The 142,133-nt window shown below is 44.7% G+C and overlaps 5 protein-coding genes and 1 long non-coding RNA gene across 11 annotated transcripts in view; 5 read left to right on the top strand and 1 right to left on the bottom strand.

Annotated features, from left to right (window-relative positions):
• Positions 1–9,574, top strand: part of LOC113454652 (zinc finger protein 202-like) — a 25,869-nt gene extending 16,295 nt beyond the window's left edge. For both annotated transcript variants that reach the window (XM_087928316.1, XM_087928315.1), the window contains exons 4-6: positions 4,883–4,965; positions 5,274–5,400; positions 8,545–9,574. In XM_087928316.1, coding sequence (XP_087784442.1) covers positions 4,883–4,965; positions 5,274–5,400; positions 8,545–9,128 — 794 coding nt within the window. In that variant the 3' untranslated portion in view covers positions 9,129–9,574. The remainder of the gene's footprint in view (positions 1–4,882; positions 4,966–5,273; positions 5,401–8,544) is intronic.
• LOC148126672 (uncharacterized) lies at positions 8,849–12,374 on the bottom strand. Its single transcript, XR_015742502.1, has 2 exons — positions 10,114–12,374; positions 8,849–10,069 (listed from the first exon to the last, which is right to left on the bottom strand). It is a non-coding gene; the product is annotated as an uncharacterized LOC148126672 (long non-coding RNA).
• Positions 12,375–17,580: 5,206 nt separating this feature from the next.
• LOC113450696 (class I histocompatibility antigen, F10 alpha chain-like) lies at positions 17,581–42,771 on the top strand. Its single transcript, XM_026721977.2, has 7 exons — positions 17,581–17,769; positions 25,142–25,417; positions 28,801–29,076; positions 31,117–31,395; positions 32,038–32,139; positions 35,993–36,034; positions 38,173–42,771. Exons 1-7 carry the CDS (start codon positions 17,700–17,702, stop codon positions 38,199–38,201), a joined length of 1,074 nt encoding a protein of 357 aa, XP_026577762.1. The 5' UTR covers positions 17,581–17,699; the 3' UTR covers positions 38,202–42,771.
• A 21,797-nt stretch (positions 42,772–64,568) lies between these two features.
• Positions 64,569–101,519, top strand: LOC113450697 (major histocompatibility complex class I-related protein 1-like). Of its 4 annotated transcripts, none has more exons than XM_026721979.2 (9): positions 64,569–64,716; positions 74,110–74,385; positions 75,123–75,401; positions 79,023–79,304; positions 81,330–81,419; positions 83,277–83,309; positions 94,667–94,699; positions 96,344–96,377; positions 101,369–101,519. In XM_026721979.2, the coding sequence occupies exons 1-8, from the start codon at positions 64,665–64,667 to the stop codon at positions 96,361–96,363; spliced, it is 1,065 nt and encodes a 354-aa protein (XP_026577764.1). In that variant the 5' UTR covers positions 64,569–64,664; the 3' UTR covers positions 96,364–96,377; positions 101,369–101,519. The 4 variants fall into 4 exon arrangements, with proteins under 4 accessions (XP_026577764.1, XP_087784523.1, XP_087784521.1 ...); XM_087928397.1 differs by having other exon boundaries at positions 96,576–101,519; XM_087928395.1 differs by lacking the exon at positions 64,569–64,716 and adding an exon at positions 68,326–68,452.
• A 7,139-nt stretch (positions 101,520–108,658) lies between these two features.
• LOC113450716 (major histocompatibility complex class I-related protein 1-like) lies at positions 108,659–126,686 on the top strand. Its single transcript, XM_026722001.2, has 6 exons — positions 108,659–108,853; positions 116,072–116,347; positions 120,290–120,484; positions 121,038–121,319; positions 122,332–122,421; positions 123,859–126,686. Exons 1-6 carry the CDS (start codon positions 108,685–108,687, stop codon positions 123,906–123,908), a joined length of 1,062 nt encoding a protein of 353 aa, XP_026577786.2. The 5' UTR covers positions 108,659–108,684; the 3' UTR covers positions 123,909–126,686.
• Positions 126,687–132,710: 6,024 nt separating this feature from the next.
• The window catches only part of LOC113452972 (major histocompatibility complex class I-related protein 1-like), a 14,768-nt gene continuing 5,345 nt past the window's right edge, over positions 132,711–142,133 (top strand). For both annotated transcript variants that reach the window (XM_087928428.1, XM_087928427.1), the window contains exons 1-4: positions 132,711–132,839; positions 134,250–134,525; positions 137,062–137,253; positions 138,113–138,409. In XM_087928428.1, coding sequence (XP_087784554.1) covers positions 132,758–132,839; positions 134,250–134,525; positions 137,062–137,253; positions 138,113–138,409 — 847 coding nt within the window. In that variant the 5' untranslated portion in view covers positions 132,711–132,757. The remainder of the gene's footprint in view (positions 132,840–134,249; positions 134,526–137,061; positions 137,254–138,112; positions 138,410–142,133) is intronic.

Raw genomic sequence — 142,133 nt, 5'->3', positions numbered from 1 at the left:
ATGGCGAACCTATGACACGCGTGCCACAGGCGGCACGCAGAGCCATTTGTGCCAGCACGCGAGCTGCAGGCAAACTTACCTCACTGCGCATGTGCGCGCCTCACAGCGGATTTTTGGCCAGTGTGAGGCCTTTGTCGGCTTCCCCAAGGCTTGAGGAGGGGCTCCTGCAAGGCTTCTACGAGCTTTGTAGGCCGAAATCTAGCCCCGTTTTGTCACTTCTGGAATTTTCCGGAAAACAGGAAGTGATGAAACAGGGCTAGATTTTGGCGGGCAAAGCTTGTCGAAGCTTTCCTCAAGCCTTTGGGAGGCCAAAAAAGGCCTCAAACCGGCTGAAAATCAGCTGTGAGGCGCAGTGCGGGTAAGGGGGCAGGGTGGTGGGATTGCACGCGCATGTGTAGGGGACGTGGGGGGGGGGGTGTCCCACGTTACCTTCTGGGTGCTGGCACACGAGCGCAAGCGTGCAAGCGCACGCAATTTTTTGGCACAGGAGCCCAAAAATGTTAGCCACCACTGTCCTAGCCCTGTGGATGTTTCCTAGTTACAGTAATGAAACGTTTTGCAAGAAAACAAACAAGCTCAGAAAGCGCCAAGGACCCCTCAGGTCAACCCTGAGCTACAAATATTTTCCTTTATTAGATGCAGATGCCTTTTAAACTCATACGTCGGTTTTTCTCCACCTTGGCGACTTTAAGATTACGTGGCCTTAATACCATTTTGACTTGCGCTGAAATGGACAGGCTGACACTATGAGATGAAAAATAAGAATGAATCGGAATATTATCTCATTTGGAATAGATTTTACTATTGGTGGGGACAGAAAGGAAGGGTTTAAGCTTGAAAAGAGTTGTTAAGAGGGCATCTGTGATCAAGAGTCTTAAATCATACCAGGAATGTTGGAAGATGTAAGTAAGGATGAATAAGTGTGTGTGTGTAAGATTTATAGTTATATTTTACTAGAACGATGAACAAAAAATATGTCGAAACAATTCCATCACATTCAATGTTTTTTAAATGTTATGTTTAATTTAAAAAAAAAAAAAATAAAAGATGGACTTAAAAGTGCAATATAGCAGGCTGAGGAATTCTGGGCGTTAAAGTCCACACTACTTAAAAGTTGCCAAGGTTGAGAGGGTGGCCAAGACCACACAATCAAACCCTTGACACACACACCCTTTTTTTTTCTGTGCCCATTATGAGGGAAAACCAGCCTTTGGAAGGGTGGGAGCGAGTTAGCAAGATAGAAACGTAGAAGGAATGGGCGCTCGTTGAGGCAACCTTGAAGTCCTCAGTTCTCCTCACAAATTGCTATGGCAATACAACTGATGCATTTCTTTCTCTGTGAAGACAACAATGCTTCCCTGAGGATAGAACAGAATAATAACAAGAGTTGGAAGGGACCTTGGAGGTCTTCCAGTCTAACCCCCTGCTTGAGCAGGAGATCCTACACCTTTTCAGACAAATAGTTGTCCAGTCTCTTTGTGAAAGCCTCCAGTGATGGAGCGCATACAACTTTTGGAGGCAAGTTATTCCACTGGTTAATTGTCCCCACCGTCAGGTTATTTCTCTTTAGTTCTAGGTTGCTACTCTCCTTGAAAGACGGGGAAGTAACTTGAGGATTACTCATTATTCATGCTTTACATCATCTATTACCTATACATACGCATGGCTGTATCGTTTTCTTCTCCTTTCCGGAAACTGTATAATTGTATAAATACAATTGCAGCCTTTTGCCTGGAGGCATATCCCTCCTGCCATTTTCTGAGGGGATTTCCTCCAGGTCACACTGAATATATACTAACCAAAGTGAGCTTTTGATTGTGGAAACCATCTTAAGATGTTCGATTATCTCCCTGTGCAGAAGCCCCCGGCTGGTCACAGCTGTATGATAAAGGACATTTTCTCCTTAGCAAGTTTTACAGTGAAGTGTCAAAAGTAATAATATGCACCCCTATTTTTGTTCAACAGAAATAAGGTGTAAGGGAAATAGAATGTCAGCACTTGAAGTCCCAAAATGGCTTCAGTCAGGTCAGCTTCAGGGTTGACAACTTATGAACCGAGTCTGGCAGTAAAATTTGAAAATCTCTTTGCAGTTCAAATACATCATATTTCCCAATTGAATGTGTGGAGGGGCTGAGGGGCTTTATTTCGGGCACTGACTGGCTTTAAATACCTTAACGCTCAGGGAAATGAAATGAAAATATATATACAGGAAACCCGCAACTTACAGCCATTCACTTAGTGTTGGAAGTTACAACTGAAAAGTAACAACTCTCTTTCTCACAGCAGCTCCATGGTCACATGATCAAAATTTGGGCAACTGGCTCATATTTATTTATGCAGTGTTATATGATGTACTTTTGTGACCTGACAGGCAAAGTCCATGGGGAAGCCAGATTCACTTTAACAGCCGTGTTCCTAATTTAACAGCAAATCCACTTAGCAGCTGTGGCAAGAAAACTTCTAAAATGGGGCGAAACTCACTTAACAACTTAAGTGAGAGAAATTCTGGGCTGAATCGAGGACCTAAGATGAGGATTATCTGTAACACAAAATGGAATAAAAAGATAGTAAATAAATAATAGTAAATAAATAATAAATAGAACAGAGGTGAACGCTTTTCAACACCGAGATTACTAGCACTACGGATTCGGTGAGAAAAAAAATGGTAAATTTAATAAACTAGAGGGTTAAGTTTTTAGTTATCCCGGGGTGGGGATGAGTCTGCCTACTGAGATGAGGTGGACCGGCTGCTTTCGTGGTGTGGAGACGCCAACACCAATAAGACCAAGGAGCTTATAGTGGACTAGAGAAGGAACAGATCAGACATCCAGCCCTAGCTTATCAATGGAGACCGAGTGGAGCAAGTGGCCAGTTTTAATTTTCTGGGTGTTACCCTAAAAGAGGACCTGACCTGGGTGCTCATTGCAGCCCTGGTCAAAAGGGCCCAGCAGAGATTGTTCTACCTGGGACTTCTCAGAAAACAACAACTGAATGAGAAACTTCTGGTGACCTTCTACCGCTGCACCATAGAGAGTATCTTAACTTACTGCACCTCTGTATGGTTTGCCAATTGCCCAGGGGCAGATAGGAAAGCACTCCAGAGGGTTCATGTCATTGCCCAGAGGATCATGGGTTGCCCTCTCCCCTCTTTGGAAGAGCTTTATAGCTCCCTCTGCCTTAAGAAAGTTCAAAACATTCTCAAAGATCCATCTCATCCCGGGGACCCTTTTTTTTGAACTATTACCATCTGGCAGACGGTACAGAATAATAAAAACAAGGACAAATTGGCTAAAAAAACAGCTTCTATCCCAGGGCAGTAGCTCTTTTGAATTCTACTGTATTGTGCAGTGTTGGTGTGGTGTTGGGGGGTTCCGGTTCAATATGTAGAGGGTGAAGGATGTGTGGTTTGTGTTTATTTTCATGGTCATGGTGTGCACTGAAGATGGTGTTTGATTTCGTTGTACAAGGTGCAGTGACAATACAGTAAACTAATAAAACTAACACTTGTCTTCACTACTATTACTGTTAATCTTCTCACCACTCCTTATCACCCATCCCCTCCCACTTGTGACTATATGACTGTAACTTTGTCGTTTGTATCCTAACGATTTATATTGACTGTTTCCTAGTATAATTTGATTGCTTATTGTACCCTATGACTCTCATTAAGTGTCTCATACCTTATGATTCTCCACTCTTAACGAACCTATCTTTTCTTTTATGTATACTGAGAGTATTTACACAAAGCCAAATTCCTTGTGTGTCCAATCACACTTGGCCAATAAAGTATTCTTTCTTTCTTTCTTTCTTTCTTTCTTTCTTTCTTTCTTTCTTTCTTTCTTTCTTTCTTTCTTTCTTTCTTTTCTTTCTTTCTTCCTTTTCTTTCTTCCTTCCTTCTTCCTTCCTTCCTTTTCCTTTCCTTTCCTTTCCTTTCCTTTCCTTTCTTTTCTTTCTTTCTTTCTTTCTTTCTTTCTTTCTATCTATCTATCTATCTATCTATCTATCTATCTATCTATCTATCTATCTAATAGTTTTAGTTTATTGTCATTGCACCTCGTACAATGAAATTAAATACCATCTTCAGTGTACAATATGACTTTGAAAATAAACACAAACAGACATCCTTTACATTCTACACAATTGAATTGATTGGGAGAGTCTTGATTTAAAGAGACTCGTAAGACCTGCGTAGCATCTCCAGAGGTTGCAGTATGTAAATGTCACAGCACGGGTAGTCCTTGACTTACAACCCCAATTGAGCCTAAAATGTATGTTGCTAAGTGAGGAATTCGTTAAGTGAGCTTTGCCCCCCATTTTACACCATTTCCTGCCACATTCGTTAAGCGAATCACTGCACTTTTTAAATTGGCCACACGGTTGTTAAGTGAGCCGGGCTTCCCCGTTGACTTTGCTCGTCAGACAGTCGCAAAAGGGGACCCTGCACCTGTCATAAGTAGGAGTCAATTGCCAAGCATCTGAAGTTAAATCCTGTGACCTTGGGGGCTGGCACCATGGTCATACGTGTGAAAAATGGTCGTCGGTCACGTTTTGAGGTGCCGTTGTATCTTCAAACTAAGCGAACTGTCGTAAGTCAAGGATGGCCTGTCCAATAAAAGATTCCCAGAAAACTTTTAAAAAGCTTCATTTCCGGCACTGCACTTTTGAGGGTCAGCTGTCTAGTGAGGATAGTGGGAGGGCGGTGGTGGAAAACCCACCTTGAAGTAAACCAACCAGGGTTTGTTGGAACATCTGAGCTGTGTGAATCCAAGAAAAACAAGGGCTTTGTAGTGTCTCCAGGCTGGGGTCTTGTCCGAATTGGCCTTATTCATGTACAAATGAAACCACCACCACCTCCTCCCACTACATCTTTGTCCATTTACAGGCAATGAGAAAACTTTGATGAGGCCTCCAAATATGTCTGCTCTTGTTTCTAGAGAGGGCTCCGCTTCGGCCCAGCCAGATCTGGTAAGAAATGGGGGTGGGGAGAATAAAATGGGTCAGCCACTGCAGATTTTCTTGGGTGGCCCTGACCCCTTTGTTCCAGTGGTAGGATTCATATAATTTAGCAACCGGTTCTCTGCCCTAATGGGTTCTCCCAACGACCGGTTCACCAAACTTCTCCGAAAGTTAACAACCGGTTCTCCCGAAGTGGTGTCAACCGGCTGAATCCCACCACTGCCTTTTTCCTTCCTTCCCTCCCTCCCTTCCTCCATTTCCTTTTCCTCTCCTCCCTCTTTTCCTTTTTTTTGTTTTTTTTCCCCCTTCTCCTCCAGGTTCCGCTATCTTTTGAGGACGTGGCTGTGTACTTCACAGAAGAGGAGTCTCCTTTGTTGAATGCAAGCCAGTTGTCCCTGCAAATGGAGGTCATGGTGGAGAACTACCAAAACCTGAACTCCTTGGGTGAGTTCCCCCCCCCCCATGTGGTGTCCCAACAGGCTTTGACCCCAAATTTTTCAGGAAGCAACTTGGACTTTCTTGTTTTTTTTTTCCTTTGGAAGACGTTTCGCTTCTCATCCAAGAAGCTTCTTCAGCTCTTGAGTGGATGGTGGGGAATTGAAGGATTTATATTAGGGGTGGGATTCAAATTTTTTTTACTACTGGTTCTGTGGGCGTGGCTTGGTGAGCATGGTAGGGGAAGGATACTGCCAAATCCCCATCCCCCACCCCATTAACCTGCTTTCCAGCTCCGTTCTCCTGTGTAGGGCAACCAAAGAAGACCTAGCCAATCAGCTGGGACTCGGGAGGCAGAGAAGAGATGGGGGCGGGGCCAGTCAGAGGCGGTCTTTGCCAGTTCTCCAAACTACTCAAAATTTCCGCTACCAAACCTACTGAATACCACTTCTGATTGACATTCCTTGCAGATCAATGGACATTTGCATCCTTTTAGAGCAGGGGTGTCCAACTTGCGTCCTCGCGGCAGTGTCATGTGACGTATCGGGACTTTATTCCCCTTCGCTAAGCTGGGTGGGGGTATGGCCAGCGTGTGTCACCTCCAGCCCACCGTCGGGGACTTTACCAGCCTTGTTTTAGAGGCTCGTTGAAGCACTTGGAGGTTTATCTGTCTCCTCAGCATCACCTGAGTAGTGGAAATGGTTCCTGTAGTCTGCAGTGTTTTCCCTCTGGAAATCCATTCCTACTTACTCCCACATGCTTCCAAAGGGGTTCATCCCAAATTGGATAGCTAAAACGTCGGTAGAGATTCTCAGTCATCCAGGTCATGGTTGTCCCAAAGGTGCTTTTTGAGGAGGCAAGTGGACTTTCAAAAGAAAAAACAGGAAAGTTCAGTTGCCTCCTCAAAAAAGCGCCTTTGGGACAACCATGACCTGGGTGACTGAGAATCTCTATAGACAACAGGCTTGAAGTCATAATCTGCTGACTTGTTAGCTGACTGCAATTTGGCACTTCAAATCTAATCAAACACAATTCAAAAAGAACGGAAACCTTGTAATGCTTTTGCAAAATAATTAGCTGTGATAAGCACAAGCCTTGTCAAACTGAGTGAGACTTGCCAAAAGATAACAGACAAATAATTTGCAAAATAAGAATCTTCAAATACAAACTCAGGATACTAGAATGTCCACGAAGCTGTAGTTTCAAAATGTTTCTGCCTTCTGCAAAATACGTTTGTTCACAGCTGGGGCCATTACCTTACAGCCTTACTCCCGAGTCGCCCGTGCTGTTGCAGCTGCTCTTTCCTGCAAGCAATCCTGCGTGCACGCACACTTGGCACAGGCTCCTCAGGAACCACCTCATCACTGCTGCCAGCCCCCACAATCTCTGAAGGCAGCAGTTCACTCCCTAATGGTTCTGGCCCCTCATCTGAGTCCTTGCTCTCCTCAGCTGTCCACACCTCCTGCCGGCTAACCACAACACATCCTTCTGAAATGGGTAAAATGAGGACCCAGATTGTTGGGGGCAATAGGCTGACTCTGTAAACTACTTAGAGAGGGCTGCAAAAGCACTGGGAAGCGGTATATGAATCTAAGTGCAATTGCTATTTAGCAGCACAATCCCCTCTGAGTTTTTACCGTATCCAGATGCCATTGTGAAGCCAGCAGTAAATTTTTGTTCGGGAACCATGATCAAATGTGTTGGGTTTTATATGCAGTTTGAGAGTAGCAATAGCACGTAGACTTGTATACCGCTTCACAGTGCCAAGCATCTGAATTTTACTCACATGAGCATGGGGATGCTACAAAGGTCGTAAGTGTGAAAAACAGTCAGAAATCACTTTTTGTCAGCTCCGTTGCAACTTTGAATGGTCACTAAATGAATTGTAGAATACTTTGACTCCCTCTTTGTGACATCCCCTTAGAAATTGAAATTCTACTATCATGTCTCCTTTAGTCCTTCTTTTCATCAAACTAGACCTACCCAATTCCAGCAACCGTTCTTCATATGTTTTAGCCTCCAGTCCCTTAATCATCTTTATTGCTCTTCTCTGCACTCTTTCTAGAGTCTCAAGATCTTTTTTACAAAACTGGATGCAGCATACAAAGTGTGGCCTTACTAAGGCATAAAGTGGTATTAATACTTCACGTGATCTTGATTCTATCCCTCTGTTAATGCAGCATGTTGGCTTTATTGGCAGCTGCAGCACATGGCTGGCTCATATTTAAATGATTGTCCACTGGGACTCCGAGATCTCATAGTTACTATTACCCTGTTTCCCTGAAAATAAGACCCCAACCAGAAAATAAGCCCTAGCATGATTTTTCAGGATGCTCGTAATATAAACCCTAACCCAAAAATAAACCCCAGTTAAGATAGCGAGGCAGATGCATTTAGTACCATATTTTTCCCCCAAATAAGACCTAACTGGAAAATAACCCTAATGTGTCTTCTGGAGCAAAAATTAATATAAGACCCAATCTTATTTTGGGGGAAACATAGTACTGAGTGAGGTTCCACCTAAGCTATACCTGTACATTTGGTTTTTCTTGCCTGAATGTACTACCTTACCGGTTGTGATTAACCAGCAGCAGGTGCAGACGGTGGAGGAGAGCGAGGACTCAGCTGAGGGGCCAGGACCATCAGGGAGTGGACTGCAGCCTTCAGGGATTGTGGGAGCTGGCAGCAGTGATGAGGAGGTTCCCGAGGAGCCTGTGCTAAGTGCGCGTGAGCGCCGGATGATTCGTGGAAGAGAACAGCTGGAGCAGCACAGGCAACTCGGGAGTAAGGATGGAACATAATGGCCCCTCCCTCCAGGGAATATAAGCCTGGTTTCAACAGGTTTTTGCTTTTGCAAAAGGTTAAACGCTCTACGGATCCAGCATTGTGTGTAGAGACTTCGGCTTATCTGAATTCTGTCAAGGCTTTTCTGGTTGGATTAATTGGCTGCAAGCCATCTTTTATCTACAAAGAGGTTTATTTGTAGATTAAAGCTGTGAAGGTTTGAGTTGCCGCGTTTGTTTGAGATTTTCTTGCTGGTAACAGGGTTGGGTCAGAACATTACCTATCTCTCACCGAAAGCTGCTTTTTTTTTTCCCCTCCCCCATTTGATCCTTCCCCCTCCCCATGTTTTCTCTTGGTTTTCTCTTCTAGGGAGGGAGGTATGGCGGAACAAGGAGGAGGATGAACCGCAAAGGGTGTCCTTAAAAAGAGCCAGATCCACCCAGGAGGAACTGCAGTTTGAAGGGATAGAGGAGCGGCCCAAGGTCATGAGATGGGATGAATTCTCTCTTTCGGAAATCCATCCTTTCCAAGGTGCAATGGGGGCGCCCCAAATCTATCCGGGGAACGCCCCTTTGGCGTCCGCAAGCGGGAACTTTTGCAAAACGCCAATCCCAGGAAGACCGACCATGAAAAACACCTTTGTTTCCAAGAGCGTGGATTCCCCGGCAACGCCCGCCCAAGGGAAAGTAGCTCAGAAACCCAGGATAAATATGTGCACCATCTGTGGGAAAAGCTTTACTCATCGGTCTCTCTTGCACGAACACGAAAGGATCCACGCCAGGGAGAAGCCCTTCAAATGCAACGAGTGCGGCATCAGCTTCAGTCAGATGGCAACCCTGACCTCCCACAAACGCATCCACACGGGGGAGAAGCCCTATCAATGCATGGCGTGCGGGAAGAGCTTTAGTCACAGCATCACTCTCCATTCCCATCGAAGGAGCCACAAAATTTAAATACACCGAAGCGGCAAAAGGCCGCGGATCAAAATCCAACACTTCCCAAACGGCAAGATTTTGTGCAGGGCAGAAACTGAGGGTTATCTTCGTCGTGGAAAGTACCTCAGGTTTTAGGTACAAACTCTTAACAAATCTCTATAAATAGCCTTTTTTTTTTTTTTTTTTTGGCAGCTGCCTAAAATGTTGATTTGGATTCTTCTTTTTCCCGGCCCCCAACAAGAATTCCCCAGACTTCTTTTTAGCTAGTTTTCTTGAGTTGAGAGAGAGAGAAAAGAGAGAGATTGGATTTATTTAATGATTGATCTTAAATGCTTTTATATTTGTTTTGGTTTTTTTTCTACTGCTGTAAGCCGCCCAGAGACAACTCGAGGCGGTGAGACGGAGGGCATCTACATTTAAACGCTAACTGAAAGAATAAATAAATAAAACTAGAATCCCAGCCAGTGAATTCATTTCAGTGTATGTCTATGGAGATTCTCGGGGCATCCAAGACCCAAAAGTTGTCTCAAAGGTGCTTTGTTTCAAGAGGCAACTGGGCTTTCTGGTTTTTCTTTGAAGGCGTTTCGCTTCTCATCCAAGAAGCTTCTCGGCTCTGACGCGATGTTGGGGAATGGAAGGATTTATACTCCTTACAGACCGCTGGTCATTTGAATTCTCAATGTCAGGGCTCTGGCAGTTACCCCCATTTAAATCATGAGTCTCAAGCCAAACTTCCAAAGCTTCCAAAGGATTTATTGGGAGTTAACATGCCGGCACTGCCTGGGTGTAGCCGACTCTGAGACACATAATTCGTTGTCACTCTTGACCCTGGTTTTCCCCCCCACCCCCCGGGTGTATTGTAATTAATATTCTCCAATGGGACAGGTCACACATCCATAGCCCGGAGTCATCAATCATGCTTTCCAGTTAGCATTTTGCACAGCAGACACTTCAGTCACCTACTATCTTTGAAAACATTTATGCATAGCAGACATTCAGTCACCTAGTTACTATCTTTGAAAACATTTACGGAATGCAGTTTCGGTTTTGCAAGCTGCACTGCTCCCTCCTCCCTTTCTGTTGGCAACTCTAAAAAGACCATAGAATCATTTTATGACTTGACAATCTGAATCTAGTCCAGACACACACCGAGCAATGCAGTATATGCAGTACAATGCAGTGAGCCATGTGCAGATCTGTACCTTGGGGAAACTAAACAACCACTTCATAGACGCGTGGCACAACACAGGAGAGCAAACCCATTGGGAGACTGCTGGTTTGAAAGGGGGTCGAAGAGGCCATCTATGTCAAACTTGAACAGCCCTCTTTCAGCATGGGGAGGGATAGGACATCTATCTCCAGTCTTCAACACAGTCCTTTCAGCAGTTCCAAGAAGGCTTCACGCCTATTTGCACCACTCAGGTTTCCTGGAGGACACAGATAAACCTCCAGGTGACCTCAACGACTCTGAAAAGAATGCAAATGACCAGCTGTCTGCAAGGAGTATCAATCCTTCCATTCCTCACCCTCCAGTCAGAGCAGAAGAAGCTGCTTGGATGAGAAACGAAACGTCCTTCAAAGAAAAACCAGAAGGTCCAGTTTGCCTCTTGAAAAAGCACTTTGGGGACAGTGGCCTGAAGTACGGATGGAGTTTCAGTCCCATCACAAACTTTTATGTCACCGTCAGAAGCTTCACACCAGGGAGAAACCATACAGATGTTCGGATTGCACCCTGAGTTTTGGGGGTAAAATCAAGTTATGAGACACCACACAAATAGAAAGCCATGTATGCTTTGTCTATGGAATGAGTTCCATGGTCAAGGCAGATTTGACTTTACATTGGTGAACCCACACGGGTGAGAAGCCTTATTAAACGGCCTGAGTGTGGCAAGACAGGTAGTCCTTGACTTGTGACCTCAATTGAGCCAACATTTCTGTTGTGAAGCGAGATATCGATGGGTTAGTAACCTGGTTGTTCGGTGAATCTGGCTTCCCCATGGACTTCGCTGGTTAGAAATGTTAATTCCCATGACCTCGGCCCAGCAACGGTCGTAAGTATGAGCCAGTTGCCAAGCGTCCGAATTCTGATTCCCCCAACCGTGGGGATGCTGCAAAGGTAACTCTGAAAAACGGTCATAGGTCACTTGTTTTCAGTGGCGTGACTTTGAATGGTCGCTAAATGAACTCTGGTTAAGTCGAGGACAGCCTGTAATTTGGGCAGAGAATAAACCTGCCCTCACCCCATAAAAGGACCACTTTGGAGTCTGCCAAGCACTTTGGAAATCTCGCCAAGGAAACTGCAGGGACTAGGCCAAGCGAGAGTCAGAAAGCATGAGGGAAAAGTGCAAACATACACACAGAAACACCCCTCACTCCTTCCTCCAGCACTATGCAAACACAACAAGGTGTAAGAAATTGACGGAGGTCGTGTTTTTGCAACGAAAACAATTTTTGAGAGAGGTGGGTTTAAAAGTTCAGTAGGACATTGGGACACTAAGGGTAAAAAGGTTGAGGCCGGAAAACAGGAACGGTCTGCTGTTCCGATAAGCAGGTCAGCTCGGACAGGCAGTTTTAAGTATATAGTGGAGAAAATTAATTAACCACTTGCCTCAATTTACTATGCTTATGCTGCAAGGATTATAAGGAAACAAATATAGATTAAGAAATTTTTAAAAAGGGACAAAAAGTAGTCTGGGAAAAGGGGAAATGGGCAAAAACGTGGGGAAATCCATGGAAAGAGAGATTGCAACCCTGTGGTCTTTGTCAAAGGGGGCTGCAGGGAGGGATTTGTGGTTCGGATGAAGGGAATAAAATAAATAGGAGTCTCAGTGGCACAGTGGTTAGAGTGCAGTACTGCAGGCTACTTCTGCTGACTTCCAGCAATTTGGCAGTTCGAATCTCACCAGGCTCAAGGTTGACTCAGCCTTCCATCCTTCCAAGGTGGGTAAAATGAGGACCCGGATTGTTGGGGGCAATAGGCCGACTCTGTAAACCGCATAGAGAGGGCTGTCAAGCACTATAAAGCGGTATATAAGTCTTGAGTGCTGTTGCTATAAAAAGCTGGAGAAATGTATTCCTCTGTGTGCCTACATTGCTAGCCACCCGTTCTTGCAAGAACATATTTCACATGCAATAAACTTGCTTGCTGCTTCACTTCATGACTCTGTCAAATTTCTGACCGGTGAGTCTTTTCTTACAAAGGGAGCTCTCTGCTTACCAGCTGGATGCAATGAGACAGAATCCCATTTCTTTCTTAGTCACAGTGAGCTCTTCTTCACCCTCCCAGAATCCTCCTGTGATATGCAAAAACTCCATTGTGCTTCTGGGATTCAGTTCTGTTTCTTGGATCTCTTGCATTCTGCTTCTAGGATGCAACAACCTAGTACTGGATACATGCTGGAAGTGGCACGCAGAGCCATTTCTGCCAGCACACGAGCTGTCACCTGGAACAGAACCATTGTATATGTGCACGCATGCCTCCCACCTGTTCTGACCCAAACCCTTTTCCAATAAAACAAACACGAACCAAAGGGAACAGAAACCTTTTAATGATTCTTACGAATCCCCGGTTAAAAGGCTGCTGCAAACTAATTAACTTTGATAAGCACAAGCTTCGCCCAAACTGTACGAGACTGCCAAGAATCAAAGATAACAAATATTTCATAACATGAGTCTTCAAATACCAACTTAAGATACTGTAATGTCCATGAGGCTGAGTTTCAAAACATGTTTGCTTCCTGCAAAGAACGTTCGCTTCACAGCTGGCTTTTATCTTCTTGAAGGAGGGGCCATTACCTTGCAGCCTTACTCCAGAGTCGCCCGTGCTGCTGCAGCTGCTCTTTCCTGCGAGCAACCCTGCGTGCATGTGCACTTGGCACAGGCTCCTTGGGAACCTCCTCATCGCTGCAGCCAGCCCCCAAAATCTCTGAAGGCAGCAGTCTACTCCCTGATGGTCCTGGCCCCTCAACTGAGTCCTCGCTCTCCTCAGCCGTCCACACCTGCTGCAGGCTAACCACAACACCACCAGCCAGCTGATTGTTGGGTATCTGCTGCGCATGCACAGAGGGCAGGGTGCGCACAGGGGAGGCACATGCATGCACAGGGGGCAGGGAGTGTTGCACACGCATTGCATTATGTGTGCAGGCATGTGTGCACACACATTTTCGGCAACCATCCCAAAGGTGTTCCTTTTTTCCTCAAGAGTTTACTAGACTTTCTGGTTTTTCTTTGAAGACATTTCGCTTCTCATCCAAGAGGCTTCTTCAGTTTCATCATTGTAATTTGGTTTTTTTATTTCACCTCTATCTGCTCATTAAGTTCGGACTGTATTGCTCTCTTTTGAAGACTTTTTGAGTACGTTTTATCCCCAACTGAGCATTATTGAACAGTGGGGCCAAGTTGGAGGCATTAAAGGACATTTATTTATGTTTTGGATTTTGTTACATTTGTGTTACACTCTGGGTCATCACAACCTGTCGTATTCTGTTTTCTTACAATTTTGGGCCTTGAATCTCCATTGTTCACATACAGGCCTTGAAAGTAGCTTACTCAGGGTGGAGAACCGGCATAGCTGATTTCAGCCCGAGAAACCCTCATTCTGGTGAACAACTTTCATTTTGCTCCCTCCTGTTTCTTAAATGTTTCTGTTCTGGGGGGCCACTCAATCTGGGCCCTCACATCCTGGCCCTAAAATTTCTGGAAGGCTATGGTACTTGATAGTCTTACCACAAAAAAAAACCATCATTCCTTATCATTCTGAAAGGAGCACAACAGTGGAAACAAGACTGGTCTCTCTTCCTACTGTGAACAGGTTAGATTGCTCTAACTTCCTTTTTTTTTGTTGCAAATAAATTAGCTAGAAAGCTGTGCACACAGTTATAAACAGAAGGGCAAAGACTAATTTTTTTTAGTAATGAATCCACCAGGGAGTGCTATCCTATACTAGGGGTGTGAATACTTTGTGGGTTGTTGCCTGTTGCTTGCTAATGATCATTTGCCTTTCATTTTCCAAAACTATATGAAAACTTTTCCTGCCTTGTGTGTGTTGTGGCTTGCCTGCGGCTGACTGGTGGAGCTGGCAGCAGAGTCAGCCAGTGAGGAGGTTGGGGAAGAACCCAGGCCAGTCCTGGAGGTGAAGGAAGCTCAGACGAAGGCTCTATGTCAGAGGCAGAGATGAGGCCAGGGCAGTGTGGCAGTCATCAGCTGGCTTCGAAGTCGGACAGTAGTGAGGCGAAGGAGCAGCTGGAGCCGGTTCCCAGCCTGCGCATGCGCAGAGCTGCCAAAAGAAAAGAACAATTATGAACTAAGGGTCGATGTGGGAGTTAAAGCCACAGGAGGACGGTGAATGGCCCCTCCCATAGGGATTAAAAGAGGAGCAAACGGAGAGGGGGCTTTTGCAGGAAACAGATCGTTTCAGCATCTGTCTCTGCATCTCAGAGACTGTGCTGAGTCCTTGTCAGCACTGCGTTTGAAAATATTTACTTGGCAGCTCTCCAAGCTAGATAAGGTCTGTGCTCCTAATTACACCCTTGAAAGACTTTGGCTGAATGTGAATGCAAGAAATTCACCTTGGTTTAATAAAAGAGGTTTTGCCGGAACAAAGGGTCGACTTAGTGCTTTTTGGGGAAGCCTAGGTCAGAAGAGTGTGATAAATTGGCTACTTTGGCACTAGGGGAAAAAACAAATCCAGCCTCTGGCTGGGCCAAGTCACAGTTTGGCCATCAAGGGAGGCGAGAGAAGGTATACATTTCAAGGATAGCTTTTCACTAGATAAATGTATTCTTGGAAAAAACTTAAGAAGCCCAGGCATGGAGAAATGCATTAGAATTATCCTGGTTACTTTGGGAAGGAAAGGAAACGTAGTGAGAAAAAAAAAAATCAGATGTGGTTTATTTTACATTTTTTAAAAATAAAAGATTATTGAATGTTCACTTCATTCTATTTAGGACCGTGATGGCGAACCTATGGCACGCTTGCCACAGGTAGCACGCAGAGCCCAGGGGTGGGATTCTACCAATTCACATCTATTCTCTAGAACCAGTTGTTAACATTCTAAGCAGTTTGGAGAATCGGTTGTTAAAAGAAATCACTGGTCTAATCCTGTAAGGAAGGCAGGAAGGAAACATTCTGGTGTTGCTTACAGAAACTGCCTCTCCATTAACCCTTTTTACATTCTTGGCAGGACTAGACTTCTTGTCTCAGGAACATCTCTGGAGTTCCCCCCCCCCTCCTTTGCTGGTACTTTGCTTGTGTGGAGTGACCATTCAAAGTTACAATGATACTGAGAAAAAGTGACATGACCATTTTTCACACTTACGACTGTTGCAGCATCCCCACAGTCATGAGAGGCCAGGCAAGGAGATGAGTGCCTTGATGTGAATGATATTGAGTTGGCCATGCCCAGCCAATAACATGACCACCAAGCCATGCCCACCCAGTCACATGACCACCTAAGTGACACCCACCACCTAAGCCATGCCCACAGAGCCAGTTGTTAAAAATTTGAATCCCACCCCCCTGGCAGAGCCATTTGTGCAGGCACGCAGGCCTCAGCCAAACTTACCTGCACTTCGCATGCACGCACCTCCCAGCTGATTTTCGGCCCGTTTGAGGCCGTTTTTCCCCTCAAGGAGGCTCAAAAGAAACCTCTGCAGCCTTGGGAGGCTGAAAAACAGGCCTTCCGGAAATACCGGAAGTGCCGAAACGGGCTGGTTTTCAGCCTCCTGAGGCTGCAGAGGCATCCCTTGAGCCTCCGGGGAGCGAGAATGGCCTCAAATGGGCCAAAAGTCAGCTGGGAGGCACACACATGCGCAGTGCAGGTAAAGAGGGGGTGTTGCAGGTATGCACAGGGGTAGGGCGCATTGCATTGTGGATGCTGCATGCGCACTATCACACGCTTGCGCTTTCAGCACACCACAACAAAAAGGTTTGCCACCACTGATCTAGGACATGGCATATATATGCTGCTTGACCAGGATCTGCAGTATTGTCATGGACACTCCACATCCTCTCCACGATTGGTTTTCCTTGTTACCTTCTGGGAGGGGTCTTTGTGGTACCCGAAGCAGAACAACTAGATTCTGTAATAGCTTTTTACCAAATACCATCAACCTTGTTCGCTCTCATAGACTCTTTTTTCCACTGCGTATTCAAAATGGACTGTGATTAGTATCTGTTTACATACTGTAGGTGTGTGTGTATAGTCAAGTATTGCAGGCCCAATTGGCCAAAGAAAGCTCAGGACTGTATTGATTGGAAACATGTGGAAGAGGCCTTCATCTGGCGGTAGATAGGACAATGGCTAAGATGATGATGATGATGACATATGACATATATTTTATGACATATGACACATATGACATATCATGATATATATGACATATATGATGATATATGACATATATTTTATATGACATATAAAATCATCATTTTAGCCAAGTCTACAATGCAGGATGAAGGCCACCTCCGCACACCATATGTATATTTATATGTATATACACACATTATATATTTGTTGTTGTTAGATGCGAAATCGTGTCTGACTCATCACGACTCCATGGCCAACGTTCCTCCAGGCCTTCCTGCTCTACCATCTTCCGGAGTCCATTTAAGCTTACGCCGTCTGCTTCAGTGACTCCATCCAGCCACCTCATTCTCAGTTGTCCTCTTATATACACACACACAAATATATACACACATGGATATATGTGTCTATGAATGAGTGGATGGATGGATGAATTCTTTATTGGCCAAGTGTGATTGGACACACAAGGAATTTGTCTTTGGTGTGTATAAAAAGGAAAGATACATTCGTCCAGAATCATAAGGTACAACACTTATTAATAGTCATCGGGTACAATAAGCAATCAAATCATACTAGGAAACAATCCATATAAATTGTAAGGATGCAAGAGACAAACTTAGAGTCATACCGTCATGAGTGGGAGGAGATGGGTGATAGGAGTGATGAGAAGATTAATAGTAATCTTAATAGTAATATATGTATGTGTTTGGTATAGCATATGTATATGGGTATTTATTTTGAAAGCGGGCATCAGACTTTCATTTATTTTTAAATGTCTGCCAGTGTGCTCACCGGAAAAAAAAAAGTGACAATAAAGGTTATCTTATTTTCAAATTGTAGCCACTGACAGCCTTCCAAAAAAAAAACAAAGCTTTAACCTGAAAGGAAGGCTCCTCCCACCCCGAGCTGCAAATTATTCCCCCTTTATTGAACGGTCCCTAAATTTATCCTCTCTTTTCCGTCTGCAAAACAACCGCAACCACTTTCAAACTTAGCCCAACGCTAAACCACAAAAGGAAGTTTGACGCACACTGCCAGCAGGCTGCGCCACGACCTCCGCCCCCCCGCCCTCCGCCTTCGCTCCTTCCCTCTGATCTGCGCAAGGCAGGTTTTCCCTTCCGGACTCCAGCAGGCCACGCCTCCTCTGGCCCCGCCCCCTCATTATTTGCCTCCCAGCGTTCCAAGCGTTTGCCTGGTTAATAGTTCACAACTCACGAGGGATTTTTTCCAGCGTTTGCAAGCTGGTCGGGGCAGCGGTTTCCTGCGTTGGGTTGCAAGCCGAGGCGATGGTGCCGCGTTGGGGTCTCCTGTGGCTTCTCGGGGCCGCCGCTTCCTGCCTTCTGGAGGGCAGCCGCGGTGAGTCCCGTGGGCGTTGCCGGAGGGGCGCATGCAGTTTATTTTGGACAGGCTGCCAGTCGGGTCAGGGGTGGATGGATCGGTGGGGTCGTCAGGATGGGCGGCACAACCTGCGATCGGAACCCCCTTCTTGACTTTTTTTGCCCTCCACCCCACGGAAATCCCGGAAGGCGAGAGTCTAGAGGTAGAGTAGAGGTGGGGGTAAGGAGCTTAGTTTCACTTTTCAAGGTGACTCTTTTATTGCTTTTAAAATCATGATTTTTTTTAAAAAAAAAACACCAAATAAAAATGCATACATGGTTAAAGGAAAAGAAACATTCACAGAATGTACTTTTTTTAAAAAAAATGAAAAGACGTGTAATGTCAACTCTTAAAATATGAGTCTTTTTAAAGTTGCCAACAGAAAGGGAGGGGGGGGGCAGTGCGGCAGCTTGGAAACCCAACGTGCATTCTTATTAAATAGTTTTCAGAGATAGACTAGGTGTCAGGCTGCTGAACTTTTCCCATTCAATCAACAAGAATGAACTTATGAAAACCAAAGGTATCAAAAGGAATCTTTTATTGAGATGAGACAATTCGTGGAGGGATTTAAAGCAGAGTCTAAGGTCTCTCAAGCATGCAGAGATAGATAAGGGAGTATAAGACCCCTCCTCTTGATGTGTATTTAGCAAAACAAAGAGCCAACATGTTTATTCCCCCCCTTCTGAGAACGATCTTTTTTGAGGTTCCCAAAAATGAAGGTGACATCTCTCAGCAAGAATTTTTATGGTCTCTTCATCCTTTGGCTATCTCTTTCAGAGGTGACAGGTTTCCGGGCATCTGGTCTCGGTCCCTGCATAGTATATGATGGGTTATCCAAATTCAATATAAGATTTAATATATCCAGGTTATATCTAAAAGGATTTCTTATACCAACTCTCCCTCCCCCCTTCTTCCATGAAGAATGGCAGATACACGGATCTGACACTAGGTGACTGAAGTTTCTGCTATGCAAAATTCTTTAAAAAAAAAAAACTTTATTGATTACAAAACCAAAATATCAAACAAACACAACACACACAAGAAGAAAGAAAAGAAATAGAAAAAAAAAAGAAAATGATTAAAAAACGAACAATTCTACTATCGACAGTCTATGGTTCCTTATTTGTTAGCAATATTGGTGATACATTTACAAATACATCTTATTGAGAATATATAATTATGATTTACATTTTACGTTATTTACTAATATCTTTTCTATTTTTGTTCTATCCAATCATACCAGCATTCCCAGCTTCTATAATACTCTGATGTTTCTTTTTCCTTAAGTGCTAAGGTTAACTTGTCCATCTCTGCACAGGCTGTTATCTTCTGTATAACCATCTTCTCTGTTGGAATATCTGCTTGTTTGCAACACTGTGCAGAGGTTATTCTGGCTGCTGTAAGAATATGCAGTATTATATATTTAACATTTTTAGGAATTTGTCTATTAAATATCCCCAATAGGAAGAATTCTGGTTTTAATTCAATTTGCTCCGCCGTTATTTCCTCTAACCATTTTTTTATTCTATGCCAGTATCTTTGGGCTTCAGTGCAGGATCACCACATATGAAAAAATGTTCCCTGTTTCTTTTTACATTTCCAGCAGTTCGGATTCATGTTAGGAGACATTTTCACGATTCTCAAGGGTAAGAGATGCCATCTATAAAACATTTTATAGGCATTTTCTTTATATGCTGTCGATCTTGTAATTTTATTATTCCTTGTCCAAACCTTTTCCCATTCTAATAATGTAATGCTACGTCCTATGTTTCTGCTCCAAGCTATCATGTTGCCTTTGACTACTTCCTCTTCTAATTCCGTCTCTAGTAAATTATTATAAAATTTAGTTATATTTTTTTTATTTGGACGTAATAAAATTTTATCTATTTGTTGTGCCTTAGTATAAATTCCAAAATTTTTCTTGTCCTGGCTATATCTATTTTGAATTTGCAAGTAAGCCCACCGGTCTACTTGTAGCCCCTGTTTTTGGAGATCTTGCCATGATTTTAAAGTTTCTTGCGCATCAAGAAGGTCTTTGTATTTTATCATTTTATTAAGATCTAGATTGTTTGGATGTATCATCGCCTCCATTGTTGAGATCCAAATTGGGATTTTTTTAAAAAAAAATTTATTTTGTTCCAATTAGCCAATAAGGAATCTCTAATTATATGTCTGTGGAAATACTTCTGCTTAATTTTCCCAATGTCCCATAAAAATGCATGCCATCCCCTCTGTAAATCATGGCCTTCTAAAAATAAGATCCTTTTATTCGACAGATTTACCCACTCTTTCAACCAGAGTAAGGAGGCTGCACCATAGTATAATTTCCAATTTGGGAATGCCATGCCTCCCCTGCTCTTCATATCTTGCATTGCCTTTAGGCTTATCCTCAGTTTTTTCCCTTGCCAGATAAATTTGGTGATTATCTTAAGTTCCACGAAGTAATTTTTATGTATTTTTTTAAAAAAACAAGTTTTATTGATTTTACAAACAAACAAACAAAACAAAACATCATTAAACATTAAAAACAAAAAACCTCTTTCCATTGTAGATCTTTACAAGGCAGGTAACATATTGCTTTATATCACGTACTTATAATTTATCCCATTTCCATATAAACACGTAAATTCCCTTTACCAAATTCCACATTGTTTCTCTTTAATCATTATTCAATCATATTTCCTTTCTAATTTATCTGGTATTCAGTCATCACATTTATATTTTCCTCTGGCTTGTTTATAATTATTCTCATCTAGTCTTCCTCCGAGATTTTATTATTTAATTCTTAATTAAACACACACACATAAGACATAAACATAAAAACATAAAACTTGCTTCTAGAAAGTAACTTGGCCCCAGATTACCTCTTTTTGTATGGACTTCAATTGAATTCATGCTCTTCTTATATACCATTACCCATCTTATTTACCATTCTTTATGTATTTACCAATTTTTATGTATTTTTATTGGTATTGTTTGGAATAAGTAAATAAATTTGGGCAGAATATTCATTTTTATAGTGGCAATCCTCCCTAATAAGGAGATTTGCAATTTAAGCCATATCTCTAAATCTTTTTTAACTTGCTGTAATAATTTATTATAATTATTTTCCATTAGAGTTTTGCATTGAGCCGTCAACCAAATTCCTAGGTATTTAACTTTTTTTACTATTTGTAATCCCATTATCCTTTCCAATTTTAGTATTTATTTTTCTGTTAAATTTTTAGTTATTAATTTCATTTTTTCCCTATTAATTTTAAGTCCTGCAACTTCCCCAAATTGATCTAACTCTTTCAGTAATTCTTGACCGGTTTCAATTGGTTCCTCTATGAAAAATACCATATCATCCACAAATGACTGGAGTTTATATTCTTCTTTTTTAATTTTTAGTCCTTTTATTCCTGGGTTCTGTCTAATTCGTGTAAGCAATGTTTTCAAAGATAATATGAAGAGCAGGGGGGATAATGGACATCCCTGCCTGACTCCTTTATTTTTATTGAGCGCGTGTACTCTCCATTACTTATAATATTCGCCTTTTGTGAATCATAAATTGTAGTCACAATGTTTTCAAACTTAGTGCCTAGATTCATATTGTAAGTAGAAGGTAGTTTCAGATAGACTTCCGGTGACAAGATATGGGCAAACGGAGGTGCTGAAGCTCGCTCTGGGTTTCATGCTATCTCCTCTTGCTGTTGGAGTGACCCTTAGGGGTACACGCATCTTGTAGAGAAGTGTGCCAGTGTGAGGACACTCAAGTCGTGGTGTGGAAAAGGCGATTCTCATTGCGAATAAACTTGACGAGGAATTAGACTATTTTTAAAAGAAAATAATAATGAGGCAACTACGAAACAGAATATTTGGGATACAATGAAGGCAGTAATAAGAGGCACAACGATATCATACACTGCTAAAAGAAATAAAGAAAAATATGCCCAACAAAATAAATTAGAACAAAGAATCAAAGAATTAGAAATTCAGCTGCAAAACACCCCAAAAGATTGCAAATTGAAAAAACAGATGATAATAACTAAACATAAATTAAATTTAATCGAACAAGAAGGAATGGTCTCAAAGTTAAATACAGCCAGACAGATATTTTTTGAACAGGCCAATAAACCAGGAAGGTGGTTGGCCTATAAACTCAAAAAAGAAAAACAGAAAAGATTGATCTACCAATTAATAGATGAGAACGGGGATGCCCAACAAGGGATAGAAGAGAAAAAAGAAATTGCATGTAAATTTTTTGAAGATCTTTATAAAAAGAAGGAGGTAAATGAGGATATGATAAGAAACTATTTGGGTATTACTAAAGATAAAATAATTAAGGAGGAGATGAAATGTTAATTAGAGATATTACGTGGCCCGAGTTAAAAGCAGCAATAGAAAACCAAAAGAACAATAAAACCCCAGGACCCGATGGGATACCAGGGGAACTTTATAAAAAAAAAGAACAAATAAGACCTCTCATGGTGGAAGTATATAATGAGGTCCTATTAGCAGCAAGAATGCCAGATTGATGGAAGGAGACATTGATATCGTTGATTCTGAAAGAAGATTCAGATTCACGACATATACAAAACTATAGACCAATTTCCCTGTTAAATACTGATTATAAAATATTTACTACCATGATAGCAAATAGATTGAAAAAAATATTGAATGAATATATACATAAAGATCAAAACGGATTTCTTCCTAATAGACAAATCAGGAATAATTTAAGGATAGCATTAAATGTTTTGGAATACTACGAAGCCCATCCGGAAAAACAAATAGCCCTTGTATTCTTGGATGCACAGAAGGCCTTTGACAATTTAAATTGGCAATTCCTAATTTTGCTGTGCAAAATTCTAACTGAAGAACATGATTGATGTCTCTGGACTGTGGATGTATCCCATTGGAGAATATGAATTGTGATACACCCAGAGGGTGGTGGGGAAACCAGGGTCAAGGGTGACAATGAATGATGTGTCTCAGAGTCAGTTATACCCATGCAGTGCCTGACATGTTAACTCCCAATGAATCCTTTTGAAGTTTTGGAAGTTTGGCTCGAGACTCGTGATTTAATTGGGGGTAACAGCTGGAATCCTGTCAGTGTAATATATCATTGCAGGTAGTCCTTGACTTAACAGCTGCTTGTTCAGTGACCGCTCAAAGTTACACCGGCACTGAATAAAGTGACTTATGACCATTTTTCATACTTACGACAGTTGCAGCATCCTTGTAGTCACGTGATCAAAATTCAGATGCTTGGCAACTAACCTATATTTATGATTGCTTATTGTATCCTATGACTATTATGAAGTGTTGTACCTTATGATTCTTGACTCTTGATGAATGTATCTTTTCTTTCATGTACACTGAGAGCACTTGCACCAAGACAAATTTCCTTGTGTGTCCAATCACACGTGGCCAATCAAGAATTCCATTCCATTCCATTCCATTCCATTCCATTCTATTCTATTCTATTCTATTCTCTATCCCATCCCATCATTTCTAGTCTAGTCTAGTCTAGTCTAGTCTCATTCCATTCCATTCCATTCCATATCATCTATTCTATTCTGTTCTATTCTGTTCTGTTTTATGATGGTTACATTGTCCTTGGATCAACTTTTGTGATCTAACAAAATCAATGGAGAAGTCAGAGTCACTTAACAAACGTGTTACTAACTTAACAGCAGTTGTTTCATTTAACAACTGAGGCCAAAATGCTTGTAAAATGGGGCAAAATTCATTTAACAAATGTCTCACTTCACAACAGAAATTTGAAGTTCCATTGCGGTCGTAAGTTGAGGACTATCTTTATAGCAATTAACAGTGTACAATTCTGTGATGACCCTGGGCGTGACACAAAAATAACCAAGTCACCAAAATAGAATAAATTCCCTTTAATGCCTCCAACTTGGCCCCGGTGTCCAATTATCCTCGGCTGGATATCAAATTCTTCAAAAAACAGTCTACGAAGGGCAGAAATGCAGTCCAAACTCAAAGTAAAGATAATTAGAAATAAAAAACCCAACACAAACCGCACTGAAGTAATTAACATGGCAGGCCAGGATGATAAATTGCAGACTTTCAAACGATAACGCAGCACCCACAATTGGGAGGACACCAAAACCCCAATAAGCCTCGACTAAGATAATGCACACTTTGCTTCCAGCAAGGAGGTGTGTGCAAATTCTCCACTTATATCCTCCCAGCTGCAACTAATGAAGGGAATCAGGGCCCTTTTCTCCTCTGTAACCCATGTTGCTCCCTTCTCTGTTCCTCCCTGCACGCCCTCGGATGAAGAGAGGGTGGGCCTGGTTCTTCCTCTGAATGCCTAGCCAGACTGTGCCCTTCCCCCGTTTCCTCCACAGCCACCGGAGCCACACTCCCACTCCCTGTCAGCTGCTCAATCTCCACCTCAGAATCAGACTCCAACAAGGGCATGACACCGTCATCACATCACATGGCCCAATCACGATCCATCCTAAAGTAAGATTATTTCATTCTGCGCCATATTGATTTGGGGGTGACATTTCTCTGCGGACCACCAAAATTTTCTCATGGACCACCAGTAGGTCGTGACTGCTGGACTAGAAGACCTCCAAGGTCCCTTCCAGCTCTGTTATTCTATTCTGTTCTCCCAGGGTAACGACCTTGAAGCCTCTTTAGTGCCTCTGAGAGGCCTGCTTCTTCCCAGGTTCCTTTCCCCCAGAGTTCATGGCAGACTTGTTAGGAATGTAAGTCACCTAACCGCTATATGGGTTGGAAATATATAAAGCAGGATAAACATTTTAAAACTGTATCTTTAAGAAAATGCAAAACTGTATTTGGGTGTGGTTTCTCAAACGGCCATAAGATGGAGCCAGAAACCTGAGTTGTTTAGTCTTATTCTCAGAAGTGAGTTAGTCTCTGTTTCCTTCTCTTGGAGATTATTGCCGTTTTCCTAATTAACTGCTATTCTTGGATTTGATGTAAGTCTGATACTGAACTGTTTTTGACACTGGACTTTGTTATTGGATTATCCCTGGACTGAAAACTGACTGATTTAACCTGTGAATGACTTTGGATTGCTTGTTTTGAACTTTGCTTTAAACCTTTCTGGAAGTAAAAACCTACAGTTAATGTACAGTGTATCTGTGTGCTGTGTGTGTACTATTCAAACCCTACTCTCAATACGTCTCCCTGTATGCGCTCATTCTCCTGACGGGGAATTACCTCAACGAGATTGTCAGCCCCCAAAATGTGAAGTTCAAGCGTATGATGGCAGCTCTGACAGTCCCTTATCATTGCACCTCAGGCTGCAACTCCTCTGGAGTCTCAGTTCCCAAGCCCCTAACTCCGCCCTGCTCTCATTTCTCCCTAGGCTCCTCCCCCCGCACCATCCGCGTGAGCTACACTTCGGCGACCGAGGCTTCTCCGGGACTGCCGCTCTTCTCCGCCATGGGTTTCGTTGACAATCAGCTCATCAGTCGCTACGAAAGCGACACCAAGAAGATGCATCCTCGGGTAGACTGGATAAATACTCTGGAGAAGGAAGAACCCAAATTCTACAACAGGTATACTTGGATTTTGCAAAAAGACCAAGACGACTTTCAGGAGAATGTGGAGATGCTCCAGAAACGCTATAACCAAAGTGGAGGTGAGTGAGCAGGGAGAGGGGAAATAGTGGATGCTATCCTGCAAAAGGGTGGAGGGAAAAGCTCCATTTTTCTCACGGAGCTTCCTGCCTTCCTCATGAATTGGATCAATTGGTCCACAATAAGCTGTTTGCCAAAGTCTGCCCTTCCTTCCTCCCTTTCTTCCTTACCCTCTTTTCCCCCTCCCTCCCAGTTGTTGCCCCTTGCCTCCTCTCTTCCCATTGTAATGTAAGAAACAATTCGCTTTTCACCTGCCTTGTGTGGCTTTAAGGGACTGTGATGACCTGGGGCATGGCACAAAGGCAATACAGTCAGATAATCAATAGGAGTCCCTTTATTAGCTCCAACTTTGCCCCCAATGTCCTGGTTACTTTCTGGGCTGGAGAAAAACTTTCCCTGGAACAGCCTTTGGCTGCAGAGAATCAAGTCCAAAATGTGGTCAACAAAAACTGTAACATAAGTCCAAACAAGACAAGATGAGGTAATTAGTCTGGCAGGGCAGGAGCAAGAATTCCAGATGTGAAGGCAGGGCAATAACTCAACATGGTTGGGATGACGCCAAGAACACACACATAAGCAAAGTCAACACAAGATAATCTCACATTTGCTCCCAGCAGCTGCTGCACTCAGCATGCATTTCTTTTAAACTTTCTTCCCAGCTGTGGCTAATGAAGGGAATCGGGGCCCTTTCCTCCCCTTAAGCCAGGCAACCGACATTGCTCTCTTATCCATTCCTCCCTGCATGCCCTAGGATGAAGAGGGGGTGGGCCTAGGTCTTCCTCTGAACTCTCACTCGCGTGTTCTACCTCTTCCCTGCTCTGCCCAGCCAGACTTTGCCCTTCCCCAGTTTCCTCCACAGCCAATGGAGCCACACTCCCACTCCCTGTCAGCTGTTTGTCTTCCTCCTTGGATTCAGACTCTGACAGGGGCATGACAGGGACTGTGGAAAAATTGGGGGTGGGGGTTTGAGTTATTTGAAAGTGATCTCAGGAAAGGCAACCTTGCTCCAGTCCCAGGAGATTTGGGCCTCAGGTAATCCTGTTGTCAGCCCTGAAGCCATTTTTTTTAACTTGGGGCCATTTGGGGAGCATCTTTAGGGCTGCCACAGCAAGACCGGTTGGAGTTGTGGGAATGTGAGGGGGGAGATGGAAATAACTGGGGAATGTGTAGCCAAAACAACATTCTTTCCCATGGGAGCCAAGGACGCTCTTGACAGGTGTCAGAGAAGCGTGGACAAAGCCAGCCAGGATGGTGGCTGCGACCTGGTTGGACCATGTGACAGGTGTGAGACCTGAGGGGAAGAACTTTGGGGTTTGATTTTGTTACAGTATGCAGCAATCCAACCAGCACACAAGTAAATAATTCAGCAGGATTCATTTATAGAAAAAACTTGTTTATATACAATAACCCGCTGGATACCCGTACTTCGTTACGAAGCTATGTGATCGGGCATATTTTACTGAAGACAACGTTGTTGAGAGATTCAATAACCCTCTAAAAACAATACTTCTGGCCTTTTTTGAGCTAATATCTATCCCGCTGCCTTAAGTTTGGAAGGTACTGACATTTAGTACTGTAAGGAGCCCCAGGCCACTCCTGCGTGGAGTGGAATGGAATATCTGCCAGTTTGACCTGAGGTAACGGAATGTGAGGCAGCTGGCAGTTGGAATAGAGTTCTTTTCAGGTGGGGAGGAGGAGTAGAATCTAACTCCTTAGCATCAGAGCGTGTTAATATAAGGCTACTGGCAGTTGGAACAGAGTTCTTTTCAGGTGGGGAGGGGGAGTACTATCTGTAACTCCTTAGCATCAGAGCGTGTTAATTACTGTATAAGAAATACTAATGATCTAAAGATCATTTTGAAAAACCCTTTCTTAGCAAGCACCTAGAAGCCAAGGGGAACATATATGCCAAATTTCAAGTTTGTGGGCTTTATAGTTGTGGAGATTTTGCAAATATATATTTCCCAGCCTCGTTTGCAGCGAGTTCCTTCATAGTAGAGGCTGAGATCTTGTGGTCAGCTCATAAAATATTTCTCTGGTCGTTTTAGAGTTGCCAACCGAAAGGGAATGCGGAGCAGCGCAGCAGCTTCCAAACCAAAACTGCATTTGATAAATGTTTTCAAAGATAATAACTAGGTGACCAAAATTTCTGCCACGCAAAATTCTAACTGGAGAGCATGATTGATGACTCTTCGCTATGGATGTGTCCCATTGGAGAATGTCATGCCCCTGTTCGAATCTGACTCCATGGGAGAGGAGGAACAGGCTACAGGGAGTGGGAGTGTGGCTCGGAGGTCGGGGAGGAAACTGGGGAAGGGCACAGGCAGGCTGGCCATTCAGAGGAAGACCCAGGCCCATCCCCTCTTCATCCTAGGGCACGCAGGGAGGAGCGGATACGGGAGAAACATGAATGGCGTGGTCTATGCGGAAGGAAAGGATCTTGATCCCCTTCATGGGCTGCACATGAGGACTTTAAACATGAGGTGGTGTTTAAACCAGAGGTGGGCAACTATGGCCCCTTTATGACTTGTGGACTTCAACTCCCAGAATTCCTGAGCAAGCCATGCTAGCTCAGGAATTCTGGGAGTTGAAGTCCACAAGTCATAAAGGGACCATAGTTGCCCACCTCTGGTTTAAACGGACAAACTGCGCATGGGCCAGTGCTGGAAGCAAAGCGTGAAAATATTTCTAGTCTGTCAGTTCTTATCTGAGTTCTGGTGTCCTTCCCAGTGTGTGTATTTCGATATCGGTGGACGTCTTCAAGCCCTTATCCTGCCTTGTCTCATTAATTCTTCAGCGTGGTTTGTGTTGTTGTTTTTTCCTATTTATAATTTGTATGTATTTTGAGTTTGAATGGAGGTTCTTCCTTTTCACAACTGTGGGGGAGTTTTTTTCTCCAGTCAATAACAATTGGACCTTTAAAGCCAAGTTGAAGGAATTAAAGGGACTTCACCTGTTTTTGTGACTTTGTTGCTTTTGTATCCCATCCTGGGTCATCACAGAGAATATGAATTATGATACACCCAGGGGTAGGGAAAAACCAGGGTCAAGGGTGACAATGAATTATGTGTTTCAGAAACAGCTACGCCCAGGCAGTGCGGGACACGTTAACTCCCAATAAATCTTTTTTGACTTCTGGAAGTTTGGCAACTTCTGGATGATTTAAATGAGGGTAACTGCCGGAATCCTGACATTTGTCTTACAGATCCCAAATTCTCTCTTGACCTTGGCTGGTCTCCAAGATCTCTTCCTGTAATCTCTGTCTTCTTTGCTTTCTTGTCTCAGCAGTCACAGAATCTGGAGCCCCCACAGGGAGCGGCTTTCCCTGATCTCCCAAGAGAGCTTTTCCTCCTTAACTTTGCGGGGGTGTGTGTGCTTCTTTCAGGGTTTCACATCGTCCAGATGATGATCTTCTGTGAAGTAGGGGAAGACGGGAAAAGGAGCGGACACTGGCAGTACGGCTACGACGGGCGGGATTTCCTCAGCTATGACATGGGGCGCTCCATCTGGACCGCAATCGACAAGGAAGCCCAAGAAATCAAGCGGAAATGGGAGTCCGAAACCGCCATCAAGCAGCGTTTCACGGGCTACCTGGAGAGCACCTGCATGGAATGGCTGCAGAAGAACGACCACTACGGAGAGAAGTCATTCTTGAGGAAAGGTATGGAGAAATGGCCCGGGGGGAAAAGTATGTGGGAGCTGCATCTGCTACTCCACACACAGCTTTGGTGTGGCAAGTGTTTCCTGTGTAGGTTCAGACCTTGTAAGGATTTGTCCTGTTCCTTGCTCGCGTTGCCTTCAGACGTTGTGGGCAGTTCATCACTGGAGGGTTTTTAAGAAGAGGTTGGACTGTCCCTGGTTTGAAATGGTATAGGATCTCCTGCTTGAGCTGGACTAGAAGACCTCCAAGGTCCCTTCCAGTTTGATATGTTGTGGCCTGCCAGCTGCCAGCAGATCTGGTGGCAGAATCGGACAAGGAGGAGGAACCTGAGCCAGTTCTGGAGCCCGGGGAAGGCTCTGATGGATGGTCTGTGTCAGACACAGCTGCCTTTGGAGGCTAATATGAGTGAGGAGGAAGAACAGCTGGGGCCTGTTCCAGACATACCTATGCTCAGAGCTGTTAAAAGAGCGGAACAACAGAGGTCAAGGAGTCAACTCGGGAAGCAAAGCACCCATGAACACTGAATGGCCCCTCCCCGGCTGGGGAATAAATAGAAGGAAAGGGGAGTGGTTGTTGTAGGGACAACAGTTCATATTTCTGAAGATTTTGCTCATTGTATTTCATGCCACAGAGACTGCTTGCCAGAACTTAGTTTTTGGCTGGGAGCTCACGGCCTTGCAATTATCGCAAAGAACTAATAAGGTCTGTTACTGCAGTTAACTCTTTGAAGGACCGTTGCCTGGACTTTTCGGTGGGGGAATGCAATTTATTTACAAGAGGTAAATAAAGAGAGGTTTTTCGTTGCAAGGAGTCTGTTTTTTGTTTCAGCTAAGACTGGGTCAGAACACAATTCTGATTCTGATTGGCTTTGCTCATCAGAAGGTGTTGTGGTTCTCCGGCAGCCTGTGCAGACGGCAGCAGAACTGGACAGTGGGGAAGAACGGAGACTAGTCTGGGAGTCTGGGGAGGACTCGAACGAGGATCCTGTGTCCAATGCAGAGATGGGGCCAGAACCATCTGGGAGTGCGGTGCTGACTCCGGAGCCGCCGGAGTCTGGGAGCAGAGTGGCAGAGGAACAAGGAGAGCCTGTTCCCAGTGCGCGTGTGTGCAGAGCTGCTACAAGGCAAGAGCAGCTGAGCGGGAGTAAGGCTTGGAGGTGATTGCCCCCTCCCCTAAGGTATAAAGGACAGGCAAAGGTTGAGAAACCTTTGCAGGAAGCAGAGTCGTTCTGTTCAGATTAATCCTTTGTGTGGACTTTGTACTTCAGTTGTTTTTTTTTATAGTTCATTTGGAACTTTAGTTGTTGGCAGCAATTCAAAGGAGAGAAAGGTGGGTGCTTATCTCGAGGGACTGTTTGGGACTCATTACGGGCTGGGAATGAACACAGTTCCCAGCGTTGAAATAAAACAAGAGCTGTTGTAACTAATTACGGTCTCAGGAAGCCATGGTCTGAACAGAAGGCTTTGCAGAAGGACTCTGGGAAACTGCAACTGTCAGTTGTCAAGCATCCAAATGACTGTGGGGATGCAGCAATGGTCACAAGTGTGAAAAGCGGTCATAAGTTACTTTGTTCAGTGCTGTTGTCACTTCAAACAGTCACTAAATGAACGGCTGTAAGTTGAGGACTACCTGCTTTTAATAAAGTGCTTTTATGTTTGTTTTTTTGGGTGAAAGAAGCTGGAGGGGACCCAAATAAACTTGGGTCTATTTGGTAACTCCTAGTTCTGGTTGCATGTGTGATAGTAATCGCACTTAGACTTACCGCTTTACAGCCCTCTCTAAGCGGTTTACAAAGACAGCCTACTGCCCCCCAACAATCCGGGTCCTCATTTTACCCACCTTGGAAGGAGGAAAGGCTGAGTCAACCTTGAGCCTGGTGGGATTCAAACTGCCAAATTGCAGGCAGTTGGCAGTCAGCAATAGTAGCCTGCAGTATTGCACTCTAACCACTGCGCCACCGCGGCTCATGATGCACAAAGTCACCAAATGATGATTTCTGGGAAGGCTCGGTTTTGATCCTAACCACCCTTTTTTTTCCAGAGCCTCCAGTGGTGATGTTGAGCAGCAGGACGGAAACCGATGGGATGGAATCTCATGCCTGCCAAGTTTATGGCTTCTACCCCAGGGAGATCGATGCCTTCTGGACGAGGGACGGGGAGGTCTGGCTGCAAGACACCCTCCATGGGTCTGTGGCCCCCACCGCAGATGGGACCTACTACTACTGGCTCGGAATCCAGATCGACCCCAAAGAGAGGGATCGCTATCGGTGCTACGTGGCGCATGACGGCTTGCAGGAGCCCCTGGAACTGGCCCTGAAGGGTGAGAGGCTGCAGGGAGGGAAAGGCTGGGCTGTTTTTTTCCAACTGGTAGACTATGGGAGAGAAATTGTGCCCAGATATTACTTTATTTTACCATTGTCTCCTTTTATGGTTTGTGTCAGCGGGGAAACAGGAGGGGGGAAACAAGGTCACCGTAAATTACATATGCCAGAGTTGACTTACTGTCAGGATTCCAGCAATCGCCCTAATTAAATCATGATTCTCGAGCCAAACTTCAAAAAACTTCAAAGGATTTATTAGAGGTAACATACTGGCACTGCCCCGTATTCAGCCAACTCTGGCACGCATCATTTACAGTCCCCTGTGACCCTGTTTCCCCCCCTCCCCCCCGGGTGTCTCCTAAACCAGATTCTCCAATTGAGCACGTTCACAGTCTGGGTGTCATCAATCACGTTCTCCAATTAAATATATTCACGGGGAAAAGCTCTGGTAGTTTAGTTACAACCTTTTAAAGAGAAGAGTTGGAATGTACTTCCACTTGCAAACTGCTGCACTGCTCTTCTAGATTTCCCCCCCCCCCTTTATTAATGGCAACTACTAAAACAAGCATAGGAATGTTTTATGAGTTGACACAGATATTTTGTAGTTCCCATTGAGTGATTTACTCTTTTTCTCAATCCAGTTCCAGGATCCAGGTCCAACCTGTGGCCTATCATCCTCGGTGGTGTGGCTGGCTTCATCGTAGTGGGTGTAGTTGCTGGGATCTTGGTATTCGTATTTCTCAGTAAGTATTCTTTTCGGGGTGATTGAAAGGAGATGGGGAGATTCCTCCCACGGGTCTCCCTTTGTGGAGCTAGCTAGTTTGTTCGCTTACCTGTTTGTTTATTCATTTATTTATTACCTGCCTTTATGCTTTTCACAAATAACTCAAGGCAGTAAACATTTCCAACACACCTTCCTCCTATTTTTGCCCCTCCTCATCAACCCTGTGAGTTGGGTTGGGCTGAAAGAAATTGACTGGCCCGAGGTCACCTAGCTAACTTTCATGGCCAAGATCGGACTTGAACTCATGTTTATACTTCTGCTTTCTAACCTGGTGCCTTAACCACTGGACCAAACTGCCACTTCCTCCTCCTTCTTTTCCTTCTCCTCCTCCTCCTCCTTCCCCTTTCCTCTTCCTCCTCCTCTCCTCCTCCTCCTCCTCCTCCCTTCTCTCTTCCACTTCTTTTCCCTTCTCCTGCTCACTCCCCCTCCCCTTCTTCTTCTCCTCCTCCCTCCTCTTCTCCTCCCTCCTCTTTCTCTTCTCCACTTCTTCTCTTCCTCCCTCCTCCTCCTCCTTTTTCTTCTCCCTTCTTCTCCTCCTCCTCCGTCCTCTTCTCTACCACTTCTTCTCTTCCTCTCTCCTCCTCCTCCTTTTTCTTTTCCCTTCTCCTCCTCCCTCCTCTTCCTCTTCTTTTCCTCTTCCTCCTCTCCTCCTCCTCCTCCTCCCCTTCTCCTCCCTCCTCCTCCTCCCTCCTCTTTCTCTTCTCCTTCTCATTCCCCCTTCTCCTCTCCTCCCTCTCCCTCTCCCCTCCTCCTCTTCCTTCCTCCTTTTTCTTCTCCCTTGTTCACCTCCTTCTCTCTCTTCTCCTCCTCCTATGAGGATTATGGACCATAAGGTACGGTTGTATATATTGTCCTACCCAAAAGGGGAGAATGTTAGGAATGTAAGTCACCTAACAGCTATTTGGGTTGGAAATATATAAACTAGTATAGAAATTTTAATACTATGTCTTTAAGAGAATGCTAAAACTGTAATTGGGTGTAGTTCCTCAAATGGCCATAAGATGGAGTCAGAAACCTGGGTTGTTGAGTCTCAGTGAAGTGAGTGAGTCTCCTGTTTCCTGCTGTTGGAGAGAGTTGCCATTCCTCTTAATGACTGTCATTGATCGTTGATGTAAGTCTGTTACTGAACTGTTTTTGATACTGGTCTTTAATATTTGGATTATCCCTGAACTGAAAACTGACTGCCTTACCTGTGAATGAGTTGGACTGCTTATCTTGGACTCTGCTTAAACATTTATGGGAAGTAAAAACCTACATTTACTGTACAGTGCTGTGCTGTGTTTATGTTATTCTTCACTACGTCTCCCTGTATGCACTTATTCTCCTAACCGGTAATTACCTCAACACCCTCCCCTTCTTCTTCTCCTCCTCCCTCTTCTTCCTCTTCTCTTCCTCTTCTTGTCCACTTCTCTTCCTCCCTCCTCCTCCTCCTCCTGTCTTCTCTCTTTTTCTTCTTCTCCCTTCTTCTCCTCCTCCCTCCTCCTCCCCTCCTCCTCCTCCTCCCTCCTCTTCCTCTTCCTCTTCTCTTCCCCTCCTCCTCTCCTCCCCCATCCTCCTCCTCCTCCTTTTTCCTTCTTTTCCTCCCTCCTCTTCCTCTTCTCTTCCCCTCCTCTTCTCGTCCCCCATCCTCCTCCTCCTTTTTCCTTCTTTTTCTTCTCCCTTCTTCACCTCCTACTCTCCTCCTCCCTCCTCCCCTTCTCCTCCTCCCTCCTCTTCCTCTTCTTCTCCTCCTCCTTCCTCTTCTCTTCCCCTCGTCCTCCTCTCCTCCCCCCTCCCCGTCCTCCTTTTTCCTTCTTTTCCTTCTCCCTTCTTCACCTCCTATCTCCTCTCCTCCTCCCTCCCCCCCCCTCCTCCCTCCTCTTCCCCTCCTCCTCCTTCCTCCTCTTCCTCTTCTCTTCCCCTCCTCCTCCTCTCCTCCCCCCCATCCTCCTCCTTTTTTTCCTTCTTCTCCCTTTTCCACCTCCTCCTATCTCCTCTCCTCCTCCTTTCTTTTTTCTTCTTCCCCTCCCCTCCTCCCCTGTTTTCCCAGCCCTCTTGAGGAGCACCTGAGATCTCAGCCTCTTGCTGGAACTCCAGCCTCAATTCAGTTGAGTCTGAGGTTCGGATACTCCAGTCTTCTTCTGAGTTGGGAAGGGGCATCACAGATCTGCCTCTTTCGAAGGCTTTGGTCAAAGAGAAAGGTTTCAATGAAAGCGTTCCTTCTCCCCCAGCTGCTGCTTCTGCTGCTTTCCCCATTTCCCTCCCATCCAAGGGAATGACTCATTGATCATTGATAATCCAGGGTTCCATTTGTATCAAAACAAATATCCTGGGATTCTTCGTCCTAATCAAGGAGGGCTTGGGTGATATTTGGTTAGGCCTGTTTCTATGCATTGAGTGAGGTTGGCGTGCTTTAGTTCCTGGTGCGTCAACAGCGTCTTTCAGTTGGATCCAAGAAGTGTGGAACAGGACCAACATCCACTCACTGAGATCCAATTAGTCCCAAACTTCCAGCCCAGAGGCCGGATGCATCACATGCTGGCCATACCCGTGCCCAGTTTAGTGAAGGAAAAAGAAGTCCCGATATGTCATGGGATGCCACCATAACACCATGACTTTGATACCCCTGGTTTGGAGGGTATTAAACTCCTATATTTTCCCCCAGGCCTTGGGAATCTCTTTTCAGGCACCAGCTTTTGTGATACTCATCTTTTGAAGTGGGGTCCAGGACAATCCGCTATGGCCAACTTCCCACGGGACAAAAAGTTAGAGTAAAATCGAAGAAATGGAAGAAGTAGAGTAGAGTAGAGTAGAGTAGAGTAGAGTAGAGTAGAATTCTTTATTGGCCAAGTGTGATTGGACACCCAAGGAATTTATCTCCAGTGCATAAGCTCTCGGTGTACATAAAAGAAAAGATGTATTCAGAGTCAAGAATCATCAGGAACAACACTTAATAATAGTCATAGGGTACAATAAGCAATCATATCATACTAGGAAGCAGTCGATATAAATCATAAGGATACAAGCGACAAAGTTACAGTCATAGAGTCACAAGTGAGAGGGGATGGGTGATAAAGGAGTGATGAGAAGATTAATAGTAATAGTAGTGCAGACTTTTGTAAATAGTTGGACAGTGTTGAGGGAATTATTTGTTTAGCAGAGTGATAGCTTTCGGGAGAAAACTGTCCTTGTGTCTAGTTGTTCTGTTGTGCAGTGCTCTAGAGCATCATTTGGAGGGAAGGAGTTGAAACAGTTTATGTTCGGGATGTGAGGGGTCTGTAGATATTTTCACAGCCCTCTTTTTGACTCGTGCAGTATATAGATCCTCAATTGAAGGCAGGTGGGTAGTGATTGTTTTTTCTGCAATCCTAATTACTCTCTGGCGTCCTTGTCTGTCCTGTTGGGTTGCAGAACCAAGCCAGACAGTTCTAGAGGTGCAGATGACAGGCTCAATAATTCCTCTGTAGAACTGAATCAGCAGCTCCTTGGGCAGTTTGAGCTTCCTGAGTTGGTGCAGAATCATTAAAGAAAGGATGCCAAGGGAGGGACAAAACGAAAAGGCGAATGACAAGACCTACAATCATTTTTAAATGATTTTAAGTCGTGACATTGAATTGTTGAATTGTCCTGTGGCGAGTTGGCCATGGCCAGTTATCCTGCAGCGAGTTGGCCATGGTGAATTGACTGTGGCAAGATGGCTGTGGTGACTTGGCTATCGTGAGTTCCCCCATTCCGTTCAAAATGAGCTCATTAACACCTACACCTTCCTGTCATTGATTGGCTTGTGGTTTTCTCCTAACCCCCTCCCTCTTGTTTCTCTTTATACAATCTAGAATTCAAGAAAGGAAATGATGAATCAAAGAATGAACGTTTTCGTGAGTAGAATTATTACCACGTGTTTCATTTTTATTCTTTTGCATCTGAGAATCGAGTCAGGCTGTGACCTGAGAGCAAATACTAGCAAAGATGTCAGTGTGAAGGATGGGCAGGTAGGGTAGGGGGATTCAAAATTTTCCCAGAGGGATATAAAAATATTATGGGCTGCTTGGATCCCCTCAGGTAGGTTTGATTGTTTATTAGATTTTTATCCCATCTTTATAAGTTAACGTCTCCAATAAACCTTTCTCCTCCCACTTTCTCCACAACAATGACCCTGTGAGTCATTGAGACCCTATGACCCAGCAAGTTTTCATGCCTAAGGCAGGACTAGAGCTCACCATCTCCTGGTTTCCAGCCTGGTACCTTCCCTACTAAACCAAACTGGCTGTTCATTGGAGCCCCCTCCAGCCAGTGCTCTGCAGTGACTGTTTGGTTCCAGTTCTGTCAGTTTAGATTAGGGATGGGGAACTGTGGCCCTTTGATGACTTGTGGACTTCAATTCCCAGAATTCCCATGGTGGTTCAGGAATTCTGGGAATTGGAAGTCCTCAAATCACAAAGGGGCCATAGTTCCCCACCTCTGTCTTAGGACATCAGGACTACAAAGGGAGCAGAAGACCTCCCCATTGTACAACTGGATGTCAACTTCCCCATTTTGCTCCCTTTTACAGCAAAACACCTGTGGATTCTGGCCAGGTTGAATCGGATGCTAGAGCTGCAGAGGGAGGGGAGTCTCTTTCACACAAGCAGGGATTCCTGCAACCTTCCTTCTGGGTTTGGGAAGGCTGTCCCCAGATGTTAGGATAATGAATTTAGTAGCTGGAACAGGAAATTGTACAATTGGCCAGATCATACAGTTGTACTGTTTTTTCCTGAAAATAAGCCCTAACTCAAAAATAAGCCCTACCATTTTTTTTGCGTGTGTACCTAATATAAGCCCTAGCCCCTACTTAAGCACCTATGCAGCTGGCTGCCCACCCATTCCATCTGTGGTGCCGCGGATGCGAGGCCAGTTGGAGGGGTAGAGCTGTCCCAAGTGCCCCACACCGGCTTAGGGCCCCCACAGCCAGGCCATCTACACCCTGACACCTGCCTCACCATCCCTGTCCAGCAGGACTTCGCATGGCCGCTGGCCCTCTTTCTGCTTGCTCACATGGCTGCAACAGAGCAGGAGCGGGAGCAACATGATGGTGCCACAGCTGCGAGGTGAGGCAGGTGTTGGAGCATGGATGGTCTGGCTGCGAGGGCCCTGAGGTAAGCCAGCGCCAGGGCAAACAGTAGCTCCAACCCTCCTGCCTTGCTTCGTGGCCGCGAAACCAGTATATCACTCAGCTTCCTGATCTGTTGTGGCTATACAAGCAAACAGAGGAAATGGGCCGACGGCCGCACAAGCTATGAGGGCCCTAAGGTAAGCTGGTGTGGGGCATATAGGGCAGCTCCATCCCCCCCACCTTGCGGCAACGGCACTGGCCCACTGCGTGGCCTCCTTCCCTGCCACAAGCAAGGCCTCCCATGTACTCTTAAAGTAAATGGGGGGGGGGGGGAATAAGACATGCCCTGAAAATAAGCCCCAGTGCTTATTTTGGAGCCCCAAAGAAAATAAATCCGGGTCTTGTTTTCGAGGAAACATGGTAATTGAGTAGTTAGAAAGTGCTGATTCATGCATGAGGCAATCTGTGCTATGATTGGTTGCCGTAAGTATCAAGGGGAAGTTTTCTTTTTTTCCCACCTTTTCCTTCTGTGTGTTCTGTGTACTGATTAATTTACCTCATGAAGTTTCTGTGATCCTGACTATCATGTGTTGTTGTTGTTTTTTCTGGATGATGACAAAGGCAGCTGTAAATTTAAATGTTAAATGTATTTCTATATATAAAAGACTACAAAGTTTGTGTTAGTACCCCTGACTTCATCTGGACAGCTGCTGCCACAATTCCCTGATACCAGATTTTGAAGTGGTCTTTTTGGCAGCCTTATAAGAAGTAACTGATGAGTGTGATGTTGGCCATTGTTCCTTTTCGGGTCTCCTGTGAATTGCAATTCAATCGGCTCCTCGATCTCCTTAGCTTGATTGAAGTTCTCCAAGATGATTTCAGTCATCTCTGCCTTCTCCTTATCTTTTTTTTTTCTTCCTATAGGTGGACATATGATTGTGACCAATTGCTGAGTAACCGTTTGAAGTCACAATGGACCCACTTAGGGGTACTTACAACCTGCTTCCAAAATGCTGAGGGCTGCCCACCTCTCCGTAGCATTTATGGCTGTTTGCAACTTCCTGCAGTCACAAGACCGTGTTTTACGACGTTTTTGTTGAAAACCAGCATTTACTTGCAGCTTTTAGTTGTAAAATTGAGTCGGTCAGCATGGGTGACCTGTTTTTACCGTCGTCATGACAATGGGCAGTCTCGATTATGGTCATAAGTTGAAAACTTCCTCTCCCTCCCTCTCCCTTGTCAAGCCAAAACATTTTATTTTGAGGGGTTCTCGGTGCTCTCTGAGCTTCCTGTCAGCACATCGCACTTTTTACTGGCACGGATGACGTTACCTAGTCAGGTAATGAAATGTCTGCAAGAAAACAAGCAAGCTCAGAAAGCAGCAAGGAACCCTTATGTTCCAATCCTGAGCTGCAAATATTCTCCTTTATTGGTACATTTTATTTTATTTTATTCCACCACCTAAATGAGACCCACGTTAATTTTGAGCTGGAGGACATTTGGCTCAATAGCAGTAACTGTGAGGGGGTTAGTCCTCCAAGAGAAAAAGAAACATAAAAGATACTAATCAACAATCAAATACATTTCTAGGGTTTATCAGGATACTTTGTGCGAAAGTCTTTGATCAACTTAGGGGCTCTAACATCCTTTTCATTGACCCACTCAGCTTGGGAAGAAGGGAAATGTTTCCAAGCTACAAGGTATTGGAGGCGACCCCTCCATTTTCGAGAGTCCAGAATTTCTTTAACTTCAAAATGTTGTTCACCTTCAATCAGCAATGGTATAGGAGGATCAGTCTGGGTTGGTCTCAGACCAGAAGTGTGTTCAGGTTTTAACAAGCTAGCATGGAAAACCGGATGGATTCGTCGAAGAGTTTTCGGTAGTTTCAATTGGACTGTCACAGGATTTACAATCCGTTCAATCGTGAAAGGACCCACCTGTTTAGGACCAAGTTTCTTCAACTTTTGAGTGGTTTGTAGGTATCTAGTGGACAAGAACACTGTCACCTACTTGATAAGGTTTCTGTGGAGTTCTCTTTTTGTCTGCAAACTTCTTATGAGATTGATGTGCGTCATCTAATGCTTTACGAGCGACTGGCCAATTAAGTTGGAGTTGAGGTATCCATTCGTCTAATGACTGGATGTTAGGTCTTTCACGAGGAAGCTCAGGTATGGGTACGAAATCTTGCCCTGACACCATTTTAAATGGGGTGAACCCAGTACTACTATGTACAGAATTGTTGTATGCCACTTCGGCAAATGGCAATAAGTCAGCCCAATTATCCTGTTGATAGTTTATGTAACATCTAAGGTATTGTTCTAACACTGCATTATTTCTCTCACAAACCCCATTGGTTTGGGGATGGTGGGCAGAGCTTAAAACCTGGGCAGAGCCTATTAACTTCAGGAAATCCCTCCAAAAGTTTGAGGTAAATTGAACCCCTCGGTCAGAAATTATACGTTTGGGAATGCCATGTAGTCTATAGATATGTGGTATAAACAGTTTAGTCAACGATTTTGCAGAGGGAATCTTAGAGCAAGGTATGAAATGTGCTTGTTTGGAAAACAAACCAGTTACCACCCAAATAACTGTGTTTCCAGTGCTCTCGGGTAATTCTACTGTAAAATCCATAGAGATTTCCTTCCATGGAGCCGTTGGTCTAGCCACATTTTGTAACAGTCCTGCTGGCTTACCAGGAGGCCTCTTTGCTGATGCGCAAATTGATCAGCTAGCCACATAAGCTTCAATGTCTTTCTTCAATGTAGGCCACCAGAATTGTTGCTTAACTAGGTGTAAGGTTTTCATGAATCCAAAATGGCCAGCCGCTTTAGAGTCATGAGCTTGTAATATTTGGCTTTTCAGTGTCTCTGGTACATACAACTTTGGTCCCATCCAGGCCAAACCATCTCTAACCGTACAGTTATTTGAATGAGCCAGGAACCAATCATCAAGTTTTAAGGCTTCTTTTAATTGTGCCGTCAAATCATTCGATAAATCCACTTCTTTCTTCTTTTGAGCTCTAGTGACCACTGGGACAGCTAGCTGTCTGGTTGAGACAATCGGCCATATCACCTCCTGGCGAATGCTGTTATATTGAGGCAGTCTAGATAAGGCATCCGCCATAAAATTCCTCCCCCCTGGAATGTACTTCAATGAGAAGTTAAACCACTTAAAATACTGGGCTCAGCGAATTTGTTTAGGGGACAGTTTCCGAGGCGTTTTTAAGGCCTCCAAATTCTTATGGTCTGTCCATACCTCAAATGGGTGTTTCGCTCCTTCCAAGAAATGTCTCCAAGTCAATAGACCCCAGCGAACTGCAAAAGCTTCTTTTTTCCCAGACGGCTCACCTTCTTTCGGTTTCAGCTAGTTTACGGGAGGTGTAGGCACAGGGCTGTAAAGTTCCCTTCTCATTGATTTGAAGTAATACCGCTCCAAAGGCCATATCACTCGCATTGGCTTGGATCACGAAAGGAGCATCCATGTCCAGGTGTTTTAGCACTGGCTCTGCAGTGAACAGACGTTTCAGCCTTTCAAAGGCGGCTTGGCACTCCATGGACCACTCCAGCGGCTTGCTAGGCCTTGGCTTCGCCTCCCCCTTAGTTTTTAAGAGATTGGTGATAGGCATTGCTATCTTAGCAAAAGACAGGATAAATTGCCGGTAAAAGTTGGCGAATCCCCAGAAGCTTTGAAGTTGTTTTCGGGTGTGTGTGGGGGCCCATTCCAACACAGCCCGCACCTTCTCTGGATCCATTTCAATGCCCTCATGTGAAATGTGATACCCCAAATAGTCGATTTTCTCTTGATGGAACTCACATTTGGACAGTTTAGCATACAACTTAGCAGCTCGCAGTTTCTGTAGAACTGACCGCACTAATTTCACACGTTCATCCCAAGTTTCCGTGTAGATAAGGATCTCATCAAGGTAAACCAAAAGCCCCTTGTATAAATGTTCGTATAACACCTGATTGATCATCTGCATGAATACGGCTGGAGCCCCCTGAGGGCCAAATGGGAGAACGTTGAATTGGAAACAACCTGTCAGGCAGTTAAAAGCGGTTTTCCACTCATCCCCTTCCTTAATTCGAATTCGGTAGTACGCTTCTCTCAAGTCCAGCTTCGTGAAAATTTTCCCCCAAATTTCACTTCTAACGGAGGCAGCTTGAGAGCTCTGCGCCTTCTAGGAATCACACCTCCCGCTGGGGGCCCCCCACCTCCCGCTGGGGGGGGCAGCTTGGCTGCCTCTGGCTGAGGCTGCTCCCCCTTCCCCTTCATACCTTTGTGCAGCATGGGGTTGTCCATACACCTCATTGAGGAGTTGCCTGGCTTGGTCCAGTAAAAGATCTCTCCTTTCCCTCTCTTGCCGTGGCTCCTCTCTCCCACGCCGTCGGGTAATGGTGATTCCAGGGGTGGGGGGACTCTTCTGGATCCTTCCAGCCAACCCCCAACGACCATCTGGGCTTCATAGCTGGGACCTCTTCCAGGTTGAGCTCCGCTAGCAATTCAGCTGCTGGCACCTCCGGTATCAGCAAAGAAGGTTGCCCTCCCATAGCGCCCAGGTCCTCCTGGTCACTAGCTGGAGATGACATGATGTTCAAACCCCCTCAGAAGAAACTGGATATTTTCTCCGGGTGGGCTGGTGATGAGGTTCAGAATAATGTCAGGTGGTGCTCCATTCAAAATTCAAGAAAGAAATACTTAGCCTCTTTAGATTAGAGAAAAGATATCTTCTACTGAAAATGAAGTGGCAGCATCACAGTGGAATTCTGAATCTGAGAAATTAGGCGCGCAGATCACATATATAAAGTGATGGAAATGTTCCCACCCCCCCATAGTTCAAATGATTCTTCCAATTAAAAGTTGTGAATATGATCATGTGGGCATCTTCAGATGGTGATGAGGCCTCTGTCCGTAGACCTTGGCATATTTTGATAAAGATCTGCAGCTGCGCAGAGAAATAGAAACCTAAGCGAGAAATAGAAACCTAAGCAGGAATTTATACTCCCCGCTCTCCTCATTTACACAACGCAAGAATGTAACACCTCCAGCTCTCTTCCTAGGCGTTGCCCCCTCCTCCCCCCGTTACTTATGCCAGCCAAAAGATGCAAAGCAGAAGTAGATGATTTTGAAAGCTGACAGCCATCCCTTGAGACTTGGATTTGAACTGCCAAATTGCAGTCAGCCGGCAGTCAGCTGAAGTAGCCTGCAGTACTGCATTCCAACCACTGTGCCACCACGTCTCATAAAAGGGCCACTGTCTCCCATCCCTGTTTAAGGGTCATACTGTCTATCGACTACAGGATAAACCACAAGTGCCTCTGGTGCCCCATTCTTGCCGCTTCTCCATTGGGGCTTCTGATTTGTGTAGGGGCCAGGAGGGGCACCTCTGAAATATTGGAAAAATATTACGGGTCCAGTCCCCCAAATTCAAACACACTCCTTTCAAAGAAAGGCACTGATCACAGACAAGATTTCTATGAATCTTTTTTTTTAAATTTTCTTTATTAAGCAAATTAAAAACAAAAAGTACATTAAAAACATTGAACATGGTAACAATCCTCCTAACATCCATCTTTGTCATTACACTGCTAAGTCCAATAATAATAGTACATATTTTCATTCTCTATGCTTTTAGCCAATCCTTATTTTCTTGATCCTTCCTCTTCTCTTAACAACCGTAGAACTTGTTCCATAGTTTATAATAATCCGATTCGTCCTTATTTAATTCGTCAGTTTGTCCATTTCTGCGCACATCCAGATTTTCCTAATTATTTCAAATTCATTTGGAGTGTCTACTTTTCTCCTACAAAACTTAATATGTTGTTAATGGAAATGTGATCTCTTTTGCACTGCACCCTAGCAATACACTGGATTCTTTCCTGTCTTTTCTCTTTAAATTCACTTTCTAGTTCATCCTCACCTTCCCAAATACCAAACTGTTATTGATGGCTTCTTCATTCTTCCCCCACCCGTTGGCCCAGCCCCAGTTCCTCTCTGCTGCTCTCCAATCCACTTTGGCTGATAGTATTATTAGCTATTAAATGTGAATAATGCCAAGCTTATCTGCGAGTAAACAGGTGCTCCTTGACTTAACGACCACGATTGAGCCCAAAATTTCCTTGGCTAAGCGAGGCAGTTCAGTAAATGTTGTGCTATTTCAACCACCTCATTAAGTGACTCACTACAATTAAATTAGCAACATGGTTGTTAAGGTAATCTTGCTTCCCCGTGGTCAGAAGGTCATAAAAGGGGATCCATAACCCCAGGACACTGTAACCGTCATAAATATGAGCCATTTGCCAAGTGTCTGAATTTTGATGTATATGCAACGTATAGTTTGGGTAAGTGCAATGAAATATGGGGCTCACTGAGACAGAATGCCGCAGGTTAAAAAAAATAGTTTTATAAATGTGAGAGAAATATATTTGCTGTGAATAATTTTGTACTATAGAAATTGTATAATTTTGCCTTTGCGGGTATATGTAGAATTATAACGTGACATTTTTTATTTTTTTTTGTTCCAGCTCTTTTTATGTACATTTTGCCCTTCTCTTCAACAATGTATGCAGCACTGTTGCTATTATTTCTGTGTTTTTTATAAAATAAAAATAAAAAGTGCACCCTGCCAGCCTACTCCAATATATTGCTGTCATCTGGATGATGTTTCCATTTTAAGATGTAGCTTAACTTGGAGCTGCCCCCTTTCAGAATGTGTTTCCTGATTAAGAAACCTTCTGCCCAACATGGTGGTTGTGGAAATAAAATGAAGGGAAATTTGTGTGTGTGAGGAAGAGGCCCCACACACCCATCTTGGCTTCCTCCCACTGTCATGAGTGGTTTCTCAAAGGCTGCTCTGTGAGCCAGTGATAGTATTGTATAATAGAATGGAATTGGAATAGAATATATATGGAGGACATATATGGAAGTCTATTGGCCACGGAGGACATATATGGAGTTCCCCAACCACCCTGGTCAGACGGAAAAAGCTACTTGGATAAGCAAGAAACATGTCTAACCAATGGGAAAAGAAAGAAGACTAGTTGTTATGAGTGAACTTTCCTACCAGTCTAGCTGGGTGACTGAGAATCTTCACCAACGTATTCTGAAACTGTTGTAACAGAGTTGGAAAGGAGCTTGGAGGTCTTATAGTCCAACCCCTATACCATTTCAGACAAATGGTGGTCCAGTCTCTTCTTAAAAACTTCCAGCATTCACATTGGAGCATTCACAACTTCTGGAGACCAGTTGTTCCACTTGATTAATTGTTCTGTCAGGAAATTTCTCCTTAGTTCTAGGTTGCTTCTCTCCTTGATTAGTTTCCACCCATTGCTTCTTGTCCTGCCCTCAGGTGCTTTGGAGAATAGCTTGACTCCCTTTTCTTTGGGGCAGCCCCTGAGATAGTGGAACACTGCTATCATGTCATCCCTGGTCCTTCTCTTCATTAGACTAGACATAGTCAGTTCCAGCAACCGTTCATGTTTCATCCTGGTTGCTCTTCTCTGCTCTCTTTCTAGACAGTCTCTACATGTTTTTTTTTTTTTTACATCGTGGCGACCAAACCTAGATGCAGTATTACAAATGTGGCCTTACCAAGGCCTTATAAAATGGTACCAACACTTCAGATGATCTTGATGGAGGAGCCACAACTCCAGGAGGCAAACTATCCCATTGATTAATTCTTCTCACTGACGGAAAATTCCTCCTCACTTCTAGGTTGGGGCTCTCTTTAACAAGCTTCCACCCATGATTTCTTATCTTACTTTCTGGCGCCTTAGAAAATAACTGGGTTTTCATCTGGCTTGTCCTTTCTCCTCTCAGAAACCTCTGCTGAGAAATTGAGTCAGTATAGGCAGGTGCAGTAACTTGAGTCATTCTGGGAGGGTTGCCCTGAGGGTGAAACCCAAATTGCCATCACGCCCTCTGAAGTAACGCCCTGGTAGCTCTTCTGCCCAGAAATTTTATTGTTTTTTTTTTAAATGGTGTTTATTGTCGTAAAAAATATCAATAGGAAACAGACAGCAACACAAACAAACATTCTTACTTTAAGATCAGAGGTTTATTGTTTCTAATAATTTGGAGATGAATAAATATAAAAGATATAATAGCAGTAATACTCTTACATTAATAAGCCATTGCAATGGGGTCCAATGACAAGGACTGCCATAAATCAAAGGGCCCTTGAGGTGATCTTCAAGCTTATACCTTTTTTCTAACCACAACTTCACAACTTCACTAACTGTCACTTTGCTTAAACACTGTGTGTACTTCCAACAGTTTCATTCTTCCTGTTTTAAACATCCACCCACACGCATACTTTGCAGAAATATTTTTTTCCCCAGTTAGCAACGGCTCAGCAAGATTACAAATAGTTCTGGTATATTCTGAAACCATCCTAGCTGAAAACTTTGGTTCATGTCTTTCTTCTGGGGCCAGCTATCATCCATAGGGCTTATTGAATCTGATCAATAAGCTATATCTTTCATTCTCACATTGTTTTTCTTAATTAAAGGGTGTAAGCTACCCAGAGTCCCCTTTCTGTGAAACGGGCAGCTATACAAATATGAATAAATGAATAAATACATACATTTAGGAAATGTTTTCGAAATAAGTAAATACTTATTTAGAAGAAAAAAAAAGTAGAGATTGGATAGCCATTTTCCGAGAATGGTTCCAGGAGGGTTTCCTGCTAGTGAGGGTTGGACTAGAAGACCTTCAAGGTCCCTTCCAACTCTGTTTTTCCTGGAAAGAGTCTTTCCTTCCCCAAAGTGCTGTGAGTGTAAACATCATCCTTCAAATGGTTGCCTGGAGGCAGCTTTAGGTCTGCCTAGCAGTCGTTGATGTAACAAACAGACCTCAGTTCAGGTTCTTGTGGAAACTGTCCAAGGGTCTGAAGTTGCCCTTGGTAGGGTAGCATGATGGGAGGTGGGTCTGGGGTTGGGTGGGGCCAAACAGCACCTGAGCAGCGAAGGACTAAGCTTGCAAACAATTCTGACCAGGTGGGGGAAATGCAAAACCTCTAAAGCGGAGGTCTCCAAACTTGGCACCTTTAAAGACTTGTGGACTTCAACTCCCAGAATTCTCTGGCCAGCTCTGCTCCAGAGCTCCAGCTCTGCCGGCTGGAGAATTCTGGGAGTTGGAAGTCCACAAGCCTTCAAGGTGTCAAGTTTGGGAGACCTCTGCTCCAAAGAGATCAGTGCAGACTGATCTCCCCTGCTGTCCCAAGCTGTTTCTTAAGCTGGTTTCAGAAATTCTGGCCCAGATTGCAATGAGGTGTGTGAGAAGTGTTAATTGAAGTATCCATTTTTATGACTCAGATCTCATGTTGAAACGGGTGTCTTTGAAGTAAGGAAGTGCAGTACCAGGCACCAATTAAAAATGTTGACCCATCTTAGAATGCCTTTGAAGTGCCAGGAACTATCGAACTTTCTTGGAATACCTTTGAAATGCCAGATACCAATTAGGGAAGTGCCTGCTATGAGCTAGGTACTGTGGAAAGGGAACTTCATGAGGACAGTGGTGACACCCAAGCAGGAAAAGCCCAAAGGGAACATCAGGCCAGCCATAAAACAAACTTGCATAGGAAAAGAGATTTAATAAAAGGTATTGAAAGAAGCCCCCTAGACAAAAGCCAAGTAATTAAGAAAGCTAGGGAAACAAGAAAAAGAAATCCCTTACAAACAACCGGTCATGCCAAATCAGCAAAACAAATAGACAAAAGACACGAAATAAATTCCATAGCAGACAGGAGATTGCCACCAAACAAATATAAGAAAACATTAGGATGAAACTGATAATCCAATCAAACCACCCCGCGGAGTTTACCCTCTGGCGGAAACGAAGACAACCCCTGACAGGATTTAAAACATTAAGAAATACAAACACAAGCACACACACACACAAAAGGAGAAAAGGTATAAAAATCAGGGGTTTATTATACAAAGATGGCTAGCCCCAGGAACGCAGACTTCTTGCTATCTCTTGCCTTCCTGAAAAATAAAAGGAACCAGCTTCCAAGCAGTTGTCTGTGTCCTTGCACTGGAGCCCTCCCAGCAGGAAACTCGAGCCCTCAGAAGAAAGGCATTTTCCAGCCTTTCAACAGTACCATAAGGTAATAAATTTCTTAATGTTTTAAATCCTGTCAGGGGGTTGTCTTCATTTCCGCCAGAGGGTAAACTCTGCGGGGTGGTTTGATTGGATTATCAGTTTCATCCTAATGTTTTCTTATATTTGTTTGGTGGCAATCTCCTGTCTGCTATGGAATTTATTTCTGTGTCTTTTGTCTATTTGTTTTGCTGATTTGGCACGACCTTTTGTTTGTAAGGGATTTCTTTTTCTTGTTTCCCTAGTTTTCTTAATTACTTTGGCTTTTGTCTAGGGGGCTTCTTTCAATACCTTTTATCAAATCTCTTTTCCTATGCAAGTTTGCTTTTATGGCTGGCCTGATGTTCCCCTCGCATTTTTCCTGCTTGGGTGTCACCCCTGTCCTGGTGAAGTTCCCTTTCCACAATGGGGGGGGGGGGGTAGTTTTAGGGTGTAAGAGTAGAACAAAAGCGATGTTTTGTGTTCCTCCCAGCTGCCAAGGGCGGAACCCATCTGCAGAGGTGTATTCAATAAAGCTTTTTCCTTGGATCAACTTTGAATCCCGGTGGTCTTTTTGCGCTGCCACCTCACAGGTGGAAAACAGGGCCGTGATAGTGCTCAATGTGGACTAGGACCATGCCAAACCCAGTTTCTTGTTCCACATTCCTTGCTCTTTTCATCCTGGCTGGGAACCCTATCCTGGTTGACTGGCTGCTGTGCTCCAAGATTGCCTGCTTTTTCTATTTTAGGGGCTGCTCCCTCCTCCCCTTTGACACGAATACAGGCCTTGTATCTTTTATCTCTTTTTATCTCTGGTGGGAAATGCTACAATCAACAAATATAGGGAGGAGGCGAGGGTTTTGACGTCACTTTTGGGAAACAGAAAGCCTTCCAAGAAATGGAAAGTTAAAAAGAAGAAATGCCTCTCTCTAGACACCAGAGGGCGCTGCTTTTGAAACCCTGGAGGCTTTGCCTGCAAGCCTCGACTCCCCTCCCCAGCCCATCCAAGTGGACAACATGTGAAGCGGAATAGGAGAGTACGGATAGAGAGAGAGAGAGAGAGAAGGGGGGGAGAGAAATAGAGAGATAGGGAAGGAGGGAAGAAGGGAGGGAGAGATGGAGAGAGAGAGAAATGAGACAAAGAGATGGAGGGAGGGAGAGAGAGAGTGTGAGCAAGAGAGACAGGCAGAAAGAGAGATAAAGAGGAAGGGAGGGGCTGGGAAAGGGGGAAGGGAAAGAGAGAAACAGGCAGAGAGAGATAAAGTGGGAGGAAAAGAGAACAACAGGCAGAGAGATAAAGAGAGGGAGAGAGGGAGAGAAACAGGCAGAAAGAGATAAAGAAGGAAGGGAGGGAAAGAGAAAAAACAGGCAGGGAGAGGGGAGGGGAAGGGGGAAGGGAAAGAGAGAGAAACAGGTAGAGAGAGAAATAAAGAGAGGGAGGGAAAGAGGAAAACAGGCAGAGAGAGGGGGAGGGAAAGGGGGAAGGGAAAGAGAGAGGGAGGGAAGGAGAAAGACGGGACGAGAAAGGGACAAAGAGAGAAAAGGGGGGGAAATGGGGAAAGAAATGATGTTACTTTTTTTTCTTTTTTATTGATGCTAAACATAATATTTCAAAAGCAGGCGAAATAAAGAAGAGGCATAAAAGTGCATTTATGACATTTTTCTTAGGACAATTAGCTGAACTCTGCCTTTTTTAATCATTATTTTAGCTAGCAAAACCTCCTTATTCGCGTGAAATTGCCGTGTTGGCATTTTGCGATAAATCAGTGGGTTTGGAGGTTGCAGTTTGGGCCCTCGGTCGGTCGGTCTTTAAGAGCTTCGCCCGCCCTGCCCTACACCATTTCTGACAAATGGCAGCCCAATCTCTTCCTGAAAGCCTCCAGAAAGCTCCTACAGAATTAATCCTAATTAACTGCTTCTTGCAATGAGAGAAGCTTCTCTCAGATGAGATGAGAAGCGAAACATCTTCAAAGACAAACCAGGATGACCTGGATGACTGAAAATTTACATAGACTCTGAGTGTGCTTATTTTCTTGCAAACCTTTTCGTTACCCAAATTAGACAACATCATCAGTGCTGGGAAGGAGCGGCATTTTCTGTCAGTTTATATTCTGGTGGTTTGCCTTGGAAGTGTTGGAGGGGGTGATCTTAGGACAGGGGTCTCAAACTCGCGGCCCGCGGGCCAATTGCGGCCTGCAGGACGATATCCTGTGGCCCCCACCGTGATATGAAAGTATAATATTAGTGCGGCTCGCAGGGGGAAATGGACCTCTGAAGGAAGTCCCGCCCGCCGTTCCTCGTCGTGGCTTCTTCTCCACCCTGAACTTTAACAAGTCCAAGTACAGGTCCAGACTTACTGATGATCATCTTCAAGCCATAACTGAGGGTCTCAAGTGCCTCCTCTCTCAAGCCAAATGTGGCTCAGATATGTGAGAGGAAGCATTGTCAAGTCTCTGGCAGCAAGGAGTAAGCTGGAGAAGCCATGTTCTGAGGAACCGTTCATGACCTTCATTCAATGTTCCATTCATGTGTTCAGGACAGTTCATGTATTGGAGAAATCATTAACTGTTGATGACATTTGAGGATATTTTTTTAACATTTTTTGTGGAATCCCTTATGCGGCCCAGCCTCACCCAGACTCTGCCTCCAGCGGCTCCCCCAGGTAAATTGAGTTTGAGACCCCTGTCTTAGGAGATTCCTTGGTTGGGCAATTTTTTACTGTTGGGTTTTTTGGCAGTTTCTATATTGGGCTGCTATTTATTTCTTTCATCTTTGGTCTGATGTTTGAATTGAATTATTTATTGTCATTGTACATATATACACAGTATACATACAGCAAAATTCACATAACACCCAGAGTCCAGACTCAACATGCACACACACGACAATCCCCAAAGACCTCCCCACCCACCAAAATTGCCCACCTCCTAAAAACACACAAGCATCCACACAACAGACCAAGTATTACTGTCCAACAGCTCACTGATGGTGGTCCTTAATTTCATTGTTAAGAGCAATTATAGCTCTTAATGATGTTAATCTTGGAGTTCATCTATAGAATAGAATTCTTTTATTGGCCAAGTGTGATTGGACACACCAGGAATTTGTCTTGGTGAAAATGCTCTCAGCGCACCTAAAAGAAAAAAAATACATTCCTCAAGAGTCAAGAATCATAAGGTACAACAAACAGTTAATGATAGTCAACACTTAATGAGACAATTATTTGTTTAGCAGAGTTCAGGGAAAAAACTCTCCTTGTGTCTAGTTGTTCTGGTGTGCACTGCTCTATAGTGTCATTTAGAGGGAAGGAGTTGAAACAATTTATGTTTGGGATGTGAGGGGTCTGTAAATATTTTCACAGTCCTTTTCTTGACTTGTGCGGTATAAAAGCCCCTCTTGATACAATCAAGATCAAGGGAAGTACTAACACCACTCTGTAAAGCCTTAGTAAGACCACACCTAGAGTACTCCATCCAGTTCTGGTCACCACATTATAAAAAAGATGTTGAGACTCTAGAAATAGTACAGAGAAGAGCAACCAGTATGATTAGGGGACTGGAGGCTAAAACATGCAACGAACGGTTGCAGGAACTGGGCCTGGCTAGTCTAGTGAAGAGAAGGACCAGGGGAGACACGATAGCGGTCTTCCAATATTTGAGGGGCTGCCACAGAGAGGAAGCGGTCAAGCTATTTTCTAAAGCACCCGAAGGCCAGACAAGGAATAATGGATGGAAACTGAACAAGGAGAGATTCAACCTGGAAATAAGGAGAAACTTTCTGACAGTGAAAACAATCAACTGATGGAGCTCTGCCTTTGGAAGTTGTGGGAGCGCCATCACTTGAGACTTTGAAGAAGAGATTGGACTGCCATTTGTGCAGGGTGTAGGGTCTCCCGCTTGGGCGGTGGGGGGGGTTGGACTTGATGACCTCCAAGGTCCCTTCCAACTCTGATTATCTATTACCTGAATCACTGCAGTTCTTAAACAAGTAAGCCAGTGGTTACTTGTGGCTTGGTTCATCAGAAGGCCACCAAAGATGATCATACATGATCCCTTAGGTCATAAGTATGAAACAATTCCCAAGCATCTGAATTTGTATTTACACTCCATCCGTCATAAGTGTGAACCAGTTATCCAGCATCCAATGGGCGACTGCAATGGGCGTAACTGAGAAAAAGGGTCATAAGTCACTTTTTTCAGTGCCGTTGTCACTTTGAATGGTCGCTAAATGAACAGTTGTAAGTTGGGGAACTACCTGTACACTTTTATTATGGCTCAGGCTCCAATATCTCCTTTTGTCGTCTTTAAAATTAGTTGGCCTTCTTACACTTGATTATGCACAGGCCTCGAAAGCAGCTTATGTAGGAAGTGAGATAAGGGATGTTGGAAGTTAAAACCCGCCCCTCTCCTAGGAAAATGAAATATGTTAGGATATTTCCTAACAAGGCAGAATATTTCTCCTAAAAGAGAGGCATAAACTCAGCCCCCTCCCCCTTTGTTAATGGGCCAATAAGGCCTGGGCCAGACATAACATTGTTGTGGCTTGGAGGTTTGAGCCTGCTTTGTCAGAGGTCGAGGACTTGGACAATGAGGAAGGGGAGGATTTGGCTCTGAGGTTTGAACCTGCTTTGTTAGGGGATTTGGAATTGCCTTCCTCCCCAGGACTTTCCTCCTCAGCAGGACCTTCCTCCCTGATTGTGCCTCAGGTGTCGGCAGATAATCAGGAGAGTGTATCAGAGCCTCTGACTGAGGATCAAGCTGAGGAATGCTGGCTTGATGTGAGGCAACGGCACAGGCAAAAGTGTAAGTTGCAATGTAGAAAGAAAGGACGAATCAGAGACTGAGATGAATAAAAGTGGGTGTGTTCGCTCTGAGAACTTGTTCGGGACAACGTGTTAATTTGTGAGAGAAGCTTCGAAAGATTCTGTGTGTGGCGATAGCTTGTGATTTATGTTCTTGCTTTATTATCGGACTTGGCAGACAGCTTGTGTGAGACTGCCAAGAACTTTCTCGGGTCAAGGAATTTAACCCTGTCATTACTGGACTTGTTTGCTTGTTTATATTCATTTGGAAATTTGGACTTCTCACCTCATTGGCACAGGTGAGTGTTCTGTCTCACCTGTATCTACAGGTGAGAATCCCAAGTTCAAATATTCAAGCAAACAAAACCAGACCCAAAAGAGTTAACTGCCTTGTTTTCACAGTTCTTGGCAGTCTTCCTGGAATCCGTCTGGCAAGTCCGAACTGTCCCTAAATCACAACGCCGCAGCCATACGCAATTCTTTCACACCAAAAATACACTTTGCTTCAAGCGGGGGAGAGGCGTTAACACGCTCCTTATATATCACCTGAAGGGGCGTGTCAGTTTCTTTAATTAATCATTGGCTTGATGTCTCTTTACTAATTGAGATTGACGTCTCAATCTTCTCCTAGTCCTAGCATCAAGCCAGCATCCGGCAGTTTCATCATCGCTTGAAGCCTCTGGCACATTTTCCTGATTAATAGTTAACACCTGAGGTGCAATCAGGGAGGGAGTTCCAGAAGAGGAAGACGCCTCTGAAACTTCTAATAAATCAGGCTCATCTCTCAGATTCAACTTCTCCTCCTCCCCCAGACTCCTCTCAACATCACTCAATAATGCAGGCTTGAATCTCAATGCCAGATCTTCTTCATCACTCAAGCCTACATCTGCTGACGGACCAGGTTCAAACCTTGGAGGCACAACAGGTGAGACATAACATTTTGGTCCTGAACCTTAACAAAAGCCATCTTTTGACCAAGATGGATCAACAGCAGCAGCAGCAGCAGCTTAACCAGCTGCAGAACGATAACCAAGTTTTGCAGCAGCAAGTTATTCAGCTGATTAATCAACTCACTCTGCTGCAGGCACAGGCTGCTCCTCCTGCCCCTCCCCATAGGAAATGCCCGGTAGCTGTGCCGGATATGTTCTCTGGGCAGCCTGAAATGTTCCCAGCTTTCATGGGACAGTGCCAATTGTTTATGGCTCTGAAGCCAGAGGATTTTCCTGATGACCGGGCTCGGGTGGGGTTTGTAATAAGCCTTCTTTCAGGCTTGGCTGCCAGGTGGGCCACTCCTTTGTTGGAGCAGGACAGTCCATTGCTAACAGACTAACAGTGGTTTTGGCATCACCTGAGACTAATGTATGAGGACCCCATACGGGCTCAGACAGCAGCCAGATGCCTGAAGGAACTTCGCCAGGGGAAACGCCCCTTGCAGGAGTTCATTTCAGAGTTTCGACTGCTCTGTTTGGACTCTGCGTGGAACGATGCGGCTTTAATGGACGCTTTCCAAGATGGCCTGTCGGAGGACATACAGGATGAATTGGTTCGCGTGGAGCCGGCCCCGACTCTCGACGTTCTGGTGGTGCAATGCTTACGCATTGACGCCCAACTTCAATGGCGCAAGACTCGACGCCCCGTTCTGGAGCAGCCATCCACCTCAAGGCCACAGCGTCCTGTACAACCAGCGCCCGGGGTCTCCCACAGTGCCATGGCTATGGCCAAGGAGCCGATGGAGTTGGGTGCAGTCCGACCTCGTTTGACAGCCCAAGAATGCACACAGAGACTCCAGGGAGGCTTATGCCTGTATTGTGGGGGGCCTGGACATTTTGCAAATTCCTGTTCTGTTAAACGAGGGGGGCACACAAGCCAGTGCCCGAATGTAAACTTGATCAGTCGGGAAACAGGGCAGGCCTGGCCTCAGGGAAATCCTAGGTCATGCACGTATCAACCAACCTCCCGAAGTAGCGGAGGTGGGCCCTGGACCCCCTCGACATTTACTTCTAGACACTTGGGTTTTCTTGCCGTCCTGGTCGGAGGGGATTCCTGCAATTGCATTGGTGGACTCAGGGGCTACGATCAATTTTATGGACCAGGCCTTTGCAACTCATTTTGACGTCCCCTTGGTTGCGGTGGAGCCTCCAATCAAAGTGGAAACGATTGGTGGGCGGGAATTTCGTGCTGGGCCCATTCGTTTTGCTACCCAGCCATTGCGCCTGGTCATTGGGGACCATGAGGAGGCGATTAGTTTTTATATCACAGAAGTTGATGGACATGGCTTGGTGGTCATGTGACCGGATGGACATGGCTTGATGGTCATGTTATTGGCTGGACATGGCCAACTCAATATCACTCACATTGAGGCATTCATCTCCTTGCCTGGCCTCTCATGACTGTGGGGATGCTGCAACAGTCTTAAGTGTGAAAAATGGTCATAAGTCACTTTTTTCAGTGCCATTGTAACTTTGAATGGTCACTCCACACAAGCAAAGTACCAGCAAAGGAGGGAAAAATAACTCCAGAGAGGTTCCTGAGACAGGAAGTCTAGTCCTGCCCAAGAATGTAATAAGGGTTAACGGAGAGGCAGTTTCTGTAAGCAACACCAGAATGTTTCCTTCCTGCTTTCCTTACAGGATTAGACCATCATTTCTTCTAACAACTGGTTCTCCAAACTGCTTAGAATGTTAACAACCGGTTCTGGTGAATAGGTGCAAACTGGTAGAATCCCACCCCTGTTTACACTCCACATTAGTTGCTTGGGGGGGTGCTTTGGGGGTGACATTTCTCTGTAGACCACCATCATTTTCTCATGGACCACCAGTGGTCCGCAGCCCACTGGTTGGTGATCACTGGACCAAAAGACCTCTAAGGTCTCTTCCAACTCTGTCTTTCTGTACTCGCTCTATGTCTGTCTGTCTATCTGCCTTATACTTGATAATCGTAGGGGGTGCAGAGCAACATTTAGAAAAACAAATGCAAACGGAAAGCATTCAGACTAAAACTTAGCCATGCAAAAGTCAAAAATCACATGTTAAAATAATTGTTGTGCAGTTTTGGAAAGGATAAACCCACTCTTCTTTGTAGCAAGCAGCTGTTATATGTTCTTTGGCAATATGGCTTTTTTTATCCCCTTTTTACAAAAGGACCTGGCTACCTAGCACTGCAGCACATAAATGATCTTGATCCATCTCAAAAAGCTAAGCAGGATGTCAGACAGGATGGGAGGCCCACAGGAGAAACTGGAATGCAGTCTAAACTAAGAAATATTTAAAGAAAAGTCAATTCTGTATGCTGCTAATAAAACTCCCTGAGTTATCAGAAATTGAATAAGCATGATTCAGAGGAAATGCTTAAGATTCCAAATCTTTTCTCTTTCTCTTTCCATTCTTATTCATCTTTTATATATTTATTATATTATATTGTATTGTATTGTATTGTATTATTATATTATATTATATTATATTATATTATATTATATTATATTATATTATATTATATTATATTATATTATATTATTATTATACTATACTATACTATACTATACTATACTATACTATACTATACTATACTATACTATACTATGCTATACTATTCATCTTTTATATCTATCTCTCTATCTATCTTTTATAAAAACCATGAAACAATAAATTTCTTTTTGCTTTTTATAAGCTTTTCTGATATGTCATAACTGGGTGGAATTGGGCATCCTTCTTTTCCCCTATGCTTGAATACTTGCGCTTTATTCTTTAATCTCAAAGGGTTCATATCATTTATCCCTTTTTTTATGTAGGTAGGGTTTGCTGCTTATAGCAGCGGTTTGGACAAAAGGCCTCACAGATGCCTTCCAACCTTGTCATTCTGTTTTCTCTATATGTCTGTCTGTCTTACATATGATAATCATAGTGGCACACAACAACACAGCAACATTTATAAAATCAAATATAAATATAAACCACAAAACCCCACAAAATCCCATTTGAAGATATGGGGAACTGAATTTCTGCCCTTCCCAAAAAGGTCCAACCTCAAAGCTTCCAGGTTTTTAAACTTGATGTCTTAATTTGCTGATGTTTCCCAATATTTAATCCTTTTTTCTGAACCTCCCACAGGGGATCTTTTATTCCAGGGGTGTCAAACTCAAGGCCTGCGGGCCAAATCCGGCCCACGGGGTGCTTAGCCCATCTGGCCCATGGTGCCAGCCTGGAAACAGCAAAGGACCGGCCCACAGTGCCTCTGCCAGTGAAAACAGAGCTTGTGAGGGGGGCTCCCCACACCCATTTTCTCTGGCAGAAGGCTGTAGGAGGCCGTCAGAGGCAAAAATGGGGCACAGGGAAAACTCCATTTTCGCTGACAGAGGGCTATCAAAACAAACTAAAAACAAAACAAAAGGAGAAATGTTTTTGCCCTTTTGCATTTGAGCAAGCAAGAAGGGACAGGAAAGGAGGAAGAGGAAGAAAAAGGAGGAAAGATGGGAAGAGAGCAAGGAAGGAAAAATAAGGAAAGAGGGGAAGGAAAAAGAAGGAAGGAAGGAAGGAAGGAAGGAAGGAAGGAAGGAAGGAAGGAAGGAAGGAAGGAAGGAAGGAAGGAAGGAAGGAAGGAGAAAGGGGAATGTTCTGTCCAGACAGTATATAGGTAATGGAAATTGAGATAGTTAAGTTAAAATTGGGAGCTGTCCCCTTAAGGGAATGGTAAATGTAGTTAATGCATCCCGGGAGATGTAGTTCATGTCATGTGGTCACATCTGTAATCCTGATTGGTCACTGAATTGACCCTTGGTTGGGTTGGGGGAGGTTCCTTCACTCTTGCTCGGACCCCAGCATCATGCTGGCCTCTCACCTTTCGCTCCACTACTATGGGATGAAAGATCACTATTCTTTTACACTACAAAGACGACTGTGCTAAGATTTGGACATTAAGATGAATCTCGACATAACCGTGAGTTATATTTGAGGATGCCTGGTGAACCAATAAAGAAACTTTGTATGGAAGCCTTTGTACAGTTTAATCTGTCTTGTCTTTATATTCAGCTAGTAATGAAAGGACAGAACAGGGAATGAAGAGGGAAAGAAAAAGGAAGGAAGGAAGGAAGGAAGGAAGGAAGGAAGGAAGGAAGGAAGGAAGGAAGGAAGATTATATGAGAGGAAGGTCTCAGGGAAGTCCTGCCTTAGCACTTGGCCACCACAGGTGCCCCGACACAAGTCACGCCCACCATGGCCACACCCACCATGGCCACACCCACTTCCGGCTGCCCTCTGAGGTCAAATACAACCCTGATGCGGCCCTCAATGAAATCCAGTTTGACACCCCTGTTTTATTCCTTGTGGGAGGTGGGGGGAGAAATACAGTTCCCAACCCCTTCTGGTATCCTCCAAAGCCCTTTCAGAAAGCTGGAAATTAATGTTTTAGTGGTAGTATTCTACCGGTTCTGGTGAGCCGGTAGTAAAAAAATGTTACAGTTTGGTCGAACCGGTAGTAGCAAAACAGGTTCAGTCAAATTGGTATTTCTTTTTTTTTTCCCCTCCCGATGATCAGCTGTTCTGATGATCAGCTGTGCCGGGATCCCCCTTGCTGTCTTACTGCTTCACCCAGGAGGCTTCCCTGACGCCCAGCGGGGTAAAAAAAAAATGGAGTGCGGAGTGTGTGCTGCTGCTGAAGCAAAAAAAGCCACGCCCACCCAGTCAGCTGGCCACACCCACAGAACCGGTAGTAAAACTATTTGCATCCCACCCATGCACTGTTTCCAATTGTTATGAAAGGAACACCATGAATCAGTGGAACAATTTGCCTTCAAAAGTTGTAAATGCTCCAGCCCCGGAAATTTGTAAGAAGAGATTGGACAACCATTTGTCTGAAATGGTATAGGGTTTCCTGCCTGAGCAGGGGTTGGAGTAGAAGACCTCCAAGGTGCCTTCCAACTCGGTATTCCATTCTGTTCTAAACTAAAATGAGCCGTGCATTAGTCCAAAATCACATGTCAAAATAGTTGTTATGCAATTTTGGAAGGACGAAGCCACTCTTCTTTGTAACAGTCAGCTGTTATATGTTCTTTGTCAACAGAGTTTTGTCCCCTTTTACAAAAGGACCTGGCTACCTAGCAGCACAAAGGTTAGCTTGATCCCTCTCAAAAAGCTAAGCAGGGTGACAGACAGGATGGGAGGCCAACAGGAGAAACTGGAGTGCAGGAAATATTTGAAAATCCAGAAGGCAGCAGTGGAAAGTCACTTCAGTGTTTGCTGATAAAACTCCCTGCATTATTAGAAACTGAGAAAATATGATTCAGAGGAAATGCCTGATTTATGAATTAAGGTGCTTGAATTTTTATGTTCCTTATTCATCTTATAACTCTTTCTCTCTCCGTCTCCCCCCCCCTCAATACCCCTATCTCTACGGTATCTCTCTTTCTCTCTCTCTCTCTCTCTCATCTTTATCTCTTTCTGTGTGTGTGTGTGTGTTTGGTGCCATTGAAGTCGATGCTCTGACTTGTGGCTTTCATGTGTTGGACCAGTGAGAAAGTGTGTTCCACCAAAACCCTAGCCACTGTAGAAAACCCCAGCTACAGAATTATCAGAGAAGCCATAGAGATTGAAAAAAGACCTGAAAGCATGAATAGAAGAGATGACTCCACCAGACTGTCAATTATTTGGAAGCCTGCACTCAGAAACAAACAAATCTCCACACCACAAGCCAGGTAAACACCTGAGCTCAAACAGACACACACACACACACACACACACACACACCCCTGATACCTCCACCAAAAACAAACCCCAACCAGGCTTCCTAATAAATGATAGCCGTCAGTTTACTTGGAGCCAAGCTGCACTAAAAGCCTCCAATACAGGAAACACAATGTTGCCAACCAATCAAGACAAAAAAATTCTACAAAACAGAGAGAAGATATTAGAAACACCAATCAAGCAGAACACAGCAAACTCCAAGACCAATAAACACAGACCAAGACTCCCAACCAATCAGGGTGAAGAAAAAACCATTCTGGCACAGCAATAGGCTAGCCCTAAATTTAAAACTAAACAGCTGCGAAAGTCTGACTCACAGACGAACACTATACAGAAGCCTGATGATGGCAGATGAGATTCTACCGAAACGTTGCTACAACTTTAAAAGCACAACTATAATGATGTGGGAAAATACCCGAACAAAGCTGAATACCATATCTATATCTATATCTATATCTATATCTATATCTATATCTATATCTATATCTATATCTATATCTATATCTGTCTGTCTGTCTATCTATCTATCTATCTATCTATCTATCTATCTATCTATCTATCTATCTATCTACACATACATACATACACACACATACACACACAAACTTATATATAGCCTGATGATCGCAGATGAGATTCTGCCGAAACGTTGCTAAAACTTTAAAAGCACAACTATAATGATGTGGCAAAATACCCGAACAAAGCTGAATACCATACATGTAAGTACCCGCTTGTGCATATATATATATGTATGTATATATGTATGTATGTATGTATTTATGTATGTATATATGCACAAGCACGAAGCCGAAAGCACCAGCCTGAAGATGGTGAGAGGGACCTCGTCGAAATGTTGCCAAGATACTCTCAATCTTACACTTACATTTTATATATAAAATCTCTCTCACCTCTCTCTCTTTCTATATATGCATGCACATACATATTCATATACATGCATACACATACAGAGACTGTTGTTAACTGGCTGTCAATATATAGATAGTCCTCAGTTTACAATCACAATGGAACCCCAAATTTCATTGCTAAGCAACAGTTGTGAGTTTTGCTCCATTTTACGACCTTTCTTGCCACAGTTGTTCAGTGAATCACTGAAGGAGGTAAGTTAGTAACACGGTTGTTAAGTGAATCTGGCTTCTCCATTGACGTTGCTTGCCAAAAGGTTGCAAGAGGGAATCCCGTGACCCTCGGACACTGCAATAGTCATAAATGCAAGCCAGTTGCTAAGCATCTGAATTTTGATCACACGATCATGGTGATATTGCAACAGTTGTGTTAAAAATGGCCACAAGTCACTTTGATGATGTAACTTCAAACAATCACTAAATGAACTGTTATAAGTTGAGGACTACCTGTAATTCATTCCAATTCCAATTCCAATTCTAATTCTATTTCCATTTCCATTTCCTATTCTATTCTGTTCTATTCTATTCTATTCCTCACCTCCTAAGACAGAGTGCAGCTTATTCTATTCTATTCTATTCTATTCTATTCTATTCTATTCTATTCTATTCTATTCTATTCTATTCTATTCCTCACCTCCCAAGACAGAGTGCAGCTTATTCTATTCTATTCTATTCTATTCTATTCTATTCTATTCTATTCTATTCCTCACCTCCCAAGACAGAGTGCAGCTTATTCTATTCTATTCTGTTCTGTTCTGTTCTGTTCCGTTCCCTTCCGTTCCATTCCCTTCCGTTCCCTTCCGTTCCCTTCCATTCCGTTCTACTCTACTCTACTCTACTCTACTCTACTCTATTCCTTATTCTATTCTATTCTGTTCTGTGCTGTGCTGTGCTGTTCTGTTCTATTCTGTTCTATTCCTCACCTCCTAAGAGAGGGTGCAGCTAATTCTGTTCTGTTCTATTCTATTCCATTCCATTCTATTCTATTCTAGTTTCATGATAAATATTTCCTGACAGTGAGAACAGCCAGTGGAACAACTTGCCTCCAGAAGTTGTGAATTCTCCAACACTGGAAGTTTTAAAGAAGCGATTGGACAACAATTAGTCTGAAATGGTACTATAGGCCTTCCTGCCCAAGCAGGGGGTTGGGCTAGAACAGTGGTCACCAACCAGCGGGCCAGGGACCACTGGTGGTCCGCAAGAATATTTTGGTGGTCCGCAGAGAAATGTCACCCCCAAAGCAATTAATCCAGGCTGCGCAAGAACACAAGGCTTGTGTCCCTTGCATTGTGAACAACATGAGGTAGTGAGGGGAGGAGGGAAAGGGCAGAAGGGGGGGGAACTTGCCCCGTTCGCCCCAGGCACCTGGTCTGGCCACCGGGCTGCTTCTTTCTGCTTCTTCTTTCTTCTGCTTCTGACTGCATGCAAGGAAAGCAGCAAAAGTCTTTCCTTCTCTCCCCCAAACTCCAGCAGAAATGAGTCTTTGGGACCCTGTAAGGCATCCTGCTCCAAGAGGCTGCGCCGGCGCGACAGATCTCACAAAGACTTATTTCTGGCAGAGTTTGGGGGAGAGAAAGAAAGACTTCTGCTGCTTCTGCTGCTTTCCTTGCATGAAGCCAAAAGTCTCTCTCTCTCTCCCCCTGAGAATGGAGCTGGAGACGGTATCCTGCGATCCCAAATAAAGAATGATCGATCGGTAGGAAAACGGGGTGGGGAATTTTCCTGCAGACTTTTGGGGGGATTTTCCCAGGGTCTCTGGTCCGCGGGATTTAAAATGATGATGGTTTGGTGGTCCCTGAAGTCCAAAAGGTTGGCGATCCCTGACCTAGATGACCTCCAAGGTCCGTTCCAACTCTGCTTTGTGCGTGTCTGCACATTATGGGTATAAGCGCAAAAGTGGAAGTGTAATCAACGAATTGTGGAAGCAAAAGCCAACTACACAAAGTGCGCCAAAGCAGAACTGCAAGTAACCTCAGAGAGAATCAAAAGGCTGAGGACAACGACCACCTTCACACATCCAAATAAGGATGGACTTTAACAAAAAGCACCTAGAGCAGGGGTATCCAATTGGTGGTCTATGGGCCAAATGCATCGTGCGCAGGCCACGCCTGGCCCAGCTGCGGTAAAGGGAAAAATATCACATGACGGCAACATGACACCCACGACCTAGAGAACTGAAGACAGATAATAAAACTCAATTATACAGAGGCTGAGTTTCTGCCTCTTTCAGTTTCTACTTCTCTTTTAGGAGAAATATTGTGCCTTTTTAGTATATGCTAAAATATTTCATTTTTTTCTAGGAGAGGGGTGGGTTTTAACTTCCAACACATGTTTCCAGTGTCTTTCTCCCACTTGGAATGGAACCCAGATGGACATTTTCTTCCAACCCTGATGACTGCCTGGACTAGCCCCTAGGATGGGGGTTCAGAAGCACTTTGCCATTGCCCCCTTCTTAGGGCTGAGAGAGAAGGGCTGGCCTTGGGGCTCTGGGCCAGGTGCTGTATGGACTTGGGAAAATGAGGCAGCCTCCCCACATTTTTGCTAGTGCTCCCCCATTTCTCACCTTGCAATCCTTACGGTTCCCCTTCGCATTTCTTCCTTTGCAAGCTCTGTTGCCAGGCTTAAAGTTTTGCTGGCTGGGGAATTCTGGGAGTCGAAGTCCGCCAGGCTTAAAGTTTTGCTGGCTGGGGAATTCTGGGAGTCAAAGTCCCCAGGCTTAAAGTTTGCTGGCTGGGACTGGTCAAGTCCGCCAGGCTTAAAGTTTTGCTGGCTGGGGAATTCTGGGAGTCGAAGCCCGCCAGGCTTAAAGTTTTGCTGGCTGGGGAATTCTGGGAGTCGAAGCCCGCCAGGCTTAAAGTTTTGCTGGCTGGGGAATTCTGGGAGTCGAAGCCCGCCAGGCTTAAAGTTTTGCTGGCTGGGGAATTCTGGGAGTCGAAGCCCGCCAGGCTTAAAGTTTTGCTGGCTGGGGAATTCTGGGAGTCGAAGCCCGCCAGGCTTAAAGTTTTGCTGGCTGGGGAATTCTGGGAGTTGAAGTCTGCCAGGCTTAAAGTTGCCAAGGTTGGAGACAACCTTGCCCTATGGTGGTTGTTCTTCCCACACAGGCATTCTTCTCACCTTACAGATAACATATAATCAGAGTTGGAAGGGAACTTGTAGGTCATCTAGTCCAAACCCCTGCCCAAGCAGGAGACCCTACACCATTTCTGTCAGATGGGAGTCCAATCTCTTCTTGAAAGTCTCAAGTGATGAAGCTCCCACAACTTCCGAGGGCAACTTCTGTTCCATGGGTTGATTGTTTTCACTGTCAGAAAGTTTCTCCTTAGTTCCAGGTTGAATCTCTCTTTGTTCAGTTTCCATCCATTATTCCTTGTCTGGCCTTCGGGGGCTTTAGAAAATAGCTTGACCCCCTTCCTCTCTGTGGCAGCCCCTCAAATAGTGGAAGGCTGCTATCCTGTCTCCCCTGGTCCTTCTCCTCACTAGACTAGCCAAGCCCAGTTCCTGTAACCGTTCTTCATATATTTGAGCCTCTAGTCCCTTAATCATCCTGGTTGCTCTTCTCTGTACTATTTCTAGAGTCTCAATGACTTTTGTATAATGTGGTGACCAAAACTGGATGCAGTACTCTAGGTGTGGTCTTACTAAGGCTTTATAGAGTGGTATTAGTACTTAATTTGATCTTGATTGTATCCCTCTGTTAATGCAACTTAGGATGGCATTAGCTTTTTTGGCTGCTGCTGCTGCACACGGCTGGCTCCTATTTAGCTGGTTGTCCACTCAGACTCCTTGGCTGGAACCTGGAATAGCTTGACCCCCTTCCTCTCTGTGGCAGCCCCTCAAATATTGGAAGGCTGCTATCCTGTCTGGATGCAGTACTCTAGGTGTGGTCTTACTAAGGCTTTATAGAGTGGTATTAGTACCTAATTTGATCTTGATTGTATCCCTCTGTTAATGCAACTTAGGATGGCATTAGCTTTTTTGGCTGCTGCTGCTGCACACTGCTGTCTCCTATTTAGCTGGTTGTCCACTCAGACTCCTTGGCTGGAACCTGGAATAGCTTGACCCCTTCCTCTCTGTGGCAGCCCCTCAAATATTGGAAGGCTGCTATCCTGTCTGGATGCAGTACTCTAGGTGTGGTCTTACTAAGGCTTTATAGAGTGGTATTAGTACCTAATTTGATCTTGATTGTATCCCTCTGTTAATGCAACTTAGGATGGCATTAGCTTTTTTGGCTGCTGCTGCTGCACACTGCTGTCTCCTATTTAGCTGGTTGTCCACTCAGACTCCTTGGCTGGAACCTGGAATAGCTTGACCCCCTTCCTCTCTGTGGCAGCCCCTCAAATATTGGAAGGCTGCTATCCTGTCTGGATGCAGTACTCTAGGTGTGGTCTTACTAAGGCTTTATAGAGTGGTATTAGTACCTAATTTGATCTTGATTGTATCCCTCTGTTAATGCAACTTAGGATGGCATTAGCTTTTTTGGCTGCTGCTGCTGCACACTGCTGGCTCCTATTTAGCTGGTTGTCCACTCAGACTCCTTGGCTGGAACTTTTGTTAGGAGAAATAAAGGACTCTGGTAGAGCAGGGATCCTCAAACTTGGCGACTTTAAGACTTGTGGATTTCAACTCTCACAACTCTCTGGCCAGCATTGCTGGAGACCCCTGCTTTTATAGAGTGGGTATTAGTACCTCACGATCTTGAATGTTAATACCAATTAGGATAACGAAACCTTTTTAAAACTTTCGTTTCCCTTTCGTATCTCTTGATTGTTCAGCGATGAAAAACAAAACTGCTCGGGGGGGCGGCGCTACTTCGGTGCAGGCTTCTTATATCTCGGACGGATTGCAGTCGAGCAGGAGGAGGATCCCGCGCGCGGGCTGGCGATGGAGCTTTGGCGGGCGTTGCTGGGATTGCTCTACCTGCTGGGCTGCTCCGGTAAGCGCTGTCTGGGACGCGAGGGTTTTGTTTTTTGTTTTTGTTTTGCAGACCCCTTGGTTTGGCTGGCCATAATTTATTCAGGAAATCTCCTCCCTCCCTCTGCCCCCTCCCCACCTCCCACCCCTGTCCTCGTTATCGAACGACCTGGGGAGTGCAGGCGAAGATCCCTTAGAGAAACTCTCCTTGGATCTGCCTGCCCTAAAGGAGGATCGCTCAGGATTGGCGTCCTTGGATTCGAACCTGCTGTTCTTATATGGGGGGGGGGTATGTCTTCAAACTTGACAGCTTTAAGACTTGTGGACTTCCACTCCCAGAATTCCTGCTCCGATCATGGTAGCTCAGGAATTCTGGGAGTGGAAGTCCACAAGTCTTAAACTTGCCAAGTTTGAAGACCCTTATTTCTCTCTGTGTCTCTTTGTCTCTCTCGGTCTGTGTTTCTCTGTCTGTCAGTGTTTCTCTGTCTGTCTGTCTGTCTCTGTGTGTGTGTGTCCGTCTCTGTCTCTCTCTCTCTCTCTCTCTGTTTGTCTGCCTGCCTGCCTGTCTCTCTCTCTCTCTCTCTCAATTATCTCCAGTGCTGCATTCTGGAATAAAACCATTTATTCGCCTCGTAAGATTGTTGATCTTCTTCCCCCATTCCGGATCCGGCTGACTCCTGATCTGAAACCACCTGTTATAATAATCTGTTTATAGATCCAGGGCAAGGTAGAACAGCTGGTCTTTATGTCAACAAATGAGGGCCGGTTGTGTACTTAACTAGGCAAGACTCTCTGGGGAAAAGGGAAATGGAAGAAGCAGTTTTGTCAACCCTGTCCCGGTACAGCAAGGGGTCTTCAAACTTGTGGACTTCAACTCCCAGAATTCCTGAGCTAACATGACTGGTGGAGGAATTCTGGGAGTTGAAGTCCACCAGTCTTAAAGCTGTCAAGTTTGAAGGTCCCCTGAGCTGGTACAGGATAAAATCTCCCCTTGGCTTCCAGCGATTTCCTGGGCATTTCCCTGTGGTTTTCCTTGGTTTTCTTCAGAGACGATATGTGGTTTCCTCAGCTTCTGAGAAAGCCAGGGTGATCTTAGTTCAAGGCTCTCCAAATGTAGGAATTTTTAAGATTTGTGGACTTCAATTCTGGGAGTCGAAGTCCCCAAGTCTTTCAATGCTTTAATATCAGGCCAAGGGCAATCCACTTGTGAAAATGTTGTCTGTAGTCATGGCAACTGGCCTTCTTTGCTTTCCTTTCTGGGTTGGAAGCAGTTTCACTGCTTTCCCAAGTAAGCTGCTTCAGTGGAAAGAGAAAAGGACGCTCTTTTGACGACCATAATATTCGCATTTGGGGCAGGGAAGGTTTGAGAGAGGAATGAAGGAATCCATTTATGCCCAAAGTGGAAAGCAATAGAGGAAGAGGCTCCAGACATGAGCTGCTTCCCCATTTTTTTAATGTTGCCCTTGTGACAGTCCCTAGGAAGATTAAGACCAGATCTTCTTTTACAGTTAATAAGGGGAAGAAAATAGGATTTCAAACTTCCCCAACGGTTCCCTGACTCTCTGCCTACTCATCTAAGGAGCCTCGTCTCCCAGGAGGACATTTACGGAAGCTGAAGTGTGTTCATCCCAAAACACACGCAGGATTTGGACTCACACAACCACCCAGCTCAGATGGAAGGAGTTAACTTGTGAAAGGATTAGAGCACGTACAGAGTGCAACCCAACTCAGCTCCGGATTCCCTGCTGAGCTGAGCTCCATATAATGCACAACTTGCAAAGATAAAGCCACAAGGCTCAATAGCAGGAACTGTGAGAGGGATCTTGGAGTCTTAGTGGACAACCAGCTAAATAGGAGCCAGCCATGTGCAGCAGCAGCAGCAGCCAAAAAGGCTAATGCAATCCTAAATTGCATTAACAGAGGGACACAATCTAGATCAAGGGAGGTACTAATGCCACTCTTAAATCCTTAGTAAGACCACACCTAGAGTATTGCATCCAGGATTGATCACTACATTATAAAAAAGATGTTGTGACTCTAGAACAAGTGCAGAGAAGAGCAACCAGGATGATTAGGGGACTGGAGACTAAAACATATGGAGAACGGTTGCAGGAACTGGGCATGGCTAGTCTAGGGAAGAGAAGGACCAGGGGAGACATGATAGCAGTCTTCCAATATTTGAGGGGATGCCATGTCTGTACCTATTTGCTAGAACCGGTTGTTAACATTCTAAGCAGTTTGGAGAACTGGTTGTTAGAAGAAATTACTGGCCTAATCCTGTAAGGAAGGTAGGAAGGAAACATTCTGGTGTTGCTTACAGAAACTGCCTCTCCGTTAACCCTTATTACGTTCTTGGCAGGACTAGACTTCCTTTCTCAGGAACGTCTCTGGAGGTTTTTTCCCCTCCTTTGCTGATACTTTGCTTGTGTGGAGTGACCATTCAGAGTTACAGTGGCACTGAAAAAAGTGACTTATGACTATTTTTCACACTTACGACTGTTGCAGCATCCCCACAGTCATGAGAGGCCAGGCGAGGAGATGCGTGCCTCGATGTGAGTGATATTGAGTTGGCCATGCCCACCAAGTAAGCCAAGCTCACAGAACCAGTTGTTAAAAAATTTGAATCCCATTCCTGGGGTCAAGCTATTTTCTAAAGCACCTGTAGGCCAGACAAGGAATAAGGGATGGAAACTGAACAAGGAGAGATTCAACCTGGAAATAAGGAGAAACTTTCTGACAATGAGAACAATCAACCCATGGAACAGAAGTTGCCCTCAGAAGTTGTGGGAGCCGCCATCGCTTGAGACCTTCAATAAGAGATTGGACTGCCATTTGTCAGAAATGGTGTAGGGTCTCCTGCTTGGTTGGGTATGGGGGGTGGACTAAATGACCTACAAGGTCCCTTCCAATACTGATTATCTGTTATCTATTATTTAACTGCCCAAGTAGCCTAGCTAAGTAACTCACTGCGAAGTGCAAAATGTGAATTCTGGCTCTTTTATCTAATTTGTTGTTGTTTTTTTAAATCTAATTTGTATCTGTTTTATCTAAAGTGAAGATAGCAAAGCTCGGGGCTAGATGCCAGTAAATATAATCCTTTCCTTCTGTAAGCCTCAGTGTTATCAGCGCTGAGAAAATCATGATTATAGAGGTTATAGAGATAGAGATTATGTTTCTAACACAATGACATTCTGTGCAAGCTGTGTGTAAAATTATAAGAAGAGGAGGAAAGGGTAGGTTTTTTTTTTTTGCATGTGTGCCTGCTTTTCTCTCGATCAGACTGTTTACGGTAGGAGTGATAAGGTTGCTTAGTTTTACTTTGGCCAAAAATAAAACTGGTTATCAGTTGCCTCATGCTCAGAGTTTCACTGGATTTACCTCACGAAAACTTAACACTTGGATAAGCAGCAAACCTTTCGAGCCAAAGCGAAAATAAAAGAAGGCCAGTTACACTGATTCAACTTCCCCAAAACTCTACCTGGATAACAGAGAATAACCTGTTCTAACCAGTAAAGTCAATGGGGAAGCCAGTTTTATTTAAACGCTGCATTATTAACAACTGAAAGCATCCACTTTGCCCAGTGGTGGGATTCAATAACTTACTAGCGGTTTGGTGGGCGTGGCTTGGTGGGCGTGCTTTGCATGCATGCATTTCCCCAAACACTCACTTTGCACAGGCGCAGAGGCGTTCAGCAGCTGCCGCGTGGCACTCTTCTGCGCCACACAAAGCAGCTGCGCTTCAAAAGCAGAAGATAAAGGTGAGTATGGAAGTTTCGGTCTCTGCTGCTGGGCAGAACAGGGCTGAACCGGTAGCATACCACCCCTGACTTAGCCATGGTGGCCAGAAAGGTCGTAAAATGGAGCTGAGCTCACTTCCTAAATGTCTCGTTTAGCAACAAAAAAATCTTGGGGTCAAATTGTGGCTATAAGCTGAGGATTACTTGTGATAGCTTTGGTCATTTGAGCCTTGTGGTTTGTGACTGAGATCCAAAGGTTTCGTGGCATCTTAAATATCAAATAATATTATTGCCATAAGGGTTTCTTTTGTGTGTGTGGCTGATATTTCCGTTCACTAGAAGAGCCCTAGAGCACAAAGGGATGATTTTGGGTTGATGTTAAAAAAAAAAAAATAGCAATAGCACTTAGACTTAAATACTACTTACAGCGCTTTTTTAAGTCAGGGGGTGTCAAACTCACGTCGTCATGTCAGGTGATGTAGCGTAACCGTTTTTCCACTTTGCTAAGTCGGGGGTGTGTGTGTGACTGTGAGCATCCCGGCCCGTGGGCTGAGAGTTTGACATCCCTGCTCTAAGCAGGTTTACAGAGTCCTTGCCTATTTGTCCCCACCAATCTGGGTCCTCATTTTACGCACCTCAGAAGGAGGAAAGGCTGAGTCAACCTGGAGCTGGTCAGGATCAAACAGCAGGAAGTCGGTAGAATTTAACTGCCTTCTAATGGACAAGGTATGAGGGGAGAGAATGAATGACTGTTCAAAGGAAACCCTGTAAGACCAAGGGTTGGTTTCCACCGCAGATATTTTTAGATTGATGAGCTGTTTTGAGATGAATCAACATTTTGAATCATTAGGAAGAAAATAGTATTGTGAATTTAGTCACCAATTCTTTCTTTCTTTCTTTCTTTTTCTTTCTTTCTCTTTCCCTCTCTCCCTCTCTTCTCTCTGTCTGTCTTTCTGCCTCTCTCTCTCTTTATTTTTCACATGTCCTCTCAATGTGAGGCAAGCTGTGTTTTCTTTCCCTTGCAAATGTTTCTCCTTTGGCTGTATCTTGTGATCTTGTCCGCATGTCTTACAAGTCGCCATTTGAGAAACGCTCTTTTAAAAGATCCTGAAGGTTGAAATCTCCCTGCAGAGGGAGTCCAGGACACTCCTTCTGTCCTGCTTTGATCTCCTTTGAAGCGGTTACTGCCGGTGTCTTTTTATTTATTTATTTTTGTCAATTGCTTACAAGATGATAGGTATAAGTAAAAACATAGTTATGGATACATAGAAGAAAAATAAAAAATAAAAATAAAGGAAACCATAGGACAGTATGCACGCCCCTGCCTGGTGGAATCCATGACATAGTAATTTGAGCTTGGCCCTCCTTCTTGTAAGGCAATCCTTGTTTTTCCCATGTCTAGAATTTTAATATAGATTTGCATCTCTGGGGAAAGAGGAACAGGATTCAAAACATTTGACCTGGCTTAGAGCGTAGAATTGACAGTACTCATGTTGGTGCTGCCACCTTGTGGAGGGAAAGAGAACTTCTGTAGTTTCGGTGTCACGGTTAAGAATTGTGTTCTGAAAACGCAAAATGGGCTGAAACTACACAGAAATTCCTTCCCCAACCCTCTTCCTCAAGGCCCAACTCCTCCTTTCCCCCAGAAGGGACATTCTGAGGGGCTTTCTTAATATGGTACAGAACATAGATACAAAGACTGCATTTATTTTTCCCACATAAAGCTGTTCTATTGTACAAGATTAAACTCTATGATGAGCGATCATGGGAACTGGGTATGTCTAGTCCAGGGGTCTTCAAACTTGACACCTTTAAGACTAGTGGACTTCAACTCCCAGAATTCCTCCTTCAGTCCTGTTAGCTCAGGGATTCTGGGAGTTGAAGTGTACAAGTCTTAAACTTGCCAAGTTTGAAGACCCTTCGTTTAGTCTAATGAAGAGCAGGACTAACATGGTAGCAGTTTTCTGACATCTGAGGGATTGTCACAGAGAAGAGGGGAATCAACCTTGTAGAACAAGGGCCTTCAAACTTGACAGCTTTAAGACTTGTGGGCTTCAACTCCCAGAATTCCTCCACCAGACATGTCAGCTCAGGGATTCTGGGAGTTGAAGTCCACAAGTCTTAAAGCTGTCAAGTTTGAAGACTCTTGTTGTGGAAACTCAGTACCCACCCACCATCCTTGAGAATGAAATATTTTGGGGAATATTAAAAGGGGCAGAATATTATATTTTCCCAAAGGAGAAATGGAGCTTCCTGCATAGTAAAACAGCCTCCAGCAGATGCAAGAAATCTGTAAAAATGATTATTTGCGCCCATTTAAGAAATCTGGGCCAATCTATTCATAAACAAAACACCATCAGTTCCAAGATGATGGGATTAAGGAGGACAGGTCAGGACATTTTAGGACATAATAAGATTAACCCACCACCATTTAAGGAAAAGACACAAACCCCCAGAGCAGTTGAAACTTCAAAGTCACAGAAACCTATAGAGATTCATCCACTCATTCAACCATTTGGTCAGCTGTCCCAGAACCACGAGCTATTTTGGGTTCCTTTCATCAATAAACAGAATCTTTCTTTCCAACCAGCCTCCATTTTATTCCCATCTTGAAACTGGGACTGGATTTTTCTCCCAGCAGTATCTCTCTATAAAGCCTTAGTAAGGCCACACCTAGATCCAGTTGTGGTCGCCACACTATAAAAAGATGTTGAGGCTCTAGAAAAAGTACAGAGAAGAGCAACCAGGATGATTAGGGGATTGGAGACTAAAACGTATGAAGAACGGTTGCAGGAACTGGGCCTGGCTAGTCTAGTGAAGAGAAGGTCCAGGGGAGATATGATAACAGTCTTTCCATATTTGAGGGGCTGCCACAGAGAGGAGGAAGGGGTCAAGCTATTTTCTAAAGCACCCAAAGGCCAGACAAGGAATAATGGATGGAAACTGAACAAGGAGAAATTTAATATAAAAATAAAGAGAAATTTTCTGAGAACTATTAACCAACAATAGCTTGCCTTCAGAAGTTGTGGGTGCTTTATCACTGGAAGCTTTCAAGGAGAAAGTGGACAGCCACTTGTTAGAAATCCTGTAGGGTCTCCTGCTTGAGCAGGAGGCTGGACTAGATGACCCCCAAGGTCCCTTCCAACTCTGTTATTCTAATCTCTAATCTTCTTCAAAGCATCCTGAGGGCAGGACAAGAAGTAACGGGCATAACAGGTAGTCCTCGCTGTACGACCACAGTTGAGACCAAAATTCCCATTGCTAAGCAAGACTGTTGTTAAGTGAGTATTGGCCTACTTTACGATCTTTCCTGCCACAGTTATTAAGCGGATCATGAGGTCGCTAAGGAAATCCAGCTTCCCCTCTACCCCTCAACTGACTTAGCTTGCCAGAATCTGGTTGGAAAATCTCAAATGGTGATCCTATGACCCCAGGATACTGCAAGCATTTTGGCCGTATGACTGTAGGAATGCTGCAACCATCGTAAGCGTGAGGACTGGTCATAAATGACTTTTTTTCAGTGCCCATGTAACTTCAGACGGTCATTAAACCAAGGATTGTATTGCAGTTCATGATTGTGGGATGTTGCAACCGGTTGTAAATGCAAATTGGTTGCCAAGCATCCAAACTAACCACATGACAGGTGTTGTGTATACAAAATATTTTGTAGGAAAATTTGTAGAAACACTTTTCTTTTCTTTTCTTTTCTTTTCTTTTCTTTTCTTTTCTTTTCTTTTCTTTTCTTTTCTTTTCTTTTCCTTTCCTTTCCTTTCTTTCCCTTCCCTTTCCTCCCTCCCTCCCTCCCTTCTTCCTTCCTTCCTTCCTTCCTTCCTTCCTTCTGAGGAGAAGTTTCCCTGCAAAGTTTGAAAGGGACGGGAGGGCTGGATGGATGTATCCACCTCTCCAATTGCAGAAATGTTCCATTTTTCTTCTTGTTCTGTGCCCAACTGGCCCTGCCCACCTGGCATCCCCCAACCAGCCACACCAACGTGGTTGCATCCACCTGGCCACGCCGAGTCAGCCATCCTGCGCCAGCTGCACTAATCCTCCACATCGACCTGGCCACGCCCACCCAGCCATACACACCTGATGGCCACATCCACCCAGTTACACCCACCTGGCTGCAGTGAGTTGTCCTCTTCCCACCTGTGTTGTTACCTAGTTTGTTTAATGAAACATCTGTATGAAAACCACCAAGCTCAGAGAACACCAAGGACCTCTCACTGACTAGAGTCGGCTTAGCTTGATCTGACCATCAGCCAAAATCTGCATTTCCCAGATTTTGAGACAGAATCGTAAAGCATTTCAAGCACAAAGATGGTGGCCTTCTAATTTGAGGGGCACTTTGTGAAGATTGGAGAAATGTGTCAAGTCCACCATTGTATTCTGGTGTCTTGCCATTGTGCTGTGAGGGTGGGTATGTGTTGAGGTAATTCCCCGTTAGGAGAATGAGTGCACACAGGGAGACGTAGTGAGAGTAATGTTGAATAACACACACACAGGACACAGCTACACTGTATAGTAAAATGTAGGTTTTACTTCCAGTAAACGGTTAAGCAAAGTCCAAACACAGTCCAAGTCATACACGGTTATTCAGTCCAGGGATAATCCAATAACAAAGTCCAGTATCATAAACAGTTCAGTAACAAACTTATATCAAATCCAAGAATAACGATGATCAGTAACAGTCATAAGGGAAATGCAGGAACGGCAACACTCTCAGCAACAACAGAACAGGACTAAACAACCCAGGTTTCTGACTCCATCTTATGGCTGTTTGAGGAACCACACCCAATTACAATTTTAGCATTCTCTTAAAGAGACAGTATTAAAATGTTTATTCTGGTTTATATATTTTCCAACCCAACTGTTAGGTGACTTATATTCCTAACAGTATGCTTGGGATTTTTCCACTGCTGCTGTGCTCCTGGGAATTACAGAAGGGAATAGTCTTTGGAGACGGGACAGACTCCTTCCCAGCTGTTTTTGCCAGGTTCCAAGGCTGTCACACCCTGAGTGTGAACCATTATCTGCCTGGCACCTCAGCATTCTCAAAACATCTTCTCTGTCAGCGTTCCAATGAAACTTCCCATTTCATTCAGCACTCAGAAACAAAGTTCATCCAAGTAAGAATTTATTAAAGAAGTCATAATGACACATCTGAGGAAACCCAAATCTGAGAGTTCTGGGTTTCCCCCCCAACCCCTGTGCCCACCAGTCCATCACATGGACCAATCACTCATCGTCCCAACTGGAGACATTCCTCCAGCCACTCCTTCCCAGGTGCAGGGTAACTTGTCCTTGACTTTATGGAAAGAATGTTGCTGTGTCTAAACTTCCCCCGTCTGTGAAATCCCCCCTCACAAATTCCCAGGCACTAAGATGTGGCAGCATGGAAGCTTCTAAGTAAAATATGGCTGACCTTCTCGGCATCACATTGGCTACCAGTGGACTTCTCAGTGGGGGACTGAAAGAATTGCTTTTGTTTTCTGTGGGAACTTCAGAATCCGCCTGACTTGATTTGCAACCAGTTTCTTTCAGTAAAAGTTCTTGTGATTCAATCCGGTGGATTCCAGAGTCTTTGTTTTCCTGAGGGAGCCCGCCTGTGGGGCAGGCCTGACAGGATGTCCAGAATTTAAGAATCCCCTGTTTCTCATCTCCCTCTTCTTCCTTATTAGGCTCTTCCCAGCACTCTCTGCAGTATCAGTACGTGGTGGTATCCGAGCCCAGTGAGGGGCTGCCCCAGTTCTTCATGATGGGCTATCTGGATGGCCAGCTCATCACTTACTATGACAGCCAGAAGAAGGAGAAAATACCAAAGGTGTCCTGGATGAAGGAGGTGGAAAAGGATGATCCCGACTATTGGAAGGATGGAAGCAACATCTTGAGGGCCACCGAGCAAGTGTTACAAGAAGACCTAAGGAATGTCCAACACCGCTACAAGCAGTATAGAGGTGAGCAAAGGCAGAATCGGGCACCTGGTAGTGGTGGATAACTTGTGTAAGAAGAACTAATGGGTCTGTAAGACCTGTATTTGGGTTTGTTTGTTTTTTTTCTTTCAACCCATTGAATTAGACAGGTGGACAACTGTGGGCTCTTTCCCACCTGTAGACTTCAACTCCCAGAATTCTGGGCGGCTCAGAAATTCTGGGAATTGAGGTCCACGGGTGTCATGACTCAAGCGGTCAAGGCAAGGCAGGCCTCTAGAGCAGGGGTCCCCAAACCTGGCAACTTTAAGACTCGTGGACTTCAACTCCCAGAATTCTCCAGCCACTTGGTGGTTTTTTAAGAAGAGACTGGACAGCCACTTGTCTGAAATGGTATTATAGGTTCTCCTGCTTGAAGAGGTTGTCGGACTAGAAGACGTTCCAAAGTTCTTTCCAGCTCGATTCTGATTGATTGACTTCAGAGTAGTAAATAAATAAAATTAAGAAGATGTAGATTTACTCCCTAGGATGCCTGAAGATAGGACACGATCCAGCCTGTGGAAGATTTAGAGAAGACCATCTGATCTCAGGGGATGGGAAGCCTTGAAATGTCAGTAACTATTAAGCAATGGAATAGTTTACTCCCTGGAGTTGTGGTCCTTTGGTGGGATGAAAGGAAAGTGAGCCTCTTTGGTGGGAGTTTCTGTGGAGGGGGCCACTCAGGCCCTTCCTTACTCCTTTTGTGATTTTTTTTTTCTCCTCAGGGTTTCACATATGGCAGACCGCTTATGGCTGCGAGCTCAGAGGAAACAGAAGCATAAGAGGTTATTCGCAATACGGCTACGACGGGAGGAGCTTCCTCATCTTCAATAAAGACACCCTGAGCTGGGTGGCTCCCGACCCGCAGGCCCAGATCACCAAGATGAATTGGGATGCTAATTTGCGGTGGTCCCAGAGAAATAAATTGTACCTGGAGGAGGAATGCATTGAGTGGTTGAAGAAGTACCTCTCCTATAGGAGGAAAGAGATGCTGCCGTGGACAGGTGCGTGCCCTGAAGGGGGAGGAGAAATAACTGTGCTGGATTTATATTGCATGAGGTGAGGTCCTAAGCTATTGTTTCGTAACCATGGCAAATCTGAAGATGTGTGGACTTCAACTCCCAGAATTCAGAGGGGGGATTCAAAAATCTCAGCAACCAGTTCGCTGCCCGGTTGCTGGGTGGAAGGGGCGTACCAGAACTTCCTATATCTGGCTTCCAGTGGGCCTCCAAAGCCCGGGGGAGGCCATTTTCACCCTCCCAAGGGTCCAGAGGCCTCCCCCGGGCCTCTGGGAGGGCGAAAACAGCCTCCCCTGGCCTCTGGAGGCCCTCCAGAAGCCAGAAAAAGGCCCGTTTCCAGACTTCTAGAAGGGCCCTTTTTCCCCCCTCCCAGAGCCTCCAAGCAGACCCTGCACTTACCTTCATTGAAAATGGGCCTTGTGGAGACTCCGGGGAGGGGAGAGGTGAGCGGGGCCAGCCAGTCGTTTGAAATACTGGTTCGGCGAACTCGCTGTAACTTTAACCGGTCCGAACCGGTAGCATCCCATCCCTGCCAGAATTCCCCAACCAGCAATGTTGGTTGGGGAATTCTGGGAGTTGAAGTCTACCTGACTCTCAAGTGGCCAAGTTTGAGAAACGTTGCCATAAGCCAGGAGTCCTGGACTACCGAGCTCGGGACGTTTGGAACCAGGCTGTGAGAGTGGCGGGCAAGCATGTGACACACCGCTCCACTTGTGTGAGCAGCGAGTGCTCGGCCTCGTGAGTGAAGCTCCATCTGCGCAGGCGGCTAAGTGCTCGTGCTCACCTGTGAAGCGCCATTTGGCACCAGCGGTGGGCGTGCACATCCACTGAGCCAGCAAACGGAGGTACGCATGTTCATGCAGGTGCCTGCCACTCCCACAGACCTATTCCCTCTCCTCATCCCACTGGGCCCCTACGCCAGAAAGTTGGGGATCACTGCCCTAAGCATGATAAAGCTTGTAGGCCCCTTGTTTAAAAAGTTACACCAGGTCTTAGTAAGGTGCGTACCAAAGGTGCATGCAAAGATTAGTATTTTCAGACATGCAAGATACTCTTAAAGTAGACTTACTGTTAGGGCTCCGGTAGTGACCCCCATTTAAATCATGAGTCTCTAGCCTGAATTTCAAAGAAATTCAGAGAAGATTTATTAGGAAAAGGCATGCCGGTGTAGCCAACTCTGGGACACATCATTCATTGTCACCCTTGACCCTGGGTATGTCATAATTCATATTCTCCAATGGGACACCTCCATAGCCAAGTGTCATCAAGCATACTCTCCAATTAGAATTTTGCGAGGCAGAAACTTTGGTTGCCTGGAAACTATCTATGAAAACATTTATGGAATGCAGTTTCAGTTTTTCAGCTGCTACACTATTCCCTCCTCCCTTTCTGTTGGCAACTCTAAAAAAGACCAGAGAAATATTTTATGAGTTGACATTTACCGTAAAAATAGTAGCTCATCTGGTTTTTTTCATTTTGGGTCTACCTGGGATGGCTGGCACTCCCTTTATAGTCCCCGTTCTGCACTTCTGGTGTGCATCTTTTCAGTTCTATTTTTTTAAAGAAATAATCAATGAAATGTTGCTTAATATTAGTTGCAGGTCTAATATAATATATATTGTTTCCAAGAAGCAACAGGACATTTTTTTTCTTTTTTCTTTGAAAAGAAGAAAAAACACTTCTCATCCAAGAAGCTTCTTCCACGCTGACTGGATGATGGGGAATGGAAGGATTGGTGCTCCTTGCAGACAGCTGGTCATTTGCTTTATTTTAGAGAGTCGCTAAGGCCACTTGGAGGTTTATCAGTGTCCTCAGAGTCACCTGAGTAGTGCAAGTGGGTGTGGAACCCAAATCCTTCCGTCCCTCAATATCCAATCAGAGCTGAAGAAGCTTCTTGGATGAGAAGTGAAACGTCTGGAAAGAAAAATAAGAAAGTCCAGTTGTCTCTTGGGAAAATGCACCTTTGCGTTGCAGACCTAGTTAGAAAGAAAATCAGCTAAGTTGCCCACTTGCCATCTCCTTCCTTTCCCAATCTCTCCCCAACCTCTTCACAAAAATCCTCTTCTAGGCAGTTTTTACGAAGGTCTTATAATCAGTGTTAAACCCCTGCTCCTAAATCATAAGATAGCAGTGGCACCGTGTAGCCTTTACGTTCCAAAGGTGAGGAGGTGCCTTTTAGAGGTGGTGTGGCAAATATTTGACCTGTTAAACAGATAATAAATCATCAGAGTTGGAAGGGACCTTTTGAGTCATCTAGTCCAACCCCCTGCCCAAGCGGGAGACCCTACACCATTTCTAACAGATGGGAGTCCAATCTCTTCTTGAAAGTCTCAAGTGATGAAGCTCCCACAACTTCCAAGGACAACTTCTGTTCCATCGGTTGATTGTCCTCACTGTCAGAAAGTTTCTCCTTATTTCCAGGTTGAATTTCTCTCCTTGTTCAGTTTCCATCCATTATTCCTTGTCTGGCCTTTGGGCGCTTTAGAAAATAGCTTGACCCCTTCCTCCTCTCTGTGGCAGATATTGGAACACTGCTAGCATGTCTCCCCTGGTCCTTCACTAGACTAGCCATGCCCAGTTCCTCTAACCGTTCTTCATATGTTTTAGTCTCCAGTCATTTCAAACAGCTCAGGTTTTTTTTTTCTTTGCTAAAATTGTACATCAGTGGTGAGATTCAAAAAACGTTCCTACCAGTTCTGTGGGCTTGGTGGGTGTGGCAGAGGAAGGATACCGTAAAATCCCCATTCCCACCCCACTCTGGGGGAAGTTGTCTGCAAAATTCCCATTCCCTCCCTACCCCACTAATCTGCTTTCCAGCTCTGTTCTCCTGTGCAGGGCAACAAAAGAAGACCACACCTAGAGTATTGCATCCAGTTTTGTTCACCACATTATAAAAAAAGATGTTGAGATTCTAGAAAAAGTACAGAGAAGAGCAACCAGGATGATTCGGGGTCTGGAGGCTAAAACATAGAACGAACGGTTGCAGGAACTGGGCCTGGCTAGTCTAGGGAAGAGAAGGACCTGGGGAGACATGGTAGCAGTCTTCCAGTATTTGAGGGGCTGCCACAGGGAGGAAGGAGTCAAGCTATTTTCTAAAGCGCCTGTAGGCCAGACAAGGAATAATGGATGGAAACTGAACAAGGAGAGATTCAACCTGGAAATAAGGAGAAACTTTCTGACAGTGAGGACAATCAACCGATGGAACAGAAGTTGCCCTCAGAAGTTGTGGGAGCTTCATCACTTGAGACTTTCAAGGAGATATTGGACTGCCATCTGTCAGAAATGGTGTAGGGTCTCCCGCTTGGGCGCGGGGTTGGAGTAGATGACCTACAAGGTCCCTTCCGACTCTGATGATCTGTCACCTGTTACCCAGCCCATCAGCTGGGACTCGGGAGGCAGAGAATAGGTGGGGGAGGGGCCAGTCAGAGGTGGAATTCCAAACTGCTCAAAATTTTCACTGTCGCTCTCCAGAACTGGTCCGAACCTGCTGAATACCCTCTCCCGGTGCACATGTTCCAGGCAGTCCTGGAAAAAGACACAGCTATTCTGTCAGCTGGTGTGGAAATCCAGTGTTAATGCTGGTGTGTGTGTGCGTCTTTTCTGCAGAGCCCCCAGTGGTGACAATGACCAGAAGGACAGAGGTGGAGGATGGGATGGAGACGCACATCTGCCGCCTGGATGGCTTCTACCCCAGGGAGATCGATGCCTCCTGGAGGAGGGACGGGGAGGTCTGGCTGGAGGAGACCTTCCATGGGTCTCTGGTCCCCAACGCGGATGGGACCTACCACTACTGGCTCAGCATCCAGATCGACCCCAAAGAGAGGGGCCGCTATCGGTGCCACGTGGAGCACGACAGCCTGCAGGAGCCTCTGGATATGGCCCTGAAAGGTAAGAGGTTGAGTCGTTCATTTGCAGGCATCCTGGGGCTTGATTGGAGCCCCAGGGTCAACAGCAACTGGCTGGGGACATCCTGGGAGGCGGCACCAAATGACCAGGATGCTCAGGATGGTTGCAGGAGTGGTACTTATCCAGCGGATGATCGCCAGATAAGAGATTCACCGGAAATTAGGGGGGAAGGGGTGGCCCAGGAAAAGGGGACTACAAAGAGAGTGTCAGTGTTCCAAGGAAACTCTCCATACCATTCAGAACTCCCGAGACAAAGTCCATCACAGTAAGAATTTATTAGAGAAGTCATGTTGGCACATTGAAGGGAAAACCTGATGTCAGGATTCCGGCAGTTACCCCCATTTAAATCATGAGTCTCTAGCCCAACTTCCAAAACTTCAAAAGGATTTATTGAGAGTTAACATACCGGCACTGCGTCGGTGTAGCCAACTCTGAGACACATAATCCATTGTCACCCTTGACCCTGGTTTTCCCCCCACCCCCTGGGTGTATCGCAATTCATATTCTCCAATGGGACACATCCATAGCCAAGAGTCATCAATCATGCTCTCCAGTTAGAATTTTGCAGCAGAAATTTCAGTCACCTCGTTACTATCTTTGAAAACATTTACGGAATGCAGTTTCCGTTTTGCAAGCTGCTGCACTGCTCCCACCTCCCTTTCTGTTGGCAACTCTAAAAAGACCATAGAATCATTTTATGAGTTGACACCCGAATCTGAGATCCTGTGCTTCCCTACGCCACACTAAAACTCACACCCTGCCCCATTTAAGTGGCCTCCACTTCACGTGGGCCAATCCATCTCCTGTCTCGGCTGCCTTTGGTCACTCCCTTCCAGGTGCCAGCAACTCGTCCTTGATCTCCGGTAAAAGAATGTTGTTATGGCTATATACTCCCTTCGCTACTCTCCCATTCCCACAGCTTGCCCATCCCCCAAGTCCTGAAATCTGTCCAAAGATGGATCCGGGGCTGACAGGGAGGAGACTGAATAAGAGCATCAAATACCTTCAAAGGATCAGTTTTAGGCTACTCCAAATAAATTGTAAGTTCCAAAGGATGGGAATTTTTCTCCTGTGTTCTACCGGTACCATGATCAGAACTTGCCTCAAGGAGAACCTCCAGTTCTGGCAACAGCCATTAATGCGGATTTGGAGCAATTGGAAAAGGTTCCTAGTAAAAAAAGGGGTGTCAAATTAAGGCCCGCAGGCTGGGGGGAGTGTTTAGATCTGGCCGATGGGGCTGCCCTGGTAATAGCAACGGCCCGGTCTGCGGTGCCTCTGCGAGTGAAACTGGAGTCCAGGGGGAGGGTCCGGGGGAGGGCCCATTTTCAGCTGTGACAGTGTTCTGACCAAGGCTTCCTGAGACACTAACAAACACATGTTCAATCCAAAACCCTTTTATTTTAGTTCAACGGCTGTGAATTATTGTCATTCACAGCCCAGAATGAGTCTCAACCAATTATAAATAGTCCCGTGGAAGTTTGCCAAAGTCCTTCAGAAGAATTATCTTTCTTGAAGTGCTGCCAATGACTAATTAGTCTTTCCCAATTAGTCTTTCCAAAACCAAACGGAGCACAAATTCACCATGGAGCTTTCAGGTTCCAAACCGACCAGAGTGAACAACGTTGCTTCCTGCAAAGGTTCCTGTCCCTTTGTACCTCCTTTATACCTTAGGGAAGGGGCATGCTTGTGTTGTTGAACTTCTTGTTTCTATAAAGTGCTAAGAGTCATACGATTGCCAACTGCTGTTTTTGAGCTAAACAACTAAAGAGGAATATCAGCTGCCTTCAGGATGGGCTGGTGTGAGAAGAAGGCAGTGTCATGAGGACATGTCTTTTAACAATGATTAGCAAGGGGTCTTCATGCTATAGTTAGAGGGACATGAAGATGTGGCCCTTAGACTTATTAATTTGGGGGGCTTCCAGCCCTAGGGCTGCATTAAGTCTCTCCTTTAATTGGGAGGATTGTTTGGGGTTCTCCTTCAATGATCTGCTCTTTCTCCCAATTCAGAACCAAAATCCAACCTGGGGATCCTCATCGGCTGCGTTGTGGCTGCTCTTGTCCTGGCGAGTGTGTTTGCTGGGATCCTGGTATTCTTCAGTAAGTATCTTTTTTTGAGGGTGATCGAAGGAAGATGGGGAATTCCTCTCAAATCTCTCTCTTTGGGGGCCTTTTTCTGGGCTTCCTTCAGAAATTGTGGGTGCTGCAACACTGGAGCACTGATGTCAGCTTTGGGAGTCATATTGAGATCCGATGCTCCCACGCTGCCACAATTGAGCCTGGGAAAGTGGGAGGGGAGGGGAATTCATTGGAGTATATCTAGTTTAACCTGGAGTATATCTAGATTTAACCTGGAAATCAGGAGAAACTTTCTGACAGTGAGAACAATCAACCAATGGAACAGAAGTTGCCCTGGGAAGTTGTGGGGGAGCGCCATCCGTTGAGACTTTCAAGAAGAGATTGGACTGCCATTTGTCAGAAATGGTGTAGGGTTTTCCTCTTGGGCAGGGGGTTGGACTAGATGACTTATAAGGTCCCTTCCAACTCTGATTATTTGTTATCTGTTTAGTTAGACAAAATAAAATTCTTTTGCCGATTCAAGGTCATGTAGTGTTGCGCATCGTGAAAAGGAAGCCTTCCTTTGGGACGGATGATGATTGAGCCATGTGATGTGGTGATGGGTATATAGGGGATGGATTTGTAGTTTTTACTTATTGCAAGGAAGCCCGGAACTTCCAGATTTGGGATTCCACACATGTGCCAGTTTACTATCCAAATAAAAGGAACTTTTGAGAGATGTCTGTCTTGGAGTTATTGGTTGGAATGGAGGGTTGCTGAAATGTTGACAACCGAAGGGGCTGGACAAATGGCATAGGGTCTCCTACTTGAGTAGGAAGCTTTTATTCCCAGCCATTTTTGAACTCCAGTCTTAGCTCCACTGACTTTGAGGTTCTGACAGTCCTGTCTTCTTCTTGAGTTGTGAAGAGGCAGCACAGTTCTGTCTTGTTCAACAGCTTTAGTCCAAGGGCAGCAGATAGAGATTTCAAGGAAAATTGGGAGCTTTCCCCCATTTCTCCTCCATTTTGGAGGCAGCAGGTCGCTCTTGGGGAAAATCAGATGTTTGTAGCCCTGTAGATCAGGACTGTCAAACTCGCAGCCGCATCACGCATTGGCCATGCCCACCCCCGTTTAGCGAAGGGGAGAAAGGCTGTAATACGTCATGTGACAATGTGACAATGCAAGTTTGACACCCCTGCTGTAGATCCTGTGTCTGTTTATTGCTAACAGATAACAGACCATCAGAGTTGGAAGGGACCTTGTAGGTCATCTAGTCCAACCCCCCACCCAAGCGGGAGACCCTACACCATTTCTGACAAATGCCAGTCCAATCTCTTCTTGAAAGTCTCAACTGATGGTGCTCCCACAACTTCCGAGGGCAACTTCTGTTCCATCGGTTGATTGTTCTCACTTTCAGAAAGTTTCTCCTTATTTCCAGGTTGAATCTCTCCTTGTTCAGTTTCCATCCATTATTCTTTTTCTGGCCTTTGGGTGCTTTAGAAAATAGCTTGACCCCTTCCTCTCTGTGGCAGCCCCTCAAATATTGGAAGACTGCTATAATATCTCCTCTAGTCCTTCTCTTCCCTAGACTAGCCATGTCCAGTTCCTGTAACCCAGAGGTCTCCCAACTTTAAGACTTGTGGACGTCAACTCCCAGAATTCTGAGTGTTGAACTCCACAATTTAAAGTTACTAAGTTTGGGGACTCCTGCTGTAACCCTTCTTAATATAGTTTAGTCTCCAGTCCCGTAATCATCTTGGTTGCTCTTCTCTGTACTTTTCCTAGAGTCTCAACATCTTTTTTTATAATGTGGTGACCAAAACTGGATGCAGTACTCTAGATGTGATGGATGATCTCTGACGGATTTTTTTTTTCACTAATTTTTTTTCCCACTTGCAGATAAATCTTTGGATGGCTACAAAGCAGCAACAAGTGAGTGCGGTTTTTCTTCCCTCTAAAAGATGTTAGCTCCAACCCAGAGCAGGGATCGGGGGCACTATCAGTTGAGGAGGGTGTATGTTGTTCCTGTGAATCCAAACGCCACGAGCGACTCGTGAAGCTGGCAGAAGATCGAGAAGTAAGCTGAGGAGAATGGGCCGGGCTGGTCTTGTGAGAGGAGACCCCCAAGAAGAAACATCTAATATGAGAAACTCTTGAAACCATGAGAAGATTTGGCTGAGTGGAAGATCCCTCTGATTGAGAAATTGCTCTTGTTTTCCAAGTAGGCGGACAGGAAAGGACTGGCCATTATCTGATCAGGAAGCTTGATGAAGTTCCGGTTTGCAGGGCTTCGGCGACAGGCAGGAATCCGTGATCCTGCGCGGTTTCTGCTTGGGCTCGCTGTTGGAACGCCCCGAGCTAGTTTGGCTTCGGGGCTAAGCCACCCCGTAGAGGTGGTGAAGATGGGGGAGACTCCAGCAGGGTTCAGGAAAGCCGCATCTTTCCTTCTCAGCTGGCTAAACTCCCTTTCCTGAAGGCAGTAAGAGCGGCGGTCAGAAATGGCCGCCTCAAAGAAGCATGCAGCCGGAAAAGAAAGGGCAGGAGGAAGTTAAGAAGTGAAAGTTTTGGCTGACTGGGATAAGAAGCAACAACTGAGGTATCCAGGAATTTAAACTCTATAAAAGATACATCGCTCCCAAAGAAGATTCGGAAGCCGCGAATGAAAGTGAAAAGGGAAAGTTTTTTTTCTCACTCTCCTTCCTTACGTTGACAGCAGATGAATGAGAAATCGGAAAAATCCCGCTTTGGCATCAACAGGTAATTAAACTGGAAAATGAAATGCAAAGGGGACAATAAAGATTTCTGAACACTTAAAAAACTTTTTTTTTTGCCGTAAGTTGGAAGGGAGAGGAAAAGAATAAGAGCAAGATTTGGCTGGAGGAGGCTGCTTGGAATTTAAAAGAATCTAAAGTTAAATCGTAATAAGACTTCTAAAACATACATTTTAACTGGAACTTTGTAACTAAATAGTAACCCCAGGAAGAGAAGGTGAAAAAAGAAGAAAGTGTTAAATGAAACAACTTGTTGTATTTGGATTGTTTGGTGACTTTGGGGCTTCTGGAATTTATACATCAGATGTAAAGAAACAGAGCACGAATTTGAATTTGTGTCTGTATGAAGAGATGTAACCCAGGATCAAGCTGCTTTCAAAAAAGATGTTTTATGTTTTCATGTTTTGTGTTTCGTTTGTTTTTTGTTTGTTTTTTAAAAATCAATAAAATTTTTGGGGAAAAAAAAGGAAGCTTCATAAAAGTACTGATCAAAAAGAAGCATTTTGAGAGAAAAAGAGCTTTCGTGGATGCTAGCTGGATCTCCTCCTGGTCTCTCTCCCCCCAAAAGGCTCTCTTTAAGTATGAACTGATTGGAAAAAAATAACTTTGGATCCATCTGTATTGTCAAGGAATTGCATAGCACTTTTCCAGGTAATGTCACTGACACAAACTTGTATATATATTTCCAATTTACAGTAGCCTTTGTCATCATCCAGAAAAGAAAAAAACTCAGTCAGGGTACAGAGGAATATCATGAGGCAAATTAAAACAGTATACAGAAGACAGAGAAGAAAAATAGAAGTGGGAAAAAAGGGGAAAGTCCCCCTTTATACTTATGACAACCAATCATAGCATAGATTGCCTCATGCATGAATGTTATGTCTCCTCTTAGAAATTCAAACGAACAAACATAAAGCAGCCGTTTCACAATCAAATCAAACTGAAGGAAATAACAAGATAACGACTGGCAGAAACTGTTAGGACTCCCCTTCGAAATTCAAACAAACAGAGAGCTCTTTACTGTAACGTCCTCATTCAAAATAGTCATTTTGTTCCTGGCGAAATGCACCAGCTCAGCTGTGTCCTTTTATACCCATTAAGGCAACGTGCTAATTAACTGGCTTGCCCTTCAGATTAACGTTTCCTGGTTCTGACGTCAATCCACGATCTAACAGTCATCAGAGTCAAAACTCCCAACAGGACCGATCCTTCCAATCACAACACATGAATAAGCAATTTGTAACCACTACAACTGTGTGTTCTGGCCTATTGTATATTTCACTCTTCCAGCTCTTATATGCGATAGCAACCTTCTCAGGTGGCCTGTAAAAGGCTCAAAAATGGCTTTAAAAACAGCCTGAAAACAGCTCCCAAAAGGCCTGCTTTTCGGGCTGTTTTTCGAGCTGTTTTTCAGGTTGATTTTGACCAAAAAAGGCCTGAAAGCCTGAAAATTGGACTGAAAAAAGCCTTTAAATCAGCCTGTTTTGGGGCTGTTTTCAGGCTGTCTGTTAGGGATATTTTGCAGGCAGGCAAAATATGTGAAACAAATGTTTTTGTAGCTTACACTCAGTAAAACAGATACACTGTGCCAGTTAAATAGTTTATTCCAGTAAGAGTTATAGCATAGTCAAACAGTCCATATATCATTCACTAATTCAGTCCGTCCGGGGATTATTCAGTTGCAAATTCCAATGTCGAAAAAGAGGTCAGTAAACTTACAAATATCAGTCCAGTAATATATCTCTTCGCAGTAGAGATATGAAGAAGTCACACCTTTCTTCCTCCAACGTTCAGCAGTAGGGAAAACACGCAATTAACAAACCATCAATCCATCAAACCAGCAATCATCAGGAATCGTCAGCAAATCCAGCAGGTTCTCTTGCTCCCTCTTATGGCGGTTTATATATATTATTTTACCCAAACTACATTAGGTAACCTTGTTATTCCTAACATTCTCCCCTTTTGGGTAATATAATAATATATATATATATATATATATATATATATATATATATATATATATATATATATATATATATATATGGATCTTTGGTTGTTCGGTTTTCTCCGCGTAAGATTCAAGTATCTAGGCAACGTTTCGATGAAGTCTCATTCATCATCTTCAGGCTTTTGTCTCCGGCTCTGTGCTTCTCAGAGTAATGTGAGATTGCAGCTGCTTCCTCCTTTTAACTGCCAGTGGGGGTGGGACTTGATTGGGTGGGGGCTTGGCTGTGTTCTCATTGGTAGGGGTTTGGCTGTGTTCTGATTGGTTGGGGTTAGCCGTGTTCTGATTGGTTGGAGGCGTGTTCTGTTCAGGTGGGGGCTTGGTTGTGCTCAGGTTAGTTTTAGTTGCTGGGGATTTGAGCTGGTGAGTTGTGATCTTGCTGTTTGGCTTCTAGTACGTGGTCCTGCTGCATCTTCATAGTGGGTGTCGGTTTGCTTCATGTATGGCTCAGAGGGGTTTGAAGTGGGTAGTGATGCAGCTGCAGTGCAGCTTCTGGTCCATGGTCGTGTCTCATTTTCTGAATGGGTGGGAGTCTGTTTTCTATATGGAAGTGTGGTGGTGGTATCTTGTGTGGCTCTCATGGGTGTGGGTCTGGTGTCCTTCTTCATGTTAGGTACTGCGTCTGTTCATGAGGGCAGGTTTCCAAATGGCTGGAAGGCGGGAGGTGTCATCTCGTTTGTTCATGCTGTGTGGGCGTTTTTCTATCTCTATGGCTTCTCTGATTATTCTGCTGTTGAAGTGTTCGGTTTTGGCGATGGTTCTGGTATTTTTAAAATCAATTTCATGTCCTGTGGCTTTGAGGTGTTGGACCAGGGAAGAGGTCGTTTCTTCTTTTTGATTGAGTTCTTATGTTCTTCAATGCGTGCACTTATTCTTCTGTTAGTTTGTCCAATGTATGTGGTAGGGCAGGCAGTGCAGGGATTTCGTATACTCCTTGGTTTTCTAATTCGATTTTGTCTTTGGGGTTTCTTAGTATGGTGGATATTTTTCTGTTTGTGCAGAATGCTGTTTTGATGTTGTGTTTTTGGAGGATCTTGCTAATTTTGTCTGTAGTGCCTTTTATATATGGGAGGAGGGCTTTGCCGTTTTCTTGTTCTCTGTCTTGGATTTTGGTTGGGGTTTCTTTTTGGATTAGGTGGGTAATCTTCTTTCTTTGGAATCCATTGGCTGTAAGTACGTTGGTGAGAGTGTGTAGTTCGGTTTTTTGGTGTTGTTCATCGGCTAAGCATTTTGTTCTGGAGATGAGTGTCTTGGCTACGGAATTGATCTGTGCTGGGTGGTGGTGTGAGAGTGCATGTAGATAGCGGTTAGTATGTGTTTTCTTCTGGTAGATGGTGTGTCCTAGGGAGCCATTGGATCTTTTGTATACCAAGACATCTAGGAAGGGAAGTTGATTGTTGGCTTCTGTTTCCATGGTGAATTGTATTTTGGGGTGTAGGCTGTTGAGGTATGTGAGGAAGTTGTTCAGTTTTTCTTTCCCGTGTGGCCAGATTATGAAGGTGTCATCTACGTATCTGAGCCAGAGTTTGGGTTTGTGGTCGTATTTTTCTAGAGCTTGTGTTTCAAAGTGTTCCATGTAGAGGTTTGCGATGACAGGTGAGAGGGGTGATCCCATGGGTGCTCCTTCTATTTGTTTGTATTTTTGTCCATTGTAGGTGAAGTATGTATTGGATAGGCAGTGGTTGGTTAGATCTAGGATGTGCTTGGGGGTTGTATTTGTTTTGGATGGCTGTCAAGGCTTCTTTTATTGGCACTTGGGTGAAGAGGGATATGACATCGAAGCTTACTAGTAGGTCGCTAGGTTGTAAGTTTTGTTTCTTTATGATCTCGATGAACTGGAATGAGTTTCTTACGTGTGAGTTGATGGATTCTGCATAGGGTTGTAGTTGTTTGGCGAGGAATTTGGCCAGGTTTTGTAGAGGTGAGCTATGGAGCTGACTATTGGTCTGAGTGGGGTTCCTTCTTTGTGTATTTTGGGGAGACCATAAAGCTTGGGGCATCTGGATGATTTTTCTCTGGGTATGATTCCTTGCTGGATTTCTTCACTGATGGGGAGGCTTTTATTTTGGATTTGGTAGTTTTTTCTAGGTAGGTGGTGGGGTCTGTCTTTAGGGGTTTGTATGTGGGGTCTTGGAGTAGGTTGGTTAGCTTGGTTTGGTAGTCAGATGTGTTCATAACCACTGTCGCGTTGCCCTTGTCTGCTGGTAGGATTATTATGCTGGTGTCTTCTTTCAGGTTAAGTAGTGCAGTTTGTTCTTCTTTGGATAAGTTGCTTTTGGGTGGTTTGCTAGTGCAGAGGATGTTGGTGATTTCGAGTCTGATTTTGTTAGCATCATCAGGGTTGGTTTTGGTCAGGCTGGTTTCAACTCCGCATATGATGGTTTCTGTGGGGATGTGTTTGGGGCGACAGCAAAGTTGAATCCTTTTGAAAGGACCTTGGTTTCAGCTTCAGTGAGGATCTTGTCTGAGATGTTGTGCAATGTTTGTTTCATGTGTGGCTGTGGGGGAGGGGGAGTTGGTTTCTGGCATTGTTGTAGTTTCCTGAGTTTGTTGGTGTGTGTGTCTGTCTTTAGGGTGGTCTGTGTTTCGGCTCTCCAGACAGCGAGTTGTTTGGATTTGTCCCAAAGTAGAGGGTGAATCTTGTTGCTGAGTCTGAGGTGGAGTGTGAGGAGATCTTTGTTGATTTGGTCTAGGAGAAACCTTTTCGTGTGAAGTTCATTTCTAATTAGGGCCAGTTCTGTTCTTTTAAGGATGCGTTTGGTGGCTGCTGTGTTGGTGTGGAATTTCAATTGGAAGCTTGTGGGAATTAAATTTTGATCTCGGCAGTTGCATAGGAATGCAAGGTCACATAAAATGGAGGCTCTTTGGACTTCAAGTTTTTCATAAGTCCTGGTCAGATGGTGGGTTTCCTCCCGTAGAGGTGCAATATTTGTTTTCTGAGGTTCTCGCGGGTATTTGTATGTGGATCTTTGGTTGTTCGGGTTTTCTCCCGCGTAAGATTCAAGTATCTAGGCAACGTTTCGATGAAGTCTCATTCATCATCTTCAGGCTTTTGTCTCCGGCTCTGTGCTTCTCAGAGTAATGTGAGATTGCAGCTGCTTCCTCCTTTTAACTGCCAGTGGGGGTGGGACTTGATTGGGTGGGGGCTTGGCTGTGTTCTCATTGGTAGGGGGTTTGGCTGTGTTCTGATTGGTTGGGGGGTTAGCCGTGTTCTGATTGGTTGGAGGCGTGTTCTGTTCAGGTGGGGGCTTGGTTGTGCTCAGGTTAGTTTTAGTTGCTGGGGGATTTGAGCTGGTGAGTTGTGATCTTGCTGTTTGGCTTCTAGTACGTGGTCCTGCTGCATCTTCATAGTGGGTGTCGGTTTGCTTCATGTATGGCTCAGAGGGGTTTGAAGTGGGTAGTGATGCAGCTGCAGTGCAGCTTCTGGTCCATGGTCGTGTCTCATTTTCTGAATGGGTGGGAGTCTGTTTTCTATATGGAAGTGTGGTGGTGGTATCTTGTGTGGCTCTCATGGGTGTGGGTCTGGTGTCCTTCTTCATGTTAGGTACTCGTCTGTTCATGAGGGCAGGTTTCCAAATGGCTGGAAGGCGGGAGGTGTCATCTCGTTTGTTCATGCTGTGTGGGCGTTTTTCTATCTCTATGGCTTCTCTGATTATTCTGCTGTTGAAGTGTTCGGTTTTGGCGATGGTTCTGGTATTTTTAAAATCAATTTCATGTCCTGTGGCTTTGAGGTGTTGGACCAGGGAAGAGGTCGTTTCTTCTTTTTGATTGAGTTCTTATGTTCTTCAATGCGTGCACTTATTCTTCTGTTAGTTTGTCCAATGTATGTGGTAGGGCAGGCAGTGCAGGGATTTCGTATACTCCTTGGTTTTCTAATTCGATTTTGTCTTTGGGGTTTCTTAGTATGGTGGATATTTTTCTGTTTGTGCAGAATGCTGTTTTGATGTTGTGTTTTTGGAGGATCTTGCTAATTTTGTCTGTAGTGCCTTTTATATATGGGAGGAGGGCTTTGCCGTTTTCTTGTTCTCTGTCTTGGATTTTGGTTGGGGTTTCTTTTTGGATTAGGTGGGTAATCTTCTTTCTTTGGAATCCATTGGCTGTAAGTACGTTGGTGAGAGTGTGTAGTTCGGTTTTTGGTGTTGTTCATCGGCTAAGCATTTTGTTCTGGAGATGAGTGTCTTGGCTACGGAATTGATCTGTGCTGGGTGGTGGTGTGAGAGTGCATGTAGATAGCGGTTAGTATGTGTTTTCTTCTGGTAGATGGTGTGTCCTAGGGAGCCATTGGATCTTTTGTATACCAAGACATCTAGGAAGGGAAGTTGATTGTTGGCTTCTGTTTCCATGGTGAATTGTATTTTGGGGTGTAGGCTGTTGAGGTATGTGAGGAAGTTGTTCAGTTTTTCTTTCCCGTGTGGCCAGATTATGAAGGTGTCATCTACGTATCTGAGCCAGAGTTTGGGTTTGTGGTCGTATTTTCTAGAGCTTGTGTTTCAAAGTGTTCCATGTAGAGGTTTGCGATGACAGGTGAGAGGGGTGATCCCATGGGTGCTCCTTCTATTTGTTTGTATTTTTGTCCATTGTAGGTGAAGTATGTATTGGATAGGCAGTGGTTGGTTAGATCTAGGATGTGCTTGGGGGGGTTGTATTTGTTTTGGATGGCTGTCAAGGCTTCTTTTATTGGCACTTGGGTGAAGAGGGATATGACATCGAAGCTTACTAGTAGGTCGCTAGGTTGTAAGTTTTGTTTCTTTATGATCTCGATGAACTGGAATGAGTTTCTTACGTGTGAGTTGATGGATTCTGCATAGGGTTGTAGTTGTTTGGCGAGGAATTTGGCCAGGTTTTGTAGAGGTGAGCCTATCCAAACAAACGAGATGACACCTCCCGCCTTCCAGCCATTTGGAAACCTGCCCTCATGAACAGACGAGTACCTAACATGAAGAAGGACACCAGACCCACACCCATGAGAGCCACACAAGATACCACCACCACACTTCCATATAGAAAACAGACTCCCACCCATTCAGAAAATGAGACACGACCATGGACCAGAAGCTGCACTGCAGCTGCATCACTACCCACTTCAAACCCCTCTGAGCCATACATGAAGCAAACCGACACCCACTATGAAGATGCAGCAGGACCACGTACTAGAAGCCAAACAGCAAGATCACAACTCACCAGCTCAAATCCCCCAGCAACTAAAACTAACCTGAGCACAACCAAGCCCCCACCTGAACAGAACACGCCTCAACCAATCAGAACACGGCTAACCCCCAACCAATCAGAACACAGCCAAACCCCTACCAATGAGAACACAGCCAAGCCCCCACCCAATCAAGTCCCACCCCACTGGCAGTTAAAAGGAGGAAGCAGCTGCAATCTCACATTACTCTGAGAAGCACAGAGCCGGAGACAAAAGCCTGAAGATGATGAATGAGACTTCATCGAAACGTTGCCTAGATACTTCGAATCTTACGCGGAGAAAACCCGAACAACCAAAGATCCACATACAAATACCCCGAGAACCTCAGAAAACAAATATATATATATATATATATATATATATATATATATATATATATATATATATATATATATATATATATATATATATATATATATATATATATATATATATATTTACAACCTCAACCCATAGTCATCACAATTTTCTTTGTGTTTTACTGCATCTTGGACTTTTGTGAACTGATCAGCAATATTTTGCTTAGTCATACAATATTCCAGTCTTATTAAACCATTTTTTACAGATAGCCTTACATTCAGATATCTAAGATCTGTATGCTTAGATCTCGTTTTCACAGCAATATTTGTAGCCATCTGTATGGCTGCTTGATTGTCCTCATACACTACAATGGAATCATTAACAGTTATTCCCATATCCAACAACAACTGTTTATACAGAATTAAATCATACATAATAAAGATAGACATGAAAATTCTGCTTCCATTGTGGACATACTTATGTGTTGCTGTCTAACTGACCTCCAACCAATCAATGCTTCCCCTAACAGTATAGCCATTCCTGAAGCTGATTTCTTAGTGTTTATGTCTGTTGCAAAACTTGCATCATCACTCAGTGTAAGCTACAAAAACGTTTATCTCACATATTTTGCCTGCCTGCCTGACTGCCATGCAGATTCTGCTAGGGTGTATCCCTAACAGTGATGAGTGACATCACCCATCCAGTCACATGACCAACTGGCCACGCCTACCCAGCCAGAAAACGGGTTGTTTAAAAAATTTGTAGCTCACCACTGGTTTCACCCCTCACTGTAGGCGCAAATACATCATAATGAACATTTTTCTCTTGTGCGAGGCCTTGGGCAACTAACTTTGCCTTATATTGTACTTTATCATTCACCAAAAGTTTCTTTTTGTACACCCATCTGCATGCAACAGGTTTATGTTCCTCATTGGAGTGAAAAACTCCATCATGAGGTAAATCAAACAGCATGCAGAACACACAGAAGAAAAAGGAGGGAGGAAAGCGGGGGGGTTTCTCCCTGTACACCCCCAGCAACCAGTCATAGCGTAGATTGCCTCGTGCCTGAGTCAGTACTCTCTCTACCTAATCAACTATAACTGTGTGTTCTGGCTATTGCACACTTTGCTGTTCCAGCAAGAGCCGTGGTGGCGCAGTGGTTAGAATGTAGTACTGCAGGACTAGCTCACTGCTCATTTCAGCAGTTCGATGCTGATCAGCTCAAGGTTGACTCAGCCTTCCATCCTTCCAAGATCGGTAAAATGAGGAGCCAGATTGTTGGGGGCAAGAGGCTGACTCTGTACATTGTGTAGAGAGCGTTATTGTTAGGGATATACCCTAGCAGAATGTGCACAGCAGTCAGGCAGTCAGGCGAATATGAGAGAAAGCGTTTTTTAGTTTACACACTCTGTAAAAACGGATACACTGTCTTCGTTGAATAGTTTATTCCATTAAGAGCTTAGCAGGGTCAAACAGTCCAAATATCATTCACCAGTGTCCAGTCAGTTCAGTCCGGAGATTGTTCAATTGCAAAAAATCCAGTGTCAAACAAAGGTCAGTTAACTTACAATGCCAATCCATAAATCAGTCCAGTAAATATCTTCTCACAGTAGATTAGATATGCAGCATTCAAAACTCTTCCCTCCTTCCATGTCAACAACAGGGAACACGCAGAACAATCAACCATCAATCCAGTAGCAATCCAGGTTCTCTAGCTCCCTCTTATGGCAGTTTCTCAACCGCACCCAAATTATAACATTTAGAGTTTAAAGTGAAAAACACACTTAAACTTTGCTATCATGGTTTATATATTATTTACCCAAACAACGTTAGGTAACTATGGTTATTCCTAACAGTTATAAAGCATTGTGAAGCAGTATGTTCTATTGCTATTACTAGCAGTAAGTTCTATTGCTATTACTAGCAGTAAGTTCTATTGCTATTACTACATTCAATATTGTAATATTATGTCTACCGTGCCCTTTGGCGGAAGAACTGATGAATAGGTAGTTCTGACTTATGACCCCAATAGAGCCCAAAATTTCTGGGGCTAAGTGAGACATTTGTTCAGTGAGTTTTGCTCCATTTAACGACTGGCCGCAGTTGCTGAGTGAATCGCTGCACTTGTTAAAATAGTAACACGTTAAGTGAATCTGGATTTCCCCATTGACATTGTTTGCCTGAAGGTTACAGAAGGGGATCACATGACCCCTGGGACACTGCAACCGTCGTAAATATGACTCTGTTGCCAAGGATCTGGATTTTGATCATGTGACCATGGAGATGCTATCATGGCTGTAAGTGTGAAAAATGGTCATAAGTCCCTTTTTTCAGTGACACTGCAACTTCGAATGGTCACTAAATTAACTTGTAAGTTGAGGACTATGTGTATGCACATTAAGGATTCTTTCCTGCGTCTTGTAGCTTAAAGCAGCTTGATTCAATCCTTCTGAATATATTTGTGGGTCTCTCTCTCTCTCTCCTTCCCTCCCTCCCTGTCTCTTTCCCTGCATCTCTCTCCCTTTCCTCCTCTCTCCCTGTCTTCCCTCCCTCCCTCTCTATCCCTCTCCCCTCCCTCTTTCTCTTCTCCCTCCCCCTCTCCCCCTCTATGTCTCTCTCCCTCTCTCTCCCTCCCTGTCTCTTTCCCTCCATCTCTCTCCCTCTCCTCTTCTCTTCCTCTCCTTCCTCTCTCTCTCCCCATCTCTCTATCTCTCTACCCTCTCTCTCTATTCTCCCTCCCCTCTCCCCCTCTCCTACTCCTCTCTCTCTCTCCCTCTATCTCTCTCTTTCCCCGCATCTCTCTCCCTCTCCTCCTCTCTCCTTCTCCTCCTCTCTCTCTCTCCTCCCTCTCTCCCCTCTCTCTATCTCTCTCCCCCTCCATCTCTCTCTCTGTCTCTCTCCTTCTCCTCCTCTCTCCCTCTCCCCGCCTCTCCCTGTATGTATGTATGTGTAACAGACAGACAGAGAGAAGGGACTTGGCTTATCTTCCTCTTTCTTTCTTTTCTAGCAAGTGACGAAGGATCCAACCATTCAGACTGGGGTAAGTCAGAGGGAGGTGCTACTCCCAAATAAACAAGAGCTATTGTGTTTCTTACCAGGACCTTTTGGCAGGGAGGGGGGAGGTTGAAAAGAGAGCAAATTCCCCCTATTTTTTAGAGGTCTCCTAATACAGCCTCCATGTGTTCCTTCTATGAGTGGTTCTAGTGAAACCAGGACAGGACTGGAGCAAAGGACTCATAAATCTATTGAGATGGAGTCTTAAATTGGGTAGGGTCACTCCTCACCTTTTCCCACCCAATATAATTAAGAGATTGAGTCAATGGGGAAATTGTGGGTCTCCCCGCCAACCCCACATTTACTCAGAGGTCAATAGTTCATGAAGAATTAACATTAATGTACATCAGCATATGAATTGTATAAGAGAAAAGGTTTCTCATTGAAAAGGAGAAATGGGGAAAATACCGGTTTTGGGTTTTTTTGCTTATCCCTAAGGGGTTACCAAAGTGAGGGGGAAGGTTGGTTCTCTGAGTTTGTGAGTTTCATTACCTGGCTAGGTAACATCTTCAGTGGAGTTTACCGGGGATTTGGGCAAGGAGCAGAGAAGCGGACGGAGAGGGCCGGGATCAGCCAGGAATCCGATTTACCGGTGCTCCAAACTACTGAGAATCATAACCGGTTCTATCAAACCAGTCTGAACCGATAGAATCCCAACCCTGGATGTCAGTGTCAGTGTTCTTCTGTTAGCAAAGTCTCCATTTACCTCCTGACAATTTTCTCATTTTTTTTCTTTTTCTTCCTTTTACTCTGTACAACACACTGGAGGACACACCCGGGGGGGGAGGGAGAAACAGGGTCACAGGTGACCGTAAATTACGTGTGGCAGAGTTGGCTTCCTAGGGGTCAATGCTGACATTTATTGCTCCTAATAAATATTTTTGGATTCTTTTGAAGCCTGGCTTGAGGCTCACAATTTAATGAGGGCAATCGTGGGAATCCTGACAATCAATTTGATTCTCCCCTCCCCTCTTTTCCTTGATTTCTAAACAAACAAAGTTACAGAATTCGCTTTCTTTGCGCGGGTTTGTTCCTGCCGAGGAGAAAGGGAAACTCTCCCTGTTGGATTTTCAACCTTCAATCAGACAGGGAAGGCAGCCTAAGAGCTTACCTGGCACCTGCTTTGGAGCAAAGAGCCCTTTAGTTCTGGAATGGGAAATAAGGAAACCACCGGAAAGGCCATGAACCCTAACTGTTAAGAGACCTGTTTTGGTCACATGGCCTGGTCCAGTGGTTATCGGTTTTGTGGGTGTGGCTTGGTGGGCATCGCTTGATGGCTGTGGCAGGGGAAGGATACTGTAAAATTCCCATTCCCTCCCCACCCCACTAACCTGCTTTCCAGCTCCGTTCTCCTGTGCAGGGCAACAAGCCGATCAGCTGGGACTCGAGAGGCAGAGAATCGATGGGGATGGGGCCAATCAAAGGTGGTATTTGCCAGTTCTCCAAACTACTCAAAATTTCTACTACTGGTTCTCCAGAACTGGTCCGAACCTGCTCTATACCAGCTCTGGCTTGGTCTACTTTTAGAGATCCATGAAGCTGCAGGGGTTTAATGCTGAAGAGAAAGAGACCTCGTTAGAGGACCAGGAAAAAAGCAGAGACTCACTCTGTGTCTTTCTCTCCGATGCAGGGAAGAACCAGGCCATTTAGTAGCCTCCTCACAGGTGAGTAGCCCCAGTGAAGGCTGTCTGGGAGGGAAAGGGAGGAGGGGAAATCTTTGAGGTTGAATTGGTGGTGAAGATACTTTGGGAGAACCCTCTTCATCTCAAACACTGCAAGGTAAGGGACTTGGAGGAGATTCAGAGGGGCTCTGGGGAGGGGGGTCTGCCTGCCCTCCCCAACCTCTTATTCTGCAAGGCCAGATTGTGGCACCTCCCAGGATCTGACTGGATGAGGAGGCTCAAAGACCTGCAAAGAGGAGCTTGGAGCGCCCCCAGTGTCAGGGGGAGGGAAAAGGGCAGGTGAAGAACTTCTTGAAGGTCCTACGATCATGGACGGAGTGGGGGCTTCTTCCCCTCCTCGAGTCCATCTGAGAATCCCACCCTCCCGATGCTGAAGGAAGACCCGGACTCTCTCTCTGGAGGTCATGAATCCATTTGCACTTGTTTCTGGAGGCAACGTGGAATTTGAGTTGGATTTGTGACGAAGGGAATAGCAATAATAAATAAATAAACCTAGTAGAATATGTTACAGCATTCAGTAGAAAGTTACTCTATAGGCCTTTGTTATTTTGCTGTTGTAAAAAAAGGATTTCCTCAACCATTCACTTGTTGCAAAACAATGGTAAACTCAAACCATTGTAAACGCGTGCCTGCAATCAGTTATATCCTCCCCCTATTAAGGCACACGATTCTCCCATCTGAATCCATCTGTTTTTCTGGATTGACACATCTCACCCTGGCATCCTCTGGGAATGTAATGCCTCCCAAACCTCCCAGAGTAATCCACACCTTTGAAGTGTGCTCCTCAAAGGATCAGTTAGGGAGACAACGGGAGAAAAGATAACACAGCCAAAAAGAATCTGTCTGTTGCAGGAAGATGTAAATCTTAGATGACGTGACTAGAGTTTCACAGCTAGTTAGATTATATGACTAGAGATTTACAAGGTAACAGTAATTAGAGAACTAAGAACACAAAGACTTTTGCGTGTATGATAGAAGGACAGGACATCTTTCTGTATTTTGTAGAATTTTCCCCCCAGGTTTCTTGTGATGGGCTAGGAAAGTTCTTACCCAGAACTTTAACTTTGATCAAATATAAAAAGTCTGTGGGTGAACAGCTGATTTTGCCACCAAACTGCTTATTTAGTCGCTTTACTCCTGGCTTTATGAAGAAAGACTAGGAAGGGTCCAAGATGAGTTTCGGACAATCATGAACTGAAGGAGAAGGGGTGTGTTGTGGCTCCGAGTCCTGAGTCTGCATTCTTAGAGGAAGAGGATTCGGAAGATGAGGAGGAGGTAGAATTGGGAATGCCTTCCTCCCCAGGACCTTCCTCTTCGGCAATGCCTTCCTCCCTGATTATGCCTCAGGTTTCGGCAGATAATCGAGAGAGACAGCCTGAGGCTAATCAGGAGGAGGAGGAGGAGGGCATATCGGAGCAGCCTTTGACAGAGAATCAAGCAGATGAATGCTGGCTTGATGCTAGGCAACGTCGCAGGAAAAAGGGTGAGATGCAACGCAGGAGACGTGGACGAATCAGAGACGGAGCTGAGTTAGTGACACACCCCACAGGGAATAAAAGTGGGTGTGTTTGCTCTGGGAACTCCGCATGGGACAAAGTGTGGATTTTTCTGTGGAGCTTCGGTGTATCCTGTTTCTTGAAAGCTTAGTGATTAATGTTTCGGTTATCTTGTCGGACTTGGCAGGCAGCGTGTGTGATACTGCCAAGAACATAGCCAGCTCAAAGGAATTAACTCTTTAAGTACTGAATCTTCTTTCCTGCTTGTATTTGGTCGGAGTTTGGACTTCTCATCTTCCTTGTAAAGGTGAGACATAACAGGGTGGGCAGGTGTTACAGGTGTTGTGTCTACCTTATATGCAACTCTGTCATTCCTCTCTATTGTAGCTGTTTCCTATATCGTATTGCCACTCTAGGATTCATTTCTATGGTGAAATAGAGGTCAGGGGTGCTGTACACATCAGTCCGGAGCTCATTTCTTGGCTGCAGAGGCCTTTCCTGAAGGTCTCTTGACAGCAAAATGGAGGCCGGGGGCAATGTGCACAAGAGGTGGCAAGCAGCTGCAGAAGAAGTGGGCTGGCAAGGCAAGTGTTGGGGTGTGCGAAGCCTGGCTGTCCAAAGATAAGTAGCTTCACCCCATCATCCCCACCCTAGCTTGATTTTTACCCATGTGCCTCACCCCACCCCATGCAACTAGGTTCAATGGAGCGGGCGGGATCTTAACTAGGGTTTATTTTGGGGGTAGGGCTTATATTGGTGTCAGGCTTCACCAAAGCTGCTGACAGAATGAAGCCCGACACGTCGCTGTGGTTGGGGGAGAACTATCTACCTTGAAAGTCCCAAATTGATGTCGATGATAGCTGACGGAGCCAGGCGTAACCGCCCTTCCCCACTGCAGTGTGACCAGCTGAGAACATGCCTTATTGGTTGTTCGGCATTTTGCAAAACTCTTAAGTAACACGCCTCCCACTCTTCTCAGCCAGGAAAAACTTCAGTATGTCATTTTGGCTGGTCAGCAATCTGCATAGGAGATATCGAATGGATCGGGGTGGAAGAATGGCACTAGGGGAGAGGGAAGGCATTGTTTGGGGATTTGGGTGATAGCACGCGAGGTTGCTGTAACTGAATGTTGGGTATTTTGCTAAGGGCGTATGTTAGTTAATTAATGGGGGCGGTGAACGGGAAATATAAACAGCACTGAGAGGCAGACGCTCTCAGCGCTGGCTTTACTCGGACTTTCCGTTTGTTGCTACTGATGGAGGAAGCCAAAATATATCACATTGTTGCAGCAAGACTGTGAGTGAAGTGTTTTATTGAACCAGTTTCAGCGACCTCCTGTAGGAGCTGACAATTGGTTGCAAATGTAAAAATCAAGCTACAGGTTTATTTTTGGATAGGTCTTACTTTTGGGAAAACATGGTAGGTCCTTTTAGTATCTTAAAATTCTAAGTTCACAATATTAAACCATGAAGGCCCCACCCCAACCCCCAATCTTCCACATAGACCATGTATACAAGTTATATTTTCGGGATAGGTCTTATTTTGGGAGAAACACGGTAGCTCCTTTTAGTATCATAAAATTCTTAGGCATCAGTTCACAATATTAAACAGGAATGCCCCAGCCCAATCTTCTTAGTTCTACATGGAGAACTCTGCAATGGATACAGGACTCAAGGAGAGACAGAAACACTCCCTCTAATGGCTGCCTTATATAAACACCTCTTAAAATGGTAAAGACATCTGTGGACCCATACATAGTTTTAAAAAAGGCAATACCAATCCTGATTCATCCTCATTGCATCAGCCTTACATTGCACCAGACTTATATTGCATCAGCCTTGCAGCAGCTGGTCAGCTCTTCAATAACAATACCTTAACCAATACCTTTTGCAATAGTGGAGAATATCTGTAGCTCCGGTGTAAGGTGAGGGTGAAGGTTCATTCTCTGAGCTTGTGGGTTGGTTTCTGAACGTTCCATTACCAGGTTAAGTAACATCTTCAGAATTTAGGGGATGTCAGTGTTCTTCTGTTTATGGCTTCAGATGTGGGTGTGTCAAGTAAGGGCCTTGTGATTGGTCTTGTGATAAGGAGATTACATCAGGTCAGGGTCTGGTTGAGGGTGCTGCCTCTGATTGACGGTGCAGTTGATTTTCTCTTCTGGATTTTGTATTTTAATCTTTTGAATAAAATAAAAAAATGTCTTGAAAAAATAATGGAGAGGGGAAAGAAGAGGGGATCAACCTTCTTCTGAATTAGGACGGACTCTTAGAAGGAACTCTTCACGTCCTCCCAAAATGCTGGAATCAGGATGAATCATCATTGTTTTTATCATGAATCCAAAGCTTTTTTTTTTAATTATAATTGAGAAACAGAGGAAAGAATCTTATGTGTTTATAATTGTGGAATCATAAGGATTTAAATTGGGTTTAGTACATATTATTTTTATAGAACAGAATAGAATAGAAAATGAATAGAATAGAATAGAATAGAATAGAATAGAATAGAATAGAATAGAATAGAATAGAATAGAATTCTTTAATGGCCCAGGGTGATTGGACACACTGTTATTCTTGGATTTGAAGTAAGTCTGTTACTGAACCGTTTTTGATACTGGACTTTGATATTGGAATTATCCCTGAAATGAACATTGACTGATTTACCTGTGAATGAACTTGGATTGCTTGTTTGGACTTTGCTTAAATGTTTACTGAAAGTAAAAACCTACATTAACTGTACAGTGTATCTGTGTGCTGTGTGTGTATTATTCAAACACTTCTCTCACTACGTCTCCCTGTATGCGCTCATTCTCCCAACGGGGAATTACCTCATCACACACAAGGAATTTGTCTTTGATGGATAAGCTCTCAGTGTACATATAAGATATGTAATTAATCATGATCATAGTCATCATAAATACATCATGAATGATAAGATACAACATTTAGTGGTATTCATAGTATACTAAATAAGCAATCAAAATCGTACTAAGAAACTAAATAAAACAATATAAATCATAAGATATAAGCAACAAAGTTATAGTCATATGTAGAAAAGGAGGTAGGTAATAGGAAGGATGAGAAGAAGAATAGTAATACAGTCTTAGTAAATAGTTCGACAGTGTTGTGGGAATTAGTTGTTTAGCAGAGTGATGACATGTGGAAAAACTCTTTGTGTCTGGTTGTTCTGGTGTGCAATGCTCTATAATGTCATTTTGAGGGTAAAAGTTGAAACAATTTATGTCCAGGATGTGAGGGCTCTGTAGATATTTTCACATCTTATATTATTATATAGTGACATATTGTATTATTGCATAATGCATAATAGTATCTCCAATATTTTTTTAAAAGTGCATTCTGAGATTTCTGTCATTAAAGTAGTTAATGTATTAAATAAGAATTGCACAGTTAATCAACTATCATCCGAGTCTGCCAAATAATCATTATTCTGAGCATGGCATTCAAACACTTTTTTTTCCAGATTTTATCCAGATTGCCATTAGTGGATTTTCATGATGTAGAAAAATGGAACATGAGATTGATTGTACTGTGCTTCTCTTCCTCTAATCATTGCTCCCATTCTGTAAGAATTTCAAAAGTGTTCGCTGAAAATAAATGCTTTTGTTTTCTTCCCGCTTGAGTTGCTGTCTGTTTTGGGAGGTTGAAGGTAGGAGAGATTTTACCCTCCTTGTTGCTCAAAGATCCAAACTTCCCTTTGAGTGTGCGAAAGAGGAAGAACCAAGGCAATACTTCGAAGGAACAAGAATTGGAGTATGTGGTCCTTTTGAAAAGAGGCAGCCATTTTGGTCCTGTGTCCAGATATTTCTCCAGTCACCAGCTGATCTTCTATAAAAATGGCTACTTGGTCTTGGCCCGGTGGTGGCAGGAACAGGGGCTGCTTTCCCCTCAAATCCACCTTTGGCCTTAGGCTGTTGACCCAGCACTTATTGCATCTGTAGAGTGTTGCTTGATGGCCCAGTTTAGGGTCATCCTATTTATTTATTTTATTTATTTATTTGATTTGTCAATTGCTTACAATTTGATCCTGTTGGACCTGGCGGCAGTGGCAGGTAGGCAACCAGAGCTTGCTCGGAGACTCACTCACCCATCCGCGAAGGCGTCTCCTTCAGCAATGGCAGGTGGGAAAAGATGGCAGGTGGACAAAGTTGGTGGGCGGGCGAGGCAGGCAGTGAGGGCAGGTGGTAGGAGTTGGGACTCAACTGGGGCAGGTAGTGGTGGCAGCAGGTGGGCGACCAGAGCTTGCTTGCTCGCTCGCTCACCAATCGCGAAGGGAGGCAGCAATGGTGGCCGGGCAAAGATGGTGGTTGGGTGGCCCGGGAGTTGGGACTCAACTGGGGCTGGTGGCAGGTAGGCGACAGGGGCTTGCAGAGCTTCACTCGATCAGGCAGGGCCACAGTGTAAGACAGGCCACAATTGTGGGCGAGGATGGTGGGCAGCTAGCCCAGGAATTGGGACTCAACTTGGGCAGGTGGCAGCGGGTAGGCAACCGGGGCCTGCTGAATTTCATTCATCCAGGAAGATCAGATCAGGCAGGATCGCGGCGGAAGGCAGGCCGCAATAGCTGGAGATGGCTGCAGGCAGCGATGGTGAGTAGGAGAATGCAGGCAGCGATGCTGCATTCATGAGATGAGGGGCGGGGCCAGCCAGTAGCGTGGTTTGCTGGTTCTTTGAACTGCACAGAATCGTAACAAATAGTTCACCCAAACCAGTCCAACCCGGTAGAATCCCACCCCTGACTGTGTTGGTGATTTAAAACTGCAGCGATTCACTTAGCAAACATGTCAAGAGTAAATCGTAAAATGGGGCAAAACTCACTTCACAAAATTTCTCACTTAGTAACATAAATGCTGGGCTCAATTGTGGTCGTAAGTTGAGCACTGCCTGTATATGTGTTTGCATTCGTTGGTTTACTTACGTGGAAAGTTCATTGAGCAAATTCCCTCTTTGTGTGCTTGTGTTGGCTTGGCCTGATATTTGTCATCAACTCGCCTTTTGGGGGTGGAAAGGGAAGTGGTTGCGTTTGGCAAGCAACGTGGATCAGCTTCTCACAAGAACGTCCAACTCTCACAGCAAATTGCACTGCTTACCACTCCGTTGAATTTGCTTCAGTCTTTGCCACCAGCAGCTGCAGCAATTCCGCCTCCAGGCCGAAAGGTCCCCTTTTGTCAGGGCTCTGATAATCCACCCCCATTTAAATCATGAGTCCCTAGCCCCGTGATGGCGAACCTATGGCATGCATGCCACAGGTGGCGTGCAGAGCCATTAGTGCTGGCCCACGAGCTGCAGGCAAACTTACCTCACTGCGCACGCGTGTGCCTCACAGCTGATTCGGCCAGTTTGAGGCCTTTTTCGGCCTCCCAGAGGCTTGAGGAAGGCTTCTGCAGGCTTCTACGAGTTTTGTAGGCTGAAATCTAGCCCCATTTTGTCACTTCTGGTATTTTCGGAAAAAACAGGAAATGACGAAACGGGGCTAGATTTCAGCCTACAAAGCTTGTAGAAGCCTGCAGAAGCCTCCCTCAAGCCTCTGGGAGGCCAAAAAAGGCCACAAACTGGCCGAAAATCAGCTGTGAGGCGCAGTGCAGGTAAGGGGGTGGCGAGAGGGGGGGAAATTGCACGCACATGCGTAGGGGATGGGGGTGCGCACATTGCCTTCTGGTGCTGGCATGCAAGCTCAAGCGTGCAAGTGTGCGTACAATTTTTGGCACAGGAGCTCAAAAAGGTTAGCCACCACTGCCCTAGCCACATCTCTCAAGAGTTTAAAGAAGATTTATTAGGCATGAACGTATCAGTGCTACCTGGGTGTAGCTGACTCTGAGAAACATCATTCATTTCACCCTTGACCCTGGTCTTCCCCCTATCCCCTGGATGTACATTCTCCAATGGGACACATCCATAGCCAAGAGTCATCAATCATGTTCTCCAATAATAGTCTTGTGCACCAGAAGCTTCAGTCGCCTAGAAATTATCTTTGAAGCATTTAAGAAATGCACTACTTCCCGCACTTCCTTTCTGCTGGCAGCTCTAAAAGGTGAGAGAAAATGAGTTGACACCATCATCGTTTCTGAGGAATTCAACAGGACTCAGTGCAAAGTTTACGTAAATCTGACCACCTTTCAACAGGTTGGATTTCCACAACTAGTCTCAGCTTATGAACATTAAGGTGCCCCAAACTTTGGTCATCATATTGTGGTAGCTAGCTGAGGCACGTTGGTGACTGCCTCACTCAATGACCGCTATCCCAGACTCTCCCAGTTGTGAACGCTGAGCAACTACACAGATTTTTTAAGTGGACAGAATGAAAGAGCTGACTGCTGGAAGATAGCAGGCAGCTGCCCTCTGTGAAGATCCAAGCTTCATATCTTCAGCCCATCAAAGGCCTTTACCACTCCTCTGTGTTACGGAATAGAACCGGTACGCAGGGCCAGAGAAAGGATGCTCCAATCCCCCCAAAACATGAGCTTCCTTTCTCTCGCCCAACACACTTGTTCCCTTCCCCTCTCCGCGTTTCTACCTTTCAAAGGTATTGCCTTGGGTCACTTTTGACCTACAATGCTAGTGAATGCGATTCTCCTGTATGGTAGAAAGACTTGGAAAAAAACAACAACTTTCCACTATAGGAAGTTAGCACCCACCCACTCTCCTAGGAAAATGACATGTTTTAGGATATACTAAAAAGGCAGAATATTTCCCCTAAAAAGAGAAGTAGAAACTCAGAAGCAGAAACTCACCCCCACCTTTGTTAAGGGGCGGGCCATTAAGGCCTGGGCCAGAGTACTCTACATAACAAAGGCCTCTACCCATCTCATCACATGGCCTGGGGAGAATTGCATCAGCCAGCACTCAGATGAAGCCATGGGGTCCAGACAAAGTCTACAAAGTTAGCTAAGACGCACACACACCCGCCCCTCGGAGTCTGACAGCCAATGGGGTACATTTCTTACACAGGAACAGGAAATACTAAGGTGGAGCCCAACAGAGGGTATAAAATTAAGGGTTTCTCAGCATCTTGGCCCTTCTTTTCCTTCACCCAACATCTTGAAGCATGTCATCGTCCATTTCCCTTTGGAGCTCCAAGCCACGTGGTCTTGTCCACCATTAAACCATCTTTCCAAACAGCCTCCATGTTTCCAGCGTCTTTCTTCCCCACTTGGAACTGAACCCAGAAGGATATTTCTTCCAACACAGACAACCTCAGCTGTGACCCCTGCATAGCCCTATGAGAGTCTGACAGCAACCAATAGAATACATGCCCTTGCCACAGGAATAGGAAGCTCAAGGGCAAGGCCCAAGAGAGGCTATAAATAACTCTCACACTCCACTCCGTGTGTTCAGCTGCCCAGGACCTGAAACCCACGTGGTCCTGTCCACCATTAAACCATCTTTCCAAACAGCCTCCATGTTTCCAGCATCTTTCTTCCCCACTTGGAACTGAACCCAGAAGGTTATTTCTTCCAACACAACTATTCAGAAAGATTACGTTTGCTAGCTTTCCGGCTGAAAAGCTAGGAAACTGAGCAATTCTGGAGGGTAGAACGTGTGGAAAAAGTCAGAATGATAGCAAACCCAATGTTTTGCATGGTTAAAAAAGGGACTCTAGGCTTCAGAGCGATTCTGAGAAGAGCAATCGCTCTTGTAACATTTGTGAATACTGGTGTTGGAAGGAATATCCTTCTGGGTTCAGTTCCAAGTGGAGAAGAAAGATGCTGGAAACATGGAGGCTGTTTGGAAAGATGGTGTATTGATGAACAGGATCACGTGCCTCGGAGATCTTGGACGAAGAAAAGAGGGAAAAATGCTGAGAGTCTCTGGGTTTTATACCCTCTTTGGCTTTGAACTTCCTGGGGCACAGGAAGAGTATCTTGATTGATTGCTGTCAGAGGTCATAGCTCGCTTTGTAAGTTGCCTGTGTCCTAAGTTTGGTTGAAACTTGGTGGATGGTGCAATGAAGGGCGATTAAACGGCTCTGCCTGAAGGAGGGAGATCTTTGTTATGTAGAATGGACTGGTCCAGGCCTTAATGGCCCATTAACAAAGGTGGGGAGGGGAGGGGCCGAGTTTTTGCCTCTCTGAGTTTCCACTTCTCTTTTAGGGGAAATATTCTGCATTTTTTAGTATATCTTAAAATATTTAATTTTTCTAGGAGCGGGGTGGGTTTTAACTTTCAGCATTGGAATACTGCATCCAGTTCTGGTCACCACCATGTCAAAATGATATTGAGACTCTGGAAAGAGTGCCGAGAAGAGCAACAAGAATGATTAGGAGGAGGGAGGCTAAAACATGCGAACGGTTGCAGGAATTGGGTTTCGTTAGTCTAATAAAAAGAGGGACTGGGGTGGTGGGGACATGATAGTGTAGGAAGTTAGCGCCCACCCCTCTCCTAGAAAAATGAAATAGCCTAGGAAATATTAAAAAGGCAGAATATTTCCCCTAAGAAGAGTAGAAACTCAGAAGCAGAAACTCACCTCAGAAGCAGAAGATCACCCCCCACCTTTGGCAGTGGACCATTACTCCGGCCCAGGCCTGCCTATTTTACATAACAAAGATCTATTCCAGCTATAATAGGAATTGCCCAAAGCCCCTTTCATTACATCATCATCCAGCAAGGCTCAACCAAGCCTGGGAATCAGGACAGCCTATAGAGTTGCTCCTGCATGGCCCCATGGGAGTCCGACAAACCAATCAGAATACAAGCTCAAATTCAAATCCCATCAGAGGGGATAAAACCCAGGCACTCTCAGCATCTCCTTCCTTCTTTCTACACCCAAGGGATGTGATCCTGTCTACCATTAAACCATCTTTCCAAGCAGTCACCATGTTTCCAGTGTCTTTCTTCCTCACTTGGAACTGAACCCAGAAGGATATTTTCTTCCAATGATAATTGGGGAAATAGGGGAAATATTCTGCCTTTTTCAATATCTCCTAGGATATTTCATTTTTCTAGGAGAGGGGGTGGGTGCTAACTTCCTACAGTAGCGCTGTACCAATATTTAGGGGCGAGGGGGCTCAAACTATTTTCCGAGGAAGTAAACGACAAAGCAAGAAATAACGGAGGGAGACTTAACCAAGGAGAGACCCAACCTAGAACGGAGGAGAAATTTCCTCACCGTGAGAACAATCAAGCAATGGAGTGCCTGACATGCGATCAGATGATCTGGGGTTGGAGCAATGTGGCAGTCAAAACTTCTAAGAAATTGATGTGGAAATCATAACTTCTAAGAAATTGATGTGGCAATCAAAACTTCTAAGTAATTGATGTGGCAATCATAACTTCTAAGTAATGTTAGAGGAACCGGCCTGGAATGGGAGAGTAGCGCAGATCCTGCAGCCTCTCCTGCATTTGTGCCTTCCTACTGTCAGTCATATTCAGCAACAGGATTCACACAAACAGGTCCAGTATGTTGTGCCCGTGTTGTTTCTGTCTCCACACATGTCCATCCCGGAGTTTGTGCATGAATCTTCTGTTTGAACAAGATCTTAAACTAAAAACAGACAAAGGTTATGCCTGCTCACATGCCCCATGGAAGGCTAATCACACAGCGGGAGATGGTTCAAGCCAGTGGTGGGGTTCGAATTGGTTTTACTACCAGTTCAGTTGGCGTGGCAATGGGAAGGATATACTGTAAAATCCCCAAAATCCCTCCCCACCCCACTAACCTGCTTTCCAGCTCTGTTCTCCTGTGCAGGGCAACCAAAGAAGAGCCAGCCGATCAGCTGGGACTTGGGAGGCAGAGAATATAGGGGGGTGGGGGGCAGTCAGAGGTGGAATTTGCCAGTTCTCTGAACTACTCACCGCTACCGATTCTCCACTGAATGCCACCTGTGGTTCAAGCCCTGTGGGGGGGACACCATTGCCTCTTACTCCTATTTTTGCTCATCATGGGAACTGTAAAAGCACCACCATCCATTCTTTATTGACTAAATGTGACCATCGTAATAACAACGATCATAACCCGAAGAGGAATTTATCGTGTTTGGGATAATCCAAGGATTATTATTTATTGTGTTTGGGATAATCCAAAGAATCACCCGAACCACCACATCTTCGTCAATTGGAGGGAAAGTGAAAAGCGTTGGAAGTTTCCTGAAGAAATATCCCTGGGCTTCTTCGCTGGAGAAGAAAAAGGAAAGAGAGAAATTCATGCATTGTACATTAATTGAGTTTGGTATCCTCGACTTTTTCCCATAGAAAGACGCCTCTTCGCCTTGAAGGTCCCCCAAAGCGCCTTTGAGCGTTTTCATCCAGACTACAGTAGTCTCCAGACTTGGCAACTTTTTTTTTAGACTTGGGGACTTCAACTCCCAGAATTCTCCAGCCAGCCATGTTGGACTAGATGATCTACAAGGTCCCTTCCAACTCTGATTATCTCTTAATGTAAGGGGCTCATGCGCTTTTTCTGCTGGCGGGAATCTATCCATCCATCTGGCTGGAGAATTCTGGGAATTGAAGTCCCCAAAGTCTTAAAGTTGCCAAGTTCGGGGACCACTTGGGCGTTTCTGATCTCCACTAGATCCCAGGCTGCGAGAGGCTGTGGAGGGTCTGAAGGGGACCCCTCGCCCCCACCCCCAACTGCGCCCAGATAACTCTCCCTCGGTTTTGACCTCCCACAGATCTCCCCCAGGACGAAGAATTCGTGGAACGGGACATTTTTGAATGCTGACACACACGAAACTTTCCCGCTTCCCTTTTTCCAGTTTTTTTCCGTTAGAAGTCATATGGGAACTCACCACCACCACCACCAATTGGTTGAGCTTGGCCAATCGCCTTGCTCGCTTTGGGATGATTATTGCTCTAAATGATCTCTCCAAGCGCCTCTTCTTTGGCAGGGACTTTTCAAGAGAGCGCAAGCACAGTTGGAGGATTTTGGGGACAGAGAGGATGGCTCTGCGCTCTGCGCCCGTGTGGCTCCTGGTATTGGAGGTGGTCGCTCTGCAGCACGCGTGCCTCGGTGAGCTCCTTCCAAGAGTCCCGTTTCATTTGACACTTTCGAGAAGAGATTGGATTCCTCCCATCTGTCAGAAATGCTTGGGCAGCAGGTTGGACTAGATGACCTACAAGGTCCCTTCCAACTCGGATGATCTCTTAATGTAAGGGGCTCAAGCGCTTTTTCTGCGGGTGGGAATCTATCCATCCATCCGTTTGTCTGTGTGTGTCCGCCTGCCTGCCTGGCGCTCTCCCTCTGTGCTGCCGCTCTCTCTCCCACTCTCCATCTCCCCGAGACCCTCTAGGAGCAGGACCAGATGGTCCCTCCAGATGTCAGTCAAGTGTACCCGCGCAATTCTTTCCATCCCACCGTGGAGGTTGTGGGATGGCAAAGCTCGGACGCGACCTCGTCAACTCGTAAACTTCCCTGGCGGCCTTTGCACCTCCCACCTTCACCGCTAGGGGCACGTCTAAGGCATAGAACAGAACAGAATTCTTTTATTGGCCAAGTGTCATTAGATAGACAAGGAATTTGTCTTGGTGCAAATGCTCTCAGCGTAAAGGAAAGGAAAGATACATTTGTCAAGAACCATAAGATTAGATTAGATTAGATTAGATTAGATTAGAATAGAATTTAGAATAGAATAGAATTTAGAATAGAATAGAATAGAATAGAATTTAGAATAGAATTTATTGGAATGAAAAATAGCATAGCATAGATTAGCATAGCATAGCATAGAATAGAATTCTTTTATTGGCCAAGTGTGATTGGGCATACAAGGAATTTGTCTTGGTGCAAATGCTCTCAGAGTACATAAAAGGAAAGATACATTTGTCAAGAACCATAAGATTAGATTAGAATAGAATAGAACAGAACAGAATAGAATAGAATAGAATTCTTTATTGAAAAAGTATGATTCAACACACAAGGAATTTGTCTTGGTGCAAATACTCTCGGTGTACATAAAAGAAAAGATATATTTGTCAAGAGTCAAGAATCATCGTGTACAACACTTAATAATAGTCATAGGGTGCAATAAGCAATCAAATCATACAAGCAACAAAGTTAGTCATAGAGTCACAAGTGAGAGGGGATGGGTGATAAGGAGTGATGAGGAGATTAATAGTAATAGTAGTGCAGACTTTGGAAATATTTGGACAGTATTGAAGGAATTATTTGTTCAACAGAGTGATGGCTTTTGGGAAAAAACTGTCCTTGTCTCTAGTTGTTGTGGTGTGCGGTGCTCTATAGCGTCGTTTTGAGGGTAGGAGTTGAAACAGTTTATGTCCAGGATGTGAGGGGTCTGTAAATATTTTCACAGCCCTCTTTTTGACTCGTGCAGTTTACAGGTCCTCGATGGAAGGCAGGTTGGTAGTAATCGTTTTTTCTGCAGTCCTAATTACACTCTGGCGTCTGTGTCTGTCCTGTTGGGTTGCAGAACCAAACCAGACAATTATAGAGGTGCAGATGACAGACTCAATAATTCCTCTGTAGAACTGGATCAGCAGCACCTTGGGCAGTTGGAGCTTTCTGAGTTGGCGCAGAAAGAACATTCTTCGTGGTGCTTTTTTGATGACGTTTTTGATGTTAGGTGTCCATTTTAGGTCATGTGATATGATAGAACCTAAAATTTTAATACAGATAGTCCTTGACTTTACAATGTTTCATTTAGTGACCATTCAAAATTACAACTGTTCTGAAAAAAGTAACTTATGACCACTTTTCACTTTTATGACTCTTCAGCACCTCCATGATCATGTGATTTACATTCAGATTCTTGGCCACTGACTCACATTTGTGACAGTTGCAGTCCCCCACTTTTGCGACAGTCTGACAAGCAAACTCCATGGGGAACCTAGATTTATTTAACAACCGTGTCACTAATGAACAACTGCAGTGATTCAGTTTTAACAACTGCAGCACGAAAGGTTGCAAAATGGGGCGAAACTCACTTAACAAATGTCTCAACTGGCGACAGAAATGTTGGGCTCAAGTGCAGTCATAAGTTAAGGACTGTCTGTGCTATCTCCTGTTATACCTTATGTAACCAATGATCCGTATCTGGAAAAAATATTCGTATTCATCAAATATAAATATATATATGAAATATAGAGGTCAAGGTAAAGGTCCCCCTCACACATGCGTGCTAGTTGTTTCTGGCTCTAGGGTTTATCTTAGGCCAATTTTTTAAAAAATGAAAATATTATGCATCTAGTGAGGAGGACATGCAAACAGCCGGTGAGTTCGGCAAAGCAGGAGCAGATCGCTGACAGCTTTTGAAGATTTAGTGGTCCCTTACTGATCCCGTTCAAAAGCCCAGCCCTATGTATAGCTCTATATTTAGACCAGGGCAGTGGTGGAATTCAAATTCATTCCCTCCCTACCCGACTAACCTGCTTTCCAGCTCCGTTCTCCTGTGCAGGGCAACCAAAATGTCAGCGTTCCGAGGAACCTCCATTCCAATCAGTAACTCCGAGACAGGCATAATCTCAAAAGTACCTTTATTAGACTAGCACCTGACACATCTGGGGAATCTCGAAACTAAAAGTTTTCCGGACTTCCCACAATGTCCCAAACTACAAACCATCCCCCTTTCCCTCATCATCACATCACGTGGACCAATCCCAAAGTAAGTTCCTTTTTTCCTACGCCACACTTTATGACCGTGAACGAACAAAAGAATTCTATTTTGTCTACTAAGAGCTACTCAATTAAAATCACCCTACTCCCACTTTCTCAAGCTATGTGGCAGCGTTGAATAAGGTTTCCAAAGCTGACACAAAGAAGACCCAGCTGATCAGGCAGAGAATAGATGGGGGCGGAGCCAGTCAGAGGTGGGATTTGCTGGTTCTCCGGACTACTCAAAATTTCGGCTAGCGGTTCTCCAGAAGTAGTCAGAACCTGCTGAACCTCTGCTCCAGTCCCCTAATCATCTTTGTTGCTCTTCTCTGCACTCTCTCTAGAGCAATGATGGCTAACCTTTTGTCATCGCGTGCCGAAAGTGTGCATGTGTGTGCGCGTGCCGGCACCCATAATGCAATGCGTGCACGACCCCCCCGTGCATGTGCCTCCCTGTGCGCACCGTGCACCTCTGCGCATGTGTGTGCATCTCCCGTACGTGCCCCGGCCCCCCGCGCATGTGCAGCAGATACCCAACAATCAGCTGGCTGGTGGGAGGCGCACATTTATGCACAGTGGACCTGATCTGGGCGACAGCTCGCGTGCCAGCGGAGTTGGCTCTGCATGCCATAGGTTTGCCATCATGGTTCTAGAGTAGCAACATCTTTTTTACATCATAGTGACCAAAACTGGATGCAATATTCCAAGTGTGGCCTTACCAAGGCATTATAAAGTGGTATTAACGCTTCACGTGATCTTGATTCTATCCATCTGTTTATGCAGGATAGACCTGTGTATATATTTAGGATGTGAAATACCCTCCGCCACTCCCCAGAATTTAAATCATGAAAATTGTATAAAGTGAACTTTATTCAGGGGCCAGAAATAGATTTTAAGGCAACTGCCAAACACCATAATTGTGCTAAGTAATTCATTCGCAGCTAAGGGTTTTTACGGTATCAAGCCTTGTGCTGTCCAGATAGTATATAGTTAATTGAGAATTGGGATAGTTAAGTGGGAATTGGGGAATGCCTCATGGTAAATGCAGTTAATGCATTCATGGGAAATGTAGTTCATGTCATGTGGTCACATCTGTAATCCTGATTGGTCACTGAATTGACCCTTGGTTGGGTTGGGGGAATTTCCTTTACTCTTGCTTAGACCCCAGCACTGCGCTGGTGTCTCACCCTTTGCTCCATCGTTAAGGGATGAAGATCACTATAATTTCACACTATGAAGTCAGCTGTGCAAAGATTTGGACATTAGATGAATCTCAACATAACGGTGAGTTATACCTTGAGAATGCCTTGTGATCCAATAAAGAAACTTTGTACGGAAGCCTTTGTAGAGTTTGCCTGTCTGTCTTTATATTCGGCCAGCAATTAAAAAGACAGAACAAGCCTGGTTTGCAATATCTCCTCAGGCCAGGGAGAGTGGAATCTCCGAGAGAATCCCAGCCTTGTAAAACATCAAGAAAGGTAGAAATGTCCCCTCATTCTGCTCGGGAGGACAGTGATCAGGGCTAATTAACTCTCCACATGATCAGCAACTCCCAGTGTAAAGGCCTAGATCAGAGTTTCTGGAGTAGATTTGATTCTACAATGATGGGTTTCATAGGTTTGCGTTTCTTCATCATATTATCTTCTTTTCTCAGTGGTGTTATTACTATCTTTGTCGATCTTTGGCCTTAACAAACTTTCTTTCGAATTGGATTAGAAAAAAACAAAAACATGTCGTTCATAAAGTGATGGATTTCGATGAAAGAGAGCCATATTCTGGTTGAATGTTTTGGTAAGAGCAGCTGGACAGGGCAACCATTTGTCCAGAGAGCTTGGGGGCTCCTCTTTGCTCTAGAGGGCCAAGCAGAGGCGAGGCACATATTTTGGAGAAGAAAAAAGGCTTTCGTTTTGTCAGTATACAAGAAATTATGAGCTGGAATAGACATGGTACCAGGTCAGCCAATGGGGACTGTTTGGATAGACATGGTAACAGGTCAGCCAATAGGGACTGTTTGGAAATTTTTTTTTCTTATGTAGATGAATCCTGCAGAATTATTCACTTGTACAGATAATCAGAGTTGGAAGGGACCTTGTAGGTCATCTAGTCCACCGCACCCCCTGCCCAAGCGGGAGACCCTACACCATTTCTAACAAATGGCAGTCCAATCTCTTCTTGAAAGTCTTAACTGATGGCGCTCCCACAACTTCCGAGGGCAACTTCTGTTCCATTGGTTGATTGTTCTCACTGTCAGAAAGTTTCTCCTTGTTTCCAAGTTAAATCTCTCCTTGTTCAGTTTCCATCCATTATTCCTTGTCTGGTCTACAGGAGCTTTAGAAAATAGCTTGACCCCTTTCTCCCTCTGGCAGCCCCTCAAATATTGGAAGACTGCTATCATGTCTCCCCTGGTCCTTCTCTTCCCTAGACTAGCCAGGCCCAGTTCCTACAGCCGTTCATTATATGTTTTAGCCTTCAGTCCCGTAATCATCCTGGTTGCTCTTCTCTGCACTTTTGCTAGAGACTCAACATCTTTTTTATAATAGGGTGAAAAAACTGGATGGAGTACTCTAGGTGTGGTCTTACTAAGGCTTTATAGAGTGGTATTAGTACTTCCCTTGATCTTGATTGTATCCCTCTGTTAATACAATTTAGGATTGCATTAGCTTTTTGGGTTGCTGCTGCACACAGCTGGCTCTTATTTAGCTGGTTGTCCACTAAGACTCCAAGAAACCCTCTCACAGTTACTGCTATTGAGCCTGGTTTCACCCAGTCTATATGTGTAGTTTTGGTTTTTCTTGCCTAAGTGTAGGACTTTACTTTTCTCTACATTGATTTTCATTTTGTTAGATGTGGCCCAGTGTTCTAGTCTGTCAAGATCCATCTGGATCTTGTTCTTAGGTGTTATGTTCTTATGTTCTCTATGTTCTTAAGTGTTAGCTATTCCTGCCAGCTTAGTATCATCTGTGTATCATTTGGTAGGTTCCCCTTCTATTCCCTCATCTAAGTCGTTAATGAAGATATTGAAGAGTACTGGGCCTAAGACGGAACCTTGTGGCACCCCACTGCTTACTTCCCTCCATGTAGACTTAGACCCGTTAAGGACTACTCATTGAGTACGGTTTGCCAGCCAGTTGCGAATCCATCTAGTGGTGGTGCTATTTCACTTTTTTCTAGCTTCTAAGAAGTAGGTTGTGGTCTACTTTATCGAATGCGTTGCTGAAATCTAAATACATTATGTCCACAATATTTGGCTGGTCTAGTAATTTAGTCACTGTGTTGAAGAATGAAATAAGATTGGTTTGGCATGATCTGTTTTTAACAAACCTGTGCTGACTGCTAGTTATTACTTTACTTGTTTCTAGATGTTGGCAGATCTGTTTTTTATTATCTTTTCCAGTATCTTCCCAGGTATTAATATTAGGCTGATTGGTCTATAGTTTCCTGGGTCTGTTTTTTTTCCCCTTTTTTGAAGATGGGAACCACATCAGCTCTTTTCCAGTCCTCTGGTAGTTCTCCAGTGCTCCAGGATTTTTGAAAGATATGGTGCAGTGGTTCTGAGATGACCTCTGCCAGCTCCTTTAAAACTCTGGGATGTAATCCATCAGGCTCCGGTGATTTGTTTTCATCAAGATCAGACAGGTGTTCTCTTACTATTTTTTTTGCTTATTTTAACTTTTATTTCTGGTCTGTCTTTTACAGTTATGTTTTTGATGGGTTGAGCTATAGTTTCTTTTTGCGTGAAGACAGATTGCGTGAAGACCCCTTGTGTGCTGGTCGGATGTGCTGCAGATACTCTGACACATTTCAATTCCTATCTTGAGTAATGGGTAGCCTAGAAATGACCTCGGTAGCTCTTTTCATAGAATAGAAATAGAATTCTTGATTGGCCAAGTGTGATTGGACACACAAGGAATTTGTCTTGGTACATATACTCTCAGTGTACATAAAAGAAAAGATACATTCGTCAAAGAGTCAAGAATCATCAGGGACAACACTTAATAATAGTCATAGGATACAATAAGCAATCAAATTGCCAGGTGAGGTGCATGGGGCAAGTGAGACAAGTTTCGCACTTCTGCTCTTTCCCCCGCTCACCTCACTACCTCATGTTGTTCCTAATGCAAGCAACGCAAGCCTTGTGTTCCCATGGGCCATGTGGGAGACGCAGCCTTGTATTCCCACGCAGCCTGGATTAATTGCTTTGGAGATGCTTTGGGGGTGACATTTCTCTGCAGACCAAATTTTCTTGCAGACCACCAGTGGTCCCTGGCTAGTTTTTGGCCTTCTGGAGCCTCCAGGAGGCCCGTTTTTCACACTCTCTGAACCTCCGTGTGGGCCCTGTACTTACCTGAGATCCAAAACAGGATGCATGGGGGCTCCTGGGAGGGGCATGGTGGGGTAGGGCGGGACCAGCCAAGGGTGGGATTTACTGGTTCACTGAACCGGCCATAAAATTACCTACTGGTTCACCTGGGGCAAACTGGTAGCAGCCCATCCCTGCTCCACATCCTCCCCAGGTCTCTTCCTCTTTTTTCCAGGTCTAATAATGGGGCCATCTCTGCCCCATAGCATCAGAGTCTCCCTAGCAGAAGCCCCCTAACTTTGTCCCTCTGGGTCTTTTTTCAGGCTCCTCCTCACATTCTCTCAAGGTTCTCTTCTTCGCCATCTCGGAGCCCAATCAGAGGCTGTCCTACTCCATTGTTCTGGGCTATGTGGACAGTCAGATCTTTGCTCGCTATGACAGCAACAGCAGGGAGATTCAGCCTCAAGTCTCCTGGATGGAGAAATTGAGGAAGGATATTCCCCAATACTGGCAAGCTCTGACTAATTTAGTACATGCCGAAAATGATATGTTCAGAAATGACCTGGAGGATTGGAGGAGTGACTACAATAAGGACAAAGGTGAGTGATGGGTCGGGTGGCTCTTCCTGCCCTATATTCCCTGCCAATAGCAGGAGAGGGGAGGAAAGTGGGTGGCTCCCAGATTAAGTGCTGTTTCCTACCCTTTTTAAAATATTATTTAGAAAATACGTTTATTGTTTTAAAAATTATCACGTTTATCCTTGCCCCATACCTGAAGTTTTCTGGGGATGTTATAATTATTAAAGGTGGATGGGCAATCAAAATGTGATAGATGATAGATCGACAATAGATCAGGGGTCAGTAACCTGCAGCTCTGGAGCCGCATGTGGCTCTTTCATCCCCCTGCTGCAACTCCCTGCCGCTCAAATATGTGTCACCACTGTCAATGTGTGACACCCGCTGGTATGTGATTTATTGAGCTTTTCGACCCCTAGTAGGCCAATCATGGGTAAATCCAAGAAAAGAAGTTTCAGAAGAAAACAGAATGTTTAATTCAACTACATATGCTAGTCTTGTGGCTGCTCAGGAAATAGGCACTTGGAAGGGTTTTGGGGCCTCCCAGTGTTTTCTGTGGGAAACGGGTTCCGGCTCTTTGAGTGTTTAAGGTTGCCAATCCCTACAATAGAGAGAGAGAGAGAGAGAGAGAGACAGACAGACAGACAGACAGACAGACAGACAGACAAATATGAAACATATAGGTTAGAAATAAGATATAAAATTTATATATGTATATGATTAAATAGAAATTGTTGAAATGTATGAATATTTGAAATGTATGAATATAGCTAAGATTTTTGTACTGTCAAAGAACGATAGTGCATTGTACAAACTTATTTTCTTTATAGATATATTTGTATTTTAATATTTGAATCTCAATAAAGGTTTTTTATTTTTATTTTAAAAAAAAAGATAGACAGACAAATACATGTTAAAGTTAAAAAAAAAAAGCAGTATAGGACAGGGGTGATATAAAATGAGGTAAGGAGGAGGAAAGAGTGTGCTCGGGCTTGGTGGACAGAATGAAACCTTTAGGCTGTGCCCACTTCACCTAAAGGTCCTAGACCCTTGGTAGACATCCTGCTGTGAAGGAGGAAGGGAATGACAGGTTTCCCCCCAGTGATTCCTAGGAGGCTCCTGGTGAAAGGTCCTTCTGTCTGTTTCCACACCAGAGAAATAAGGGATCACATTCCCCTTGATCCCAATGGGGACACCAGATCCCCACCAGAATCATTCCATCCAAGGAGAAGCATTTATGCCACCCCTTTATTGGAGGGGTAAATAAACAATCAATTAATCAATCAGAATAGAATGGGGCTTTTGAGGTCTTCTAGTCCAGTAATCCCAACCAGTGGGCGGGGGACCACTGGTAGTCCGTGAGAAAATTTTGGTGGTCTGCAGAGAAATGTCAACCTCAAAGCAATTAATCCAGGCTGTGCGGGAACACAAGGCTGAGCCACCCACATGGCCTGTGGAAACACAAGGCTTGCGTCGCTTACATTGTGAACAACACGAGGTAGTGAGGGGAGGGTGGAAAGGGCAGGGGGGAACTTGTCCCACTCACCCCATGCGCCTCACCTGACCACCGGGCTGCTTCTTTCTGCTTCTTTCTTCTTCTGCTTTTGGCTGCACTCAAGGAAACCAGCAAAAATCTTTTTTTTTCTTGCCCAAACACCACCAGAAATGAGTCTTTGGGACCCTGCAAGGCATCCTGCTCCAAGAAGCTGCGCCAGCGCGACAAGTCTCACAAAGACTCATTGCTGGCAGAGTTTGGGGGAGAGAAAGCAAGACTTTTGCTGCTTCTGCTGCTTTCCTTGCATGAAGCCAAAAGTCTCTCTCTCTCCCCCCCCCCCACCGCACCCACTCCCAGAGAATGGAACTGGAGACCGTATCCTGCGATCCCAAATAAAGAATGATCAATCGGTAGGAAAACAGAGTGTGGAATTTTCCTCCAGACTTTTTTTCCTGCAGCCACTGTCAGTCAAAATTCATATTAGTGGTCTGCGGGATTTAAAATTATACATTTGGTTGTTCCTTGAGGTCCAAAAGGTTGGTGTTCCCCCTGTTCTAGTCCAACCCATGCTCAAGCAGGAGAACCAAGTGTGGAGTCCCTTCGCCTCTGGATGGAAGAAGTGGCCAGGGAGGCTAAGTAGAATGGGGGGTGGGGGTGGGCTCTTGAAGGAACATAGGTCAACTCCCACATCCATCCTCGCAGGAGGCGGGGGGGATAGAAAAGAAAGAGGCTCCTCAATTGATTCCTTCCTGAGCAGCCAGAGCCGTTGTGGCTTCAAGTCAAGCTCTGCTCTCCTGGTGGGGCTCCTTTAAGAAGGGAAACACACACTCCCTTCTGCATCTGTGGGGGGGAAATATTCACTTTCAAAGAACCTTATTTTGGGGATCGTTGCAAGCAAATATGTTTGCTTCTCTTGAGGGTTTGACATGGGGTTTGGGGGTCGCCTCTGCCCCTCTCCCCACTTCTGGTCATTTGTCTCTGCATTGAGCCTCCAGAAAGGATTTAGGGCTCTGTGAATCCGAGGTAAAGATGGTGCTGCTCAGTGGTGGTATTCAATTTTTTAAAATTTTTGATTCAATTTTTTTTCTGTGGGTGTGGCTTGGTGGGCGTGACAGGAAGATACTGCAAAATCTTCACTCCCTCCCCACTCCACTAACCTGCTTTCCAGCTCTGTTCTCCTGTGCAGGGCAACCAAAGAAGACCCAGCCAATCAGCTGGGACTCGGGAGTCAGAGAATAGATGGGGGCGGGGCCAGTCAGAGGTGGTATTTGCCGGTTCTCCGAACTACTCAAAATTTCCACCACCGGTTTTCCAGAGCCTGTCAGAACTGGCTGAATACCACCTTTGGTGCTGCTGCTTCTCCTTTTGCCCAGAAGGAGCCTTTGGGGGAGGTTAAAAAGAGAGGAAAATGGGAGAGGGGAATGTCTGGAGACTCTCAAAATGTGACCCTCAAGTTTTTGACAGAAGAGGGTGTAATAAGGAAAATACCTAGAACTGCGATGGCGAACCTATGGCACACGTGCCAGAAGTGGCACGCAGAGCCATTTCTGCCGGTACGCAAGCCGTCACCCGAAACAGATCCACTGCGCATGTACGCATGTCTCCCACCAGCCAGATGATTGTTGGGTATCTACCGTGCATGTGTGGAGGGGCGGGGCGCTTGCAGGAGGCACATGCATGTGCACAGGGGAGTGGAGGCGCACAAGGGGGTCACGCACGCATGCGCAGAGGTGTGTGGTGGCCACACATGCATGTGTAGGGGGTGGGGGTGTGCACGCATTGCATTATGGGTGCAGGCACATGTGTGTGCACACGCACACTTTCGGCACACGATGAGGCAAAGGTTAGCCATCACTGCACTAGAATGTGCAGAAATGAACAGATTAATACTTGCAATTAAAGAGAAGGAACAAACTGAATATTATCAGATACAGGAATTATTTTATCAATGGCTAGAGAAAAAAATATGAAAGCTAGAAATAATTATTAGACGATTGAAATTCAGAAAATATATTAGTAGAATACAATCTGTAAAGAAGAGAAATGTTATAGGAATAGAAATAATTTATATACTAATATGGTAAGAATAGAGAATTAATATTAAAATAATGAATATGGCTGTAAAATTTAACTGTTATGGCACAAGACATTTGTAACCTGACGACACACCGTTAAATGAAAGATGAATTGAATGTATGCATTTTAAGTTAAATAAAATAAATTATTTAAAAAAAAAAACTTTAAAAGAAAAAAGAAAAAAATGTGATTTGGGGGTAGGGTGAATGGGGAGGCTCAATGTCTTATCCAAAGTGACCTGAGTAGCTTCGTGAGGAAAAATGTATTTCTTTCATTTTCCAGTCGTTATTTGTCCCTTTACTTGCTGGCTCCCTCCTGAATCAAAATCCATGCCAGAATTGAGATGTCTGTCTCTCCTGATGACTCCTCAAACCATAATCCTGTTCCTCTTTCAGGCCTTCATATGCTGCAGGGCATCCTAAGCTGTGATCTCCAGGGAGATGGGAGCAAAAGACAGTTTGTGCAGGGGGCTTATAATGGGGTGACTATTAATAAGTCTAACATGGATGCGTGCAACATGGAGTACTGCATTTGCATTGAGTTGCTAGAGAAGTTCCTGTCTTACGGGAATGAGACGCTGCTGAGGACAGGTGAGTATCTACATCCAGGCTGGACTTTCCTCTTTTCTGTTCTGATTTCTTGCACATATTTTGCCCCCTTTGGGTCCCTGGTCTGCATCCTTTCTGTCCAGGAGGCAATCCTACTCTTCTCCCTCCAGCAGGTCTCCAGGACACAGGAAGCCATTCAATGGAACATGAAGGGCAGCCTCTGGCTGGTGTGTCTCTGTGGATCAGGCTGCAAAAGCACTTAGGGGTGTCCTCTTCACAGCCCATAATGAGGCAATGGGGCCACTTGGGGCTATTCGCTGTGGGACAGCCAGTTTGTGGCCAATTTGCTGTGGGACAACTCACTACAGGAAAATTCCACATGGGATATCTCAGTGTGATAAACGCTATCTGCCTCTGTTTCTTGGACATGCTTTCCACTTTTTTCAAACATTTAAGCACTTCCTAAAACTCTTGGAGATGCTGCAGTTATAGAGCATTAAATCCATGCATTTAAACCAAGTAGTGGGAGGTTTTTTTTCTGCCTGTCAGGCTCTGGAGGAGCTCAGAGTTAATTCCGGTGATGCCGTTTCTCTAGAGACTCCGACGGTGACAGTGAGCAGCAGGACGGAGGTGGAGGATGGGATGGAGATGCATGTCTGCCGGGTCCACGGCTTCTACCCCAGGGAGATCGATGCCTCCTGGACGAGGGACGGGGAGGTCTGGCTACAGGACACTCTTCACGGGTCTATAGCCCCCAACACGGATGGGACCTACCACTACTGGCTCAGCATCCAGATTGATCCCAAAGAGAGGGGCCGCTATCGGTGCCACGTGGAGCACGACGGCCTGCAGGAGCCTCTGGACCTGGCCCTGAAGGGTGAGAGGCTGCAGGGAGGGGAAGGCTGGGCTCTTTGGCAGGCTGGAAGGTGGTGGGATAGGAATAGAATTCTTTATTGGCCAAGTATGATTGGACACACAAAGAATTTGTCTTGGTGCAAACACCCTCAGTGTACATAAAAGAAAAGATACATTCATCAAGAATCATAAGGTACAACACTTAATAATAGTCATAGGGTACAATAAGCAATCAAATCATACTAGGAAACAATCAATAAAAATTGTTAAGATACAAGTAATGTTACAGTCATACAGTCATAAGTGGGAGGAAATGGGTGAAAGGAAGGATGGGAGGATTAATTGTAATAATAGTAACGCAGACTTAGTGAATAGTTGGACAGTATTAAGGAAATTATTTGTTTAACAGAATGATGGCATTTGGGAAAAAAACTGCCCTTGTGTCTAGTTGTTCTGGTGTGCAGTGATCCCAGATGTGTCCAGATGTGAAGTTGAGTTCTAATTGATTGGTTTTTGTCATGTATGAGGTTGGTGATCCTGCAGGTAACAGTCCATAGATTTGGATTCCGGTGATGTAAAGGAAACAACAAATCCCATCGCAACAATTGTGCTGAACACCGGAAAGAGATTTTCTTTGTTTAGAATTCCTGCAGTACAAAAATTAGGAGGTGTCTGTTAACCCTTTTCTGAATGCCAAATGTTATTACAATTTGTGAACTGCAGGAAATCATAAAGAAAAAAAAAAGGCCACCATTCTGATTTTTTGCCATCAGAGACTAAAATGGTTTTTTTTTCCTTCTGTAAAGAACAAACTGCTGCTCTAAGAAGCATAGACATTATTTTATGATCAGGGATTTATTGAAATAATGATTAGGAGGGCGTCTTCATGCTACAGTTAGAGGGACATGAAGAGGAGCCCCTTAGATTTTTTAATTTAAGGAACTTCCATCCCTTTGACTGAATTAAGTCTCTCCCCTAATTGGGATGATTGTTTGGGGTTCTCCTTCAATTATCTGCTCTTTCTCCCAATTCAGTTCCAGGATCCAACCTGGGCCTCATCATTGGCTGTTTTGCGATTAGTCTTGTCATGGTGTGTGGGATTGTTGGGACTTTGATATTCTTAAGTAAGTATCCTTTTTTGGTTGATTGAAGGAAAATGGAGAAATCCTCCTGAGTCTCTTGCTTTGGGGAATTATTTCTGGGCTCCATTTCCCCGTGATTTCCTAGTTCTTTTGTAGAGCATCTGAGATCTGGCCTCTTTGGGGGGCTTCAGTCTTGACTAAGTTTTAAGTCTGCAAGGCAGTATCAAGGGGATGATTTGTGACCTTTACATGTTAGCTCCAATTCAGAGCTGGGATCAGATGTAGCATCAGGTGTGTGTGTGTGTGTGTGTGTGTGTGTGTGTGTGTGTGTGTGTGCGGAACACAAAAGCAGCTCCTAAAGCTGCAGAGTTGTGCTCTCTTTGTCTTTCTCCCAAGATCTAAGCTGAGAAAGGGGTGGGGGGGTACAGCACAGCCAAGCTTTTCTAGAGAATGGAGATTCCCAAGAAGGAACATCAGATATGTTCAGAGTTTTGCAGCATAAATTCAACAGCAGAAAAATAAACACAGATGACTGAGGCTTCATTTAACTTCTTTGTAAACAACTAAAGTAAATTTTACAATACCAGTTGTAGATTTCTCCAACATGGAACAAACTCAAACAGGAACAGACATGTTACAGGTTCAGAGCAGAACAGCAACAGCTTCAGCAGAAACAGACATCAGCTTTACTTTAGTTCAGCAGGCAAGCAAGACACACAGCAGAGGAGAGAAGCAGTTTCATCTTCAATAGACAGACTCAGAGCTTAACATAGCTTCAGAGCTGCAGAGCGTAATATAGATTCTATATAATATATAATTCTAGTTTCAGTTTCCAAACAGTCCTCATTGGCTGACTTAGTTGCTCTGCCTATTCATTGGCTGACTTTGTTGCTCTGCCTATTCATTGGCTGACTTTGTTGCCATGCTCTATTCCAGTTCATGAATATACTCTGACAAGATATAAGGCATTTTCAAAAAGGTGAGGCAAATCAGTTGTCTGGACGATCCTTCTCTCCGAGAAGCTGCTCTGCTTTCAAAGAATGCGGGTGGGAAAGGCTTGGCCATAACATGGTCAGGAGGAGGCTCCATAAAGGTAGTGATCAAAAGGAAGCGTTTTGAGAGAAAAAGAGCTTTGGTAGATGCCAGCTGGATCTCCTCTTTGTCTCCCACCACAAGGTTCTCCAAGTATGAACTGATTGGAAAAGGAAACCTTGCAGCCCTCTGTATCCTCAAACTGGTTGTGCCTCTGACTGAAGAATTCTTGGATTATTGCTCTTTGTGGAGCAAAGATAAATGTTAAGAATTCTTTCCTGTGTCTCTTAGGACATTGTTTGGTTCAAACTCTTTGGATATATTTATGTCTTTTAGTTTGTAGGTGCGGGAAGAAAGGAGGGATCTAGAGTCAGAAAGAGCTGAGTTTCTCCATCTCTTCCCATCCAACCAAGAAACTGACCTCCCCATTTTTCTTTTTTTCCCCAGGAAATCACCGACAAGGCCGGGGTGAGCCGCAGAGGGCCACTTCTTTCTGAACAAGACCAACTTTACATCTTACAGGAGTGCTTGGGGGATGGGGGAAATGAAAAGAAGGAGAAGATAGAGTTACGATACAGAAGGATCTTGTCAGACTTGGAACATTGGGTGCTATCTAACAAAATGAAATTCAATGGTGAAAAATGTAAGGTTCTACTTTTAGGCAAGAAAAACCAAATGCACAGGTATAGTATTGGTGGTACTTGGATCAATAGTACTACTCTTTGTGATATACGTATAAAATGAATCAACAGACTTTTGATAATCTGATCCATAGGATGCTTTATTGGGGAAAATACTGCAGTATGGACCCCTTTACTCCAGGAAAAAAAACCATTTTCTAGGAGGAAGGAGACATGTCCATTTAGTGAATACAGCTTATACAGGCTCATCAAATCACATGGTTACATAACACTTCCTGTTTTCCATATATGGAAGTTATACAACGCTTTCATAAGAAAGTTCCAACCTTCCATGGAAAACTCCCAACATTCTTATTATAGTCAGATTTCCTGTTATTCAAATTCCAGAAGATTATAAGAAAACCATTTTATCTTAATGTGACGTCTAATGTCAGAGCGCCCCAGCACATGCCTCTAACTTATGCCAAGTACAATAATAACCAAATTATCACCTATAACACTCTTGATCAATTGATCAATAACTTATCAACGGAGACTGAATGGAGCAAGTGGGCAGTTTTAAGTTTCTGTTACCCTAAAAGAGGACCTGATCTGGGATGCTCACATTGCAGCCCTGGTCAAAAGGGCCCAGCAGAGATTATACCACCTGAGACTTCTCAGAAAGCAACTGAATGAAAAACTGCTGGTGACCTTCTACCGCTGCAACCATAGAGAGTATCTTAACTTACTGCACCTCTGTATGGTTTGCCAATTGCACAGTGACAGATAAGACAGCACTCCAGAGGGTTAACGTCATTGCCCAGAAGATCATTGCTTGCCCTCTCCCCTCTTTGGAAGAGCTTTATAGCTCCCGCTGCCTTAAGAAAACTCAAAACATTCTCAAAGATCCATTTCATCCCGGGAACCCTTTTTTTGAACTGTTACCGTCTGGCAGATGGTACAGAATAATAAAATAAAGGACAAATAGACTGAAAAACAGCTTCTATCCCAGGGCAGTCTTTTGAATTCTGCTGTATAGTGCAGTGCAGTGTTGGTGCGGTGTTGGGGGTTTTCAATTTAATGTGTGGAGTGTGAAGGATGTGTGTTTGTGTTTATTTTCATAGTCATGATGTGCACTGAAGATGGTGTTTCGTTGCATGAGGTGCAATGACAGTAAAGTTAAACTAAACTAAACTAAACTATGAGAGGGATCTCGGAGTCCTAGTGGACAACCATTTAAATATGAGCCAGCAGCTTCCAGCAGCTTCCAGAAAAGCCGACACAGTTCTAGGCTACATAAACACAAGGATAGAATCAAGATCATGTGAAGTGTTAATACCACTTTATAATGCCTTGGTATACTTGGAATACTACATCCATAGTCTCATGAACGTGATCTGGATGCTTCTGGCCCACTTGTAATTATGATCAGTTGCCAATTGCCCCACGATCATGTTATCACCATTTGCAAATGTATCTGCTGGCTTCTCCCTAGAATCAATGGGCAACCCAGCAGAAAATGTTGCAAGCTGCTGCGACCTGCCAAGAGGACTCCCTCTCATCTCTGGGGGCGGATTGAAAGAACTGCCTGCCAAAGAAAGTTGAATTCCTTCAGATCTGAGCTCCGTTCCTGCAACTTGCTGGAGGAATTTCCTTCCATGCATGAAGGGGAACTGAACTGGGGAGGTTGTCAGGATTCCAACACTTAACCCCATTTAAATCATGAGTCTCTAGCCAAACTTCAAAAGAATTTATTGGGAGTTAAATGATGCGGCATTGCCTGGGTGTAGCCGACTCTGAGACACATCATTCATTGTCACCTTTGACCCTGGTTTTTCTCCCACCCCCTGGGTGTATCATTATTCATATTCTCCAATGGGACACATCCATAGCCAAGATCATCAATCATGCTCTCCAGTTAGAATTTTGTGTGGTAGAAACTTCAGTCACCTAGTTACTATCTTTGAAAACATTTATGGAATACAAGCTGCCCACTGGTTCTTCCTCCCTTTCTGTTGGCAACTCTAAAAAGACTACAGAGATATTTTATGAGTTGACAGAGGTAGCTCTTTCACTCTGTCCACTCAACAAGTGGGAGAATGCTTAACGACTGCAATTGGAAGTGCCAGGATTTTAGTTGTTAAATGAAGCAGTCACACTTAATGATTACTTCATTCAATGACTGATATACTGGTCCCCATTGTGATCATGAGTCAAGGACTATCTTTAAACCCATTAAGAATGTTTGAATTGATATCATTAACCCTTTTATGACAGTCATCCATGTAGATTAATATTTTAAATATGGATGGGGCAATTGTGTGGTTTTTTTGACTGTTTATTGATAGGAAAAGTTGTGCATGAACAATTATGTTACATCAGCATATGAATAGTATAGAATTGAAGTAGGTCCACATTAAAAAGGGGTATTGGTAAAACTGCTATTTCTTTTTTGCTTTTCTTGACAAAAGTCTCATTTTCCTTCAAGTTTTAATACTTTTGTTCACTTCCTGTTCCTCTTTTGTGTTCCTTTGTACAAAATCAACTGTTCGTACAAACTATAAAAGGCAATGAAAGTTTTTCTACTCTGCTTTCTCTCTACTTGCATAGAGAGACCCCTCTTTATTAAAGTATAATAAATTGCCTTTAAATGATCTTCGAACTCAGTTGCTTATTGGAGAGAGTGCACCAAGGCAGAAGCTAAGGGCAGATTGTGGCCATCAGTCTGTCTGTGAAAAACTGCTGGAGTGGGTTAAAAGAAGAACAAATTCCCATGAAATTTCACATTTCCTCTCCTCTGAAAAAGGGGGGCTAGCCCCTCTAGTTTTGATAACAGCAACAACAACAACAACAACAATATAAATATATTTATGTGCTGCTATATTCCCAGTGACTCAGATGGCTGGGAAAATTAAGATCCTATTAAGGTGTTTCTCAGCCGTGGCAACTTAATGATGTGAAATTCAGAACTTCAGAATAACGAAGTTGGAAGGGACCTTGGAGGTCTTCTAGTCCAACCCCCTGCTCAAGCAGCAAATTCTCTACTATTCCACACAAGTGGCCATCCAAGTCTTTCCTTATATTTTTTTAAAATTATTTTTAAATGTTACTTTTTTTAAAAAAATGTGCTGGCTTCAACTTCCAGAATTCCCCAGTTGAATAGGCTGAAAATAACAGAATTGCTTTTATGCTCTGACACAAACACACCCCACAAATTGCCTGTCAGGGAGACTGCCAGGGAACTGTGCAGCTGGTATCGAAATGGAATCAGAGATGCTGACATGAATTTGTTGTTTTATATAAATATATACTTACAACTATATACACAGCAAACAAGATAGGCAAACAGGAGCATCTTCAGGTAAATCAACCCAGCAGGAATGTCATGAGGTAAATTATAGAGCACACACAGCACAGAGAGACGAAAAAGGCGGGAAACCAGGAACCTCCCCTTTTACACTCACAGCAACCAATCACAGCTTAGGTTGCCTCAGCTGTCTTCAATCAATTAGCTACCACTCTGTGCTCTTACTCATTTTCCAATCCTTCATTGCCCCAGCTATTAAATATCTTAATCAAGATGTTTTCTTAACATTTTTAATTTTGTCCCACCTGTAAACTGGAGCCCTCCAAGTGCACTACTGTTTCCCTGAAAATAAGACTGTCTTATATATTTTTTTGCCACCAAAAAGGGCACCAGGTCTCATTTTGTGGGGGATGTCATCCATTGACCAACCGCATCACCCCCAGCCTTCTTTTCACTGTCAGAGGCCTTCAGGAACTTCTGTGGCCAGCAAGGCTTTCCTTAAGGCCTCTGCAACTGATAACAGAGCTCTGGGTCGATCCTTCAGGAAAGCCTTGCCGTCTGCAGAAGAAATGGGCCCCAAGGCAGGTGTGTGAGGCCTGGCTACAATTGTCCAAAGATAAATAGTAGGGCAGTTCCACCACCCATCCCCACCCTAGCTTAATTTTTACCCATGTACTCTGGAGTGGGCTGGATCTTAATCAGGGCTTATTTGGGGGGTAGGGTTGATATTGGGCGCATGTGTAAAAATCAAGCTAGGACTTACTTTCAGAGTAGGTTGTATTTTCGAGGAAAGGGGGTAGACTTCAACTTGCATCATCCTGTTTGCAGGCCATCTAAGCTATCCTCTAAATCTGGAGGGTGCTCTCTGCAGTCAAATGGCCTGCTGGAGAAAAAAAAAACCGCTCCATCTGCAAAGAAAGCATGTCTGAGAGCAGGGAGGAGAAGTGGATATGGCGCTCCAGGAATGAGATGCACCTTTTGCGGGGAATATCAGGCAGGGGAAAAGAAGTGCTTTAGGCTCTCGCAGGGGCAGCAGGAGGCACTGCAGTACAACCCAAATGGGGCTCCTGGATCCTAGCCAGAAACTCTTCTTGCAAATCACCCCACTTTTTCTCCAGACAAAAGAAGTTGTTGCAATGGACTTTTGATGGTTTTGGAGTTGGACCCTCGCTAATAAACATGCTGTCCTCACACCTTGGACTTCTGTTTGAAGAAGGGCACCTGGAAGGATCTGGGGCCAGGTTTAACCTGACCTTGCCTCACCTCACCTCACCTTGGAAACTCCCCAGTTTGGAGGAGTAGTCAGAAAAACTGTCCAGTCTCAGAAAAGAAAAGTAGCCTTTAAAAAAGAGGAGGCTGAATTGTGGAGACAACCCCCCCTCCCAAATACCATTTGAGAGACCAATAAGACTTCTGTCCAGCCGTCACCCCACCGATCCTTCCCAGGAAACTGCTCTTTCAATTCAGGATGGTTTCAAGTCCTCCCTTTGCTTTTCAATGCGTTGCTGATAGGAGTTGCTTTTGTCAGATAACAGATAAACAAGTTGGAAGGGACCTTGTAGGTCATCTCGTCCAACCCTCCACCCAAGTGGAAGACCTTACACCATTTCTGACAGATGAGAGTCCAATCTCTTCTTGAAAGTCTTAACTGATGGCGCTCCCACAACTTCCTAGGGCAACTTCTGTTCCATGAGTTGATCGTTCTCACTGTCAGAAAGTTTATCCTTATTTCCAGGTTAAATCTCTCCTTGTTCAATTTCCATCCATAATTCCTTGTCTGGCCTACAGGCACTTTAGAAAATAGTTTGACTCCTTCCCCTCTGTGGTAGCCCCTCAAATATTGGAAGATTGCTATCATGTCTCCTCTGGTCCTTCTCTTCACGACTAGCCAGGCCCAGTTCCTGTAACCATTCTTCATATTTTTTAGCTTCCAGTCCCCTAATCATCCTAGTTGCTCTTCTCTGTATCTTTTCTAGAGTCTCAACATCTTTTTTATAATGTGGTGAACAAAACTGGATGCAGTACTCTTGGTGTGCTCTTATTAAGGCTTTATAGAGTAGTATTAGTACTTCCCTTGATCTTGACTTTATCCCTCTGTTAATACAACTTAGGATTGCATTAGCTTTTTTGGCTGCTGCTGCACACGGCTGGCTCATATTTAGCTGGTTGTCCACTAAGACTCCGAGATCCCTCTCACAGTTACTGCTATTAAGCCTAGTTTCATGCAGTCTATATGTATATTTTTGTTTTTTCTTGCCTAAGTGTAGGACTTCACTTTTCTCTATATTGAATTTCATTGTCCACCGAAAGCAAACACTTTCACTTCCTTTTTGGAAATCACCAAATTTAGGTTTTTTTTTGTGGTTATCGTTGTTTATCAACAGTTAGCCGCCCTTATCACAAGTTGTTCTGAGCAACAAGCAGCAAAGCTAAAAAGAGATAGTTGGTAAATAGTAAAACAATCCATATTGTAATCATGATTCAAACATTTAAATGATTTTTTAGAAAGAAGATATGGTAGGCAAAGATATTTTAATAATAATTCCACCTTGATAATTAACCAGTGCCCTGGAGTCCTCAGGCTGATGACACAAACACATTTGAAGGACTTCCTGTGAAGTTTCAGAGTTTGATCTAAAAGCTGACATGGCAGAAAGCTGACCAAGATGGGGAGGTGGGAATTAAAAACAAGGCCCCGCTTTTACCTGTCTCAAAAAAAAAAAAAAAAAGAGTTCCCTGGTTTTAGGAAACCAGATTTATTATTTTCCCAAACTAAGGATTAACCCAGGAACGGCAATGTACCAAATGCACTGAGAGTTTTGAAACAGTTGAAATAACTTTTCCATCATTGTCCTGACAGTCAGTTGAACGGACCTCAAAGATGCAACTTAACACGAAGCATCCACGGGAGAGGTTTGTGTCAAGGGTGGGCTTCAACAGGTTCTCTGCCCGGTTGCTGGGTGGGCGGGGCCTAATTGGCCTCCTGCACCATGGGGGAGGGGCTGTTTTTGCCCTCCCCAGGCTTCCCAGGATTTCCTCAAGCCTCTGGGAGAGCGAAAACGGCCTCCCCCAGGCTCTGGACGCCCTCTGGAGGCCAGAAACGGGCCTGTTTCTGGCCTTCCGGAACTTTCAGGAGGCCCGTTTTGGGCCCTCCCCGAGCCTCCACAAGCTGCCTTGGAGGAACTTCCAGACAAATCATTACTTACCTGTTTTGTCCAGCAGAGGGTTTCAGCCACTGTCAACCAGCTGGCGTACCTTAGAAGGTTGATGTGAGAGGACTGGAAGGAGAAAATATTGACTCTGAAGAGATGAAATTTAGCCAGGGGCCCTTAGCTTGCAGAAGGACAGTCCTGGTTCTAACCAGCAACCACCACATGATACTAAAGTCTTTCAACAAAGTAAACATGTTCAGCAGATGGCCTGGAAAATATGGACTACTGAGTCCATGTGTGTCAACTCATAAAATAGTTCCATGGACCTTTTAGGGTTGTCAACAGAAAGGGAGTGGGGAGCAGTGCGACAGCTTGCAAACCAAAACTGCATTCCGTACATATTTTCAAAGATAATAACTAGGTGATTGAAGTTTCTGTCATGCAAATATCTAACTGGAGAGCATGATTGATTACTCTTGGCTATGGATGTGTCCCATTGGAGAATATGAATTATGATACACCCAGGGGGTGGGGGAAAACCTGGGTCAAGGGTGACAATGAATGATGTGTCTCAGAGTCGGCCAAACCGGTCATGCTGGAGGATGTTGCAGGCAGCAGAAGGTTCTCCATGGCGTCTCCAGACCTGTCACGTCTGTCACATGTGCTCAGTGTGAACCTGCTTTCATCTGTGAAGAGCACAGGGCACCAGTGGCAAATTTGCCAATCTTGGTGTTCTCTGGCAAATGCCAAATGTCCTGCACGGTGTTGGGCTGTAAGCACAGCCCCCACCTGTGGACGTCAGGCCCTCATATCACCCTCATGGAATCCGTTTCTGACCATTTGAGCAGCCACATGCACATTTGTGACCCCGCTGGAGGTCATTTTGCAGAGCTCTGGCAGTGCTCCTCCTGTCCCTCCTTGCACAAAGGCAGAGGTAGCCATCCTGATGCTGGGTTGTTGCCCTCCTACGGCCTCCTCCACATCTCTTAATGTACTGGCCTGTCTCCTGGTAGCACCTCCATGCTCTGGACACTACGCTGACAGACACAGTAAAACTTCTTGCCACAGCTTGCATTGATGTGCCATCCTGGATGAGCTGCACTACCTGAGCCGCTTGTGTGGGTTATAGACTCCGTCTCATGCTACCACTAGAGTGAAAGCACCACCAGCATTCAAAAGTGACCAAACCATCAGCCAGAAAGCATAGGAACTGAGAAGTGGTCTGTGGTCACCACCTGCAGAACCACTTCTTTATTGGGGATGTCTTGCTAACTGCCTCTGCTTTCCACCTATTGACTCTTCCATTTGCACAACAGCATGTAAAATTGATTATCAATCAGTGTTGCTACCTAAGTGGACAGTTTGATTTCACAGAAGTGTGATTGACTCCGAGTTACATTGTGTTGTTTAAGCGTTCCCTTTATTTTTTTGAGCAGTGTAGTTATGAATACATGAAATGGATACATATGAGAAAAAGAAAGAAACAATAGGACAGGGAGGGTAGGCATGTTGGGTTGAGGTCAATAGTAGACAGTCTAAGGTTAAAGTTTTGGGGGTTTGGGGAAGAAACCACAGATTCAGGTAGAGTATTCCAGACATTGACCACTCAGTTGCTTGCCTAAGTGTAGGACTTTTTCTTTACATTGAATTTCATTTTGTTAGATACAAGTCTTAAAGCTGTCAAGTTTGAAGACCCTTGCCCTAGAAGAAGTACCAAAGGAGGGAGCAGCATCTTAATTTATTCCCAGAAAACCGAAGTGCTTTGAAGCTTCCTAATCAAATAGTGTCTTTGTTGAGGGAATAGCCAGAAATAAAGGAATGAATGGACTGTATTTCGTGTGTGTTTGTTTTCAAGATGCCCCGAGAGCCTTTGGAGCGTTTTCATGCAAAGCAAAAAAGATCCCTTGTGGTTTCTCACCTGATCCTCGACTGCGAGGGGCCGTGAGGGGTCTGAAAGGGATCCCCCCCGCTTGCATTTAAATAACTCTCCCGCTCTGCCTCCTCCTTCCAAGAGGAGGAAGAGATCCTGGAAACAGATGTTCTCGAGCGCCTGACCCGGACAAAACTTTCGCTTCCCCTTTCTTGCCTGTTTTGCTCGGACATCTGACTAGCAACCAGTGACGACATAAGGAGGCTCCCCCCTCCGCCCGCCCCCCCGCCATTGGGTGAGCTTGGCCAATCACCGGCTCGCTCTGGATTCTTGCGCTGTTAATCAGCGGGAAGGCGCGTCTTTCTTTGACTTCGGGAGAGCGGAGCGCAGGTGGAGGATGGCGGGCAGGATGGCTCTGCGCTCTTCTCCCCTGTTGAGTCTGGTGTGGCTGGCGGTCGCCTTTCCGGAGAGCAGCTGCGGTGAGTCCCACTTCAAGGAGGTGAAGGATCCAGCCCCGTTTTCTGCTGTTGCGAATCCATCCAGGGCAGGGGTCTCCAACCTTGGCTACTTTAAGACCTGTGGACTTCAACTCCCAGAATTCCTCAGCCGGCTTTGCTGGCTGAGGAATTCTGGGAGTTGAAGTCCACAGGTCTTAAAGTGGCCAGGGTTGGAGACTCCTGAATATCTCTGTGTGTGTGTGTGTGTACGCGCATGTGACATCCTTTGTCTCCCAGAAGGAGAATCCTGATTCAGTCCTCCTTCTAGTCCGCACCCCTGCTCCAATGGCTAATTTCAGAACGGGTCTCAAAGCACAAATGGGTCTCTCCCAGAGATGGTCTTTAGCAAGTTCTGACCCGTTCTGGAGAACCGGTAGCGGAAATTTGGAGTAGTTTGGAGGACCAGCAGTGTGGGATTCAAAACTTTTTACTACTGGTTCTGTGGGCTTGGTGGGCACGGCAGGGGAAGGATACTGTTTGCTTGGCCACTGACTCACATTTGTGACGGTTGCAGTGTCCCCTTTGGATGAGCAAACTCCGTGGTGGAAGCCAGATTCATTTAACAATCGGGTCACTAATGAACAACTGCAGCAATTCCCTTTTAACAACTGCGGCAAGAAAGGTTGCAAAATGGGGCAAAACTCACTTAACAAATGTCTCAGCTAACTCAAGTGCTGTCATAAGTTAAGGACTGTCCGTGCTATCTCCGGTTATACCTTATGTAGCCAGTGCTCCGTATCTAGAAAAAAATATTTGTATTTATCAAATATAGAAGTAAAGGTTCCCTCGCACATGCGTGCTAGTTGTTTCTGGCTCTAGGGTTTATCTTAGACCAATTTTTTAAAAATGAAAATAGTATATGCATCTAGTGAGGAGGACATGGAAACAGCCGGTGAGTTCAGCAAAGCAGGAGCAGATCGCTGACAGCTTTTGAAGATTTCATGCTCCTTTCCTGATCCTGTTCAAAAGCCCAGCCCTATGTACAACTCTATATTTAAACCAGGGCAGTGGTAGGATTCAAACTTTTTTACTACCTGTTCTGTGGGCGTGGCTTGGTGGGCGTGACCTGTCTTGGTGGGCGTGGCAGGGGAAAGATACTGCAAAATCCCCATTCCCTCCCTACACCACTAACCTGCTTTCCAGCTCCGTTCTCCTGTGCAGGGCAACACAAGAAGACCCAGCCGATCAGCTGGGACTTGATGGGAGGCAGAGAAGAGATGGGGGCGGGGCCAGTCAGAGGTTTTGCAGTATCCTTCCCCTGCCAGGCCCACCAAGCCACGCCCACCAAGCCACGCCTACAGCACTGGTAGTAAAAAAAAAATTGAATCCCACCACTGGTTCGGGGTTCTTCAGCTGAAGCCCCCTGACTCTCTTCCTCTGGGTTCTTTGAAGGCTCCTTCTCACACTCTTTGAAGTTTACCTCCTTCACTATTTCGGAGCCCAGTCAGGGGCTGCCTCACTTTGTGATGCTGGTGGACGTGGATGATCATGTCCTTCTTCACTATGACCGCGAGACCGGGAAGATGCAGCCTCGCGTCTCCTGGATAGAGAAGTTGAAGGAGGATGACCCGGAATTCTGGGACAAAGTGTTCAAGGAAGCACATGAGGTTGAGAAGATGTTCGTATATGGCCTGGCGCTTGTGAGGATTTTCTCCAGTCATAGCGAAGGTGAGTGATGGGTTCTAGAGAAAAAAGAAATGGGGGTCCCTCCCGGGTTAAAGGCTGTTTCCTAACTTTTGAAAAGATTTTTGTTCTGAAAAATATGTTTATTGCTTTAAAAATTATCATGTTTATCCTTGCCCCATAAGTGAAGTTTTCTGTGAATGTTATAATTATTAAAGGCAGATGAGCAATCAAAAATGTGAAAAATAAGTAAATTAAACATGTTAAAATAAAATAAAAAAACCCAAAACCGTATAACATCGGAGTGATGTAAAACAAGGTAAAGAGGAGGAAAGAGAGTGAACTCCACACTGCTGTGGAGAGGGAATGCTAGCTTTCCCCCACTCCATCCTTGAAGGCAAGTGTTTCTTTTTCTTCCTTTTTTTGTAATTTTTTTTTATTTTTAACAACAAACATAAACAAACACCAAAACACAAAAACGAAATAAAATCTTCTTTCCATTGTACAGTGTGTCAGTTGGTACATATCTTTTGTGCACAATATCAACAGTCATTCCCTTTTAGTTTTATGTTACATTTCATAATGTATAAAGCTACTGTCTACTTGATATCATATTATTATCAAATCATTCTTAGACTATGATTACAAATTCACATCATCCTTTTCGAGCAAGCCTCAACTTTTACAAAACCTGGTTCATTCATTTCACAATAAACAATTATAACCTATCATTACATTATATTATCTTTACTATTATATTGTATTAATACTATTGTCAGGTAACAGAACTTTTCCCATTCAGTCAACAAGAATGAACTTCTGAAAACCAAACGTATCAAAAGGAATCCTTCATTGAGATGAGACAATTCATGTAGGGATTAAAAGCAGCATCTAACGTGCCTCAGGCATGCAGGGACAGATAAAGGGGTTTAAGACCCTTCCCCTTCTCTTGATGTGTATTTAGCAAAACAAAGAGCCGACAGGTTTATTCCCCGCACCCCCCCCCCATCTTCTGAGAACAATCTTTTTTGAGGTTCCCAGGTAACATCTCCCAGCAGGTATTTTTATGGTCTCTTCATCCTGTGGCTGTCTCTTTCAGAGGTGACAGGTTTCCGGGCGTCTGGTTTCCGTCCCTCCATAGTATATTGTTATGTCTCACCTGTGCCAATGAGGTGAGAAATCCAAATTTCCAAATGAATATAAACAAGCAAACAAGTCCAGTAATGACAGGGTTAAATTCCTTGAGCTGGGAAAGTTCTTTGCAGTCACACACAAGCTGTCTGCCAAGTCCGATAATAAAGCAAGAACATAAATCACAAGCTGTCGCCACACACATAATCTTTTGAAGCTTCTCTCACAAATTAACACGTTGTCCAGAACAAGTTCCCAGAGCGAATAACCCCACTTTTATTCCCTGTGGGGCATGTCAGTCCCTCATCTCAGTCTCTGATTCGTCCCTTCTTTCTTTCTGCGTTGCAGCTCGCACTTTTGCCTACGCCGCTGCCTCGCATCAAGCCAGCATTCCTCTGCGTGATTTCTTAGTCAGAGACTCTAATACGCCCTCTTCCTTTTCCTGATCAGCCTCAGGTCTTCCCTCCTGGTTATCTGCCGACACCTGAGGCACAATCAGGGAGGAAGGCATTGCCGAAGAGAAAGGTCCTGGGGAAGAAGACATTTCCAACACCTCCTCTTCCCCACTGTCCGAGTCTTTGTCCTCTAATAAAGCAGGCTCAAACCTCTGAGCCACAACAGTATATCATGGATTATCCAAATTTAATATAATATATCCATGTTACATCAAAAGAGGTTTCTTATACCAACTCCCCCCACCCCTTCTTCCATGAAGAATGGCAGATACACGGATCTGACAACTATAGTGTATTTTATTTCTCTTTTTTCTTACCTAGCCAGTGACAGAATAAATTCCTAATTTTATTCTTGTTCTGTAATAGCAAATGTCAATCTACTCATTTCTGCACATTCCATTATTTTCTTTATCATCTCCTCTTCTATTGGATTTTTTTTTCATTTTTCTAGTTTTGCGCAAATACAATTCTACCAGCTGTCGGAACATTAATAATCAAATATATCAATTCTCTACTTTATCCTTCAGGCAAGATACCCAATAAAAATATTTCAGGTTTCAAGTCTATATGTTGTTTTGTCATTTTTTCCAACCATGGATGAATTTTTGTCCAGTATCTTGTGGCTTCCACACACGTCCACGAAGAGGCTCCTGGTGGTAGGGACTTCTGTTGCTTTCCGCCAGTGGTGTGTTTCAAAATAGTTTACCACCAGTTCAGTGGGCGTGACTTGGTGGGCGCGCTTGGTGGGAGAAGATGGAGGAAAATGGGGAGGGAGAATGTTTGGAGAGCGTGATTAGGGGTGCAGGATGAATGGGGAGACTCAATGTCTCATCCAAAGGGCCTGAGGAATTTCATGGGGCAAAATGCATTGCTTTCATCTTCCAGTCATTTGTTCCTTTTCTTGTTGGCTCCTCCCTGAGTCAAAGTCCCTGCAAGAATGTCATTGTCTGTCTCTTCTGAGGATACCTCAAACCATAATCCTTCCTTTCTTTCAGACCTTCGTGTGGTGCAGGTCATCCTAAGCTGTGATCTCCAGGGAGATGGGAGCAAAAGAGGGTTTGTGCAGGTGGCTTATAATGGGGAGTCTATGACACCACCATCCACCATGGATAAGTCTGAAATGGAGGAATGCATTGCTTTGCTAGAGAAGTTCCTGTCTTACGGGAATGAGACGCTGCTGAGGACAGGTGAGTATCTGGATCCAGGCTGGACTTTCCTCCTTTCTGATCTGTTTTGGGCCCCTGGTCTGCAGCTTGGCTGTCCAGAAAGCAACCCTTCCACCCCCCCAGGACACAGGAAGCCATTCAACAGAGCATGAAATGCAGTCTCTGCCTGGTGGGTCTCTGTGTGGATCAGGCCGCAAAAGCACTTAGGGGATGTCCTCTTCACAGCTCATGATGAAGCAACATGGGGCTATTCAGTGGAACCACCATTAGTGTTGTGGTCCGTCAGCAGCCTGCGGAGCAGCAGGCAGCAGAGTTGAACAGTGGGGAGGAACATGGGCCAGTCTGGGGAGGCCTTGGACGAGGGATCTGCATCTGATACAGAGATGGGGCCAGGGCCATCTGGGAATTACATGCTGACCCCGGAGCCTCCAGAATCTGACAGCAGCGAGGCAGAGGAACAGGGGGAGCCTATTCCCAGCGTGTGTATGTGCAGAGCTGCCAGAAGGCAAGAGCAGCTAAAACAAAAGGGGCGACTTGGGAATAAGGCTTGTAGGTGATTCTATTCTTCCGCTGAAGGGAGCACTCCAACATCACTCAGAGTTCCAAGCAATCCGAGTGGAATTTCTTTATATCGTCAATTTGCTGCTGGAGGTTTTTCAAGCTGAGTCCCTGGAAAGGACTCATAATCAGGAGTCCTTGTGGTTGAACGTTTTCCAGATTTGGAGTATTTCCTAAAACTTTCGGGATGCTACAGTTATAGTGTGCTAAATCCTTGAGTACGACCAAGTACTGGGAGAGTTGTCTGCTCCTTCAAGTTTCTCATCCACGTTCCACCCTCTGAAGAGGCTCAGAGTTAATTCTAGTGATGTTGTTTCTGCAGATCCTCCAGTGGTGACAGTGACCAGAAGGGTGGAGGCCGAAGATGAGAAGGAAACACACATTTGTCGGGTCCACGGCTTTTATCCCAGGGTGGTCAATGCCTCCTGGATGAGGGACGGGGAGGTCTGGCTGCAGGACACCCTCCATGGATCTGTGGCCCCCAACGCGGATGCCACCTACCACTACTGGCTCAGCATCCAGATCGATCCTAAAGAGAGGGGACGCTATAAATGCCACGTGGAGCACGACGGCCTGCAGGAACCTCTGGACGTGGCTTTGAAGGATGAGGGGCAGCAGGGTGAGAAAGGCTGGGTTCTTTGGCAGGCTGGAGGATTGTGGGAGAAAAATTTGACCCCAGCTGTATCTAGATGTGACCCTGCCTGAAATTTAATCCATTGTTTTTCCCACTGTTGAAGTATGTAGACTTGCAGGGACCAGTCCATAGAATAGGCCTCAGGTAATTTAAAGGAAGCAACAAATCCCATCATAACAGTTGACCAATCTTGATGAAATCCCCTTATAGACCCTCTCTTAGCCTCTGTCCACCCCCTCTTTCCTGCCTCCAGCAAAGGAACAGCCGTTAAGCTGAGCCCCCGAAAGAGATTTTTCTTTGGTTAGAATTCCTAAAGTACAAAAATTAGGAGGAGTTTCACGATCCCGTTTCTGAATTCTGAATTTTTATTCAAATTGGTGAACAGCAGTGGACTTCATAAAATACAGAAAGGAGAGCTACCACTCTCAGTTTTTTTGTCTCCTAGGTCTCAGGGAAACCTCCTGGGCAAAGCAGTAAGGCAGCGAGGGAGATCCTGGCACAGCTGATCATCAGAACAGCTGATTGTTGGGAGGGGAAAAAAAGAAATACCTTAAGGAGTGACTGGGCAGGGTAAATGCAGTCAGCGACGTTGGGCATGTGCACGATGTTGCGCAAGCGCGATAAGGACTGACTGGCTGGGGAGGGGAGGGGTGGACGGAGTGGGGCGGGGCCAGCCAGGGTCACCATTTGCCAGTTCTCCGAACCGTGCAGAATCATAACAACCGGTTCTATAGAACCGGTCCGAACCGGTAGAATCCCACCCCTGGTTTTCCTCCTGTAAAGGACAAATTGCTTCTCCAAGGAAAGAAGCGTATTTCATGATCAGGGATTTATTAAAACAATCAGTTTATTTATGTAAATTTATTGACACCTTGGCTAGCCAGGTGTCTTCATGGTACCTTTACAGGGATGTAATGAGGAGGCCCTCACACTTTTTAATTTGAGGAATTCCCTGCGGTTTGGCTGCATTAAGTCTCTCCTTTAATTGGAAGGATTGTTTGGGGTTCGCCTCAATTCTGTTCCAGAATCCAACCAGATGAGGCTCATCATCGGCTGCACTGTGGCTAGTCTTGTCCTGTGGTGTGTTATTGCTGGGGCTTTGATATTCTTTTTGATGATTGAAGGAAGATGGAGAAATCCTCCTCTCCCTTTCGGGAGCTTCTTCTGGGTTTCATTCTCCCATGTTTTCCCAGCCCTTTTGGGAGCATCTGAGATCTGGCCTCTTTTGGGACTTCACTCTTGACTCAACTGTACGTCTACAACAGTGGTTGGTATGCTACTAGTTTGGAGCAGTTCGGCCAAACCAGTAACGAAAAAAAAAAAAAGCCTCAGCTGAGAGGAGGAAAAAAAATCTTGACAATCAGTTGAGAGGAAAAGAAGAGAAAAGTGCAGGATCGGCCCTTCCTACCTGCTCCCCGTATGCCTTTCTCTTCTTTATCCTCTCAGCTGATTGGTGCTGCAGGTCTCAACTGGTGTGGGGAAAGCTGCACGCCGGTGTTAGGCAAAGCATGCCCACCAAGCCATGCCCACCAAGCCACACGCACCAAGCCACACCCACCAAACCGGTGATAAAACAATTTGGATCCCACCACTGAGTCTGCAGGGCAGCAAGTGGATGATTTGTGATCTTCACATGTTAGCTGCCATTCAGAGCTGGGGTCAGAGGTAGCATCCGTTGTGTGTTTGTGTCTGTGTGTACCCAAAGACATGATGCTTCAGAGTTGTTTTATCTCTGTCTTTCTCCCAAGAGCTGAGAAAGGTGCCCCCCCCCTTTTTTTAATACATCCAGGCTGTCCTAGGGAATGGAGGCTGTTCCATATTAGCAGGCTTGAAACCCTGCATTGGTCCATAAAGACCGCTATGTGATTGGACAGTCAGGACGGCTGTGATTGGTTCTCTAGGAGTCTACCGCGATTGGATGAAACCAATCGTGGGAAACTCAAAGCGATGTCATTGGCCGCCTAGCCATGGCTAGCTCTATAAAAAGAGCCGCCATGAGCGCTGTTTTTACTCAGAACTAGCCTGTTAAATAAAGAGCTGTTGTTCACTTAATCTGAGTCTCTCGTCTCTCTGAGTCCGACCTGCCGAACTTAACAGAGACCAGAGGTGGTATTAACAGATAATAGATAACAGATAATCAGAGTTGGAAGGGACCTTATAGGACATCTAGTCCAACCCCCCGCCCAAACGGGAGACCCTACACCATTTCTGACAGATGGCAGTCCAGTCTCTTCTTGAAAGCTTCCAGTAATGACGTTCCCACAACTTCTGAAGGCAAAACTCCATTGGTTGTTTGGTTCTCACTGTCAGAAAATTTCCAGATTAAATCTTTCCTTGTTCAGTTTCCATCCCTTGTTCCTTGTCTGGCCTACAGGCGCTTTAGAAAATAGATTGACCCTCTAGATTGTATTCAGCAGCTTCTGACCAGTTCTGGAGAACCAGTAGCAGAAATTTTGTGTAGAATCCGTAAATACCACCTCTCATTTTACAGTATCCTTCCCCTGCCACACCCACCAAGCCACACCCACAAAACCGGTAGTAAAATTTTTTGAATCCCACCACTGATAGAGACCCCAAGGAGAAATGTCTGACTGGATGATCCATCTCACTAATTAGCTGCTCTGCTTTCTAAGAATACATAAGGGGAAAGCCTTGGCCATAACGTGGTCAGGAAGCTCCATAAAAGTAATGATCGAAAGGAGGCATGTTGAAAAAAAAGGAGCTTTGGTGGAGGCCAGCTGGATCTCCCTTTGGCATCCCACTACAAGTCCCTCCAAATATAAACTGGTTGGAAAAAGAAACTTGGCAGCCATCTTCACCCTCAGGGCAAGTGTGCCTTCTGGCTGAAGAATTGCTGAACTTTTGTTCTCTGTGGAGATATATAAATGATAAGAATTCTTTCCCTATTCCCCTTAAGACCATTGTTCGGTTGAGACACTTTGGATATGTTTATGTGTTTCAGTTTACAGATGAGTGAAGGAAGGAGGGATCTAAAGTCAGAGCTGAGTTTCTCCATCTTTTCCCATCTAGCTAAGACAAGGGTCCCCAACCACCAGGCCGCAGACCGGTACCAGTCCGTGGAACTTTTCCTACCGGGCCACTGGTTTGCTGGGCGCTGCCATCTTGTTTGATGAGAAAGTGCTTCCGGGTGAACTTTTCCAGTTGGAAAGCGGCATTTGGGTCCTGAAGGAATCCTCGCGCCTTAGTTTCATCGAAGGGGGGGGCTTCAAAAGAAACTAAGGCACGAGGATTCTTTCAGCACCCAAGGCAAGGCGAGCCGAGCGACCATCCCGAAGCGAAGCCCATTGACAAAGGTACAAAGGAGGAGTTGAAGGTGGCGGGGAGAAGCGGGGGACGGCTGGCTGGCCGGTCGCTCGGCTTGCCTTGCCTTGTCATGCGTGCTGATGCCAATAGTCCTCAACTGATGACTTCTCATTGAATGACAGTCTGGAATTACAATAGCCTTAGAAACGATCATAGAGTCCAGCAATTGTCCAAAATTTATTAACTTCCCTCATGGTGTCATAATCATGATCTGGATGCTTGGCAGTCAGTGATGGTATTCAGCCAGTATGCACTTAAAGTTTGGGTGAATCGGTAGCAAGGATTTGGCATGGGTTGCTGAACCAGTAGTAACTTCTGGTTGGCTACGTCCCCAACCCAGTTGCCCAGTCGCCAGTCACTCGCTCACTCCGCCTGCCTGACACTA

This window comes from Pseudonaja textilis, chromosome 2 (assembly GCF_049901715.1).
Source record: "Pseudonaja textilis isolate UNSWEBS1 chromosome 2, rPseTex1.2, whole genome shotgun sequence".
Taxonomy (NCBI): Eukaryota; Metazoa; Chordata; class Lepidosauria; order Squamata; family Elapidae; genus Pseudonaja; species Pseudonaja textilis.
This window is presented reverse-complemented; position numbering and strand designations above follow the sequence as displayed.

Excerpts from the sequence above, each read along its gene's own strand:
- LOC113450696 (XM_026721977.2), top strand. The coding sequence starts at position 17,700 with ATGGTGCCGCGTTGGGGTCTCCTGTGGCTTCTCGGGGCCGCCGCTTCC. Across the intron at positions 29,077-31,116 it reads GAAGTCATTCTTGAGGAAAG|AGCCTCCAGTGGTGATGTTG; the intron begins GTATGGAGAAAT and ends TTTTTTTTCCAG. Across the intron at positions 31,396-32,037 it reads CCTGGAACTGGCCCTGAAGG|TTCCAGGATCCAGGTCCAAC; the intron begins GTGAGAGGCTGC and ends TTCTCAATCCAG.
- LOC113450716 (XM_026722001.2), top strand. The coding sequence starts at position 108,685 with ATGATTATTGCTCTAAATGATCTCTCCAAGCGCCTCTTCTTTGGCAGG. Across the intron at positions 108,854-116,071 it reads TCTGCAGCACGCGTGCCTCG|GCTCCTCCTCACATTCTCTC; the intron begins GTGAGCTCCTTC and ends GTCTTTTTTCAG. Across the intron at positions 121,320-122,331 it reads TCTGGACCTGGCCCTGAAGG|TTCCAGGATCCAACCTGGGC; the intron begins GTGAGAGGCTGC and ends CTCCCAATTCAG.
- LOC113450697 (XM_087928395.1), top strand. The coding sequence starts at position 68,341 with ATGCATTTCCCCAAACACTCACTTTGCACAGGCGCAGAGGCGTTCAGC. Across the intron at positions 75,402-79,022 it reads AGAGATGCTGCCGTGGACAG|AGCCCCCAGTGGTGACAATG; the intron begins GTGCGTGCCCTG and ends TCTTTTCTGCAG. Across the intron at positions 94,700-96,343 it reads ATCCAACCATTCAGACTGGG|GGAAGAACCAGGCCATTTAG; the intron begins GTAAGTCAGAGG and ends TCTCCGATGCAG.